Here is a 130,638-nt window from a genome sequence, read left to right as displayed (position 1 = left end):
ACCGAACCCACTTGGTATCACATAATTTCAGTTTTCTTTGCACAAGGAAGCTCGTGTGAATAAAACATATTTTGCTGTTCTACCTGTTCTTCCTTTTTCACAACTTATATAATTTATGGAGTTTTAACTTCAGATAAACAGGGAGCTTGAATGTGCTGAGAGTAAAGGTTTGCAGATAACAAATAGAAGTTCCTGATTACCATTGCAATGTGAGCACTGATGATAATAAAGTAGTTCTCATAGAACTCCAGTGAAGTATATTTATTTTAAAGTGAAATGAAATGTTCATAGAAGTTAAATAACATACACAGTCACTCACCTCTAAACTGTGAGACCTCTATTCTCATGTATGGGCAGGGCAAAATCTGCCACACTACTAGTGGATGTCTCAAAGGATAATAGATGCCAACTCTTGGTGTTGCCCATCTATTCTCTGGGACCTATTGACTATAAGTTCAGAAGTAGAATAGGGCATCTAGCTCAGGTGTTGATACTTAAGATGAAGTGCCTGTCTCTGGAGTTGAACCTCATGCTTAGTGTCTTACCACACCTTTGGCAAGTTAGGATGCAGATGAATACAGGAAAGACATCTACCTTTTTGATAAGCAGTTCTTTCAGTCCTCCCAAAAAATGTCTTGGGTTTAACTGCAGGCACAGCCAAATATTGCCACAAACTCATGAGATGGACCACAAGTGCTGAAACATCAATAACAGCCAGCTCATTACCCAAGGAAGCCCTCAGATGAGAGCCATTACTCCTCCAGGGATGCCTGCACCCTGCTATGACCACAACTTTGGATCAGTTTCAATGCTATGTGGAGGGTAGATGGCTGAAAACCTAACCTCGATGCAGTAACACCACAGACTGCGCTGGCTCTGATTCATTCCTGGGTGATGGCATTTTTGCTCTGGTCTCATTTTCAAGCTCCAAATTGGAAAAATACACTAATGAGTCCCATTTTCTAAGTGTGTGATTCAGGACGTGTATTACCTTTTTATTCCAAAGGCATTCTTTTCTTTCCCTATAATAGCATCCCTGACTATTTTTACTTCCATATATCAAAGATACGTATTTTAATCTGATTTCCAGAAGAAAAATAGTACGTATAATTGTTCTATCTGTTTTCATATGTGTGCCTACCTCTTTGTTTTATTTTTAAAATAAGTCAGCAATCTGCTTCAGCACCATAGTTGGATTTAATTCTTATAGTTTGGGTAAACAGAACATGAGATAAAGATTAGAGACCTTACTAGTTTTCTCAATGAGAAAGTCCTCAGCATGAGGTGTTTGTTTATGAGACATCAGGTAATCAGCATCAGAGATCACACTTATAATACAAAATAAAGTAGAAAGTCAGGCTTAGAAAGTCAGGCTTCAAAACCCTGAGTACTCACAAAACTATTTTTTACTAAATAGAACAAGAACATAAAGACAAGGGCAATATGTAAGTAAACTGTAATTAGAAGTTTTGTGGAACAAGGAAAACCTAGGGCTATTCAATGCTCCAAAACATAATAGGAAAGGATAACACAGATCTTTGTAGCAAAAGAGTGTGAATGAAGCCAAAGAAAAAGGATATGAATGTATTGAAATTTTAATTGCTGCTCTTCGGATTGGATGGAAAGGACTGAGGATCCATAAGGCACGTGTAGCCGTGAACCGGAAGATTGTTTTCTGTTTGTTTACCACTATGAAGATCTTAAAAATAAATGTCAAGAAACAAAGTAAAACTTACAGGAAGCTGAAGGGAATATATTTATATTTTATTACACCTTGTTCTATGAAAGGCTTTGATGTTAAATTTCGTTTGCTTGTTTAAACAAGTAGACCACTATGTTTTGCAACACTTTTATCATAAACTGATGAATGAGTTAATATTCATTAACTATTAAAATGGAACAAAAATCTCAGCATGAACTTCCTTTTTTAAACCCTGATCCTTATAAAGAACACAAAATAAATTTTGCTTATGACTGTTCTCTTTAGGTAAATTGGACCTCTGAATCAAGCTGTGCAAAGGTGGAAGAGAACTGCAGACTTAAACATTATTTGTCAATGTGGATATTGATCCTATAGCTCTAAGACTGTAGAAATTAACTGAAAATATTTCTCAATTTTGCAAGCAATAAGCTTCATTTTTAATGGATTATTTCCCATTTCTATGCTCTTTATTAAAAATCATTTTCTTCAAGCACACACAACTAGAATATGGAGCTTGAATAAGTAGGTTTAAAGGATTCACCAGTAAATGTTTTATAATAATTTTTATACTTGGATGATCATTCATTGTGCATGTTTACAGAGCACAACCATTGAGACAGAGGAAGAGAGTTTAAAACCATGAAAATATAGAAAATTTCCAAAATTATCATCATTTCTGGTAAATCTGAGTCAAAATCTCATTTACTTCTTTTATCCATTTCACTTCTGATGTTTCCACTCTGATTTAAATGCTAATACGGTCCATGATATTTAATTCCTGTAATTCAAAATTAAGGTATTTTTCCTGAAAATTACAGCATGTCATTCAGTTGTGCCAATTTCCCACATTTTTATAACATTGGAAGGGATTATAGTTTTTCCAAAGGAGTATAAAGAAGACTGTTTAATAGATTATTCACACAAACACTTTGTCGCCATATAACAAACCAAATGAAGATCTAAACAGTTTGGTTGGCTCTAACCTTGCGATCTTTGTAGTATGGGTCAAGGTCTTCCAGTGGTTCCCCAATGAGCTCTGGAGGAGGATTTCCATAGAGAGCTGGCAATTTTTGGAAAGCTTTAAGATCAAGCTGAGGACGTGATTTCTCTTTAGGTTTCTGGTCTTTGGTGCTTTTTTTATAATCCTTCTTAGCAGCAATTCTCTTTTCAATAGCAGCCAAGGATTCCGGAGTGAATTTACGGAAGTTGTTGGTACCAGGTAGTAAGAAGTCAGCCATTTTTCATTCTTCTCTTCCCATAAGAGATTCTATCCAAATAGAAAATAACTGAAAATTGGTAACTGGAGAACAGTTCAGTAATAGAAGTTAAACCTCTTCCTCCATGTGTGCCATAAACACTCATTTCTCAGCCATCATGTTATAAAAAGAAAACAAATCTATGATCAATGTTTTTTCAGTGAGTCGTCTGTTCAGTATTAATTTTAAATTATGTATATCTAATTGGATGGGGGAAGACCTCTATAACTTTAAGAAGGTATTTATAACTATTAACATAATCATTCATTTGGACAAACATAAGGTGCTGGCTTAATTTAGTATTTGGAAATGAGCTAAGAACCACTGAGTGCAACATCATCAAAAACATGGAAGCTACTTCTGCAGTAGAAAGAACTGGTTTGAAAATAGCTAGTGCAGGCGTAAATATTCAGATGTATAACACATCCTTATAGTGCTGAGGATATCAGCACAGGGACAAGCAGTGTCCAAGTGTTGGAGGAAAGGCCTGCTGTGTGAAACATTGATAGAAATGGCCACACATCCATGGCTTTCTCTGAAAGACCTTTCATTGTATAAACAGATTTGCTGCTAGATGCTGTGCAACAGTATCTAGAAAAGTGTCTCTTAGGGGCTGCAAAAGGTTTCTCCAGCCATTCCCTTCCAAGCTACCACTTTTTCACTCCTCCTGAAGATTACTTGGAACAGATGTTTCTGTTTTGTTTCTTTAGGATTGAAGGGAAACGTGTAGATCTATATTATCTTCCTGCACAGATTTTCATGAAGGACTTATTGCCTGTTTTACAAAGCATAACCTCAGGGGCAGTGTTAGTTCATGTTTATTTGGGTCACTCAGCAAATTCTATTGGTTCCTGAAAAGTCTTTGATTACATTTTTGTTGTCTTTGGGACTGCAATAGGAGGATGAACAAGATCTGCTTTAGCTTGCAACACACTGACTGACATGGACAGAAATAAGGCATCTGACAAATATCAATAAAATCTTGACATTTTCTACCCAAATGTCACAACAATAAGAATTAAATGATACAAGACAAACACTTCACATCGTTTCACAGTGAAGTTTCATCGGATACTAGAAAAAAAATCCATTCAGCTAAATACTGTTGGAGACTCTAGCATGGCATACAGTAAACACCTTTGGATTTCATGGATGTATATCTAATCTAGTCATCTTGTGCTTTTTTTTCATGAATCAAGTTGATAGAAAAAAGTAGTTTATGCAGCTGAAATCGGAGAATCATAGAGTGACTTACGTTGGAAGGGACACTGAGGATCATCAAGTTCCAATCCCCTAACAATAGGCAGAGCTGCCAATGAATACAGATGATGAAGAAAACCATCCATTACGTAATAAAAGAGGCTACAGGGCTGTTTGATTTTTTTTGGGATCAATTGAGAGTTTGAGGACACTGCAAAAAAAAACCTCAAAGAAAGCCCAGGAAGTAATTTTTCATTGATTATGACCTCTGGGACCATGGCCAAGTCTTTCCATCCACCTTCACTTCAACATGGCCTTCAATATTAACTACGTAAGTAGCAGTCTGAGCTCATCTTCAAAAGCTTAGATTCTAACCTATGCTCCTGTACCCTTCCTTTCTAACCACTGCATGGAACACCCCAGGAAAACACTGAGGCTGAATCAAGAGGCTTTGTTTCAATGCTAACAAATAATTTTGACACCTGTTTGCTGACTTCCCAACAACACAACACTATTTCAGCTCTCAGCAGATACAACATGATTTCAGTTGTCCTCACAACTGTAGGGAACCACTGCTGCAAAAACAGCTGGAGGACAGTGATGAACTAACCATTGTGAATGCTCTTAATTCTTCCAGGCTTCCCACCTGTCTGATTTAAATAAACATAAAAAATAACAAATACAAAAATTAACCACTTTTCTTAGCACAAAATAGCAACTTTTCTGGAAGAGGAAAAGGGCATACAGGAAAAAATACTCATTCTTTTAGCCTTTTAAATTCAAGATAAATATCCAAAAGCTGTGTGTTATAGTTCAGCAAAAACAAAAACTATACCATTCACTCCCAAACTTTCAAGACTTAGACTAGTAGTGTTTGTTTTGTTGATACTCACAGTAATTTAGATGCTGGTGGTGTCAGTAATGAGAGCTGTGAATGATGCATGAAATGACAACATTTCTGTGCAGTGCACGGAGGGAATACAATAATTGCTTCACAGTGCATCGTGCCAAATAATCTGCACATACCCAACCCTCCACATGGTACTTCCATAAAAGCCTACCTGATTGCAGAAGTTCACCATTAAAATTCTGGTCTTGTTGCAGATTTCTTAAGCTTTCTCTCCTCTCTTCCATTAAACTTTCTTTCATATCCCTGAAAATAACCTTTGATTGTCACACTGTTCTTCCCCAGAACTACTATAAGGCATAGCAAAATCCTGGAACCCAAAGTGCTGCCAGTTTGGGCCTGGAAAAGGCATGGGGACAGACAGAGTCTGTAGAGCCTCAGTCAGAGCTAGAAATCAGGTGAGGGATCTTCTCTCCTGGTGCAGGTGGTTTTACAAATTGCTCCACAGGTGAAAAAACACTAAGGAAAGGAAAATGGAGGCTTGCCTTTGCTGTTTCACACATCAGCAATAACACTTGCTGAATTGAACTTTTTTGTCCACAGGCAGTTATGAGCTATTCAGTCTATTCCTGAGTAAAATCTAATGAATATTAAACCTGGTGTAATCTCAAAAAAACTGTTCCAGGTTCATTCAAGCTACATTCCTAGTTTCTATTGCACTTGTCTTAGAGAGCAGAGCATTCAGTGTGTAGCTGAATTTAATTTTATGTGTGAACAAAGCATGATTAATCAATTTTACCAAAATAAAAAGATTTAGTATAAATCTATTTTTGCTCATGAATCAACAAAGCATTGCTTTGTTCTTAAGAGGTAAGTCATCTAAGAACATAGTGAAGTTTAAGGTCTCTTTAAAATACAGTGTTCTTATCTTTCAACGGACTGAATATCAGAGCACTCTGAATGAAATCAACATAGCTGAAGAAGAAAACCAAAGAAAGCATTGATTATTTGTTGTTTTTTTTTTAGATTTCAAAGATATTTCCTATGATATGTTTTTCAAAGAGTAAATGTGTAGCCAGATAACTTTCTGAACTAAAATTCCTTTCTTCCAAGTGTCTTTTCTGATTTAGAAATACTCATTTTGACGAGCAAGGAAACAAGATCATTATCAGAGATATTTTCTCTCCTTTTCCTGCAATTACAATCACTCCAATTCAATCCTCAGTTAATAAATAATTGTCGGTTCCAATTATTAGATTTCCTGGATTCATGGCCTGTTATGAAAAGACGTGAAAACATGTTGACAATTACTGTGATCTCAATGACCAGGGTAATTAATACAATCACAACTTCCAGAATTACATTATTACACACTTCTTTTTTCAGACTGAATGACTGTGGCTCTTACCTGTTAAAACTGTTCCTTTTACTTAAAAATGCTTTCCTAGCATTCACAGAAAGTTTCTCTTAAGAAACTGGAATAACAGTTGTTTGAAGACTACATGTGAAAGGCTCGTCCTTGTGGAGCAACTAGAATGTTAGCATTGCCTTCAGTATTGCTGCTTTCCTACTCTTCTTGTCCAGGGAAAATGACATCCAACTTGAGGAGGAGCAGGTAGGGACTCTAGACAGAATCATCTATTTGTACTCCCAAGAATTATATGAAGAGCAAAGAGCATCAGTATGGACCTTGGAAAGAGATGCCAGCTGCATCTGCTGAAGTTACCATGGTAGCTTTGGGCTGTGCTGCATCTTTCTAGGTCTGAATTTCCCATATATAAAGTAAAACTTTCTAGAACTAAATGAGGAAATATTTAATTAACAGCAGTTCAAAGCTTCTGGTGAACAGTTCCATAATACCCTCAAACACTTTTATATATTTTATTAGGAGAAACAGTAGACCACAACAAATAGGAATTGTTTTAATGACCTTTTAGACATGTATCCATGTAGCTCCACTGAGGTGGCCAGGGGCAATGATAGCATATATCCTTGTTAGTTTCCCACTTTTACATTATCACACTTCACCCGAATCAAGTTAAATCCCAAAATTTGTTTACCCTCTGTAGACACACTGGCTGAGAGTTCTGGCCTGCTGAGTGTCTCAGTGACATCAAGCTGAAAGGAGACGGCAACAGCCGATCTAGCTACTCTATAACCTTCTTTGTAATCATAAAGATGAGGGCACAGATAAGCTAATCATAAGTAAACATACAGGTTAGGTGAAATTCAGGCTGAAAATTCTCCTGATTATTTTCTGCTGCCTATGAAACTCACTGTGAGACAAACCCCACTCTCACTCTGGAATTTCACAGTTCCAGTTCTCAGCCCTAGTGAATGAAAGTACCAAACAGTGTGGAGCTGCACAAAATAATTTATGAAGATCTGATAAAGGCAATGGACATCCACCCAGAATGCACCTTTGGGTGAAATTCACCTCACATCATTGCACATATCTCAGAATCAGACTGAATCCCGTGGAATCAGTGCTAATTGATGGCTACTGACTACCAGAGATGTGTGAGATAAATTCTACTTCCCCATCTCCTAGGCCTGCTCTTCGGTTTCAACCAATGGGTAAATGCTAAACTTCCAAACATCAGTAATTCTACAGTCATTGACAGGACTGAGCAAACATCATTAGCTGCCAGCAGACTGCGAACACATAAAAATTCTAGCATTGCCTGATATTACATTGCTTCCTTAATGACTACTTACAGGACAGGACTTCTTAGCAATTAGTGAACCGTTAAGTCACATTTCCCTTTGTCTATTAAGGTTGGACTAATTTTCAGCTACTTTGCTATCATAAATAATTTAAATCTCTACAGAGATCACTTTTTGTAAGTGCTTGAGCAGTCAATTGACAAATTGTCAAATAGCCAGTTGCAAGCTCTAAGGAAGTTATGAAGCTGTGGCAGCCACAGGAATCTTGAGAGAAAAGAGTGGAAGTGCCTTTAATGATCATAGTCCACTGCAACAAGAGTTAGAATGAATTAGATCTTATCAGCATAGTTATTTGTATATGCTCACAAACTTCAGTGGTATTGGGAAACAATACCAAGAAAATAGTCCAACAATACAAACAACCTGTAGGTCATCGAGAAGTGCAAAAGAGTACAGAAATGGCTGGAACAAATTGTGAGTGCCAGCAATAGCAATAGCAAATCCAAACGCAATGGTGCAGTTTGAACAGCGTTATTATGAACAGGACATTCCCTACCCAGTCATCTAGCTAAGGACAGTGGGCTAACAGGAGGACAGAAGCTGGTGGGAAACTTCACAGCCCACCACTAGGATTCAGGACCATCTCTCCAAACTGAGGAGCCTAAGGAGTGGAAAAGAACCCAAGAAGAACCCACAGCCCAGAACAATTCATGGCATGGCTGGAACTGTGCTACGGAGAAGTCACGTAACTATCCTGTCTAAAGTTGATTATGATCTGCAAGAAGCCCTGAGTGATATAAAATACATCTTGACTTGGAAATGCCATAACAAGAAATAAAAGGTGATGTGTAAGGAGATTTAGGAAAAGTGGCCAAAGAAGGTGAGCTTCTCATTTTTTCAGACATGCAAAATGAGGAAGAAAAGGAAGGAAAAGAATTTCATTCTTTTCACAAATTTGGAAGGCTGGATCCTGCAGACGGCACAGTGGAAAGGATCATGTGCTGCAGCTGTGATTTTTAACAGCATATTTTCCACAGTGCTGGACTGAAACCTCTCCAGATTTCATACATATTCAAGGTTTGCAGAAAACAGAGGGAATTGGCAGGAACTCCAGGTGCCTCTGGTTGCACCCTGCTCCACCAGGGCCACCCAGAGCAGAGCACCCAGCCCCACACCCTGGTGGCTCCTGGGCATTTCCAAGGAGATTCCACAGCTGCTGGTCCACTGTCCATCATTTCTTCAGAGTACACAGAAAATATGAAATAATGCTAACAGTGCATTACCAGACTTAGGGCCATAAACATCGGACTGTGAGTAGGTCAGTTCTGACCATATTATTTACACTAGGTATGTCATCTATTAGGCAGTTCCTCACTCTTCATGATTAACTTCACCATTTGCACTTTTCATTCCACAGAAAGAAATTGTAGTTTCAAAGAATTATTCTGTACCATTGTGGAAAATAGTCTCAGGTAAAATCTAATAACCATAAAGAAAGCCAAAATGTAGTAGTACAAAATCATCAGAACTTATGAATTTGTGTTAAAGGAGCAGTACAGCACAACAGCAAGAAGCAACTAATTCTGTTGGGTCTCTCTATGAGTTGTCATAATCATCCTTATCATCCTTACCGGACATCTCTGCATAATATACCACTTTTACTCCATTTAAATACAATCTCTGGAGATGCTGCTGTTATCTCTGCAGTAAAATTAATGCATCTATGCCACTCCTAGAACATAAAAGCTATTATAGCTCTTTCAAAGGCAAACCTGAAACTTTCAATCTCTTCCATGTCATAAGAGTTCCTGACACTTCTGCATGTGCCAAAAGGTGGTCCTCTCTACTGCCAGTTCCCCTGCAAACAGCCAAGGATATGTTCTCCTATTGGTTTTTTCATTCTTTAATAATTCCCCATCAAAATTCACTTGTTACTGTATTTGCTCCACCAGTGTATCAGGACATGTAGCATAAGATAAGATTAGGGTAATTATTGTTTTCCATCTTTATTTTGAAATAAAGGTTGCAACTTGAGAACACAGACTTTGAATGTAAAAATATCTCTACTGTTCTTACAGAAATGAAAGTGTTCTAAACACATATATGCCTATTCTTTATATGCCCACACTCTGTTCTATACATTATTTTTGAGCCTAGATAACACATTCCAATAAAATAACAGGTCAAAACCACAGGGAAATTGCCTGAGCAAACATATTGCATTTCAAGTCATACATACTCCCTTCTATGACTTCCAATTTCTTATTTCTTATACCACCATACGCCAAATAAATAAATAAATAAAAATAATGCTTCTACTCAAGTTCCTTAATAACAGGTGAGGGAATCCTACAGGAGACCTTAGCACAAACCACTTCCATTCTAAGACAAAAGGCAGCAAACCACAGAACTTACATTCTTTCCTACGTGGTGCGAGGAGTCACTTCTTTTGGTGTTGGAGGATCAGAGCCCAGTTACCTCACAAAAGACTGCTGGAAATCCTCCCCATTGCTGTTACTATCTCCATTTCCCCTCTCAGCAATCCCTCACCACTCGACAATGCTCTTTATCAGGGTATTTGTATGTGGGGGGTGCTGGGGGAGGGAAAGGAGGACGGAGCACAGGCATCTATTTAGCCATCAGAGCAACTGATGTGTTGGTACACAGTCCCATGGGAAAGGCTGTAACCTCAGTAAGCAAAGCTGGGGAGGCTCCAAGCCTGGCATTGCTTTAAGATCTTGTTCCATCCCTGGGATTCTGACTGTCTTTCACAAGAAAGCAGATCATCAGGAGGGAGCAGAGCAAAGCAGACTGAAGGTGTGAGGGCAAATGTGCATTTCAGTCTCACAGTGACAGCTAACTGCTCCACAACATTATTTTTTGTTCATTAAGGCATATTGGCTTTTGTATTGTATTTGATTATTTCAGTTCTTCCTTTGATCAAGTATTAGGAAGGTGAATAATGCAGAATATACAATTTATACTGATGTGTTATGAGTGAAGTTGGGTAGAAGGCAGGAAAGCTGATGAAAGTTCTGTCACTGCATCTATGTGAATGTACACCTACGCCTATGTGTGCAGAGACTTATAATGCTTATATCTGGTTAAGATTATCTCACATTTAGGACTTACTTCAAGATGGAGGGGAGCTGACTTATTTTCACTAAGCATTGTTTGTGCAAGGATTAAATATAAGCATCAGACACCAAAGTGACATGTCAAGGCTGATACATTCATTTCAGAACGCATTTTTCTTTCAGGATCTGTAACATTTTACATATCCAAAATGGGATGGATCAAAGGAAAGGAAGGAGATTGTCCTCTGGATGGAATATGAGGCTGTGCATCTACTTCTGAGAGTCTTTTCAAAATGTAGGAGCTGTTTTGATTCAGAAGATCTCGGTACAGATCCCTGTGTTAAAGAAAATTAGGTCCAATTAAGGAATTGTTTGCCCCATCTATGTGTTGGCCTTGGCAGCTTTGGTTGAGATGGAAGAAAAACATTCCAAGAACATAGCCTTGAAATACACTGAGACATGCTATTTTATTTTCCATTAAGTGTGGGTTGGTCACTGATCTCCTTCTAACTTCAAAGAGACCTTTCAAATCTTTGTAGGAATGTGAGAAATTAGGATAAAAGTCATGAGGGCACACCAGGTTTCTGACTTTGATGCACTGACAGAACATCATCATTTTGGGCAGAAGTTTTTGTTTGGCTCTAAATTTAGTGAGAGTGTTGCTGTAGGATGAAGCGAACACATAATGATCAGGAAGACTATCCACAAATGAGGTTAGGAAATCTCATGACAGACTGAAAGAGGCATAAGATGTATTAACCCACCTATTTCACAACTGTCGTTGCAACCAAACTCTGAAGTAAGCTCATGTGCAGAAAGTAGCATGTTCTGATCAGTCAGATGAATCTCACACTTCATAACACACATTCCATTCATATTCTCCCTTGTTCCCCGCAAGTTATTTGCTTGTACTTCTTCGTATATAAAACCACCCAAAATTTGTTTATTTTTACTTTTATTTATGCTTTTACTCTCTCTAAATATAAATATATATATATATAAAACCACTTTTTAAATCATCTGACATCAATTCTGAAGTATGAGCTGTTAGAGTCTTGGCTTCAGCAGATGTGAAGATACTCTTCTCTGTATAACCGTCTGCACCTTGTACTCTCTTACTGAACAAACAGGCAAACATTACATATGACATCCTGCCTATCAGCTCCTCTCTGCTTTAGGGGAAAGTTTATAGGAACATGGGAAGTATTTATTGTCATCTCTGGTTGAAGAAATAAGGAACTGTGATTCTGTGATTCTGTGATTCTGTGAACTGTGTCTCATGTTTATCTCAGGCTTTACCAAGTCCATGTGATAAGCCTGAAGGGCAAATAAACCTTCAGTTCTGGCCAAACTTAACTAGAGAGGAGCTTATCTCTTGGTAATTAAAAATGTTCTGGGCATTTTCAAAAGGCACCTTGTTATATAGATTGCATTCAGTGTATGTTCCTTCTGCACACTGAGATAGCACAGCCCACTGACTGCTTATAATCAAGGAAAAACTAAATCATTTCCAGCATCCGACAAGTTTTGCCCTCATGGTTGTTTAGGAAAGCAGCTGACCCACATCTCCTGTTCTGTGAAGTGGATGGCAGTAGGCAAACCAAACATGCATTTACTGGAAGGAGAGAGGAGTTGCTGTCTTGGATGCATCAACAGTGACTGGGTATAATCAAAGTTTAAATCCTGAGGTTATATATAAGCTTATGAATGTTAAGATCTAAATGTGAATGTCTATGTAAGCTGAGGACTATCAGGCAATTCTGCCTGCCATACCAGCATAACATCTCCTTTCAATGTGTGGGGAGAAAATACACATTAACTGCAGTTTCTTTTCCTTCCTTGTCCTTTATGAGGTCCTGGTTTCACCCACTCTTCTCACAGCACAACAGTTTGAGTCCCCTCTTCTTCATCGAGTGAAGAACCTCCAACCTCAGCAAATTCCACCAGCCTGAGCAGGTGGAGAAGAATAAACCTTCAGGGAAAAGAAATTGGAAAAAGGTCAGCCTTGCTAAATGAAGAGCCAAAAAGCATCCTTCATCTGTAAAGAAAACATCTGGAAGATATCCATAAGTATCAAGGTGCTTAGAGGGAAAAAATCAGGATGTATTTAAATGACCAAGCAATGTTTGTGCATGCTAGTGAGACTAAAATGGCTTAATTAAGTGGTCAGACATTTGATTGATGAATATGTGGAGAGATATTTGAGCTTAAAGATAAGTGAAACATATTCACATGATGTATGTTTGCTATTAGAAGAGAGGGATATTCATTAAAATTAAAGTCAGTTTAATCTACAATAAAGCTGAACCATCAACTTAAATTGAGATTTAAATGTCTCTTCCATTTTACCCTCCACAGTGAAGTGACATCTTTAAGGTAAGGAACAGTTACTTAAAAATAGTACAGTGGAATTTCATTTCTTTGTTCTCCTTAGCATAACCACCAGCTTCCTTCTGTGTGTTTCCTGAAGGTCCTGTAATTGGTACGTGTGTACATACGTATCTGTTATAATAAATTATGCTATTTTATAGCAATTTAGGAAATAATGAATGAAAGGTAGATTGTGAAAAATTATATATCAGGTGCAGCAATCAGTCAGCGCCTACCCAGCTTTTTAGGTAGCATTCATTGCTATGGTAACAAGGACACAATAACAACTACAATGACAGCTTTAATTGGGAGAAAGCAGATGAGTTGCACAAGTGTAAACATTTTTGCATGCATTTCTGAAATACCACATCACTAAACGTGGGAAAGATTAATTGCTGGTCCTCTCTGAGAAGTTAAATATTATCTGGAAAAGTTAACTGTAAATTCTTTTCCTATTTCACTGTCATCCTCCCTTAAGGACATGGCATAAAAGTAGTTTATCATTTGATAAAGATGTGTCAATCAGAGCTGGTTCAACTGTGCGTTGTAGGGGAAAAGACACGAAACCCAAATAGAAAGTGTTAGCAACTACTGTGCCTTCATCTGGGAAATGAAAACGTCTGTGTTGTGATGCTTTCCTCCCCTGCTGCTAGCAATATTGTCTGTTAAAACTCTTTGACAGCTTTCAGCCATTCCATGTGAAATTATACAGCTATTAATAAAGTAAATCCTCACAGATTTTGGGCAGCTTTCCTATAACTAAAATAGAACCATAGAATCTCAGAATCGTTGAGGCTGGAAAAGGCCTTTATGATTGCCAAATCCAACCACCAGCCCATCCCACCATGCCCACTGACCATCCCTCAGTGCCACAACTCAATAATAAGTAGCAGCTTCTCAGTTCCAAGTATTGTGGTTCCTAATGCTAACAGGGACTTGAAAAGAAAAATAAATCAATTTTGCAACTTCTGTGAACGCACTGTTTCAGTGTGATAATTTCATCTGTAACAGATATAATTTTACACAAACAAATCAGGGATGAAATCGCCCATCTTACGCTTAATTTTTCCTATAAGGATATCACCATGATGAGATTTGTGTTGGAAAATTTTTGTTTGAGACGATGTGTCATTGATTTTGGGTTGCCAATGTAACTCTACTATGGAGGATAGCTTTCAAATCACACCAATGTTCACGCTCATTAGTACAGTATTCCTATGAGCTCACACCGCTGGAACCCTCTCAGTGCTATTTTATAACACGTCCAATGAACACCAATAGTTTGTATTCAAGAGGAGAATCCCTCATAAATCACAGTTTGTGGACCAGTTTGAAACGGTGCTGCAGAGAGCTTTTAGTGATTTATGATGGTTTTTACTGCATAGAGATTAGAATAGCTGTTATAATATATTACATTGCTGTTTTATTTTAAAAGAATAGCCGAAGCCATTTTCTGATCCACATAACAGTGAAGTCTAAATGGTATAAAGTAGTTAATTGCCATCTTTGTCAAAATAAAGACCTAGTATAAAGGAATCTCATTTCCTTTTATCAGAGAATGAAATTAAAAGAAAAAAAAATCACAGTGATGTAAAATTCAGCCTCTTTTGAATGGATAATTGGTATTACAGAGTAACAGGAAATTGCTTTCTTTGTAAGTATGTATTAAAATCATTGTTACATACAGTAATCTTCAGCTTTTTAAATGGTCCAATGCACATTTCAATCAGGAAAATTTGCTTATCGTCTACTGAAATGGAAAACCGTGCACGGCTCTTTTCTCTCTCCTTGGTGGTCTATCTCTAAGAGAATTAGAGCAGGGAAGTAAATTAAGTTAGAAAATGAACATGGATATTTACTCTTTAAGAAACTTTTCTATCCTTCATGTTTCTACTTTTTGTGATAAAATCCCATTATCTGATGAAAATCAGAATCAGCTTAGAGTTATATCAAGATATTCTACCCTGAAGTATAGGTTCAGGCTGGTAAGAGCAATCCTTCAGGAGTAACCAATTTTGAGGATCTACACACAGAGAACAAGCAGATAAGCTAATTAATACATAATAAGATGATCAACTAAAGCATCCATTTGGCTGAATGTAGTGATTTGGAGCCTCCATTATTCATCAGATTTGAATATGTGAAAAAAAAAAATAAATAAAATAAAAAGAAAAAAAAAGATCTGTTAAATACTGTTTGAAAAGACAGAGGTCTGTGATCCTTCACAGCTGTGCAAAGAACTTGTAACAGCAAATCCAAACTGAGGAATCTCCAGCAGCTTTCCCATTGTTAGCTTAATAACTAAATTCTGCGCATACTGCATGTTTCTTTGAGGTCTTTCTTCAGTATCCTTGCTCGATGATGACAATGTTGGGCTCTGGTAGTCTGTAATTGGATTGAATTGAGCACAGAAATTTTTTAGTCCATTTTTATACATTTTCAGTTGATTTTTAAACTTCTGATGAAACAAGAGAATGTGAGGAGAGGAGATCTTCACAGTCAAGGCATCAGTCTGCTACCACAAAGATTTCCAACCTGGTACCCCAAAACCACTGAAGAGCTCTAATTTAATGAGGGTTCTCCGAGATGATATGCTATTTCCTAATGTGAGATGGGATGTAAGATTAAGTCACACAACGAGGATTTGTGGGTGCATAACTTCAGTTTTAGCGTTTATTTTGGCAGCACAACTTAACTGCCCTCTGCTCTTCACTCCATAGTGTATGACTGCACACTGAACAAGAACTCTTGGTGGAGCCAAAGCCTGTCCTTTTTATTTTGCAGTTGGAATATTTTTATATTTAGATACCCACCAGCTCAGGCTGCCCAGGGCTTCATCCAGCCTGGCCTTGAGCACCTTCAGGCATGGGCACCCACAGCTCTTGGTAGCAGTGCCAGCACCTCAGCACCTCTGGAATAAGGAATTTCTTACTAATGCCTAACTGAAATTTATCTTCTTTTAGTTTGAAGCTGTTACCACTCATCCCATCACTATACTCCCTGATGAAGTATCGCACCATCTTTCCTGTAGGCGCCTTTAAGAACTGGAAAGCCACAATGAGGTCTCCCTGCTGCCTTTTCTTCTCTAGGATGAATAAATAGAGCTCTCAGCCTATCTTCATAGGAGATGTCCTCTGAGTGGCCCTCTGAGCATCATCATGGACTCCTCTGGGTCCTTTTTATTTACTTACTATGTTAACCACCCATGGGAAAGGTCTTTCCCCTTCCCAAACCACTGAATTTACCATGCCAAGTATTTCATCTTTTTATTTGATGTGCAGTATTTCCTGTGACAGTCAATCCTGCTGATTTGTATTGAGAGTGCTTAATCCAGGTGTGATGTCTGAGTCCTCTGACAGAGGCCACAAATTCCTGTTCTTTGATATGGCCCACCATTAATCTGGAATCACCAGTAGAAATGCTCTGGCAAAGGAAGAGAAGCATTGTACCCTAGGAGCAACAATAACCATAAGATAATTCCATGAGTACTTGCAAATTGAGAAATTATCTTGTTATTTGAGCCAAAAAGTAATTTAATTTGATGATATTAAAATAAATTAATTACCTCTTTAAATATATAGGAATGTTTTCCTTCATTAAATTCTTTTTTAAAGTTACACTTGTGGAAATTAAGATCTTCTAAATATCAGGTATCAAGAACTTTCTTCAAAGAATAACAGGAAATGACTAATACAAATATACAGTGAAGCCATTTGGTCACTTACACAAAGGAATCTTCCTCCAGCTCTTTAATGGACTAATGCATGCTGAATTGTAATGGGGCTAATTTGCTCAACACCTACTTAAGGAGAAGACTCAGGGGTGCCTCATTTTTCCCCTCTCCTGGGCCTAACAAAGCAATATATTGCCTACATGAAAGCATCTGTGACACTTTGATAGATGCAGCGAGCCTCAGCCAATGCATAATTGGGCTCTGCTAGGAGAAGTGTCTGAAATTGCCTTTCCGAAAACACGCTTTAAAGGTCTATCAAAATCAACAAACAGAAGAGAAAATATCTAGGATTTGTTTCAACATTCATCTCACCCTTGTCTTTTACAGCTAAAACGAGAGCTTGGAACTTGTTGAAACAGGAAGACATGACTGGAAGGTCAAAAGGACTCTTCCTGTTTTGTTCCAAGCATCTGCGCTCTGTCAGCCACAGCTGGTTTTGTGTCATAATCACATAAAGGCCAGAGGTAGTAATAATCTGAAACAACATTAATACCTCACCTGCATGTCACCCTCACACTTCTAGTGATTTGTGAGCTTCATTACCCTCCAGAAGGGAAAATTCAGACAATCTGTTAACAGGCAATTGTTGCAACATTAAAAATCCACAAATGTCTTTGCACCTGTAAGTGCAAAGGTAAAAGAAATGACCTGTAAATGGAATCAGGTTTATGCTATTTTACAAGCCTTGTTGTTTTTGTTTACATACAACAATACAAGCAGACACCAGACATAAAAGACACACAGAACAAGATTTTTAGATTGTGATCCAATTCTCACATGTTAATAACACTATCTTAATCTTTCAGTTTCCTGCAAACCATTTGGAGTAAGTGAAAAGGAAATAAGTGCTTGTATTTCTCTACCACTGTCATATAGCATCTCATTCGGATACAGAAACTGGTAAGCACAGTCCTCAAGACCAGAACTGGTGCATTGGGTAGGGATTACTTTTTAAGGCATCAAAGGTCTGATATGTTTCATCCCTACAAGAAAAAGACTTTACAGCAACCATTACTTTGTTACACGAATGCATACATTTCTGTGAGTTTGCCCACTCTTTGGCTTAAAAACAAAGCAGAAGACAGAAGGATAGTGCTGGTAGATTGGTTTGATTTCATCCTAAATATTCAGAGAGTCTTGAACAAGTGGTGTGCCTGGAATGGCAAGAATGGTAAGACCATCTTTGTTTATTAAGTGGGGTGCAGATACCACATATCACACAAACACTGAGTGTTTGGGAAGAGCAGATCTTTTAAGATTTCTGGGAATCTACTGTTCTGCGAGTTTGAAGCCAGCAAAAAACTTTCCTCTTTGCTGCGGCAGAGGACTTGGGAATTGAATTTGCATTTAGTAGCACTGGCGTGGGCTAAAGGCCAGCAGCATGCTGAAGCAAGTAAATATCTTTGCTCTTCACTGCCACAGAAAGACAGAATCAGAAAAAGAGCCTTACAGGAAGGATGGAGCACCAGTTGCTCATGTAGAGGAGCAGGTTTACTGAATCAACTGCAGAAAGGCAAGGTGTCTTGTGAGAAAATGGCTTAGAATCATAGAGCCATAGAATATCTTGAGTTGGAAAGGACCCACAAGAAAAGCAGAGCTAAGTGCTGCTCCTCCATTCCTGTGGGTCACCACAAGGCCTCCCCTCATTGATCAGCACTGCCTGATGTTTGATCCTCTACTACAGCTGGATGTAGTATTCAAATCCATCAACATCACCAAAACAGGAAATATGGGATTTGATTCACTTTATTATTTCTTATATATTATTCATGACATGCTATAAAACATTACAAAGTTAATTTAATTGCTCAGCAATTAAAATACCTGCTCCTGTATACATAGATAAACATATAAAATTTACAGCCTTAAATGAATATAGCTGCTGTCACTGTCTCTGTAACCACTAATATGAGCAAATACCTTCTAAAATTGTGCTTTTTCTCTTTTATAATTACCCAGTCTTTAACAAAAAGAAAAGCCTTGCTCAAAATGTTTTCTTTTTTATATTCTTGCCTTTGGATAACTGTACAGTCCAATACTGTCTGACCAGATTCTTTTAGACTTGCCATGTGTGGGGAGTGTGGTGTTTAATACTGAATTTCGTTACTTGAAGATACTTCATGTTACATGGGAATTTTAGATTTAACAGAGTGATACAAAATACACTGAAGGCACAACACAAAGGGAAGTAACACTTAGCAAAACATAACAGTTGCAATATACAGCCCAATCATAATATCAGTGTAATACCCATAATCATTATGTAATACAGCCTCTACAATGACACTGGGCATTCTCATTCACCAGGAAGGAATATAGAATCATAGAATCACAGTATCATAGAAATGTTTGAGTTGGAAGGGACATTTAAAGGCCATCTAGTCCAATTCCCCTGCAATAAACAGGGACACCCACAGCTCCATTGGGTGCTCAGAGCCCCATCAGCAACCACTGTGATCAGTGACACTCTTCATTATTCCCTACTCTTTGAGGGCAGATTGCATTTCCCCCATCTCCTTTCAGCCTTCTTCCAGGATTTCTGGTCAGTCACATAGACAGAAAATAAATAGGGAGGAACTAAATGTTATTCTCTAAAAGTGCCATGGTGGGGTCTCATTGGTATGATTTGGACTACAATTTACTGTTGTTGCACTGAAAAGAGAGAAATTTTCTCTAAATGTTGTCCAGAGTAGAAGGCGAAGCAGAAGCTGGAATCTTTCTGTATGGACAGCAAGGAATTTGTTCTCATACACAAGTACAGATTCCTGTCTGTAACAGCTACAAGCTCCCCTAGTAGCAATAGCAAGGGATGCAGCAAATGAAGAACAAAGAACTGACCTTCTATTATATTTGCCTCTTTCTGTGTGTGTTATTTTAGTAACTGATTCTTCCAGCCATAGTCACAAAAATAAGTAGATAGTTGGAGTGGTGGTATGGAATCCTTCCTGATGAATTCTGCAGATAATGCTAAGAGTGGTAGCATAGGAGGAACTCTACTAAAATACTACCTCTGATCTATTCTCTTCATTTGAAGAAAGATGCAGACATTGAAATTTGCTGTAAAAGTTTATTTTTCTTGTACTTTACTATACCTGTGGGGACAAATCATATGCGATGTTTGGGTAGGAAAATAAGACAGCTTTTCTGGTAAATCTAACCTAGGGATGCCCTAACCTTTGCTCCTGTATAAACCCATTCCCTTGGATCCTGCAGAGAAGAAACTGCACTGCCCTCAATCTGCCCAGAACGTTTGCAGCTTTGCATTAAAGTAATAACTATTATCAAAATCAGCTTGGCTTGTCTTACCTTAGCTCTACAGAACCATGAAAGGAGATAAGTGTAACAGATTTGCCCAAACAGCTATATTTCCTGAGGGGTTGCCAAAACATCTCTATTGCTCTTTCAAACCTCCCTGCAAATCAATAAAACCACTTACTAAGTTGATGCCTTCACATATTTTCTCTGGAATTTGCAGAGCAAAGAGCCTAAACTTCTGCCACCGCTCTCTGCTCTGACACTGCTCAGTGTCCTTAGCCAAATATTTATAATGAATGGGGTCACTGAGGAAACTCTCAGAAAGAAATTTAACACAGTGTTGTAGAAGTTACAGGGGACTCTTATCATTGTGTTCCCAGTGGTAGGTAGATAAGAAGTCGCCACTTAATTTTCTCTCTAATTGGTCTAATTCATTGATTGTACATAGAATCTAGAGCTACATGTCCAATACCTTGCTGACTGGTTTTATTTAGACCCCTGTATAATACAAACAGCTGTTGAATAAGGAGGGTAAGACCATAAAAATTACATTTGAAAAGGGTATGGCTACTGTCACGGAATCATAGAGCAATCTAAATTGCATCTAACCCAACCCAAGGCCAATCCAGATCCAACTCTGGAATTACATCAAGTTGTTCAGTGTCTTGTCTGACCACGTTCTGAATTTCTCCAAGGACTGAAATCCCACCTCTCTGGGTGATCTGTTCCCATGTTTACCCACACATACTGTAGATTTTTTTGTTTTTCTAATACCTAATCAGAACTTGTTTGTTAAAATGCCTCTTCCCTTTCCTATAATCTCTTTTTGGGAAGCTGAAGGCAAAACCAAGAGCCATCCTTTCACCCCTTCTTCTTAAGACTAAATAAAACAATCTTTCTGCTTCCCTTCATGGTCATGTGCTTCACCATCTTATTAATCCTTCAATGAACTTATCCTAATGTCTCTTTATGTTGAGGAAACCCCCCAAAACTGATTGAGCTGCCTTAACTTTTTAAAGATATGGAATTTAACTCCTGATTATCTGTGACTACTTCTTAGTAGCAGAGCACTGGAATGCTGTGTTTGAATTTGTAAATATCTGAGCTAAACAGCAGGAATATCTGCCTCTTTAAAGCAAAGCTTGCAATATTATACTGTTGGATTGAAAATCAGGAAGGAAGTTCCCTTTTGTTCAAAGCAACAGGTTCATTGGCCATTTTGCCTTCCAAATGTAGGATAAATCAAACAGTTTGCTAGGAATGGTTCTATGTTGTGTAGGAATACATACCTCGGTGATGCTGATGGAGACTTTGCTCCCAATTGTTTTTTTTATCATAACAGTTTCCATCTCTGGAGCTAAAATCTGCTGTTATGTGATGCTTGTTTTGAGTGGGGAAGATGTAATGGATGTTTCTAAGCTCTCATTTCAGAATATCCTTCTGCTAGAAATGATGATACTTCAGGATACCAAAGGGGAAAGGTCATTATGCTGATACTTCATCAGTCATCAGAATATGGGATGTTTCCTTACTATGCACTCGTGATGAGACACTGTGCTAAGTGAGCCAGCTAATGGGACCTATTAATACCCCACTGTTAATTTCCTGTTCAGTTTCTATAACATTTTGCTATTGATGGGAGGCAAAGTAGGCCATGATTTTCTTTTTTTCTTTTCTTCTTTAAATGCAACCAAAAGTATTAATATGCATGAATTTGTGAATTAACAGGTAGATTATTAAAGCTGAAAAGCCTTCTACAACCCTAGCAGTGACTGCAGGAGCCACCCCCTGCAACCAGATGTGATAAGATACCACATACACACACAGCGGTGCTCATGCAGAAGGCATGTCCATGTTCTAAGGAGCAAAAGGGATGAACAGCTCCCCATTTCATTCCTCAGCTCTGAAACAACAGACAGAAATTTTTCTTGGCAGGTGAAAGAGCCTTCAGAGGGTAAGTCTGTAAAGTCTGCTGATCTAAGTCAGCCTTGCTGTTACTTGGTGGTAGTTAAGCACAGTGGTAGTAAGTACAGTTCCTCCTGCATGATACAACAGATCTCCTCTGAATCCTAACAGCAATAATCCCCAAGGATGAGTATATGCCAGCTGAATAATCCAAGCAAAGGAAATGAGGACTTCGTCTCTCCAATGTTCCCAGTTCCAGACTATGACATAGTACCTTCTGCTTCACTCAATGTAATTTTGAACTGTAAAAATTAGATGCAAGAAAAACCTTGGTGTTTTGTAATACATTGTTTAAAACACTCTCATGTACCTTTTCCAGTCATTCTTTCTATCCCAGTTCGTAAGAGCACAGCACTCTCACCCCCACCTAACAAACGTTTCCCACTGCGGTGAGTAGAGACACGCTCACAACCACCACCTGGAAGATGCAGCGCTGCAGGAGGGCGGCTGCTTGCGGGAGTCAGTTTTTCACAATAATGAAGATCTGTCAAGCTGTCACATGTGAAATCCGGTTCGCAGCCAGCAAACAGAGCCCCTACTGAGAACCGTGGCTATAGCTTGAGAGCCCAGTGCAGAAAAACAGAGAACTGTGACATTAGTTTCCAAGTTACTTACAATTAATTTAATAGTTCCACCTTGAAGGGTGTAAGTTTGCCATCTGCTTCGTTTGACTGGCCACCTTCTAAAGCACAGTAAACGCTGCCATCTAATGGCACCTCTCCGTCGAACACGAGCTGACAACTCACGGCAGCTCACAGTAGTTTTGACTGCAAAGCATCACTCGCTATGCACTGCCTGCACAAAAGCATCCTGTGATGCATAGGAATGGTCCCAAGCACAGCTACTTTGTCCTTGCACACAACTTTCTGAGTCGTCCTAAAAGGTCTGCAAGGTCATGTTTTTTCCTCTCAGATGTAAGCTGGTCTGGAAGTAATACAGTTCAATCCTAAACTTGTTAGCTCCCAGCTCTCATGTGCTTCTATTAATCCTTTGCTTAGATTTGACCATATTTTTTCATGTTTTAATAGTATTTAGTGCAGGAAATAACTGTAAAAATTGAATAATTACCTGATTGATGGGCTAAAAGCGTTAATCGCTTTTGATTCCCTGTAATAAGTAAAACATTCGGAGCTTTTTTGGCCTATTAGACAGTTCTCTTTCATAGAATCATAGAATCACAAGGTTGGAAAGGACCTACAAGATCATCAAGTCCAACCGTCCTCCCTTATTTCATAGAACAATACAATGGCTTAGGTTGGAAGGGACCTTAAAGATCATCAAACTGCAAGCCCCTGCTGTGGCTGTACTCTCTAATAGCAGACTGTGTCATGTAATCAACCAAAACTGAAAAATAAGAGACCCCTTATGAAATAGACACAACTATGCAAGCATCTGAGCTCTTTATTAATTAGCCATACTTCATCAGCAATACTAAGACAACTGTATCAGTTCGCCTGATGGAACCAAACTGCAAAAGAACAGTAAAAGTAATGTTAATACAAACTCATCTATACACGTGGCTTTTTTTCTTTTTCAGAGCCAGTAAGTATTTATCCTTAGGTACTTTAGGTGATTTTTACGATTTTCATGGAATAGCTCTTACTCCGTCCCCTTTGACTTTTTAGACACTGTCACCACAGTTTCCCCTAGTTGAGTGATGCAAAGAACATGTTCCATGTAACTTTCAAGCTATTGGAAGATCATTCGCTAAATCTACTTTGGTGCACGTGTAAAGACGCCTCAAAACTCCTTCAGTGTAAATGCTCCCAAAGGAACCAGGAGGAAGATGGTCTCAGGCAACCTAGAAATTAGTGGACGATTATATTTAAGCATCCTGAATGAGCGCCTTCACAGGTTATGCAGTAATTATTTCATTCTGCTACAACAAGCGAGTTAATCCGAGCATTATCTCTGAGGAGATACACATTGCTCTACAGCCCCGTGTGCCTATGGATCACATTACTGCTGATCTTGTACATATTTCTTCCCTAAAACCAGAAATATGAAGGAATAATAATAAATAATAATAATAAACCCACCAGCTGATTAAAAAATAAAAATAAAAATCCATAGTTTGAGTTTCATCTCATTTTTATGACATAGTTCTGCCAATCTTATTTACGGAGCATTCGTGAAACTGAATAATTACAATGCTTAATGGATATTATCATTTCTGTACGCTTAGAGTATCGTACTCTGGGAGCAAAAGGTTTTTCCTATCTGAAAACAACTATCATCAGTTTTATCACAAACGCTGCAGCCTGGGACAAACTTATGTGCCCACCTTATCAGTATCTGCTCCAGCAATACCATCATAAAATAAAGGGAGGGATATGGAAGATGTAGTTTGCGATTTATTTAGCTTCCTCCCATAGTTTTCACTCAGCATTGATGCAATGAGACCATCTTTCTCATGTATCTCTTCTGCGCAGGCTGCGCTGTTAAAACGTCTACGACAGTGTAAGAAAGGCTTATGTTTCATAGTACGCTGCAACAAATGCCTCCTGAAGGCCCTCTGAATAACAAGCGCCGACACCTCCTCTTGCTTTCTTTTAAGTGTAGTTGTAATTGGCTTGTAGGAAGCTGTAGATGGATTGGCAGCCATAAATTTTTCTTCCATGTGTAATTCAAGATCCTCAAAATTCCCAGCTTCTCCTAAAACCCTTTTAGTGAAGGCAAGCAAGATATCCAAGCAGTGGATCTTATCTCCACTCACTATGGGGAGGTCCATGGATATGAGCTGAACTGTATTTGGCTTTGGAATGCGTAAGGGTTCTGCCAGAGCGTCTGCAAAGTCTGAAAGTGCAGAATATTCAATAAACTGCGTTGCCTGAGGATCAAAATTTCCCCAGGTTTCATAAAACATATCAAAGTCGTCCTCAGAAAGAGGATCTGCACTTTCTTCAGTCGCAACGCTGAAGTTCTCTAAAATGACAGCTATGTACATATTTACAACAATAAGGAAGGATATAATGACATAGCTTACAAAAAACGTAATACCAACCACTTTATTTCTGCAATTAGTGCTGTTCTTGTCTGGTAAGTTGGGAGCACACGTTTTGGATTCTTTTAACACTGGACTCAAGAGGCCATCCCAGCCAGCTGATGTTGTAATTTGGAAGAGACAGAGTATGCTGCTATCGAAAGTTTGAAAGTTGAAAAGGTTATTGATCCCACCTTCCCAGGCAAGACAGGCAAAATTTGTCATGCCCACAATAGCATAAATGAACATAACCAGAAATAGCAAGAGGCCAATGTTGAACAGAGAAGGAAGAGACATTAATAAGGCAAAAAGAAGAGTTCGAATTCCTTTAGCTCTTTTAACTAATCTCAGGATGCGGCCAATTCGTGCCAAACGAATAATTCTCAGAAGCGTAGGAGAGATGAACTTTGAAAAGACTTCAGAAAGTGCAATACCTTTGAATGAAAAAAAGAAAAGGTTTTCAGGAGTTATCAGTGACATTCTACATTTATGGTCATTTTGTTACATTGCATGCACTGGGTGACGAAAGTGACCAACTTTATCACTTTTATAATATACTGCTTTCAAGAGAAACATTATCACCAATATTGCAATGACTTATGAAAGAGCTTAGGAAAAGCAAAACAAATTGTAATGCCTTGAAATACTGCAGAATTATCAACCTTCTGTTTAGTGTGAAAAAAATGCATTCTCGCAAATTTCTGTAATTCAGGGGATGAAGTAAGCACTGCTCTGGTGCTTTTACAAAACCCTTTACAAATCATTCAGCTTCTGTGCTGGAAGCTATGGGGCTCATCCCCGAGCTGCTGTCTAACTTCTGCTCCTGCTGGCATGAGCCAGACATTAAAAGCTGTCTGTAATGCTTGGTATTTGGATGACAGAGAATTTGGATGATCAGAGAAAAAGAAAATAAAACTCCTATCAGCATTAATCCTCAATCACAATTCATTCCAATGATTGTACCGATACCTTCAGCAGTATTAAAGTACGATTACAAACAGATGACCTAAGAATCACCCTTTTGGATTTCATGGAATAGCAGAGGGCTTCCGTAATTAGGGATAAAACAGAACAGTTTTTCAGAAGAGTTCTTCTTTACTCTTGCCTTCCTTGCACTAAGGTGATAATAGGAGTTTCCACAGCCCCAGACACTCATGCAGACACAGAATGGTGTTAAGCTATTCAGTTTTCTAAGCTTTCCTCACCATGATCTGGCTTCTCAAAGGAAAGTCCTGGAAATAAAAGTCTCCCATTTTTCATATAACTGAATTTTTAACCCAAAATTAATTTTACTGTGAAAAGGATGGCTGCTTGGATTACTTACAAATCAAAAGTAGAAAAACATCAAGACTACCACGACTTAAGTAAAATAGCTTAGAAAAGATGCTGCTTCATTAAAATGCTATTCTGGTAATTACTCAATTAAAGTCATACTTTCAAAAGAAAGAGAGAAGGAAGAAAAGAAGGAAAGAAGAAAGGAAAGAAAGAAAGAAACAATCAGTTTTTCTTTTCATACTCAGCAAAAATATACAATTGAAAAAAGTACATAACATTTTAGAAGGAATCAATTTGGATATGGTTTGTAAAAAGGATCTGGAATTGACCAGATATATTTGTTACTTCATTTTGAAATTAGGCTGAGTGTTAAGGCACACCATCTGATCTAGCAGCAATTGATACTTACTAACTAATGAAAGGACCACAACAACTAAATCAAATATGTTCCAGCCAGTGGTGAAGAAGTAATGTCTCAAGGCTATTATTTTTATGACGCATTCCCCAGTAAATACTGCCACAAAGAAGTAGTTGATCCTTTTAAGAACTTCCCTGACATCTCCATTGTCACTTTCTGCCATCATCACAACCATATTCAGACAGATGAGAGTCACCACGCTAACATCAAATGCTTTGTGTGACACTATATCAAAGAAAAATCCTTGAAACGCATTCTGTGGAGAGAAAGAAGAATGGATTGATGTGACTTCTGAGACTCAGGCAACATTCAAGTATTAAATAGTAATTTTGAGTTTGAAAGGGAATTTAAAAGAAAGAATTAACAATAAGATGCTAGAAGCATTTTAAGTGATTCCTTTAGACATTTTAAGACAACACTGAGTATGTGGCCAAGTATTTTCAGGTATCATGCAACTACATTTCCTTAGAAAAAAATTACATAAAAGGAAAACATTCTCAGTACACTGTGCTTAGTGCACAGAAATACTGATTGAAGCAGACATTATAGAACAAGCAGAGATTTAGGCTGATAATGGGCTCCAACTTGTAAGTTTACTTCCAGATGCCCTTTTGCTTGTTTTAAAATGGTCACCATCTTAACATTTTCTGCCATGCTCCATTTTAAATGGTCTCACCAATGGTCTTGGGATGGGTCTTTGAGGTTTCTTGGCTCCGAGTTTTTTTAGGGCATTATAATACTTTTTCTGTTCCTCAGTCAAAAAGAGATCTTTTCCACCTAAGTAGAGGGAAAGAATACTGTCATTCAGTTGAAGCTTAAGCACTCAACTAAATAAACACCAGCAAGTTTATGTTAAAAACAGGCAACAACAAAAATAACACAAAAAAACAGTACTCTTTCAGTATTTCTTCTTTTCTTTGAAAAGGGGTGCTGAAAAACAATGATCAGAGCTTTGTGAAAATCTATTCCAGTCAGTATTTCTGAGTTGGATTCCTCCTGGTAGAGCCTCTCTGAAGTTTTGATAGATCTATTATTTCACATTTTTGAGCATAACAGAAGACTTGTCAATAAAATGCTTTTTGTTTATATTTTTGGGAAAGGCCAGAGGAGAAGTGCATGGCTGAGTTACCAAGTAAATGGAAGATAAAGCACTTTGGGTCTGAATTCAGTGGGATTATATTTACCACAAATTTTTGGTACTTCTCTATTTACCATCTATGCCACCTGTATTACCTAACAATTATTCAGGAGAAGCCACCATCACTGAGTGATCAGTATTTCATAAAACAAACACATGTAACAATATCTCCTAGGGCATCTAAGCACATCTTTTCTCTGCCCAGATGCAGAAAGACAAACAATTTCTTGTGTGCCTTTTTATCTTCTACCTAAATCAGTACTGTTTTGGTACTTGGAATAAAAGTCAGCCTGCGGAAATGATGAAAAATTCAGCCTATGGAGATAATGAAATCGCTCCTGTGGAGACTGTCTTCCAAATGTGCACCTTGAAGTTGCAAACCTCCTGTCAGTCTGCCAACAAAAATGCTCACTTGTTTTATTATAAGACTCCCAAGTGGATTCATAGACTCAATTACCCTTAATATTATGGATATATTAAGTTCCTAAATGAATCAGGGAGAGAACTCCATCAACAAAATAAGCTTGATAATAAATAAGGTTCCAGATGTTGAAGCTTACCAGGGAAGGCTAACTGTTGCTTTTCTTTTGCTGTGTTTTTCCTTTTAAGATTTTTCCTTCAGAGTCAGACTCAATAAAAACCTTAGATAATTTAGCAACAATGAGGAGAGGACGCAACCCTCAGGGGCTTTAAGAAGCCTTTAAATGGTTATCTGTCTTCTTCCTGGGGTGATGGTTTGAATTTGACTACAGAATTCTTTTTTTAAACTTAATAAATTAATTTGTAGAGTAATTTACTGAAAACTAGACTTTTATTTTCTTTAATGAAGCTAGTTTTAGAAGAAGTTTTGACTAGCAAGGCCTTTTCAAGTTTCTTCACTGGGAAATCAGCTGCTACTTCTTCTATCAGCAGTTATGGGGTTTAATCATCCTTACCATGTTTGTTAGGTGTTTCCACCCAGCAAAAAGGGTTGTTCTTTTCTCCAATGAAAATCTCTGAAGTAGAATCTTAGAATGATTTGTGTTGGAAGGGGCCTTTAAGATCATCTATTTTCAACCCCGCTGCTATAGGCAAGGACACCTCCCACTACAATGTTCTTACAGCCCCATCCAGCCTGCCCTTAAACGCTTCCAGGGAAAGGAAAAAACCTCATTGGGCAACCTGTTCAGTGTCTCACCTCAGTAACAAATTTCTTCCTGATATCTAGTCTAAACCTACCTTCTTCCAGTTTAGAACTATTTCCCCTCATCCTGTCACTGAATGCCCTTATAGCAAGACCCTCCCCAACTTTCCTGTAGGGCCCCTTCAGGTACTTGAAGGCCTCTATAAGGTCTCCTTGGAGCCTCCTCTTCTCCAGCTGAAGTCCCTCAGGTCTCTCAGCCAAGTCCCATAGGGGAGGTGCTCCAGTCCCTAGTGCAGGACCTTGCACTTCGCCTTGTTGAACTCACGAGTTTAACAAGGGTCCACCTCTCAAGGCTGCCCAGGTCCCTCTGGATAGCACCTCTTCCTTCCAGTGTGTCAACTGTACCACTCATCTTGGTGTCATCTGCAAACCTGCTGAGGATGCACTTGATCCCACTGTCCATGTTGCCTACAAAGATATTAAATAACACCAGTCCCAACACTGATCCCTGAGGAAAGCCACATGTCACCACACTCCAATTGGACACTGAGCTGTTGTTGTTGACCACAACTCTCTGAGTGCAACCATCCACCCGATTCCTTATCCAGTGAGTGGTTTATCCATCAAATCCATTTTTCTGCAATTCAGTGACCAGGATGTCACGTGGGACAGTGTCAAATGTGTTACACAAGTCAATGTAGATAACATCAGTTGCTCTTCCTTTATACACTGATGCTGGAACTCCAACATAAAAGGCCATCAAGCCCTTTCTTCTCCAAGCCTTAGACAGCTGTAGTTACCTGAAAACTGTATACCAAACTGGCACAGACTCAATCAAATTGGGGTTACAAGAGACCGTGAATTATATCATATAGTACTTATCTTCTTCCTTTGTTGGTTAAAGTTGCTGATAACCACTCCAATGAAAAGATTCAGCATAAAGAAAGATCCAAATATAATGAAAATCACAAAGTAAGAATACATAGGTAGGAATGCCTCAAATTCTGGCTGTTGACCTATCTGTTACCAAAAAGAAAAAAGAAAAAAAAAAAAAAAGGAAAAAAAGGAAAAAATATTAGAAAAAATTATTTCCAATTTATTACAACCATTTTTTTATTGTAAGAAGGAATAAATTATTTTTTCATATTTAAACATTTACATGTGGAACAACAGTCTTGTTCTGTCTCACTGTTCTTTGTAAATGAAGATACCTAACCTAGCCTTAGAGAATTACTTCAATCAATAATAATTTCCAATCAGGAAGGATTCTGCAAATGCCTGAATCAGAAAAACAACTCAGCCTAAAACATTTTGGTGGACTTGCCACCCTCTTGAACGCTATCCCAGACAAGAAGCAGCTTAAATTGCAAGCTTGCCATGATCAACTGTTCAAGCAAGGTTCTTACTTTCAGTTAGTAGCTACTTCATGATTGGTGCTTGAATGAATATGGAAATGGAAAATGAAATTAAATATGCAGAAGTTAAAACATACTGTACTAATGAGAGTGAGAAACAGAACATAGAAATGGGGAAGAAATGGCAAGAATATCTAGCATACATAGGGAACAAGTTCAGAAATACGTGCTGAACATGAAGGAAAATTTGTTTTAGAGGCATAATTCCTCTAGGATATTCTCAACTCTGTTTCTAAAAAAGACTTGTATAAAACTTGCAACATCTTTTGCATCATCACTCTATTCCACCACATTTTCCTTTCATCTAAGTTCCAGGTATTTGGCATTCCAAGGACTTCTGTTTCACTGCATTGTGTAAAGCACTGATCTGGACGTATTTCTCATTTGGCAATGCAAATAAAGCTGAAAAAAGACACTGCATGTCTATAACAAAACAAAACAAAAAAGGCGGGTGGGGTGGGAAGAAGTGACCTACCTCACGTGAATCTACTGCTGCGTACATAATGTCCATCCAGCCTTTAAAAGTTGCCTGAAAATAATTACATCACTGAGATTATTCTCATTAAAATTAAATAAAAATAAAAAGATGAGGTAGAGCTAACATAATGCAAAAATGTTCCAATGATCCACTTCATTGGTAAAAAGAAACAAATTAACATTACGTACTGAACAAAGGGGGTGTGAATCCTGCTAAATCTCTTTAATCATTCATTTTTTTTTAATCAAGTTTTTTTGCATATTCTATGTTTATGTTCAATTAGCAAGTATGTACTAAGAGGCAGAAAATAAAGTCTAAAACAGCAGTTTTAAACAGCAGTTTTAGCAATTCTGCAGGATTCTAGAAGGCTTCAAGGATGCAGGGCAAAGAATATCTAGATAGAACATGGGGATAGGAAGCACTTCAAAAACACTGTTTTCAGCACCTATCTTATGGAATTAGTGATAGATCAGTAAGTCAGTATCCAAAGACTTCATGACTTATATAATATCAGAAACACAAACAAACTGCACTAAGCTATTTCTCTGTTCACCAGTGTAGGACTAATTTTTACTCTAGACAAAACAAGTAACTTAAATCCACAAACATTTCAGGCTTAGTACATTTATCAACGCTGCAATAAAATAAAATATCCATGAAACAAAGTTGCAGACGCAAAAGGGATCTTTATCAGGAACAGAGCAGCTTATGGACATGAAAATTATTTAAGCAAGAAAATATCACCACTTTCAGCAAAACAGACAGAAACGCAGTGGTGTCCTATGGTTGGGCTGCTCTTTCCTTTAAGAAACTGAAGCTGAGCATATATCTTTTACAGTACTTACCACTTGGAGAAGAGCCAAGTATCCCATCCCAACATGATCAAAATTTACATCACTATTTGTCCATTTTCCACCATAACTCTCACAGTCACTTTTGTTCTCAACTCCTCTGTTATCTCCTGCCTTAAGCACGCATTTCCAAAATTTTTGTCCAAGTAGTTTTACTCCTACAATGTTAAACAGGAGCCAGAAGACAACACAGACGAGTAAAACGTTCAAGATCGAGGGGATAGCTCCCAAAAGTGCATTCACAACAACCTTAAATAAATAAAATGAATGATAAGAAAGAATAACTTCTCACATTCAATAGAACACCTTTCCCCTCCCTACCCAACCCCCCCGCCCCCAGAAACACTTGTTTTATTCTTTGGTATCTATTAATCTTCTCACTCACAGAAGAACTAGCAGATAACATATTTAAAGCCAACCCACAACCAACAGCAAGCTTGTCTTAACATCCTGTGCTATTTATCTTGTCATTCTGAGGAAGCAGAACAGATGGCAACTAGAATTATCCTTGAGTAAAAGACATACATTTAAAGAAAGAAAGAATAAATGAATGAATGAAAGAAAAGAGTCTATAGTGGCTCAGGACCCTAGTTGCCAGTAGGAATTTTAGGATTATTTTCTGTTTCTTTTCACACTCTTTTTTTTATATATCATTTTGTGGTGGGGCACAATGAAGAGTTCTGGAAACAGATCACTGCTAGAATTATGAGAAAATTCCAAGAACTTTATCTTGTCCTTGGATAATATTCACTACAAGTACATGATAGACTATGAACACACATCAGCTGTTCCAACCTAGATTATGTTGTTCAGGGTCTTAATCGGTCACATTCTGATTCTTTCCTGGGGATGGAGATTCCACAACCTTTCTAGGCAAACAATTACATCCACAATGATAGCCTAGCAGTTGAGCTAAATTCTGCACACTGAACTTAGCAGTTCAGCCAATTGTCATTATAGTTCATCTACCCAAACCATATTTAATCTCATTATGAGACCATGAATAATTTTTCCCTCCCTCAAACATTTTGCCATAAAAGACAGTTATGTCCTTCATAAATTCACACTGGTTGTTTCCATCTGATTTCTTATCCTTCATATTCTTAAGGAGAATTTGCACCATCCTGGGGCCTGACTTCAGCATCTCATCACATTTGTTAATCAAACATTGGTCAGATAACTTATATTACATTGTATCCCATCATATTTTATTTCTTCCCATTGGCTTACAACACTCCAGATAGTCCACTCAGGGCAATTTCTAAGGTTAAATAAGAATATCCTCCTCTGTTAAGGAAAGCCCACCCATTTTAAGTATGCAAAGGATTGCTCTCCTTCACATTCACTCAGAGCAGGGGCCCTACCCAGAGATACCTGACAAGATGAGAAGATATAATCATAGCAGTTTAAAGAAGGGTAATTACGGAAAGAAGCTACAAAAAAGTTAATAGTTTCAGGGAGGACAGATAAGAAATGGCTGAAGTCACTACACTTCTTAGGCCACGGAGATCAGTAGAACATACAACTTTCACAGTACAGTATCCACCTTGCTAACAGTTTGTTTGGGGTAATTGGATGAATTCTTCTTCCTTGTATCAGCACACTATAATTCAATGTCCTTCTTTCATTTGTATTTATATATTTCTATGAAAATATTTTTGAAATGACAGCAATCTGAACCATCTTAATGCTATTTCAGGTCCCCAGATAGAGATGTGATCTTACAAAAACTACATACGCACCTATTCCAAAACATACATCCCCACCCTACCCAATATCCGTACCTTTATCCCTTCAAATCTTGACAGAGCTCGTAGAGGCCGCAGTGCTCGGAGTGTCCTGAGAGACTTCAGAGCACTCTCAGAGGAACACTGTGAACTCTGCTGTGAATTTTTTCTTAGTCCCCAGGAAACACAAGAAAGCTGTGTTTATAGAATTGAAACTGAGATTATTAACTGGCATTCAAAAGTTTACTCCATTTCTGTTTGTAGACAATCAGAGATCAATGGCAATTCTGGCTTTGATCAGTAATCAAATGCTAATAATATTCACTCAGAGGTAATATAATAGGTAATATAATTTTATTTTTCAGGCATTTTTCAAATAATGCCATTTCATTACAATAAACATATTTATGGGGGTTTTGTTTTTTTGGGTTTTTTTTGTTTTTTGTTTTGTTTTGTTTTGTTTTCCCAAAATCAGCCATTCTAATACCTCAGAAGGTCAGTATAAGAACAAAACTGGAACTGTGGTAATTCCACACAATACAAGGCTTGAAAGTATGATTCAAATAAATGATTCTCCATTTCTTTATAATCATTCTCAGAAGCATATCTGGTAATTTAATGTCATGTTCATACCTTTATAGAAAAAAAGAATATGTTTTTTTTTCAAAAGATACACAGTCTTGATTTTAAATCCCCATAAGACAGAAACTGAGCTGAAAGCATTAGAAAATTTTTTTCAATAGTTAGGGTTTATTTTTTAATAAATTATTAATTTATTAAATTAATATTTACTGTTAATATTTACTGTTAATATTTACTCTCTTTATTCCTATCTGAATTTGTTATCTTTTTGTCTACTTCCTCATGCTCTTCCACTGCAGATCTGTAATTGCTAGGAAAGTCCTGCTTTATATTCTTTTTATGCAGTCATAGATTTTTCTGTTGAATTTCTGAGTATTCAGTTGGGCTGTGGTTGCTTAGTCTGGAGAAGAGGAGGCTCAGAGGAGACCGCATTGCAATCTACAACTTCCAGAAGGGAGGTTGTGATGAGGAGGGTTTTGGCCTCTTCTCCCAGGCAACAAACAGGACCTGAGGAAATGGCCGCAGGTTGCGCTAAAGGAAATTTAGGTTAGATAAAAGGAAAAACTTCTTCACTCAAAAAGCAGTCAGGCACTGGAATGGTTGCCCAGGGAGGTGGTGAAGTCACCATTCCTGGCAGTGTTCAAGAGGTGTCTGGATGAAGAGCTACAAGATACGGCTTAGCTTAGCGGGTAGTAATGGTGATAGGAGAATGGTTGGATCAGATGATCTTGTAGGTCCTTTCCAACCCTGTGATTCGATGATTCTATAACTATCAGGATTTATTCACTAAAAATGCTTTTCTACTTCTTTAACTTTGTGGCAAATGATTTTTCCAACAATACTTTTTAGCTCCCTTTATCATCTAAATTTGTTCTCTTAAATAAGCAACTCTACTTTGAATTTGTATGGTGGAGCTGCCAGCACTTGCACATTTTCCTACCATCTAAATTAACTTATCTTAATCTCATTTCTGATTGCTAATTGCACTCTCTCTCTACAATGGAGAAGATTTATGTAACTGAGATAGTCCTCAACAACAGCAACACCTGATAAAATGTACTTAAACAACTTGTTATCATCTACGATTTCCATTTAAATTTGTCCTAGAGTAGCTTTTGATTGCAATTCTTTTCAGCTTCTTGAAACTGTCTTTTACAAACAAGTTTAATCCTAACCCAAATTTCCATGTAGTTCTTTATATAGGAAAAAAAAATTAAAATTCCAAATGTAAGTTCAATATACTTACACACACAATGATGAAGTCGAGACAGCACCACGTGTTTGTGAAATAACTTTGCAAACCATAAGCTACCCATTTCAGAAGCATCTCCATAATAAAGATGTAAGTGAATACTATATCAGCATACTCCAGGAGCTTTTTAACTGTTCTTCTTTTCTCAAGGTGAATATCTTCAAATGCCTGGAATGTCACAATTCAGTTTAAAGCTGTTAAGTAGTCTTACAGTAATTATTTTAGAATTGCACAAGAATACAGTTTGGTTTATCCTATCCATTTCATGTTATGTTATTGGCAATTTATTTCTATAGATAGAAATAAAAACCTAAATAGTAAATAGCATCATTTTCAGGTTGGTTAAAAACTTTGAGTTATTTCTGTTCTAGACTTCTTCAACTAGTATCTGATGAGTGTCCAGTACAGATACCAATCTTAGCTTCCCAAATAAGTAGATAATTTTTGAAGTCTGAAATCCCTCATAGCTAAGTTTAATTTAAAGACATTAACCAATCATCTCTTTCAGGCCTAAACCTTCCAAAGCTGCCACCATCGGTCGGTCTGCAGAGTTGTAACAGTTATGAAAAACCACAACACATACCTCATCTGTTCTTTACCGGAGTTTTGAATTTCTCACAAAACCCCTGACAAAACTTGCTGTCAGAAAGGGTTTTGGAAAATGCTTTACTGCGTGATCACTTCATTGTCTTGTTTTCTTTCCTTTAACAGATTTGCTGCTCTATCAATTTATTGTGAGTAAATTATTGATTTTGCCAATCAATTTCCAATTCCTTTAACAGCTGGATTATTTCCTCAACAATCCTCTGGCAATGCCTTCATATTTCTTTTCATACTTCAGTTCTCTACTAGATTGCCTCTATCTCCACTTTATGCCTCCTATGGCCAATATTCCTCATGATCTACCCACCCGTTCCCACCACCACCAGCTGACAACCCTCCATTCAAAGTCTGAGAAATCGAATGAAATTTACCAGTGCTGCACTGCTCAATACTATTATAAAAATGATAAAATTCTCAAACCAGCTATGATTGACAATTTTGTAGCAGGTTTTTCTAAATTTCCACCAAGTGCTGCCTGGAAACTTAGTGGTATCCACATTGCAGCAAGGAAAACATTTGACACAACCTGAAAAGAAAATGAACAGCGTATTGGTTTAATGGAAAGTGTGGAGCCATAGAATGTAAAACGTGTATGAAGATTGCACAGAGAATGCGCTGTTTCACTCATGTGGCCTTGCTGAGGCTGAAATGATCTATAGCTGGAGAAAAGACAAGATCCTGTAGGTATATGGAATTCCTTTTTATCGTGTATTTCACACATGGAAAAAGCAGAGAAAGCTTTGTGTATACAAACACACAAGCATTCCAGACAAAAAGCCATCACTGCTCTATAGAAAAACCTTCACTTGTTTTATTAGCTCGCATTTTTGCTTCTCACTATTAAAAGAGATATGACCTTACTACTGGTTTAGTAAATTATTACTTTTACTCATTATTTCACTTGATCACTCTGCACAGATACACTGCAATAAGGTTCTGCTTGCTATTTTGAAACATAGTCCATGACGTCTAAAGAGCCACTGAGGCAATTAAATGTAGGGGTCCACATTGGGATAAACTGTACAGTCACTTAAATTCCATTAGATGCACTGACTGGATATTCACCCATTGCACTGAGACTTCAGACAGATTCAATTGAAATGCCACTTCAGATACCAGAAGCCAAGATGTACAACATGGCTGACCTCCATCTGCCCCTTCAGAAGTGCCTTAAATGCCCTCACTCACATACAGATGACTAGAGCCTGGTGCCACAATCTAAGTGTGACTTACACTCCAAAGACAGTGTTTATCAGCCTAAACACAGGTGTTTAGATCCATTTTAGGCTCCTTGGGATATCCTATAGTGCCTGTGTCATTTCTGCCAGCTCTTTGCAGTTGTCATGGGAACACTCAGGTATTCCATACAGATCTAAATGCCTGTGTTCAGGCATCTCAGTCCTGCTCCAGTTGTGTGCTGGCTCTGGCTATATTTATTTGACTTTTTATTTGTACAAACAAATGATTCAGGAGAATGAAATCTGCCAATTTGGAAACATTCTAAATAGATACCACTGAATACTAGTTCATTTGGTATCCCTGTGATATGTAAGACATACTTACTTTCTGTGCAACAGTCCTTAGGTAAATGCGCTTTTTTAGGCTCAGGATACAGCTCTATAAGAGTGACTGGGTCCACAGTGCTGGCTTCAGAATAGCTACCAACATCGAATCCCTGCACAGGAGAAGGCAAAGAGAATTTATTTGTTTTTCCTTAATGAAGACATTTAAAGCACATCTATAATAAATAAAATCCCCCTTTCCTTCAAATAAAGGAATAAATAAAACTAAAGTCATTATGGAAAACAAGCATAAATCAGCCCAAAAGCATAAGCGCCCTGCCTGACATGAAAAGGCAAGGCATGGGGACAGGGATAGGAATAAAAAGTTGGGAAAAGGGAAGACTGTCCCTTTTGACAGCCATGATGGTCTATACTAACTTAAGTTCATCAAGGATCAATGACGTAGACAAAAATGTAATGATTTAGACCCACGGGACTTTTACAACCTTTATTGACAGCTGGTTGACAGTCGGTCTAGATGACTTTAGTGCTCTTTCTAACCTTAATAAACACAATTATTAATGCTTGTCCTCTTATTGCTGAATAAGAGAACCACTGTGAAAATATTGATCCCTAGCATGCTCCAGAAGATGGTAATAGTTACAAATACCTCTTCTTGCTCTTTCTTTTGGTATGTTTCTGAAGTCGAAGAAATCTGACTCAAGCGACTTGAATTTCGGCATTGTTCTCTATGTCTCACTCTGTCTTCCTAAGTGAAGTAATGTAAAACAATTAATATTCCACCTTTTTCTTCCTGAGAGTCATTCTTGAAGAAATAAATATTTAACAGAATATAAAGCATCCACAAAAATCAGCATGTCTGTCTTTTTATATAATTATATAATTATTAATTATATAATACCTTCTAAAGGCATATAAAAAAGTATTTGTTTCCTCAATTCAAACACTTGGGTCCCGTGGTTATAGTGTGAAACTATATAATTTCTCCAGATATACATTTATCCCAACTGATGGGTCGCTGCATCCAGTGGAGTGGCTCACCTGCTATCTCTGCAGGTGCATGCCAGTAAACTCCAGTTTCTATGTGGAGACAGAAGAGCTCAGTGATCTCTAACAGCTCTCAGTCCTTTTCTTGATGTAAAATGAGGGCAGTACATAGCATATAAAATAATCCATAATCCAATCTAAAACATTTCAAATTGTCAAAGCCAATTTTAAGGTGATCAGCAATTTCTTCCACTTTGAAAATCTGCCCAAACAGAAGACAGTGTCCCCTCTCATGATCAAAATTATAGGAAATGGATTCCAGAACTCCACTCAGACTAACCATATAATAATCTAACCAAAATCAGCATCTGCTTTTCATAATTTGGCTGTGACATAATGCTAAGTTACTTCATTTTGAGCCCAAATATCATAAGCTACTCTTTATAAGATGCTTTCTACCTTGCTTTATGCAAATAACTTTCAAAGAAGTTCCTTCTTTCACAGCATTGGGCAGTTACTATTGATATTTATGCAAAATGTCCAAGAAGGTTTTGAAAGATTACACAGAAGTTATATGCATTTAGGTATCTACATTTAAGTGCCCATAGCTTAAGCTTATTCCTGCCTTTTGCAACAAAATCAAGATATGTAAAAGAGAATCTAAAATATCACAGAGGAGAAAAAGGGATCAAAAAACCCCCAAACTCACAGACGTTGTTTATGTTTGTCTCCTTGTTTTTACACTGAAGCTCATATTTGCATTTGCTTTGGCTTCCATACAACTGAGAAGCAATATATGAGCACTGCAACAAGAGACCTGTCTTCCAAAATATCCAGATGCCGCTGATAAAGCAAAGGCGACAAAAAGGAAGTATGTCTGTCTTGATAAAGCTTCATTTAGCAACTGACAATAATACAGGCACAATTACGGTTATCAATGAGGAGAATAATGAAAAAGTGGATTTCCAGCCTCTCCTACTGAATAACTAAGATTGCTTCTTTGCTTGCTACTAGAAGAGCAAGAGTAAAACTGTGGAAATGACAGAAGAAATAACATTTACAACATTTGCAAGTTTCAGTATATTTTCTATCATGGATATTTCTTACCCATTTTCTATTTTCTCTTTCTGTGCATACACTCTGCTCATCACCATCACCTTCATCAGTATAAGCCTCTGCTACTGCAAGGGGGATGTGGCCAGTATGGTAGTTTAAAGAGCCTTCACACTTCCTTTCTACTGAGGAACTCCCTTCATTATTGTAACATCCAATGTCAAAGCAACTGCTGTCCATACCCTTTCCAAGATCTGCCATAGCATAGTTATTTTTCTCTAAGTCTTTGAAAGAAGTTTTTACTGAAGTCTTCTTTTTGGCTGATGTTTTGTTGCTTCGTTCCATCATTTTGCCACATTTATCCAATATTCTCTCTTTCACAGACTGAAGACCCTTACAAATCCGTGCAATGGCAATCTCACATTTACTCTTTTTTGCATCTTCCTCTTGTCCCAGTGAGGAGTCAGTACTGAAAGAACTCAGCAGCAGTGCAATGAATAGGTTGAGCACCTTAAAGGAGATAAAGTAAGTTGAAGACACTACTACATTTAACAGAAACAAATAAATAAGATCAGAAAACCCTCCTTAGGTTAAAACAAACAAACACAAATCACACAGAATCACAGAAATGTAGGGGTTGGAAGGGACCTCTAGAGATCATCAAGTCCAACCCCCATGACAAAGCAGGTTCCCTACACCACGTCGCACAGGTAGGCGTCCAGGCAGTTCTTGAATATCTCCATAGAAGGAGACTCCACCACCCCCCTGGGCAGCCTGTTCCAGTGCTCAATGAAAAATAGAAAATAAAAACCATAGAAACCAACTAACATCCAGAAAACTGAAATGTATGAATACTCTTCTAATGATAAGGTTTGCCTAAGGGGAAGAAGATGGCAATGTAACTTGGTTCAGTAGGGATGGAAAACAGCACAAAACTCACCACTAAGTTTCCTATCACCAGGACTAGCAAGAAAATGAGAAGACACGGCCCTTGTCCAGCCACTTCCATACATTCCCACATGGTTTCGATCCATTCTCCACATAATATTCGGAATATGACCAGGAATGAATGATAAAAATCCTTCATATGCCAGCGTAATTCCTTGCTTGTACTTATTTTATAGAAGTTAGTAATGTAATATTTGCCCAAAACCTGCTTTCCTACTACAGCAAAAATAAATACAGTGATAATCAAAACCAGAGTGAGGTTACCCAGCGCACCAACTGAGTTTAGAATTATTTTCATAAGAGTATTTAAGGCTGGCCACATCTTTGCCAATTTGAAGATCCTGAGCTGCAAGTAAAACACAAGGGAACAATGAGAGGCAGAACATTACACAGACAGCAAAACATGAACACAAAAACAGATCCTGCATTTATCATGCTGCCTTTACTGCCAAATTCAACGACACCATAATTCATCCCCCCACACAAAGGTTTTTAACTGCGGTTTTTAACAGATCTAAAAGTACGCCACTTAAGTTCAGATATAATTCTGTATTCACAGCAAGGATGTATTTAAAAAAAAAAAAAAAAAAAAAAAAAAGAAGTGACATTATATGTAGACATCTGAGAGAAAGCCCTTTATCTAAGAAGCTGGAAAGCCTGCTCCTAAATCTAAGCCTTGAGGACTGCAATGCTTTTTGAGGAAAGCTGTGTTGTATCTAGGAAAAGACATCTACTGAAGGCATCTTTTGGCTATCTTTATGCTCAGATAATGTATTTTCTTGTCTGAAAATCTAAAACATAGATGATCAGTGCCACTCTACGGACCTAACAGAGAAGCAGTGAATTTTCTGCTAAGTCAAATCTCCAAGGGGAAGCACTGTGTGAGAGTATTTGTAGTATCCCATATAGACAGTCTAATAAACGTATTACAAGTTTTCTTTAACATGCATTTAATATTCATTCCAATTTAACATTCATGCTGGCTTACTATTCGCTTACAAAGAGAACAGTAAAATAATTTGAGGGTATTTCCACTGTAATGTTTTCACAAATCTATACAACATTAAGTATTTCTAAAAAAAGGATAAAGGCATAATTACCAGCCTGAGAAATGACAGATTTTTATGAAAGCTTATCAGGCCAATCATCACCACTATACTATCAAAAACATTCCATTTTTGCTGGAAGTAGTAATACGGATCTAGAGCGATGATTTTCAAGACCATTTCTGCTGCAAAAATCATGGTGAAGACCTGCAAAAAGAAATTCACCATAAAGGCACTGAAAATATTTCTTTTTACAAAACTGACCCAGTCAGTCTGGAGCTGTAAGTCCATACTGGATCTAAGGCTGACTTAACTTACCTTGTCACTTATACAAATCAACTTTTTTTCTTCATCAGTCATGCCAGGGTGCTCCAAAGCCATGAAAAAAGTATTCACTATAATGCAAATCATGATTATGAGATCAAGAAGTGGATCCAAAGCTATCAATTGCACCTTCCCTTTGACTTTTCTCCAGAATGGGCAACAGTTCCAAATGAGATACTTCTGACCCAGACGTTTCCAAACTGTAGTGAATCTTGCCTTGGAATTTTGCAGCTCTAAATGATAGAAGTGACATAACAAATAATCTGAAGATTATCTGAACAAAAAGTCTAACACTGGCCTTTATTTTTACACTTGGGTTCCTACCATCTGAGAAAAATGGCATGATTGAAAAAGGATTGTTTCATTCACTCTACACCATCTACTCATGGGCTAATTAAAAGTCATAAGCAACACATTTCATGATTACAGAAACAGGTGATGTTACCCACCTGTTCATATTGTCATTATCCTGGGGGATGAGAACATGCCTGCTCTAAAGAGAAAGAACTTGGATGTATTTGGGAAAACACACAAATTGTTTCCTGCCAGCTGTACCCTCATGGTCACAGATTTAGAGAACAGCTGACTTCCATCTTCTTCAAAACACTGTCCCACATTCTAGAGAACTGATAATAACTTTCCCTCTAAACTTTCTCTTCTCTGTGCTGACTCAGCACAGACCAGAGTGAGTGTTCCAGTCCCCAGCTATCTTAGTGGCACTCCGCTGAAAATAAGTTAGTTCTCCTAGGTATTTCTTCTTCCCATTTCATCAGTCTGCCTAGGTCCCTTACCCTGCGTGTATCAACCAGTCACCCCCAGTTTGGTGTCATCTGTGAATTTTAAGATCAAGTACTCTATTGCCTCTTCTAGGTCACCAGTGAAGACAGTAGGACAGAAATAGGACAAACTCTATTTGCTACCTAATCCAAAGCAGAATACATCCTGCTCACTAGACTCTCAGAGCCCAAGAATCCAGCCAGTTCTCTGATCAGCTGGCTGCTCACCCATGCAGAACTTAACATCCCAACAGGGATATAAACATATTGCAGAAAGCCTTGCTAAAGGCAGTAAGTGACAACACTGCTCTCCTCTCACCCACAAATCACAGTGATTGTGTTGTGTGAAGCAATCAGGCGTGATTTAGGCTTGGCAACTTTAAGTTACAGTTGCAGTTACGTGACATCTGAGCGTACTAATTTCATCAAAAGTTGCACTCTAATTTCCCCTACTGATTATTAAAACAATACCAATTTCTCATGATATTTTGCTTTCTTCGGTCAAGGTACACAATCAGAGCAGAAAAAAACATGAAGAATTAATGACTTACTCATGTTATCTGTAATAACAGTGGCTGCACTCATTAACCTCTGTCTCCGAAAAGGATCGTTAATAGAGTCCACTGATAACTCGTAAGACAACAGGATCTGCCTCTTTGGTTAGAAAGACAACAGAAAACAGTATAACAAGAGAATATGAATAAATGTTTGCAAATGTAAAATTACTCACAGCACAACAGAAATATACAGTTAGTCATCAGCTAGTAAAGAGTCACCAGCTGACCAGATCACAATGTACAGTCTTAGTAATCATTTTCTGCACAACAATTTAGGTAACTTCCCTTAAGAAGAGGATATGCAACCAAAGATATGCAGTATCATTACTTCAGACTTTCGCCATAAGAAGATTCTTACAACATATTCCATAAAACTATTATTCAGAGAATTAAACTGATATCCTTAGCCACAGGGGTTTAATATTAACTAATTTCTTCTTGTTCGTTGCTATTTCAATGACTTCAAAGCTAAGCAAAACTTAGCTGATAGAACCATCATAAAATAGCCATGTGGAAAGAATTTGTAATAGAGTGCTAAAGTGCTGTTTTTTTCAGTCTACACTTCTTCAGAATCTAAAAGACCCAATTCGATCATTCTAATCACATCTTTTGAAGCATCTAATCACATTGGTCTTCACTGGCAGTCAGGATTCTAATATTTCTCATGTCCCTGAGCTTTACATCCTGCATCCCTACACCTCTAGGTGGGGACGGAGGGAGTGAATTCCCCCCACTGTAAGGGCAGAGCAAGTCTTCAGCACTTTTTAAGTCTCAAATCCTAAGCCACACAATGGTTTAAAAAACAAGTTCAATCCACTGCAAGCAACGAGGGAGAGAGGAAAACAAGTTCTTTTGATCCCTTCTGTAATGTTCCTTTCTGAAATATTCGCAATATTGAGAAACTTCCAAAGGAAGGAAAGTAAGTAAAGACTTTCTGCTCATCAAATGGCCATATCACATGCAAGTCTAATGAATATACCCTGTATTTTGAATGCTTACCAGCTTCTTGTGGCAATGATCAGGCTGTGAATGAAACAGACTTTCCTCATTACTTTGACCACCTACAATTAAACTCTGCCTTGAAACAGGTTTTTCTCCCCTCGTCTCTTTTTCTTGTGAATTTTCCAAGCCAGAAACTGACATTTCAGATCCAATGTGTGAGGGTTTATTACTCTCTCCAGTAGACAACATCTGGAAATGAAACAACAATAAGTATGTCCATACCTGGCAAATAAACAGACAAGGATCATACACTATATAATTAGCACAGAATCACAGAATCATTAAAGTTGGAAAAGACCACTAAGATCACCAAGTCATCATCAGCTACCATGCACACTAAATCATGTCCCTCAATGCCACTCAGTGCCTCATATCAATTATTACGATATCTACACGATCCTCAGTAGCAATCTTTACCTTTCGGACATCAAACTACTGTAAAGAGATATGAGTTGCATTCTGTATTCTTAAGACTGAAAGATAAAAGCAAAATTAGTTCTTAGCTACCGTACCTTAAGCTTGTCCCTGTCACTTTAGATACCGTATTTCATATCTAAATTACAGAATATTAAGGCGTATTGTTTTACTCTTCCCTTTTCTCACTTTGGACCTTGGGCATAATGACAACAGAAGAATCGGGGTTCAGACTACATCCTAAAATATTAAGTCTTCCTTTACTAAGGAAACTTGAAAAGCTCAAGTTTTAGTCATAGAAATATCACAGGCTTATCTGCAGCTCTGTAGAAAAGCATTGCTATTGTACCAGATTTCTTCATTTTAACAATGAAATAGGATAGTTGCTATGGAAAATCTTTAAGCCCTCTTACAAGTCTGACTTTTCCAATTGCTAGCTGCAAATTAGAGGTATCTTTCATAAGACTCAGAGGATAAATGATACCTTACCATTGATTTTCAATCTATATTTTTGCTTCAGCTGTGAGCTTAACTTCTCAGGAATAAAATATAAACAAGATGATCCCAAGCCTGTTATAGGCCATGAAATTAAAGAATCTAAGCAATACTATGCCAAGAAGAGGAAAATATAAATCTGTAGTGTGTCAAAACCAACAGCAAAGAAACTAATGCAGTTTCTGGATGCCCCTCTACATGAATATGGAAATAATGGCACTAGCCTGGCAAAGCCTGTCTATCCTGCTCTTGTCAATTGGTAGACATTCTGTGTGCCATCATTCAAAAAGAGCTCAGCTCAACACAGTCGCTCTCAGAAAGTGGGTATTCTTACATAATCCTGAAATCCATCTGCATTTCAACATCAATCTCAAGAAATTAAAGAAATGCCAACTTTTCTCATGGATGCATGTATCTCTACCTGTGCTCCATTTGTCAGACTATGCTATAGAAAAGAGTTTGTTATATCCAAGGACATAAGAAAAAAATATATATATTTTATTCTATATTATATGCAACGATTTACAAACCTGTTCTTTCTCTAGAATCTTTTTTGCTTCCTCAAGTAATTTTTCCTTTGCCTGTGTTTCAGCAAGAGTAGCTCTGTTCTGCTCTTCATATGCCATAGTTACTACAGCCAATATCAGATTGAAGAGATAAAAAGAGCATAAAAAGATGACAGCTATAAAAAACAATATGTAGCTCTTCCCTGATGAACGGATAGTCTGTGAGGAAAAAAAGGAAAGGCCATCACAGATTTGTAAAAAAACAACATTTGCAATAGGATTACAAATTAGCAACTTATTTTCCTATACAGTGCAAGAGTTCAAGATTCTGCACTGTTTTCTTGAAACAACAGCAGATCAACCTCTGGTCTAGGTTATGTAGAGGGCATAAGAATATACCTAATCAGGAGTTCACATGGCCTCAAGTAAATAAATTGTAGATATTAAAAAACTTAGGATAAGACAATGTGTTTCAATTCAAGCACTCATAAGCATGCTTTATATGGCTCAGAATAAGAATGAACAAAACTTGTCATTAAAATTAAATGAAATAACTCAGCAAATCAAGCAAACGACTTTAAGTTATGAGAAGGCAACTTCAGCTGTAAACAGATATACAACTAACTACAGAAGAAATTACTGAAAATAGAAAGGAAGAAAGCTAGAATTATTTAAAAATCCTAAAATATGATACCATTAGTTAATAAGAGGCAATAATTGGAGTGTTTATTCATACATTTTTTAAAACAGCAATGGAAGAGATGGTTCAAAAATCAAGCTCAGAGATATTAGAAAACAAAAACCACATGACCTTGAAATGGCAGAAAGAATATACAACTGTGTAGGCTGGAAAAGACCTTCATCTCGTACTACTATCCACCCAGTCCTTCATGTCCACTGCCGAGCTATGTCACTAACAGCAACACTCACATGTCCTAAATATCTCCAGGGATGGGGACTCCACCTCTTCCTTGGGCAGCCCATTCCAATGCTCGAATGTCCTTTTTGTGAAGAAATTCTTCCTGATATCCAATTTAAACCTCCCCTAGCAACTACAGCAACTTGAGGCTGTAGTTTCATATCCTATCATTTGCCATTTAGGAAGAGAACAACCCCCACCTCACTACAACCTCCTTTCAGAGACTTGTAGGGAGTCTGAAAGCCCAGTTCCCCCAGCCATTCCTTTTAAGTCTTGTTTTCTAGTCCCATCATCAACCTTCTTGTTCTCTGGGCATGCTTGAGTGACTCAGTATCCTTCATGTAGTGAGAGGCCCAAAGCCTGAGGCGCAGCCTCACCATCTCAGTACAGAGGCAGAGCCACATCCTGCTCCTGCTGGTTGCACTATTTTTGATGCAAACCAGAATGCCTCTGGCCTCTTGGCCATCTGAGCACACTGTTGGCTTGCACTCAGCTGGCTGTTTACCAGCACCTCCACAAGTTTTTGTACTTGGAGCTTTCCAGCTATCCTTCCTCAGGCCCATATTGCAAAATGGAGATGTGATCAAAGGGTAGAACCTGGCACTGGATCTTGCTGAATTTCATGAGACTTGGTGCAATGCATCAATTCAGCCTACACAGATCTCTTCTTCTGAGCCTTCCTACCATGAGGCAGATCAACAGTCCTACCCAAGTCAGAGTAATCTGTAGATATATCCATTAAAAAAAAAAACACCTCAGTTAATAGAAGTTGTTGATGAAATGTTAAAGCAAACTATATGAAAACTACACCAAGGCAGAGTATAATTCTCTTCTAGCACAGACACTGTATAGGTATAAGGGAACCAGGAAGATCTCTACATACAATTTCTGTAATGTTTACATCAAAAAAACAACCCAGAGCTTAAAAGTTACAAATAAAACATAAAAGGTTCTGGTGTGTTTTTGTTTTTGTTTTTTTTTAGTTCCAGTTATCAAAACATGCTCTGAAATCTAAATGTATTTGTTCTGAGCCAAAAGGTTTGATGAGGAATCAGGATTTAGAGAAAAACAGAGGATGTAAATCCTCATAACTCCATCAGCATCAGGGAACTCACTAGCTGGACCTATTATACACCACCAATCCTTTGTTAATAACATGATTCAAATTCTTATTTACTAGTGACTGTTCTAAGTGTGTTCTCCAATGAAACTATGAATGCTCATGGTAAGAATGCTGCCATTCAATGTCACTTGCAGAAAGTGTTACAACTTAGTCTTCTTCTTTAATATTAGTTTTAAACAAGTTTTGTATCAGTAATGTTAAAATAGGTGCACATTTTTCTACTGTAAGTAAACCTCTGAACTTCGTGTCTAAAATCAACGTAGCAGGTAATAAAAGTACCTACTTGTCTGTACAGACGTTCCCAGGAATCCTGTGTCATCAGACGGAATAAAGAAAGGAAGGCCCAGCCAAAATGATCAAAACTTGTGTAGCCAAAGTCAGGATTCTTCCCATGTTTCACACATGTGTAGTTTTCAGGGCACTCTCCTCTAAATAAAAGAGGGAACAATATATACACTTGCAGTATTAGAATATACTCTAATGCACTCTAGTTCACAACACCATGTACAGAAAGAAAGTTAAGAATTAAGAAAAAATCCATCTTTCTGACAGGTCATCAGCATTTCCCCACACCAAAAATGAAACCCAAAACCACTCAGAGGGAAAAACAAGAAAGTACTGAAACTGTTTTTTCACTTACGTAGAATTCCCACCGTAACCACAGAGCAGTATGTCAGCAGTTCCATTCATTCTGGCACAAATATCTAATAAACAAATTAAAAATAAAGAATCTTTGACTCAGAAGTTGTTGCCTTAAACTCCTCAAGGCTCAAGTAGCTGTTCACATACTTGGTTCCTACCACACACAGAGAGTAAGCCATACCCCACTGCGCTATAAATGACAGCCTAAGATAAAAAATCTCAGTGAAAGTCATATTAGGGTTGTTTCTATGCAGATACATCCCTAGGTTCGGCAATTTAATTATTTTTTTAATTTATTTATTGTAAGATTTTATTCATCTTTGTAAATATACGAATGCCTGAAAGAGGTAGTCAAAATCATTGAATGACACACTCCATGTTAAAATAAATTCAATTTGAGTGCAGTTCCCTTAAAAAAAGGATCTCTGTGCAATACGCATGGGTAAAGAAGTAAGGTGCTTACAGAAAATGCAGCCCGTGCTATCACACAGTCTGCTAATCTCTCCTTAAGTACTAGACTCGTTAATCTCACATTTAGCTGTTCCAGAGATTTCATATCATTACTCATGCAAATACCTTCTCATGAGAAACACGACTATTTTGTAATATTTGTGTTAAAAATGAGTCAGGTGTAAGAAGATATACATATGACATAAAAAGAGACAATAATAATATTTACCTGTTTCACTTGCATTATATATCTTGGCCTCCTTACAAAATGTGTCATTGAACGTAACATTTGTGAGGACACATTTGTTTCTTAAATTGCCCATAAAAAGCTGCAGGCCTATTAGAGCAAATATGCTCAAGCAAAAAACAGTCAAGATCAACACATCGGTAAGTTTCTTAACAGATTCAAGAAGTGAATTCACAATGACTTTCAAACCTAGAAAAACAAGATTCAATGATACGCATCATGAGAAGAAGAACGTAACAACGCTGCTGTATTACAACACATAACAGTTTTGAGTATGTTAAAAACAAATCAGTGTAAATGATCTCACAGCTTCACAATATGAAAGTAAATAAGGTGAGCAATGTATTTTTTTACTTAAATTTCTTGATAGTTATTAAAACTGATTTTGCTAACTTGAATATTAAAGCTTAAGATGCTGGCTAAACAACCTCTTATGAGATAACATTCTTAAATATTGTGAAGCCAGCATTCTGGGAAATTAATCATAGCAGCTTAGCTAATGAAGTGTAACATGAACCAGGAATATGCTATTATAGCTATTATTATGTTAAGAGAAGAAATTGGATAGGGTGCACTGTTCAGAAAAGATGTAAGTAAATAACAGTGAGTATTCGTGATGGTATAGAAAGAGGAGAAATAAGAAAATCTGCCTGGAGCAAAATCATTTTGAGTAGGGATGGTAAAACATATTCTGTTAGGATGCTGCTGAATGTTCCTACATAGTGCAAAACAGTCACATCTTGGGAGCATGTTAACTGACACAAAGAGACCAGACAACACAACCCTGAAGATGTTCCAGAAACGTTTAGATGTTCTACTGAGGGACATGGTTTAGTGGGAAGTATTGGTGAGAGGTGGGCAGTTGGACTGGATAATCTTTGAGGACTTTTTCAACTTCAGCGATTCTGTGATTCTATGAGCAGGAGAGAAATTAGTAAATCTCTGCTGATGTAACGAGACGATCATTAACACATGTTGTTCCTTACCTGGTATTACTGAAATAGCCTTCAAAGTCCTCAGTACTCTGAAAGTCCGAAGAGCAGAAACATTGCCTGATGTTGTACAGATACTAACATACCTATAAAATCAAACCACCGTGTAAATGAATGACAAAGATACATCTTTTTCAGAGAGTACAAACACAGAGAATACAGTAATTAATACAATAAAGACAAGAAAAAGGTCAAATATATCCTAAAGTAGAAGTCTGAAGTTTGGAATCTAAAATCATTTTTAGGGATTGTTATAAAATAATGAGCCTTTTGAACAGTGCCACTTCAAAGAAAAACAGAAGGTTTTTCTTCCTATGGATTTGGATGCTTCAATCTCTAAATGTTTATCCATCAAAAATGTCAATAAATATAAGACCTTCAATAACATAATCACATCATTTCAAAATGACTGATTCAGAACACTACATGAAAGTATGTGCTGAAACAACCTATTAAACTGAACACTGATATTGCAAGTATCTCATAAAACTACATGACATATAGTTTATGGAAAGGGAATTGAGCAAAATTAACTTTACACTATGTTAATTCTGTACTGCTTGTAACTTTTGTTTGGCAGTCAATTAAAAGCTTGAATATAGAAAACATTTTCCATTTAATTTTTTCCAACAATTTGGAAAATATAGAGAAGGAGGACTGGAAGAGCTTCATATTCTATACAACACTATATCTTGTTACCTCATATTTTGTAAGATGTCCTATCACAAGGAATATTGTGACCCTTCTTTAAATGAGACCATAACTGTTAAAAGAATTCCTTAAAACATGAAGTCTCAATAACAGAATCTGAGAAACATTGGTTGGAAAGGACCTCTGGGGATGGGCTAATCAACTACTCACTCAAAACATGACTTTTAACAGCAACAGATCAGACCATCACAGCTTTGCCTAGCCTGTAAGATTAAAGTACCTGAAGTAACAACAGTACTGTTAATTTGGTCAGTCATACTGTTAATTTTTCCAGTCATTGTAGTTGACTTGACAAGATCCTGAGCAACCTAATTTAAATTAACTCTGCTTTTGAACCACATGATTTCTGAGGGTCCCTTTCAATCTACATTACTCTAATAAATTAAAAACAAACAGACATACAAAAAGCAACTGAAACATATTCAGCAATGCTAAAAGGCAGGGAAGAGACCTGGCTTTGAGTGCATCTTACAGTAATGTACCTACATGCTCTGTGAGCACCTAAACCCTTTGTTTTCATTCTGCCATCTGAAAACTTCAGTTGGCACCTTTAGCTCACCTGTATTTTTATTAATAGAATTTATTCCCTTTCTGGCTCTGCTCTAGAGATTCCTACCATGTTCCTACTGCATTTTTTCTTTTTCCTGAGTCCTACACCATGTAGTTTCTCTTTATCTGGAACACAAGATGTACATTTACTCATCCTTCTCTGCATCTTCTTTAATTATGTCACCATGCAACACTATATGCAGACAAGAAAAAAAAGTATACAGATTTCTGTATGAAAATAACCTAGCATTCCACTTCGTTGTTTCTTATCCATGATGTCTTCATTTTCTATTTTAATCTCTGACCATTAATGCATTTGGAGCAGTGTTTTCACCAGATTATTTATTTAAACTCCAAATGTTTTTCCCAACTAATGAAATCTATTTCAGAGCTCCTAGCACCATATTTAAAGCTTTCCCTTGAGCAACACTTCACATTACTTAGATTTCATCTGCTACTTATCAGTACGTTATTCAACACCTTGTGACATCCTTTGACTCCTTCTCAAATGAGCTTCATCTGATCCAGAAAAGAACAAATAATGCATAATGCATGTTTGGTTTTGGCTTCCTATGCAGAAAACTCTTAAAAGAAATATAAGAATGCATTAAGTTGAGAAATAGGTCTACCAAATGTGATAATACATTAAGGTACAAGGGAAATTAAAACTAACCCAAAGAAGGATTTTTTGCATTTAGGTTTCGTTTTAAAGTCAGCAACACTGGGCAGCAGGTACATGTGGGGTGACTGAAACAGAGTAAATTTCAAACCCATGGAATGTCAATAACTATAAAGAATTTTGGAACATCATTAGTTGTGCATTTGTCTCCTTGAGTGTGAAAGAAAAATTGAGCTTTACTTACGTCACCACAAGAACAACAAAATCCAGAATGTTCCATGGGTCTCGAAGAAAGGTAAATTCATTCCAAAACAACCCTCTTGCTACTACTTTTATCAGTATTTCACCAGTATATATGGCAGTAAAGATGTGTCTGAGAAGGAAAACATATATTAAAGAAATAAAAACATGAATGAGATTGAAATATATTCTACCTTTTCTGTTGTTTAGCTACAGGATGGAAACAAAAGTAGAACCAACAGGATAGATTACTTTCATGAGTATAAGAAGATGTCTTCCTGAATTTCAGTACAATTAAGTTAACTGTAAGTTAGAATTGTGCTTTACAACTTCTCTAAAAGGCTGAATCCTCCAGAGCCAACCTTCTACATTATGCCATATGGCAAAGGTAGCCAATATGAAGTGCACATGTGTATCTCTCTAAGAAAAGAGGCTGAAGCTCCACAAAGACCAACTATACCACAGTTATCCTAAATCTTCCTCAGCAGCCTCCCTGAAGATTCTTCAACACCAGAATTAGTACACCAAATTATTTACTCTTCTTCAGTCTTGCATGTTAAGTTTCCTTAGAGTGAAGAAAAGGCAGCTGAGATACTTACTCAGTCTTGTTGAACTCCGGTGGAGGGTTATTTATAGCCATGGAAGCACAATTGAGTATCACAGTACATGTAATAAAACCAACAAATAATGTGAATAAGTTAAGGAAAAAGTGATCTACTATAAAACACCAAAGTTCAGGAAAGTTGCTTTCAGTAACGACATGACTATGCACTCAAAGTCAACCATATAGAGGGGTCTACTCCCACAGATTAATATCTAAAGTTAAATGGATGTTCGGCAGAAAGAACAGAAACCACTCAGTAATTTGATTAATATGGAGGGAATCACATAGAGGTGCACCACACATTCTAAAATTGACGGATCTGAAGCAAAGGATATGAATGGATCAGAATTTTTATTGCCACTTTTCTGATTGGATTAAAAGGACCAAGTATACACAGGGCAGGTGTGGCAGTAAAGCGGAAAATAATCCTTCTTTTATTGATCACCATGAAAGTCTATAAAAAAAGAAAAAATCGTAGCATAAGAAATATTTTAAAGAAACAAAATTATCAAGCATCCATGTAAATTACCTCCTAACTACTATTAGGTCCATTTGCAGCTCGGTACTATTGGCGGATGAAGTAAAAATAAAGTGTCTTTAATCAAAAACAGCTAACTAACATTTATGTAGACATCTTTGGTTGAATCAGCCTTATTTTCTTTTCATCAGTCATTCTGATTACTTTGAGAAAACAAGTCTCTGGAAGTCCCTTTTTACCATTAATTACAAAGCCTTCTGCATGTTCTCTGATTAAACGATCACATTTCAGTGAGTTGCTGCTGTATTTTACAGACAGCAACATCAGACTGAGCAGAACGTTCTGCTCACCAGGTATAGTAATAAAGAATCATATAACAGACATTTAATTTGGAGGAGAATCCTTCAGCATCTATTCAAGTACTGCTATAGGTAACCAGAGAAAACATTTTGCAATAGCATAGAGTATATGCAATATCAGCACTGAACAATTACCAAAGCTGATGAGACATTACAAAGTAACAGAGAATTGATGTTGTCTAAAGCAAATTCATCTTTTTGCTATACAGAGTACTGGAAACATTTCAAATCTGCCTCACCTAGTAATATTTGCAATTAAGCAAAAGCATTTGCAATAAGTCAGGGTGACCCATTGTTTGACAGGCACTGAGTTCAGCCTCATATACTTATAGAAACTCTTCTGAGTAACAAAGCATCAGTTATCTCAGAACCTATTTTTGATCAAAATCCATCCAGTGTATTCTGTCCTCACAGTCAGTTCTGATTACTGACTGGGCCTTAAAAATGCCTTGTAGTTACACAGTTAGGGATGTAGTTCAGCATGCCTACCCCAACAAATGCAAGTAATGTTCTAAAAACCTATCTACAGATCTGTCTGCAATCCATAAGCAGCAACTTCTGAATACAATCTTCATTATCTCCTAGGAGTACAGCAGATAAAATTAAACAAAAAACAAAGTTTTTTAAAAATTTTAACCCTGTGATCACTGTAGTATGGATCCAAATCTTCCAGGGGTTCCCCAATAAGCTCCACAGGAACGTCACCATAGAGAGATGGCAGTTTTTTATAGGTTTTCAGGTCAAGCTGGGGAGTCACTTTATCCTCTTCAACTTCTTGGTCAGTATTTTCCTGTTTACGTTTGGCTTGCTTCTCTTTTTTCTCAGCAATTTTTTTCTCAATTGCTGCCAAGGACTCAGGAGTGAAACGCTGAAAGCAGATAGTTTCTGGTGGCCAATACAAGGGATCCATTTTCCGTCTGTTTATTTTCAGTGCTAGAAATAGCTTAAACGAGAAAGCTCTTGATAAGTAGAAATTAATAGGAAAAGAAAAAAACAAAAACAGTAACTAATACAAATCAGACGTATTATTTCTTCCTTCTGTGAAATCCTGCGTGGAAATAGAGAAGGAATTAGAAACACATTCATTTAGAAGAAAGGGCATATCTACCACCCCTCCCAATCCTGTAAGTACACAAAATAATTAATTGGAAGAGGCTCATCAGATCCTTGCCCTGCTCAAACCAAAGCTGATATTAAGTCAGTGGATCTTTGTACAGTTGAGGTCTGAGCAAGTCCTAGGAGATATTCACAGCCCATAGTAAAAACCCAACAAGAAATGGAAGGTTTTTACCTTAAAGGTCTTGAGCTTTGCTCTCCTCTGATTCTGCTGATATTTGGTTATATTTGTGCTTTGCTCTTGCTGTTCTGCAAACTACATTCTTAACTCTTTTCCTCGCTTAGGCATGTCTGAAAACCTGTCTGCTCGCAATACTTTTTTCCAACATTAATAGAATGTTGCTGCATCTGAGGGTTTACAGTTAGTGGTGAGAGAATACTTGCATGGTCTATTCATTAGCAACAAAGTTTTAAAAACATTCAACCTCAAAAAGAAGACGAAGAGCCTGTGAAACATCCAAGTTTCAGATATGCCTCCAGATTTCTGCTGAGGCTTCTCTTGGAATTACTCATTTACCTTCACAGGACCTATCAAAAGCATACAAAAGGTAGGATGCATCACACCATGAAATGCACAATGCTGCTTGACACTGTTTTTCAGTAACACTTTGTTGACAATGAACCTTGCATACTATCACACCAGTTATAAATATCTCAAGTGAGGGACTCAAGTCAGTGGGGGCAGTCTCTTGTCAATGGCCAGCAACAGTAGAACAAGAGGCAATGGGTAGAACCTGAAACAGGAAGTTCTATACTAACGCAAGGAAGAACTTCCTCACTGTCAGAGGGACAGAGCACTGGAACAGTCTATGCTGAACTGTGGGAACTGCTTTAGCAGCAGGGTTGGACCCAATGGTCTGTAGAGGTCCCTTCCAGCCCCTACAGTGCTGTGATTCTATGATTCTATACCTTTTTCAGTACTCATCAACAGTATTTCCAAAAGTTTATTTGGGCAAATCTGTGTATTTTTTCAATAAATCATTTTTCAGTGATAATGTGCAAAATCAAATTTTAATAAACCTTATACACAGTTTAGATAGTCATAATAACTAAATACCCAGAATGAAATATTTCCAAGTAATCCATACAGGTGTACTTATCCACACTGAACTGCGTATAGCACAGTTTTTGTTGACATAATGAAAATCAGCAGCCTTTTTAGTACCTTAACAATATAAAAATAAAAATGCATATTAACACACAGGCCTGATGTTCAGAAACCCAAAGGTGTTATAGTTGGATACTGCTCATAGGTAAAGACACCTTCATTGAGATCCTGCCTGTGATCAAGGCATCTTAGCTCCCATTAGCAGACAGTAGATATCTGTTGGTAAGCACAGTTAATCAAGGTTGGAGAGATAATCAAACAATAGAACAGAGATAACTACTTAAGAATTTCACATTTCAGATGTTATATTTAACCAGTTTACCATACACAGCAAACACTGAAATGCTGCATGTTCCAAACGTCTTCAAATTCATCATTAATTTTACATGTTGATGCACTAGACATATACACTGCTATGAATGCCCATCATTACAAACAACTACTACTACTACACCAAAAAAAAAAAAAAAAAGCAAAGAAATTTAAAAGGAATCAAAACCCTATTTCATATCTAGCTCAAATGATTTTGAAACAAAGAACTGCAAGGCAAAGGAGAAAATGAGAAAGCAGCACTATGAGATAGGCTAAAAACTCTCTGTGCTATACCTTGCAAAACTACTCTCACCTACTCAGCTCCAACACAAAACACATCTGCTCTCAGATTATTCTTCTGTCTAAACATCAATAATTATTAAAAGATTTAGCAGATTTATTTTGTCCTTTTTCCCAAAAACAAGCTAGGAAACATAACATAACACATTTTATTGGACTAATCTGTTTCTAAAATATGTGGTCATTTCTTGCACTTATCACTTTGCCCCCCATTCTCTCCAATCTGCTTTCCCCTACACAAACCTTGTGTTATTTGAGAGGACAGTTGTTTGTTTGCACGTTTCTTTTGAAACAGGCATTAAATAAAAGGTATTCACAATTTCAATATAACATAAAATGATCTGCTCACCACTTCCAAATCAGAAACCAATTTTGGGCCAGCTTTTTGTTACTTAAAAGTCTTGAAAAAAAATCAGCAGCATTTTCAGAGGATAAACATTTCAGATTTGTGCAGGAAAAGAAATTGCGCTATCTGAGTTAACTGCAGCTCAGATTAGATAGTATCAAAGCCAATTTGAACCTACTGTGCATCAGCCAGTGTAGCAAAGCAAGACAAAAAGCAGCCCGAAAGGAATGAGATTTCCATTAGCGTTTAGTAAAACGTGATAAATGTTAAAAGAATAGCAGTATGCTTGCTGCAAGATAGCAGTTCTACATTAGAAACAGATTTCTTTTTCTACCTGTAACTAAAAACAAAACCACACCTAAGACTTAAAACCAGATGTGCTCTTATAAATGTACATACATACACACACAAGACACACTGAGACCCCCAGAATACTTTAAACAAACACACAGAGATTACAATTTACAAATTTAGCAGTGGAAATTTAGCACAGAACACCAATATTTAGCAGAAACAAAACACTTACAGTGTCCCCTTTGAAAGGAAAAAGCCTTCAGAATGATTTCTTTAAGCCAATTTCAGCTAGCTCTTATCTTCTAAGGGACAGAAAGTTTCCATTTCCTCACCATCACCACTCTAACCTGAAGACCATCCTACCTACATAGCTTGCTCCCACCCTGAAAGTTTTTGTATTGGGATGTCTGTGGGAGGGGCAGAGGGAGGAGCTTTGTTGTTGTTCTGAGGTCTTGCAATCTCATGGGGAGCACTGTAAAAAAGGGAAAAGCCGGAGGGTGATTCTTTTGAAAAACAATTACATAAATATCACTCAATTGTTTTATTTCCTTGGGATTTACAGTTGCACTTACTAAAAACCTGCAGTGTTTCTGTTCAATAGGAAAACACTGTCCTGCTTTGAATTTCATTCTAAACTTGTAACCAGCCAACTTCCCAGCATACGCTGAATACTGGGACTAATTTTGCACTACATTAAAAGCTTCTGTTTAGAAATCATAAAATCCTAGAATCATGGAATGGTCTGGCTTGAAAAGGATCACAATTCTCATCCAGTTCCTGCTATGTGCAGGGTCACCAACCACCAGCCCAGGATGCCCAGAGCCACATCCAGCCTGGCCTTGAATGCCTTCAGGGATGGGGCATCCACGACCTGAAATGACACTTAACACATTGCTGGTTTTCATTCCTAAAATTCTCCTTTTTATTATCCCCAAGCTATGATGTGTATCCATTATGGCAAGGAAGGATAAAATCTCAAAGTGAATATAGAATTATAGAAGCATAGAATGACTTGGATTAGAAGGGACCTTAGGGACACCTCCTTCTAGACCGAGTTGCTCACAGCCCCTCCAGCCAGGCCTTGAATGTTTCCAGGGAGGGGGCATCCACAGCCTCACTAGGTAACCTGTTCAGAGTCTCACCACCATCACAGTAAATAATTTCTTCCTAATATCTAGTCTAAACCTACCCCCTTCCAGTTTAAAGCCATTTACCCACATCCTGTCATTACATGCCTTTATATATTTATAAATCCAAGCTCAAAATACACTCAGTCTTACATTATGTTGTCATTTTGTCTGAGCAAATTACAAACCACAAATTTGTATCCTGAAATTAGTTACATTTTTGAAATAAAATTTATGTACAAAATCTACTAGTAGTAATAACACGTATACATTTCTGATGAGTCTTATTGCTAAGTACAATTATTTCTCTTTCAGTTACATCAGCGGCACTCATTAGTGCCCAAAAACTATTTTACTCTTTAGCAGATAGAGCCTAAATCTTTCTGACAGTGATTAAGAACTGTCATGGGAAGAAGCATAGTGAATAAACTGTGTTGTCCTTAAAAGCCGGACAGCCCTAATGCATGCAAACTGAAAAGCAACGGGGATCAAATGCTGCCTGATAGATGCCATCAGCAAAGGAAACAACTGAGGATGGTTTTAAAGAAGTAGCAATGCTAAGTGTTCTGTGATGGAAGTCCAAGTGTAAGTTATTTTTCCTGAAAGTATTAGTATGTCCTCAAGAGCAGGATTTTAAGTATTGGTAAAACATCATATCTGTGAGTATCAATAAGTACAAAAGAAAATGCTGATCTGAACACACTGCTTTTGATGTATCCCCTTCAATAATGTAACCCTTACATATACCCAACCCATACAAAAGTGAGGCATAGGGAATAAAGGGAGATATCAAAGGAGTATGAAGAGCTGCACTTCTGCCTTCTTTGCAAACTGCCATAACCGATAGTAGATTTTCATAGCATAACACCCTTTTGTAACACTTATTTGGAGCAGTGTAAGTTATTAACCCTGAAGCTTATGGTTCATAAATAATGTTTCTTACAAGTTGATATGATTTCTTACAAGTTATGTAGTGGTGGCAGTTCACTGCTCAGCAGTAAAATTTCACAGTCCTTGCTAAATGGATGTCAGGCAATGTCTATGATACTGGAAAAAGGGAAAATCACTCCCATTTTTAAGAAAGGGAGAAAGGAAGAGCTGGGGAGCTACAGGTTGGTGGGCCTCGCATCTGCCTGGCAAGGTCATAGAGCGGATCCTCCTGGAAGAGATGCTAAGGCATGTGTGAGATGTGGAGAGCACCCAAGACAGCCAGTACAGCTTCACCATGGGCAGATTGTGTCCAACCTATTGAGTGGTCCTCTCCGATGAAATTACAGCAGCAGTGGATTAAAAAAGGTGAGTTGGAACAGGCTGGTTTTTGAAGTCACTTCCAACCTAAGTCATTCTATGATTCTATGACTAAGAGCTACTTCTAAATAATGCACGCACCCTTATTATGATGTAAACTCAAATGTGTTCATCACGGACTGAATGACTTCAGCTGCTAGCCAGAAGCTTCAAGATACTTCTTAATTTCAAGACACTCCTTAATTTCAAGACATAAATAAGCAAGAGATGCCAGGAATACCTCTTTTAACTTATGTTCTTAGAGCAAGTGATATGCAACAGCATGCAAAAAGAACAGTGCAGAAATGCTTCTTTATAACTATATATGGAATGCATGGTAACTGAGCATAGAATAAAAGGAGAAAAAGAGAACAAATTCACACACAAAGAGGCAGATTTATCACTGAGACAAATGAAGGGGCTTGTGTTATTGAGCATTTCTGAGATAAGCTAAAGGTTTGCCCCAATCCTTTTTAGTAAATAATTTCATAAAGTATGGGATGAAATTATCAAGGTAATAATTTATGCAATTCACATTTTCCTTGTTTTCATAGCAAAAAAAACCCAACAACAACAAAGAAATCACACAGACATGGAATTGGGTATTTGGTAAATAGCTAATTGGCTTTACAGAATAACAGGAAATCGCTTTTATGGTAAGTACACATTAAATGCGTTGTTACACAAAGTAGCTTTCTGCCTAATGACCTGATGTACACTGAGTAAGGCTGAAAATTAGCTCAGCGCCTAAAGTTCAAGCCATTTCATCTCCTTCCTCTTTGTATTCAGAAAAAAAAACAACAGTGTTTTTGAAGCATTTTGTGTTTCTCAAAAGTAACAGGCATTAATTATAAGCACACAAAATAGCGATACTATCATCTCTAAGCGATTTCCAGTATTTCTCATGCGCTCTTGCTTACAGAGTCCATTCTGAGCATTGGGTTTCAGAAATACTTCTTATCATAATTCCCTGGAAGACTGAAGTCCGAACTTCAACTCTTTGTCAAGAATGCAGTAAATTATGTAATAGCAAACAGCTTTACAACTTAAAAACAAACAAGCTATATATGCTGGAGAAGCAGAATACAATATTTAGTATTTCTTAGACTAATGCTAGAAAGCAGATTTAAAGCAATGTTTAAACTGGAAATAATGATACATTTCCTTCCTCCAAAGCCTCCAGACCTTCAGTTCTTTATTTGCATTTTTACACTTTAAACTTTATTCCAGATGAATTCTGCAACTTCTTGGATCTTAATCCAGAAGCTAGAGGGGCAGTTACAGACACAGCAGTGCCAAAGAAAGACAGCACCAAGACTGAGACCATTGCATGTGTGAATATATAAGTGACTTTACAGCAGGTTTGGAACATGAAGGAGACTAAAATGGGTTGAACAAATGTCTTGTTGATGCAGCCCCACAATAAAATAGGCCCTAAGATCACCAAATTTCACGTCCCATCAAATACAGACTGAATACAGTAATTTCAAACAGTTTCCTCTGAATCATGTCCATAAATTCTAAATAAGCTTCAAGCTACATAAGATCTATCATGTCCCCTGGGGATTTGTTCAGTGATTAGCTGGTCTTAAAACGATATTTTCTTCACAGCTTGATTTTATGTAGCTCTTCTCCCAACTGTATCATCTATTGCTGCACTTCCTGCAGGATTAAAGAGCCTTTTGCTTATAAAAAACATTCTCTACTTCTATAATTACAATAAAAAATGGGGCTGGAAGTGATATCCTAAAGCCACCTTGTTCGTGATTCAGCCTCAAACAGCATCAGCGATATTGATGTAATTCCTGGAGATATTTGCCTCGTCTCTTCTTACAATAGATGGTGATTCCAGCCCCTCCATATACCACATATTCTAGTGCTTCACTACTCCAACTGCCAAGAAATGTTTTTTCTTGTGCCTCATATGAATCTCCTGAACTGCAATTACAGCCCATTACTTCTCATTCACCACGGACATGAAGATGAGTTTATTCCATATTCTTCTCAATTATTTGAAAACCGCTATAATGTTTCCTTTCGTATTCTCTGCTGTAGCCAATAAACATTTGAACCTTTCCCTGTAATTCCTACAGGCTCCGAATCATAGTTGTATCTTCCATCTAAATTCTTTTAAGGCCTTTATTGTAAATGCTGTGGCAGCCAAACCTCACAAAGAGGGATTTGAACAGCAGAGGGAAGAAGCTGGAAAACGTAATAGTATTTTTGACCCTAATATTACTGAGGAAATTTCATCTTCATCTTTTTATTTATTGCAGTCGTTACTTATCCAATAAGCACCCATTTGCTTTTCTCCTTATCTCGATGCCCTGGCCTATCTCCTGAATCCTGCTCAGTTCTCTCCCATCTCCTTTTTGGCTCAACATCTATTTGCTCATACCAGTGTTTTCAGAAGGTCACAATTCAGCCAAGATTATCAGAGTTTTAGGGAAATTGAAAAATAATCCCTAGATTTATCTACAAATATTGTTCCTTCTCTTCCAAAGCCACAAGCAAACAGTTAACATTATAAATTTGATGATCTTATCACTTTCTCAAAATGTCATTGTGAAAAGCTAAAAGATTCAGTGCATCACATAGAAAACCTTATCTACCATATTTCTGTGTGTGTGTGTGCAGTTTGTCCACATGACTCCGTATCAGCCCAGCCTTGCTTCATGTCTGTGATGAATGAGAATGAATGACAAGCTGAAAGTGCAGCTCAGACACATAGAAACCAGCAACTTATAGCCTGTGCCAACATGATGCTTCTTGTGTTCCAGCAAAGACAACCTCTGATGGACTACACAATCTCTAGAGGTCTCTCCCAACTTCAAAGGTTCTACGAGCACCGTGCATGTTTTTGTTCTCCTTTCAGTAATGAGCTGTTGGTCAGAGGATTTAAGAAACACTGCATAGCAGGGACTATCCACATATAATCAGTTGACATGCAGAGAGGAAGAAACAGCGGAGGACCACATAGATGGTGAAGGGCCTGGAGCATCTCCCCTATGAAGAAAGGCTGAGTGAACTTGGTCTGTTTAGCCCTGAGAAAAGAAGACTGAGAGGGGACCAGATTCAGGTCTATAAATATCTGAGGTGTGGAGGGGGGAGTGGTGAAAAAAAAAGCTTTAATTTTATCTTAAAAAAAAAATGTAATGAGTTAAGCAATGCAACTTTGTGATACCTGTCCTAGATGCTTTAAATCATATGCTCTGCACTGTTGTAATAACAGAAAATAGTGAAAATATGGCTGCTAAGGAAGAGTTTTGGCCAAGGCAGATGTCTTTTAAGAACAATACCATCTGCTTGCAATTGCAGGGAAGACACTGCAGTCAGCAATGCTGGAAAACGCAATTCTTATCAAAATAAGCTTATATTAGCATTAATGAGTAGCCAGTGAGCATGGCTGCAATCAGCAGGAATGTGAATATGTGACTATATATTTTTTACTTATTTCTTTACCCATTTTTTGTCACTGTAAAAATGTTTCTCGCTAGGATTATTGATCTACTGTGCATTTCACCAATCACCTCGTCCAGTCACCATTACTGTTTTGAAGTAAATGAAATAATCAATACCAAAGCAAACCCCCCAAGGTAATATCCCTATGCACAGCCTTCTTTTCTCAAGGCTAAACAGACCCAGTTCCCTAAGTCTCTCCTCATAGGGGAGATGCTCCAGGCCCTTCACAATCTTAGTAGCCCTCCGCTGGACTCTTTCCAAGAGATCCCTGTCTTTTTTTGTACTGGGGAGCCCAGAACTGGACACAATATTCCAGATGAAGCCTCACCAGTACACTCATATAAAATGGCTTTCATCCAGAGGAAACCTGGACAGGCTTGAAAAATGGGCCCATGTAAACCTAATGAGGTTCAACGTGGCCAAGTGCAAGGTACTGTACTTGAATCGTGGCAACTCCAATACATAAAATGGCGAGCCGCCATTACTGGGGCTATTACTGAGAGGGAGCTCTGGCCCAGCCCCCTTGTCAGTTGCCTAGCAACGCCTCAATGAACGTCAGCCATCTTGTTTCTGCTTTATAAGGGCTTTGGGGGCTGAGAGTGGGGGTGGGACTTCCGGAACGTCACTCCTCGGAAGTGACATCACAGTGTCAACATGCAAGATGGCGGCGCATCACCGGCAGAACACGGCGGGGCGGCGGAAAGTGCAGGTGGGTGCACGGCGGGGTTCGGCTGTGAGGAGCAGCAGGGCTTTGGGGTGGGCTACATACGTGTAGGCCGCCCTCAGGAGGACGGTCGGGGATGGCTGGGCTATGGGAGGGGGGCGGTGGTTGCTGGGGAGGGGTCTCTGCGTTGCTCCGTGTGGGAGGCTCTGGAAACTACGAGGACTGGCTAAAGGAGAGAAGGGAAACGGCTTCATCGGCTTAAGGGAAACGATACTGAGCTACATTGAGCCACCCGCCCGGCTCCGGGCTGCTGTTCTGAATGCAAGGCCGCAGAACAGTCAGGCTGTGATAGTGAATGGTAAAAGTCAGGAAAATAGATGTATTGTGATGTTTTGGGATAGTATCAGCACCTTTAATAGCTTTACTCCTTTCCCATAGCAAAATGTATGTTTTATGTGTACCTCTGGTGGTAAGTGCAAGTTTCAGCTGTTTTTAACCATTATATTTATATATATACCGATTTAGCTTGCAATAGTCTCAGCATCCTTCCAAACAGAGATGGGTGCTGTGTCTTAAGGCACCTTTTCTATTCTGTCCCATAGAGGAAATGTTTATAGCTTATAGCAGTTCTTATAGTCAAAGAAGCACTTGGTCAGTGCTGCATAAAGAATTCCTGTGCCCTTTTGCATCGTCTGCACCGTATGCAAGTTCTTGAAGATTGGCCTCCCAAGGAAGGAGATTTTGTATTTATTTATTTGGTGATCTGTTGTCACTGTGTTACTTGATGCTTTTTGCTTCTCCTTATCCTGCTGTGATGATCCAGGCTTCAGCCAGTGTACACTAAGTGATCAACAGAGAATAACTTTGATTATATTATAAGCACATACAAAGTATTAAGTACAAAGTAGGTATTTTATTGTAGTCCTATTACTTCACTTACTTGGTTAAATTCAGGGTTTTGGCCAAATAATGGACTTCTCAGTGGCTCTTGCATCCATCAGCTGTTGGTAGAAAGTAAAAACCATTAACAGTTTATTTTGCTTCCTGATGGCTGAGCATTTAATATGTTTCTGCATCAATTAATAGAGATTTCTCCAAAATCTATAGTGCAAGGGGAAGACTCTGTAGAAGAATGCCCATCAGTTGTGGAGGATCCTGATTCTTTACAAGACATGGGAGCTGGTTAATATTTATGCAAGTTTGAGCTGTTGTTGTCTCTGTTGCACCTGTTTTACTGGTCAGTAGAACCATTCAAAACTGTGTAGGATGCTTCTGCATATAATTGTATATTGCATAAGGGTTTAATCAGGATAGGAGTTTCAGACCTTAAAGTGAATTCTGAGCATAAAGGTAAGAAGTATAATTAAACGTGAGGCACTCATGTGAATTGTGTCAGTGTTCCAATAGTAAGGTCCCCTTCACTAGGGGTGGAATGGAGATGTGTGGGTTTGGGAGTAGTAAACATCACTGTGTGATGGGAATCAGTTGGCTTTGTGCTACGGCTTTCAGATGTGGTACTGTGAATTAATTCAAGATGAGGCCATTTTTCAGCTGGTGTGCATTCTTCAACATGTTTTTGTTGGTATTACCTATATCTCTGGTGCTCTTAGTCACTGAAATGGCTAGTCCTGATCCGTTTAAGATACTAAGTCTCATAAATTCTTTATAATGAGGGTTTATCTCTGTAATATTCCCTATGAGGACAGGCTGAGGGAGTTGGGTTTGTTCAGCCTAGAGAAGAGAAGGTTGCGGGGTGACCTCATTGCAGCCTTTCAATACCTGAAGGGAACTTACACCCAGGAGGGGAGTAAACTCTTCGAAAGGGCTGATAATAGCAGGACTAGGGGAAATGGTTTTAAGTTAAAAGAGGGAAGATTTAGGTTGGATGTTAGGGGGAAGTTCTTCACTGGGAGAGTGGTTAGGCCCTGGAACAGGCTGCCCAGGGAGGTTGTGGATGCCCCGTCCTTGGAGGTGTTCAAGGCCAGGTTGGACGGGGCCCTGGGCAACCTGATCTAGTAAGTGTGTATGTTTGGTGGCCCTGCCAGGCAGGGGGGTTGGAACTACATGATACTTGAGGTCCCTTCCTACCTGGGTCATTCTGTGATTCTGTAATATTTAGACAGTGTTTACTGCAGTGAAGCGTTGCTATTTGTTACAGGAGTTTATAAATGCTACAACAACATTAATGTAAAAAGCATTGGTCATTATTAAAGTATCTTATAGCCCATCTTGCCCTTTCTGGACCATCAAATGGCAATATCACAACGTGGGGTCTGTCATCATCTTTGTGTTTGATGCTGGCTTTGTGAATAGATGCAGTGAGCCAAGGTGCAATGTGCTCTTGGTTGCCTTGTTTGAAATGTGATGAAATGTAACCTGTTGTATCTATTATTCAATGTGTTTGTGTACACATACTTGAATATATACTCTGTATTCATTGTATTGATACTATATTTCCTAATAGTTACTGTATTTCTGTACTGAGTATTGCTCCAATCTAAAACCAAATAACAATAATACTATGGAGTCCTCTCTGACTTCAGGATGTCATTAGGTTTGGGAGTGGGATTTAGAGAGTCCATCAAGAATGAACTGATAGCAGCATTTACCATTTGCTCTTCAGTCTATCAGAGACTTATTAACCCTGAAACAAGACACTTACTCTCATTTTCTCAGTTCTCTCAACATATAAACAATGCTTGTAAAGAGGTGAACAGCTTGCATTTAGTATTTTAACTGAATATTTCCATTGCTTTTATTCAGAAAATTGGAAAGCAGTGTGACATTGGGCATCTCTTTTGCTTTATGTGCTAGACCTTGACTTTGTTCATAACATTCTTTGAGTTAGGCAGGCTGCATGGGCATATTAACAGCATAGACATGGAATGGTCAAGGCCAGATGAAGTGCTGCAGGGACATCTTCCTCTGTGCATCAACAAAAAGAAGGTGTGAATGGGTTGGCTTGGAAGCATCTGTAGTGCTTTATAGCTGCACTTACTGCACAAGTAATAGCAGAGAGTGTTGTAAGCCTTGCATTTTGACCCCTTAAATCTCCATTTGATGTTTCTGAATAGAGCAATGAAGTATGCAATACACACTGTACTGTCAGATGCAGAAGGACTGAAAGTGAAAGAAAGAAATCTCTAATTGGAGGAAGGCTGAATATTTCTGCTTATTATGTTAGAAAGGAGTTTGTTGTTCTTTAAAGAAGAAAAAACTACAACAGAATTCTGCCTTTCTCCAAGTGTCGTAATAGTATTATTGCTGGGATAGAATTTGGACCTGCTGTCTTTCAGTGCTTTGTAATCCTTACTGGTGGTGTTTTCTCCCTATAAGGCTGGGAAACACTGTCACACAGCTTTAGAAACCATGAAACCTGCTTAAAAAAATGAGACACGAATGCATTGTGTTGTCTGGGATCATCCAGAATCTCTGTGCAGAGCAGGGAATTGAACTAAGGATTGTCCCAGTCTAAGCCTGATTTGTAAGGATTAAATAATCCCTGGGGCTCCATATGTAGCACTGCTAACATCTTTGTGACTCTTCCCAATTTTCAGGGGGAGGTAAATGACTGAGGGCAGTGATGGTAACTTTCAAACTAGCAGACTCATTTAATGCTTTTAAAGCTCTTAGTATTTTCTACCTGAGAACCTCACTGAAATGAAATTAAATGGTAGTATTTTGTGGCCAATTCAATATCTTAATACCATAATCAGGTCTGTGTAAATGTCTTTTAGGTCTCCTATGTGATTAGAGACGAGGTGGAGAAGTATAACCGAAATGGAGTAAATGCACTTCAGCTGGATCCAGCATTAAATAGACTCTTCACTGCAGGCCGAGACTCTATTATAAGGATATGGAGTGTCAATCAGCACAAGGTAAGCCATGAGGATTTCTTAGTGTAAATCTGCTTTGTGTTTTTTTCACAGCATGCTGCAGCAATACACCAGGTATTGTTTTTTAACAACTACCTATCATGGTAGAAAAATGCTTTTAATAGGTGTTTCTATTGTAACAAGATATATTGGAGTGTACAAACCCACATTTGGGCCAACATCCCAAAGAACTAATCACAACTGAGGTAAATTAAACATGGAAAGTTGCAATTTTCAGTGATAAAGAAGTCGTAGAAAAGATTGCTGAGGTTTGTATATTATGTTAGTTACAAATGAAATATGGTGAACTCTTCTAGATATTCTGATATCTTGGGATCTCTACTCCTTATCTCCCCTTTATTATTATTTTTTAGATCAGTTGATCACGTCCTATTAGCTCCATTTTCTTTCACCATTGCGTTTGATCTTCTAGCTAAGGAAAGCTTGTTGAAGCATTATGCCTAACAATGCTGGCTCTTGAACTTTCCTCAAAGGAGTGGTGTTTCAGACCCTTAATTGTCTTGGCCTTTTCCTGAGCTCTCGACAATAGTTCCATGTTTCTTTGGTATTGGAGGGCCCAGAACTGGACACAGTACAGAAAGATCACCTCATCTACCTGCTGGTGATACTTTGCATGATGCAGCCCAAAATACCATTAGCTGCCTTTGAAGCAAAGCCACACTGCTAGGTCATGTTCAATGTGATGTCCAAAGGACCCCCAGGTCCTTTACTAGCAAGCTGCTTTCCACTTTGGGGTCACCAGTCTTGGCTCCCTCTGAACAAATGGTGAATGTTATGAATCTGAGCAGATTACTGGAAACCAGGGCTTCCATGTGAAGTATGCAGGAGATAATGCTTCTGTCAGATTCTTCAGTGATGAGCAGTAGTAGAACACAGGGCAGCAGGTGGAATCTGGATCCCAGGAAGTTTCATACTAACACAAGGAAGAAATTCTTCACTGTCAGAGCTCTGGAACAACCTGTGCTGAGAGGTTGTGTGGTCTCCTCTGTTGATGTTCAAGACCTCTCTGGATGCCTACCCATGTGCTCTGCTGTAGGGAGCTGCTTTAGGCTCTGATCTCTTGAGGTCCCTTCCAGCCCTTAAAATTCTGTGAGAGATCCGAAGAGATCTTTGTACTGTGTTTTGGTTGGTCTTTTCCTCTCTGTAGCAGAACAAGTCTAATCCTATAAATGCAGAAATAACTTTAGCTTGGCAGGCACTGCCATTTTGTTTGTTTTTCTGTGATGCAAAACTAAACACTTTGTAGTGAAATTAATCATGAAATAGGAAAGAGTTTAAAAACCTTTTTTTTTTTTAATTTCCAGCAAGACCCTTATATTGCATCTATGGAACATCACACAGATTGGGTAAATGATATTGTACTCTGCTGCAATGGTAAAACATGTAAGTACTAACCTGTATCTTCTATAAGCATGTAAGATTTATTTCCGTGGTGCTGGTTAATTTGCTAAAACACTGTCATTAATCATACATACACATTTCGCTTTCATTATGTCATTTGTTAAGAAGCTTAAAGGATTGTTCAGACATTTTCTAAGGTAATATATAAGCCATTAACATTCACTCTTTATCCTTCCCCATTTAGTGATATCTGCTTCTTCAGATACTACTGTTAAAGTGTGGAACGCACATAAGGGATTTTGCATGTCAACACTAAGGACACATAAGGTGAGAAACATTATTTGTAACTACTATGTATTACAATTGACAACCTTTTAAATGTTGTGATATAAGCTTCAAGTGTATAATATTGTCGAGTCACGTTGTTGCACTTTATTATAGGATTATGTGAAAGCCTTAGCATATGCAAAAGATAAAGAACTGGTAGCATCTGCCGGGCTGGACAGACAGATATTCCTCTGGGATGTAAATACTCTAACAGCACTGACTGCCTCAAACAACACTGTCACAAGTAAGTACCTTCAAGTTGGGTAATATTTAATTGCTTGATTGAGTGACACAAATCTGGCCTGTCAGCATCCTGTTTTGTGGTGGCTCTTAGGTTTTGTGAAAGGAGATGTAGTTTGATCACAGCATGCTTTGCTACCTGTAGGTACTTCAGAAGTTTACTGTTCAAAGTGAGTGACCTCTTTCATTGTATACGGAGTGCTTGGTCTGTGTACAGGACTTTTAATTGAGCTCTAGCCCTGTGCTGACACATTTGTGTAACCTTCAGCAGAGGTGGCTTCTAGTGAATTATTTTGGACCCCAAAATAAGTGGGATGACAGATTGTCTTTAGCTGAATAGTTTTATGTGTCTTCCGTGGAAATTTGCTGTCACTGAAACAAGTGTTTTGTCACCAGATTTTGCTGATAACTCTAAGACATGCTGTATTTTGGTTGAACAGGGATTTGTTTAGGGAAGAACTGGCTTGCTTGCGGGAAGACTTGGTCTAGGGGGGAAAAATGAGTTTCTTAAGTGCTACTACCATGATATAGAACTCAAATGATTTGTTTTGAGCACAAAATGAAAAGGAAGTAGAAGCATTACCTCCAAAATGACAGAAATAAATTAACATTTTTGATTTTACTGCAGTAGTGCTTGGTAAGGGAGAGGGAAGAGAAGCAGGCCAAGTTGTTCTTTGTAAGTACAGTACTTCCAACTAAAAATGCTTCTGGTGGGAAGAACGTGTGTGCTATGAATGAACTGGCTTTCCACAGTCCTTTCAAACAGCACTGATATCATCAGAGTGCAAGTGAAGGCTGTGGTTTAATTTGCTGTCTCATTACAGGAAAGCAAGGTACACAGGTCAACATTAAATGGAAGCTTGTTTTTAAAGAGTGTCTCTTAGTCAGCATAGCTACAGTTTAAATTAGACTGGTGGTTTTGCTTCTGAGTGGCTGTCCCTTCTAGAAGAGGGAGGAGTTGAGCATTGCTTTTGTTCCAGCATGAATTTTGTTTTGAAGCACTTAAGATTCTCTCCTACATTCCTGATGTCCTTCTGCCCATATTAGCTCCATAGAGGCAATTTTAAAGCCTTTTATAAGTTATATGTTTGTTGGACAGTGTGCTAAACTTAAAGAATTTTATTACTTGGCTTGGAAAAATCTCTGCACTTTAATCTAGGCACTTATTAGGAGATCATTTAGAAGTACCATTCTCTAAGTAGTTGAGAACCACAAGATTGCCTTACATTGAATCATTGTGGACACCAGGATCTTGTAGTCACCATAAATGTGAAGTTTTATACAACACTAGATCATGAATCAGAAAGCATAGCAATATGCTGTCTACAGTCCTGCCCTTTTTTTATTAGAGCCCCATATGTGGAGTAGGATGGCTCTATTATACATCAAAACCTACATTTGATCTACATCTGCAAAAAATAGTGGTTTTGAGTGAATAAATAACTAAGTTTTCAAATGGAGGCATTGAAACTGAAAATGTTAACTTTTTGCTTTGAAACAGCTTCTTCCCTGAGTGGGAACAAAGATTCTATCTATAGCCTTGCAATGAATCAAATGGGAACAGTTATTGTCTCGGGGTCCACTGAGAAGGTAAGCAGAAGTCTAGTAAGGCTCATTCTGCTTCTGTTCAACTGTTTATGTAAAGAAAAGAGACAATTTTACTTATGTTTAATTTTATGTCTGTAGCAGCTTTTGTGTTTTTAGTAGGAAAAGTAGATTATATATATATATATATATATATATATATATATAAAAAATTTTATTTTATTTTTTGGGGGGGTTGGGGGTGGAAGATGAAGCTTCAGCCATCTATAGATTATGCATTAAAACTATGGCTTGTGTAAACCTCTGTATATCAGAGATCATTTAATTTCATTGTAAGAGCTCTAATTGTTGGGGCGTATTACTCAGCTGATCATACAAACTGAAGTGTGTGCCACAGGTGAAAAAGAATTGATACTGCAACTTCCAAGTCCACCATGGGGGTGGTTTGTAAAGTGAGCTGGTGAAACGTTGTGTTCAATAGTGTTTGTTATAGAGAAAGGTAAAACACCCAGAAGTTCCAAGTCAGTATGAAAATGAAAGTAGAATATCCAGCCAGGATTCTCAGAGTTTATTTTCACACATCACACTGTCTTGCTTCTAGTCACTTCTTTGTGTTAAAGTCTTAAGAAGACACAGAAAAAGCCAGAACAAATGCCATTACAATCGAGGGAAGAAACTCCTCTCTGTTTATTAGAGATGCATAAGATGTAGTTGTGTATCCTGTTCTAATTAAATATGTTTTTGGTAATGATGTGTACTTGTTGAAGGTAAGGGTCAGTTTGTTCAGAAAGGCTTAATTATATAGAGAAAATGCATAAATGGAAAGAATGTTAATGCATTTATCCTGTGTCTGTTTATGTAGGTTCTCCGGGTGTGGGATCCAAGAACTTGTGCAAAACTGATGAAACTCAAAGGGCACACGGACAATGTAAAAGCTTTGCTGTTGAACAGAGATGGTACCCAGGTATGTGCTTCTATGTGTGGCAAGGCATTTTGCGGAACACGGAAATGTCATTAGTCTTTTCAGCATGATAACTGGTTTATGTTGTAGAACTTCTACCAACAAGCATTTTTTAGGTGCTGAGTGATTGAGGGGGAGGCTGAGAGTGAATGTAGTTCATGTATGGGAAAGTGATGAATATAAACTGTCTGGAAATAGTGATGAGAGTTCTTAACTGCGAGTTTTCATTTAGCATCCTCTTAGTGGAAAAACAAGAATTATGAAAGCTTTCTATGAAATTACAATGATTGTTGCTCAGTGTCTTTCAGGCAGTTCTGATGGGACTATTCGTCTGTGGTCCCTTGGGCAGCAGAGATGTATAGCCACATATCGAGTCCATGATGAAGGTGTTTGGGCTCTGCAGGTCAATGAAGCATTCACTCATGTTTATTCAGGAGGAAGAGACAGGAAGATTTATTGTACAGATTTACGGAATCCTGATATTCGTGTGCTTATCTGTGAAGAAAAGGCACCAGTTCTTAAGGTAATTGGTTTTGGTTCATGAAATCACTGAATGGTTTTTGTCAGAAGGTATATCTGGGGATTATTTTGCCCAGCCCCATGTTCAAGTAGGACCACACGTAGCCAGTTTCCCAGGACCAATTCAGAATAGCACATGAAATCTCTAGGGAGGGACACTTTGTAACACCTGTTCTGGTGCTTGGTGTCCCTCACAACCTAAAAAATAATAATATATAAAAAAACAATAGTTGTTTCCTGATCTTCAGAGGAAGCCTCTTGTTTTTCAGTTTGGGCCATCTGCTTCTTGTTCTGGCACTTATCCTGTCTAACAAAAAAGTGGCTTCAGCTGTATGCTGACAAAGGATTGTATATTGCACATATTTACCTGGCTAGCAACCTCCAATATTTTGCTTTTTTCTTCCTAAATTACATCTGAAACTGAATTGTCTGAAGAAATACCTGATTGCTACCAAAAATGTGTGAATTCAGACATTATTTAAGTTGACCCTGCACCTAGCAGGGGGGTTGAAACTAGATGATCATTGTAGTCCCTTTCAACCCAGGCCATTCTGTGATTCTATGAACATCCTTTAAATATGAGAGGTTGCTTTTATGGAGCTCTAGTACGGTTTATAGAAAGCAAATCAGCATTGCCAAGGCTTGAGATAAAAAAATTAATTGCTGCTTAGAAATATATGCACAGAACTGTATCAGCTATATTTACATAATCATTGGAACCAGCAGCAAGATTTCTGAACACTGAAACGGTGGGGAAAAAACATGTGCGTGAGTCTGAGTCTTTTGAGGAGTGTTGACTGAACATTTTTTATTGTCTGAAACTCTTAATGACACAGCAGTGGAACATGCAGGTGTAAAAAGAATGCGACTGAAACAGAAACCAGTATATAAGCCATGTAAATATGCAATATATATAAAATATATATTATATATATATATATACACTTAAACCAAGAGAGTGCATTCACAATGAATGCCAGTATATAAGCTGTGCATAAACAGAGCGAAGTTAAATTGAGTGACTGAAAGTAGCTATAATTCCATTATTTAGATGGAACTTGATAGATCAGCTGATCCTCCTCCAGCAATTTGGGTTGCAACGACTAAATCCTCTGTGAATAAATGGGTAAGTGATACATATTTCTTTGAATTACTTTATTATTTTTCTGTCTATGCTGCTTTTATTTATAAAATAGCTAACAATGAATGGTTAATATTTGAATAGCAGCACGAACTGGCACTTGTTAGCCAAGATAACCCTCACACAGAGGGTGGTGATGCACTGTGGAACAGGTTGCCTGAGGAGGCTGTGGATGCTCCATCCCTGAAGGCATTCAAGGCCAGGCTGGATGTGGCTCTGGGCAGCCTGGTCTGGTGGTTGGTGACCCTGCACATAGCAGGGGGGTTGAGATGAGCATTGTGGTTCTTTTCAACCCAGGCCATTCTATGATTCTATAGAAGTGAAGTTTTTAAAATGATTACAAACGTGTCCTTATTTTGTTTGCTTCTTTTAGACTTTGAAGGGAATACATAATTTTAGAGCATCTGGGGACTATGATAATGATTGTACCAATCCTATACCACCCCTATGTACACAGCCTGACCAAGTCATAAAAGGTAAACAGCTGTTTTCCTGAGTGTTTGTGAAATGTTATCATTAGCAGAAATGGTAGATCCTTACGACTAGCTCACATTCTTAGTTATCTGACACTTTGATTACTGAAGGGAAGTCCTTGGCTGTGATTAAGGACTGTTCTATAACAACTTTCTGTGTTGCTCTGCAGCAAATGAAAACAACATTGCTATCACCACTGTTTCCATCAAAAATCCAAAATACAGCATTGTATGTGCATCTACAGAGAAAATTATCTCTATGTTGGGCAAAATCACAATAAATAAAATCGAAGACAGCACAAGTATCATTTATGTAGTATTAGTTATGGTTGAATAACGTTTAGATATTAGTGATTCTTGTGTAATATAGTAAAACCAAAGAACAGTCATTCCTGTCGTTAGTTGGTTTAATTTAGTGTAAAGCTAGACAAAAAGATTAGTGTAGTGACCTTAATTCTTGTTTGTTTGGCAGGAGGTGCTAGTATCATTCAATGCCACATTCTTAATGACAAGAGGCACATATTAACCAAAGACACAAATAATAATGTGGCATACTGGGATGTCTTAAAAGTAAGTACATAATTTTAGATTAAACATCTAATGTTGGATCAGTAATTATTTTGTGGGGTTTTTTTTGTTTGTTTGTTTTTGACATATTATTTTTGGTGTGGGAGTTTCTTCTGGTTGAAAAATAAGTCAGTTTTCTATCCTAAGACAATAAAGCAAAGATGACTTCTCTGAAAGAGGAAAGAACATTATAGAGCCTTTCTGCATCCTAAGAGCTTCTTCTCTCAACATTAGGCTGGATAATAACATCTTCATTTGCTTTAAATTCAGACCCTTAATAGAACACAATCAGTTGTCTTACTGAGTTGCTGACTGTAGTGAAAAAGAAGGGAATGAGAATGAAGAACATGGATTTGTACTGAAAGTGTTTCAGAAGACTTGTAGAAAAGTGAATGTTTTATTTTGGTTTACCACTGGTATATATTTGAGAATAATATTAGGGCCAAAGTCAGGTGCTAATGTTAATTTGGTACCTTCATTTAGTTATTTTCAGCTTTTGTTATTAGGGTTTTCAGCAATTTTTCTTAGATACATCTGCATACATGCTCACTATAGAGATGGGTAACTCACCAAGTCTGAGTGTTGTCTTGTTTAAGATTCACTTTTTCTTTCTTTTCCTTCTCTGTTGGCTTGATAATGTTACCTCAGGAAAAAAAAGTGTTCTTCAATTTATGGTGAAAAACTTGAAGCTTTAACTTGTGTATTCCTATACTAAATTAATTGTGGTGAAATGATAATAATTTTGAGTGTATATGAAAATCAAGTAAAAGGTTTTAAGAGTGGTTATGATTCAACGTGCAGAATTGAGAAATTTCTGTATTCCTTTTTCTGTACAGGCATGTAAAGTTGAAGACCTTGGGAAAGTAGATTTTGAAGAGGAAATCAAGAAGAGATTTAAAATGGTGTATGTGCCAAACTGGTTCTCAGTAGACTTGAAAACTGGGGTGAGATACAAACCCTAAATCTCTTCTTCTGGTGTCATACTTAATTATACTTTGTATACTATTTCTTCACAATGATTATAGTTTGTTCTAAGTTTTGAAGAACTTATCATTTATCTGATGAGCTTGACTTATTTTGAAGCACGTCAATACATTGTACCTCCATTCTTAATAATCTGTATGACTTTTACACTGTAGTGTCAGTTGAAATCCACAAGACTGTTAGGAATTCATTTTTTGCTTTGTATTCCTAGCTGTTCCTTCAGTAAATTTGTAGACTTGTTTAATACAATACAACTATTGCATTTTTCTTGCTCATGGTCTTTTTCCAACAGATGCTGACAATTACATTGGATGAAAGCGACTGCTTTGCAGCCTGGGTTTCAGCAAAAGATGCTGGATTCAGCAGTCCAGATGGTTCTGATCCAAAATGTACGTTTTTACTAGTATTGCTCTTTCACTGAAATATAAAATCAAAACAAATTCCGGTACTTACATTACAGAATGTTTGTTGGATAAGTCAGTTGTTGTCTGGGTTTTAGAGAGAGATTTCCTTGAGACTAAATTTTGACAAGTTTTCCAAAGAAAATATATACAATTTTATCCTGAAATATTCGAGTAGTTTTTTCTTTTTAACTTGCTGTAGTGGAAATGTTAAGTCATGGCCTGAAAAAGTGATTGAGCACCTGGTGAGAAGGCAGGGCCACCCAACAGCTGAGTGACTGGAAGGGTTGGAGCCAGGATCCACCCCTTCCCACACCTCATATAAGAGCTGGCAGTGGAGGTGAGGGCATCTCTTGCTGGAGATCCCCTGCCTACTTGAGATACCTTGCAAAGGTAAGAAGCTCTTCATTTATGCATCTGTAGCTTCTGTATTTGGGCTTGTTCTCATTTGCTGTAGCCAAAGACTTTGCCACCCTGCTATTATCATCCCATTATAGCATTACACTTGGTTTTAGACATCCAGGAAGGAAGTGGGAGAAAGTGATATTTCAAAATGTAGAGCTATTATCAGCTACTATCAGAATGTTGAATTAAGTGATTGAACCAGCAGCAATGATTCTGTGACTGAAAAATCAGCTTCTAAAAGGTTATAGCCTGCAGTTTTGAGTTTGTGATAAGCAGATGTCTGTGCCCATAACTAGTTTGCTTGGATCCGTAGATCAAATGTAGGATGTTTTAAGTCAGTGTTTTTGATGTAACTGAAGTTCTTGCTGTGTCTTGACAGTGAACCTTGGAGGGCTTCTATTGCAAGCGCTTCTGGAGTACTGGCCTAGAACACACATCAATCCAATGGATGAGGAAGAAAACGAAATAAATCACAGTTAGTGTTTGAATGTTTTCTTTCTTTGAGATATGCTCTTACATTTTTATTGTTCTGTTTCTTTAACAGTTACAGCTTGATTTGCTGTCTTACAGTTCTCCATGCATCATGGCTTTTAATGTAATTTACTGCCTTTGAAATTGTTTTGTGTCAAAAGGTGCTGAACAGCTTTTTTTCTTCCTAACATGCCAGCAAAAAAAAAAAATACAAAGAATTCTAATCTGAAGAAGGAAATAAAAAGTGAATAGGTAGTTCTTAAGTTAGAGAAGCATGATGCCGTGGTAGAAAACCATTAGTGGCAGAAGTAAGGCTCAGTTTGGAAAAAGAAAAGAAATGGTCTAGGTAATGATAATAAAGAGCAGTAATTCAGTTATTTGATATTAGGTATTATTCTTGGTGTAATTCCAGCATACATTCTGATGTTGTGAATGATATCAAATAAATATTTGGAAAAAAATATATTGAATATTGACATAATAGTAAGTCTGTGCAAAGCTATCTTAGAATGATCTTTAAATTAAAGCAGAATGAGAGGGACTGTGAAACTCTTTTAAGTTTTTGAAAGAGTTTGAAATGCATTCAGCCCAGGTCAGAGTTGACTAAAATGTCTTGTCTATGAATGGCAATTAAGAAATTACTTTCTACAGATATTGCTGCACTGAACAATTTCCTTAATTGGACTCTTGTCATCCTGGGACAAAGATGATGCCAAGGGTTAACAATCTCATTTAAAAGTGAACTCCAAGCAGCATTACAGCACTTAGCAGACTTCTCTGGATAAAGTTGCTGATTATCATACTTCTGTGTATTGACAGCCCTCAATTGTGGAGTCAGACAGCATAGAAGTGTAATTCTCAGGCTTTTGTAGCCTTGGTGTGTATTTATGCTCCACTGTGTATTTCTGTGAGTTGTCATGGATTAGTGAAATGTTCAGAACATTCACTACAGAATCAGAGGCTCCACTTTTCCTTCTCAAAAGTAACCATTCAAAGAGATGAGAGCTTTCTTGTATTGTTACTATCAGTTGTTAACAGAACTGCCATGAGGAAATCTTTCAAACTATATGACATCTCTCCTTCTCTACCTTAGCAATTATATTCATTCCTTCTCTAATATATAATAGTTTTTCTTTCTTGGGCTTTTTGCTTAATGTGATTTTATTTATGAAAGATGTGAATCTAAATACTTACAACTTGTGTTACAAGGTACTGGAATAACAAAAAGTCTTCAAAAATTGCATAATTAATGCTGATTTTTTTATTTTTATTTTTTAATTTATAATTTTGAATGGATGTAGAGTCATTTTTTCAAGTGTTTGAAGACCTAACACTGTCCAAAATTAAATGAATATAGAATGCAGTCACTTAAAGTGTGAATTTGAGCTCTACTAGTACTCTACCTTGACTTTGTTCAAAACCGTGTAGAAAAACAAAGCCGGTATCTTTCAGAGTTCTGAAAATCTCTTTACTTTCTACTGTTCCTTCTGATAAACTTGCTGTGTGTTGGAAATTGGGTTTTTCTTTCTTTTACAAAGCTTCTGATTTTGTTTCATTTATGAAATTGCTAACTGTAGATGGAGAAGATATTTTTTTGTTCCACATACATCCAGTTTTAAGGCCTAATATAATCTTAATGGTGTATTTCTTTTTTCCCCAGCAGTGAATGGTGAGCAGGAGAACAGAGTCCAGAAAGGAAATGGATATTTTCAAGTACCACCACATACACCAGTTATATTTGGTGAGGCTGGAGGACGCACTTTGTTCAGGTACAGAAACTCAGAAGTATATACAAAGTGGCCAAACACTTCCTGGTTTACCAACAGTAAGTTGCAGTCAGTGCTTACAACATAAAACACATGCAGTCCACATGCAAACTAGTGTCATGGTTTGTGCTGCAGCCTGTAGTCTCCCTATTTCTGCCTTAGGGATCCTTTTTGCATGCAGTTACACTTCTTGGCCTTGGTAGGAATTACCTGACCACCTCCTCAGTAAGCTTAATCCTGTGAAAGGCCAGCTAACCAATTTCAAGCTCTACACACATTGAAAGGATGCATCGTCGTTTCCTGAGCGTCTTTTAGCATATATTGTTATGATTGATTTCTGAACACTGAACGTTTCCATTCATAAAGCTGTCTTCTCTGTGTCGTAGGTTATTGTGTCGGGATTCAGGTGGTGAAACGGAGTCTATGCTTCTGAACGAGACTGTGCCACAATGGGTGATTGATATCACTGTGGATGTAAGTTTCCCACGTGTAGACTTCAGGTTTTGTTTGTTGAAGGTCAATCATAAAATCTTTTAACTGAGCTCAATCCAAATGACATGTTCAATTTTTCTGTCTTTCGTATACTGTATTTTAAAATAAGTGGTCTCAAGGACTGTACTCAAGACCCTTGAATAAGCGTTGTCTTTTGAAGTGCCCAGTTAAAGTTTTTTGTGCCTTGAAGGCTTAGAAAAGGAGCTCAAATCACTGTGCGTAATGGACGTCCTTTTCAAGTAGAGAGCTCAGGTACAGAGAGTGACCTTTACGTTGCTGCTGTGTTTTCATATTATTGATTTCCTTTGAAGTGAGCAGTACGTGAGCAGTAATTACATTCAAAAGGAAGATGTGGTGTGTTATATACTGAAACTGGAGCACATTAGGAGTGTGAGTAATCTGGAGGCTGTCTGTGGTAGCTGCTTATTAGCAACATCTTGGTTATTGATAATTAAGAACTGACTATACTTTGCTTACCAGCTGGTGGAAATGGGAGCTGATAATAGTTCATTCTAAATGTAACATTTTTCAAATGTATTTCCTTCTAGAAAAACATGCCCAAATTCAATAAGATTCCCTTCTACCTCCAACCTCATTCATCTTCAGGGGCAAAAACTCTAAAAAAGTAAGTAATAGTGTGTGTTTGAGTCTCAACATTGCATAAAGGGAATTGGATATATCCAATATCCTACTGGTTTTCTGAGATCCTCTGTGCCAGTCTTTGGATGGGTAGCTGTTGTGTCGTGGTGTTTTGTTTGTATGATCTTGTTTAGCTTTCTATATTATGATAGGTGCAAAATTTAATTGTTTGCATAGTTTGCTGTAGATAGAGTATCATGAAAAGAAGAAATAGTTCCCTCAAGTTCTCTCTTGCCAATCGTTATTTACCTTATGTAGAGACCGGCTGTCAGCAAGTGATATGCTTCAGGTGAGGAAAGTGATGGAGCATGTGTATGAGAAAATCATAAACTTGGATAACGAGTCTCAAACGACTAGCTCTTCCAATAATGAAAAAGCAGGAGAACAAGAAAAAGAGGAGGACATTGCTGTGCTCGCAGAGGAGAAAATTGAACTTCTTTGCCAGGACCAGGTAAGTCACTCAGGAATTTTAGCTCATGAATAAAACCAACTTGTAGCACAGAAGTTGTTGTGAATTTCTGAGTACTGAGATGGAAATATGCACAGATTATCTGCTGCATTTTAAAAGTAATAAATATCATTGTGTTAACTGACACAAGTTCAGTCAGCAGTGAATGGCTGGGCTAGGGATTTCATGAAGTATGCCTGTTTCATTCAGTTTTGACCACCAGCCTTTATGGAATCATGCAGTAGTTTCACACCTATGGGCAGCTGAGCTCTCCCACATTGCTCTTACTCAGCTTCCTAAGGGAAGAAGAGGAAAAAATATGATGGAAGATGGCTCAAGAGTTCAGGTTAAGATGAGGAGATCACTCACTAATTACCATCACAAGCAAAACAGGCTCAGCATTAGGGAGATCAATATAATCCTTGTGTTTTCTGTCAATGCAGCAGACTTGTGGAGTAAACGATGTTCTTACTATACAGGTTTTGGATCCCAATATGGACCTTCGAACTGTAAAGCACTTCATCTGGAAGAGTGGTGGTGATCTGACGCTTCATTATCGCCAGAAATCAACGTGAAGGGGAGTAGTGGACTCATGTGGATACTCATTGACTTGACCATAACGTACTGGTTCCAAGAGTAGTACTATAGAAGCCCACTGAACCCCTAAGGTAGATGAGACTTCTAATGACTCAATATGGATGGAAAGTATACATTTAATTGAAGTGACTAATAGATATGTAATATAGAGGACAAAAAGAAAAAAAGTGTATGACTTCAACTAAAATCTGTCCTAGTCTCAGTCACCGAGATGGAAGGTCCCTGAGTGGTTGATAATGTGTGAAGTGTACAGAGAATGGATGATAATCCAGTGCAGACTTTTGCTTCCTCCTTTTTGCTTTTGGTTTGGTTTTTGTTTGTTGGGTTGTTTTTTTTCTAGAACTTTATATTGTCATCTGCTCATGCTTGATATGAAACCATTTCCATCCTATTAATGAGTAGTGGTATTCACAACGTAATTCAGAACTGTGCAGGCAGTATTTTTATTACATTCCATTCATAAAGTACCTACAGTGGTCTCTCGGGTTACCGAACCATTTCTATCACTTAGAGACATTTGGTAAATAGATATTGCATACTTCAAAGAATTGGCCCGCTTATTTGCTGATGGATTAACATCAGACTTGTTCTAATACCGCGATCTGAATGTTGCTTTAGAGAGCTATAGTCCTGCAAAACAAAAACACTAGATAAATACTGTAGCAGGGTCAGTCCAATGATGCTGTGCATCACAATAGGGTGAACGTGCTTTGCTGCAACCTCAAGGATTTTTTTTTCTAATATCTCTAAATAGTTCTGGCAATGTTGTGCTTTAAGGACACCGCGGTCTAATTTTTGGTAACTTTGCTCTGTAACTGTATGACACTTTGTTAAAACTTCAGAGCATTCTGAACGTAACTTCCAGTGTTTCACGTGGAACTCCAAACAATTCACAGATTTCATACTCATGGTGTAGAAATACTTAATTCTTTTTTTTCTTCTGAAGTTTTATATGCAGCTGTTCTTTTGTCGTAGATGCAGATCTTCTTTTCACTGTTATTTCTAAAAATGAACAAATCTGTCGCAGACTCAGAGTAGTCTTTTATAAAGAGTTTAACTTATTGGGGGGAGGGATTGAGGGAGGGGTTCAGCTTTTGTTGAGAAAATGTGGGACTGTCCCAGGAAAACCATTTGTATCCAGAACAATTAAAACCATCGTAAAGAAATGATGTAAGGACGACTTGTCTGAAGCAGAAGCACAAGTGCCTTCAGAGGGCAGTACATTAATCGAGTTTCTTCAGGAGACATACGCTCTTGCCCTTCCTGTGTCTCGCTATCAAGATTTAGGTTGAGGCCTAAAGAAAGTCTCAATAGATTATATTACTGGGATTGCATCGGTCAAACAAAAAGTGAAATATATTTCATCGTGTTTTATTTGGGGAAAGAAATGAATCTCATTGCCTTCTGCACCATTAACTGAGCTCAACAAACTCACTGCTTGAATAAAAAACGCAGCTCAGAACTAAACCAGCATGGCTTTTACTCATCTTCTTGGAAGGGTTGGTTTCGGTTTTTAAAGCCCATTTCTGTGTATGCTCACTTTAGCGCAGTTGTGCTCTATCTGCGTATTTTTAGTAGTACTTGTGGATTAATGCTTAAAACACAGCTGTAATTTGTATTGATAAATTGACCTGACTCCTATCAACTAATAGCAAGGGTCTGTGCTTTGTTTCAGTACGCTTTTATTTCTGGTCCTCTTGCTGACCTGTTGTATACACTGTACATTCTCCCAATCATTTTGTTTGAGATAACCCAATGTTGTAATTTTTTTCTATGTTTTTTTTTTATTTGTTCCATTTTTGTTCCAAACCACCCTAAATCTGCAATTTCAGGAAAGACTGACAGTAGAGTCTGCAATGCCAGAAGGATAAATGATGTTCCACCATTGTATAGAATAAAAGGCTTTAGTTAAAATAGTCTGAAACCGTTTTGTGCGTTGGATCACTCGTGAGTTTATAACTTGTACCACTGCCACTTAATGGCTGAACTGCAAAGGACTTCTGAGTGCTTTGAAGCCTCAAGTAATGGAATGGCCGAGGTAATTGCAGTGCCTTCATTAAATCCTTCCAAGATGATCTTGTAATGTGGGTAAATATGAGAACGTAGCAGGCCTTCAATTGCAAACCTGGAGATGCTGTTGAGATGGAGAACGCGCACAATTAATGCTGCATTTGTGGGCAGTGCTTATTTTCATACTATGAGAGTATTGTATGTTAACACCAGTGTAGAACACAGGTAGAGGTAGCCCAAGTGAGTTTTCTGGGTGTAGAAACGTTAGTGCTCTAAGTGGCAAATGGGAAAGCAGCGTTGTGTTTTCTGGTGTTGAAAATGCCAAAATGGAATACTCAGAATATTTCCAATGGGCACTGTCAGCTGCAATGATCTGAGAAGAGAGAGAGAAGTAATGCCAAGACCAAATGCATTTCCAGAGCCTGCCAGCACTATCTCAGAGGGAGCATCAGGTAGGAGGAATCTCTTTTGTTCATCTCTTATTTTCATCCATTTTTCTGGCTTTTCCAAAGTCAACTTGAGCCACATCCCAGTGGCGCATTATGAACAGAGCATGAGATCAGATGGTCAGAATCACTGGATAGGCCATTGAGTTGTATGAGTTTAATTCCATGCTCAGGTTGGGAAGGTGTAGCTGAAATGCATCATGGTAGGAGAACATACAACACTACTCAAAAATGAAATAATAGCCTTGAAATCTAATGCAGAGCCAGAAGTGGGTAGTGGGGGGAGAAAAAATGTGACTTGGGATTTATTAATTCAGTTGTTTTCATTCTGTAGGAGAGGAGTGACCAGGCTAATTGCCCTGACCTTGAACCAAGGCAAATTAGTGCTTAAGGAGAGAAGGATGTTTCAACGGTGGCGGCAATGCCCAGGAAATAACAGATTAGTACCATCAATTAAATGCAATTAGTGACTTGTAGCTGCTCTCACTTCAAAACACTGCAAGGCAGTGGAGGTGAAAGTTCCTACTGTAATCCTTACTACCAGCTGAGATGAAATTCAGAACCTTGCAGCAGCTGAAGCACCAACTCAGACCCATCAGTGCCTCCTTGAGTGTTATGATCTCTAGTACCGCAGAATCAAGCATCTCAAGACTTAATCCCCAATTTGGCAAGAGATCAGGAATTGAGAATTAGTAGGTTAAACTTCATTTAGCGCTGTCAGAAAAACAGACCATACTAGGTTTTCCTCAACAGCTCTATCAACCAATTGTTCCTTGGGCTCAAGTCTTCACGCCATCTCCTCCCATTCCCAAGATCCGCTTATGATGAAGCAGGCTGGACACAGGCTGCTATAAGCATGAAGCTCTTTATTCCTGTAGCATTTCCAATTTAGTTTTGACACTTCCTCCACTGGAGGCTTGAAAAAGTGCTTAGGGTACAGCATCACTTAAATGTATTGCTGTAAGCTAAAAACCAATGTTGGTAAAGGTGCTAAGCTGGAGGCAGTCCTAAACAATCAGCAACAAATACCAAACAGATCATGTCTGCTTTCAGTTACCCCTACCTTTGATTACTTACATTACATTATTATAAACCTTTAGTGTTTGGATATTTACTCTTCTAGCAGTCAATTAAGGGAATAAAAGAAGGAATTTATTTTAGCAGCAGTAGAAAGAAGGTCAGTATTAGCAGGCCATCCAACAGAGCGGATTTCTAATCTTCTAATTCTGCTGCCTGTACCTTAACGCTTAATCCATTTGTCTTCTAAGCAGGAAGAAAGTTCTGACCCTCCTGACTTTGTGGAATCACATCAGAGAATCATAGAGCAGCTTGGGTTGGAAGGGACCTCAAGGATCATCAAGCCCCAACCCCCTCTCTGCAACAGAGGGTTTTAAACTGTGTTTAAAGCTAACACTTACTATGGAATATAAAGAATAAGTTTTACCCACAAGTACCCAATTCCCTTCATTCACTGAAGATTATCACCACATTAACTGTAGCAACTACAGTGAAGGTATTCCCAATCAGAAGTAAAACTCTGATAAATCACTGCCCTGAGAGCTATAAACACCCTCATGTTTTTCATTGTTCATTTCAGATTTACTGTTCACCACCTACCACACCTTCAGAAGCTATTTGAAAACAAGGGCAAATAAGACAGATAGAAAACAGAGATCCAGAAAGCAATCTATGCTACTGCACCAGGTCTCAATGATTTGTATGAAAATAGCAAATAGAGAAGCAGAGGAAAAGCTATACCTTTGTCACTATGGAAACTCAGACATTTTATTCCATTCAAGACCATTCTCTGACTGGTCTCCGCATTAATTTTGCCTTCTATTTGGTGACTTTGGGTGGCATTCAGTTTGAAAGCAGACCACTCTGCTGAACAATGACTGCAGAGGATGATAAAATATGCATTTCATTTGGATATGTTTTTTTTTATAGCATTGTCTGCACTAACAAAATAGAACAGATGTAATTCTTTCAAGATCAGAAAAATACTCCCAACTAATTTTACAACACATTGTCATCTGTAAATGGAAGCAGCACCCATTTCACTCATGCCCTTGCGCAGCTTCTTCCCCTTCCTGTTCATGCGCTGCTTCATCATCAGGATTCATCTGAGGTGTGGGTAACGAGCTCTCCAAACTGTTTATGAGTACTGTGTCTTGGTTTTGGGGATCAGTTTCTAGTGTTGTTTTTGAAGCAATTTCATTAGGAAGAGTAAAAGAAGGTAAAGATGACACTGTAGGTAGAAGGTGGTCCAACTCCGGCTGCCTGACTGAGCCTTCAGGAGTCTTCGTTATATCTTCAGGGCCCAAAGCTGTGGTGTTCTCTGGGAAATTAAGAAGTATTTTACAAAACAAAGAACCAAACACCCACCAGCTTCTGTCCATCCCTCTGGTTACGATGCCCAGAAAATCAGTTTGAATGGCACACCTCATACAGGCACAGCACACAGAATCACAGCTGCCAAATACACAAGCTGCGTTTACTCAACTCCACAAAACTCAGTAAAATCCGATGCTGTAGTAGCTTAGAGGTCTGGAAACCCCAAGTACACTTACCAAAATAAGCAGAAGGGTCATTGTTTGACATGAGCTTTTCAGCGCCAACAAAAGAGCCTGCTCCTGGCATGCTGAAGGAGGCAGAGGAAGGAATGCTGGACACGTTCGTTAAGTCAGTGAGTTCAGGAAGTGAAATACCAGACATGTCAAGAAACCCTGAAGAAAGAAAACATTGGGACACTTTGAGATTAATGCAAGATTTCAGCTTCAAAAAAAGACATGCTACATGCAGACTGAAGTTTTTGTATTCAATTCTCAAACTTGTTAAGACTTTTTTGGTTTATTTAAATGTCCTCTTTCTTTTGAAAGGGAGTAGGTTGGAAAAAGCATGCAAGAAAACATACCTGGATCCATAACTCTCTGGAGAGGGGGAGGAGGAGAAAGTGAGCTTTCAGGTGAATACCCGCTCATTTCTTGGCCTGTGGAAGGATCCAGGTTCATAACTACTTCAGAGCTGTCACTTTGAGAAGTAGGTGCCAATAACGGAGCCTAGAATAACACAGTAAAACATATTTTCATGCTGCAAGTGTTACCTGAAATCAGCCTTCCCATGAGACAGTGTTCGGCCTTGGTCTCTAACTCCATCAACCCAGAGAGAACTTGTTGATGCTGAAACTGATCATCAAGTCACTGTTTATGACTGGTTACAACATATTCTCTCAAAGCCAACACGTTCTTTGAACAGCTGATACTTAATTCTTGTAGGTGTGTTTTATTCCCTAGTCAGAAGGATATTCTAAACTACATTCTCGCTGATTGAGACAGTTGTCACATCCTCAGAACAGGAAGCAAGGGTCTGTCGCAAATGTTTTTCAGCCAATACTAACGAAAGAATAACTGGAATATCCATTATCACACCCAAATACCCGACTGCAGTGATGAATACAGAAAGATACCAGATGGAATTTTGAGATACCAGATGGAATTTTGAGGCAATAAAGGCCATTTCTCTCTCAAGCCATCATTTCTGCCATCTGCTTGGCATCATCAAGTCTTACTTCTGCAGTGCTCTGAAATACTGTATTATGACTCTTAAAACAAGAAGAAAATGATGCAGTTCCACAGGATGAGTGATCTTACTTCCTACATACCTCTGTGTAACCATTAGTGGATGGTACAGGAGTCCCAGCTTCTGGTAAGGGCGAAGGTGGTTTGCTTTCTGGCTTTTTCTTTGATACTATTGACTGTGTTGGAATCCTGTGCAAATAGCCATATCCAATACCACATCCCAAACTGCACAACAGAAATAAAACAAGACTTGGAAAAAATCCTTAACAAAACCAGTAAGCCTTTTAAATTCTGACTTCTAAAACAAAAAGAGTTTGAGTCTTTGAAACTGGAGCAGGAAAATACCTACCTGCAAAAATCCTTTCTGCTGCTGGCAGAGCACAAGGAATACTCTGCAAATGATATTTAAATAGATGCAGCTCGGCTTTTGATTAGCTATTTTCCTATATCTTCATGAAATATATGATCTGCCCCCATTTGCATTTCGTTCTTGCTTCACCAAATGCTCAAGTGTGAAAGTGTAGCTAGCACATCTGCTAGCAAAGAAGTCAGCATAAGTTTTACCATCAGTGTCAACTCAAATCAGATTAGATCCAGAACATGCCTAATACCTCTCAGCTATTTCTTTTACTTAATGATGAACAGTTTCATGTGAGAAGGAAATAAGCCTTAAAGTGAAAACAACGAGCTGTAATCAATGACAGTATTCTTAACAAGAGCTCATTCACAGTCAGTGCATAACCTGTCATCACCCAGTGGCTGTCCGCAGATCAGTACCTTCCTTCTCCACCCCAAGCTCCATTGGGAGTCACAACTACCTCTCGAATGGAGTCTGCTTCAGTGTTATAAACCATCAGCTTCAGCGGCTTTCCCTCATGGGACTCAATCAGCGAGAAGAAATCTTCTGACTAAGAAAAGAAATAACAGCAGTTATTAAATGTATAAGATGAGGAACTAGAAAGAAATTGATATTTTAGGCATTTACTTCAACGTGAGTTATTAAAAACCCAAAGATAGACTAGAACTCGCTAATGTGCACTCTTTTTTTTTTCCCTATATCTATTTAAATAGATTAATAAATGAATAAATACTGGTAAAGTTTACCTCAGCCATTAAGCATCTCAAACCTTAACCTCACAAAATCCAAAGCAACCATTCCCATACATCCTATGTGCGTGCAATTAGAGTTATAAATCCTAACACACAAACATAGCAGGAATGAAGACAATATTACATGAAGGAACACCGGCCCTACCTCCTGCAGAATCTGATCAGATCCAACAATGTAGTCGGTGTATGGCTGCAAACCACCTATAGCTGCAGGAGACGCGGGTTCAACATCCTGTGAAAGAACGGCACCTGTTACCTGCGCTCTCAGAGCATGAAATGACTAAAAGCCAACTCAAAAGGCAACAGAAGAGCATTTGGTCTACAGGACAAAACAGAAGTCTTCACACAGTCTAATACTAAGTGCAGCACTGCATAAGACACACCAAATACAGAAGGATCAATTAGAAAATGAGACAATTTGAAGCTGATAAGACGCTGCACTTATTTAAAGAACCAGAGATATAAAATACCAGCTCAGTCTTTCCTAAGCTGTTCTACACTTTCAGCTCTCCCTCTTGGTTTTAAGAGGGTGCAGGCAACACTGACAGTCAACAACTTGTCCCTGTTCAAATAGCTCAAACTTCTGAGTTTGTGTTCCTCTCCTCTTTGTGATTTTCAGCACTGCACTTCTACATACAAACTACTCTTAAAAAGAAATACAAGGTTATAGGAACACCAGCAGGCCACCAAGAGACAGTCACCTGCATCTGCATTCTACATACAGCAACATTCTCATGCAAAAGGATCTGTAAATCCTTATGGAAACATTCCTGGAATACCTCAGACTGTGAGTTTGCAATCCTTCTGAATGGCATACCTCAATCTAACAGGAAAAAGCACACACACACACACAGAACAGATGAAAAGCTTCAAGTCTGATCAGTAAAACTGGAGGTTGGCAACCTTGCCTGTAGCAGGGGGTTGGAATTTGATGATCCTTGAGGTTCCTTCCAATTCAAGACATTCTCTGATTCTATAAAAGACCTTTTTGATGTTTCACCCCCTAGGTAGAATAGATTCCACTAATAAAACAGCACATGGCTGTCTTGGAGGAAGCTTTGAAATGGAAGTTTATATTCTGTTCTTAACAAAAACTTGTTGGAGAAGCAAAGAATTCTCACTCACCAAAACATGCCACACGTGTTCATTGGCACCCTGGAAACTGCAGAACCTCACACTGGCTCCGAGAAGACCTTGTCCTCCCCACATGTTACTGGGGACCACCTCCACCTCTCTTATCTTCATCGTTTTGATGTTATACACCTCCAGTTTCACTGCTTTTTCAGCATTTGCCTTCAGTAGATCTTTCAGCATGTTGTTTTCTTTATTCTGCAGAGTACAGATGTGCATATGGTTAATGCTATTTCTAGTTGCAACTGTAACATAGATGTCATACTTGTAGCAGAACTTGAATATGAAGAACCAAAACAGTCCTTAGACTTTTACAATCAGTCCAGCAGAGCAGTTTTCTTTTATTCACAAGCAGTCTGTGCTATCAGCTCATGTCTTTCTGAAGCAGGAACTACCATCATTCAGTTTAATTGCTTACTTTCCTCTTATTTTATCCTCTGGTAAGTCAGTCATGTTAAGATCTTAATATCAATTAGAGGCAACACTTCATGGCTGATCAGTACTGATCCTTGGGCCTAAGCTGTGAGCCTTCCAAACCAAAACAATGCATTAAAATGTATTCAGTTCTTCCTCAATAACTCAGAACTTTGTGACCAGCCCTAAACCATAAGCAGAGAGGCCACGTGGCACTTTTCTTCCTGCCCCTGATTCCTTCCCCTGTTTTATCAAATGTTGAGACAGCTTTGCTTAAACAAATGTTGAGCTCTCACCACTGACTCACCAGCTCAGTATTCACCTCGTGGCAGAAAATAACCATGTATAACACCACAAGCACAGAGTGAACCTGTTAATAAGCCAGGGTGGCTGAAGGCATCAGTAAGACTCCTCAGGTTTTGGTTTACCTTTTTAATGCCACATAAAACACCCAACACTACGTTCTCTATGCTGACACCTTTGGCTTCTACCTTTTATAATGACGATACCCCAAGAAAGAAAAGAAGAATAGAAAAGAAAACAAAGCTTTAGAGGAGAGACTCACCAGCCTGGTGTGTCCTATTGCAATGATGAAGTCAAAGAAGGGCTCCAGCCCTCCTTGCTGAGCAGGGGAGTTCTCCTGAACCTGAAAAAAGATACATATATATATATTAATAGTGTATGGATCTGCAGTTATGCTAAGCTTAAGCGTTAATTATTACACTTGAATCAATATTTACTTTTGATTGAATCAGAAATGAGATAGCAAGCGGCAGACACTGGATGCAGCCCACAACAGCGAACTTATATGTATATATGTATATATAGATAGATATAGATATATAACATTTGTTTCCAAACGCCTCTTGAGGCCTTTCCTCATTGCCTGAGCACACACATAAGCGGTCCCCAGGTGCAACACCACCATCTTTCACACGAGTGAAAGCTGAGGACGCAGCCCGGGCCCTGCCCGCCTCAGGCAGCGCGCCGCCATAACCCCCACCGCCCCGAGCCGCCTCACCCCGTGTACATGGAAACCCTCAGCGCCGCCGTCCGGGAGCTCGGAGCTCGAGCCCAGCCCCATGCCTGGCAACACGGCTCAAGCGGCGGCGCCGAGCAACATCTCCCCGTAACCCGAACTCAACGGGCGGCCCCACAGGCCTGAGCAGAGGAGAACCGAGCGTGGCGAGACGGCAGGCACCGCCTATAGCAACGCCTCCACTCCCGCCCGCCGCCATTACCGCCCCGCCCCGTCATGATGTGGGACGGCTCAGCCATCTATGGGCGGTCTAATCTAATCTAAATCTGCCCTCTTTTAGTTTAAACCGTTCCCTTTTGTCCTATTGCTATCAGGCGGTGTAAAAAGCCTCTTCTCCCTCCTGCCTGTAAGCTTGAGTACCGCAATGAGCTCTCCCCGGAGCCATCTCTACACTGACCCCCCTCAGTGTGGACCCCCTTCCTTCACAGCAGGGGAAGGGATAACTTGGTATATATATATATAAACACAGCCAGAAAGCCCAGTGTATTTCCATTTATGTTTGCTATGGAAGTCAGTGAGGAGGATCCCACCCCTATGCCTTTACTTTGATAGGAAACCTGTCAGAGGATCTGCCTTCACTTAAGGTGAATGGTAAGGAGGCTTCTGAACTCACAGTTCTGAAGGAATAGGTGGCAATTGTGCACGAGCTCTTCTAAAGGAATTCAGCTATAAGTTAGCACACCTATGGGCTGTAATAAGTCATCGTCCTAATAGAAGCTGGCAAGAGGGATAAGCAGTAGAATGACAAGGTGATTCAGAGCAGTAAAAATAAGGAGCAATTCCAGAAGTGTAAAAGGATCGAGAAAGATTAGGTGGGTAATAAAAGCAAGGGTGTAATGAAGTGTAGATAAATAACGTGTCAGGAACCACTCTGACTGATTGCAGGTGTGAAATGGTGGGCTATGAGCTGCTCAGCAACAGCCTGGGGTTTACAAAGAGGTATTTCAGCAATTGGTAGTCACCAAAAAGCACATCCAGTGGGGGAGAGCAAAAGGGAATAGTGAGGAAGATATTGGTGAATGACCATGTGAATTCCATTTTCCCATTGCTTTTCCTAAAGAAAAATGAAAACAACCTGTAAGAACTTGAAAAGATTGAAAAAGAGCATTAATAATAATTAGGTATCACACGTAGGGGGTGATTAAGCAAACCAGGACTCATTCATTTGGGTGAGAAACAATTGAAGAGAGAGAGAGCGTGTGCTACGAAGTCATTTGTGGTACAGGGGAAGTAGACAGGAGCTGAGTGTTTGCTCTTGTTCCCTCTTATAACAAGGGATCTGTTGAAACTGTGAGGGCACGGGTTCAAAGTAAGCAAAAAGAGGTGATTTTTCATGTAACAGCTCATTGAGTTCTGCAGCTCCCTACCACAGGAGGCTGTGATGCCAAGAGTTCACTTGGCCCCAAGGAAGCACTGCAAGAGTTCACCAAAGAAAAATCCAGAGAGAGCCAATGTGTACACAGAAACCAGTGCAGCAAAAGGTATTTTCTATGCTGAAACCATCTGAGGGTTGGGCCAACCAGCAGCCCAGGCTGCCCAGAGCCACATCCAACCTGGCCTTGAATGCCTGCAGGGATGGGGCATCCCCAACCTCCTTGGGCAACCTGTTCCAGTGCATCACCACCCTCTGGGTGAAAAAGGTGTTGGAAGATTCACATTCTATATCAAAACTGTATGCTATTTCACAGAGTTCATGTTAAAGTCTGTCAAGAATTAGGAGACTTTCATTTGACTTTTTCCATCTATATGATTTTTCAACATTTAATGCATTCGGACAATTTTATTTTAATAGCTGTTAATCTGACAGACTGTAAAGCTGTTTTAGAGCTGGGAAATGAAGGGAATGGAAGGGACCTCAAGGATCATGAAGTTCCAACCCCCCCACCACATGCAGGTCACCAACCTCCACATTAATACCAACCCAGGCTGCCCAGAGCCCCATCCAACCTGGCCTTGAACACCTCCAGGGATGGAGCATCCACAGCCTCTCTGTGCATCCTGTGCCAGCAGCTCATCAGTCTCATACTAAAGAACTTAAATCAGCAAATGGCCAAGTGTAACACTTGAATTATTCTCCATGACATTTTTCCAGCAGGGGATTTTCCTTTTATAGTCAAGTCAGTACGTGATAAAAATACAGCCAGTTTTGCAAGGTAAAATGTCAGGCTGGAGACATGAAAATTAGCAAGCCGTTAGCAATACATTTTGACTCTTAGAAAGTTTTAAATCACTTGAAATGTGGCATTTCACTGTTAGGGCATTTCGGTGTTATGGCATTTTAGGATTAGAAAAATGACAGCCTTAGGAAAACCTGTGTGTGGTCTTTCCTTTCCTTGTGAAGGAAACGCAATGTATCTTCCAGCATAATGGCACTAAAACAATGTGACACGCAGCTGACAGATTCTGCAGAGCACTGTAAACTTCAAATGCTTGTTTTCCGAAACCTTTTGTGTGTTTAGCAATTACAACTCGCTTGCAGGATCGCTCTGTTCTAAAGGTTCCAATGTAAATGGGAGTTAATAGGTGAAACGTGTGCTGACCATTCACAAATGTGCTTAGATGTGTACACAGATTGTATGAAACTGACTGTGTTAGTCATAGATTTCTTTTATTCTGATCAGTGGAGGAAAAACAGACACTTCTAGGGGGTGCCCTTACAATAAAGGAGTTGTCCTTCATTGTGTAAGTAGCTGTCCAGTATAGCAAAGGAATTGCTGTTCTTATATATATTCAATTTAAATAACATATTGATGTTCACAGACAAATAAATGTGGGGTGTTTCCAAGGCAATTCAATTCATTGCAGCAATACAGCATCACTTATTGCATTGCCTTTCTTGTCATATTACTGAAACCTGCAGAGTCTAAGCAAATAGTTTGTTTGCTCAGTTACTGTACCAGCATGCCAGTGCTATCAGAATTACTCAGGTTGTTAGGCCAAGGTATTTCCTATACGAATAGAGATCTTGGAAATATTCCAGCATTTAAGCTGCATTCAGTACAGGAGGAGCCTGGCAGGCTGAGTTGGTAGCAGGCAATCAGTAATGCAGTTCTTGAAATAACTTGAATAGTGTTTGATGTAAATTACCTTAAAGCTTCAAAAGTGAATGGGTCTCCTGTAAGCCCTATGTCAGCCCAGTGAGGATGTATCAGGTATCTGGGGGCATATAAAATGGTTGTGTAAGTATATGTTTAAGTAACTAAGTAACTTCCAGTGGAGCCTGAGGAAGTGCTCTGCTCATAAAGTGAGGCTTTCTATTAAGAGGCAAACTAGTTAACTCTCTAGGTGATGTTCTCCTAGTCATCTGGTGGCCCTTTACTGGGCTTGTTCCAGTGTGTGTGTCTTTCTTGCACTGGGAAACACCAATCTGGATACAGCATTCCAAGGATACAGTCTAACAGCTGCTAAATAGAGGGGGAAATTGCTTCCTACAGCCTGTTGGCTACACACCTGCTAGTGCAGCCTAAATTGTGGTAGGCTTTGTTTGCTGCAAGGGTTCACTGTGCAATTTGTTGTTCATGATGATCCTTTTCTAGAGTCCCCCCAGCATGCAGTTACATGTGGTTATTCCATACCAGAGGCAAAACTTGACATTTGACTTCATGAAGTTTCTGTCAACCGATTTCCAGCCTGTTCAGGTCTCTCAGAATCCCACCATCTACTCCCCCTGGTTGGTTAATACCTGCAGGTGTAATGAGCACACTCTGTTCCATCATCTACAAGGACAATGAACAGTAGTGACCTGAGGCATGGCACCTGGCCACAGGTTGGACCTGACAATCCACCCAACTACTTTATTATCTAGTCATCCAGTCCTTAATCCCCAGTTTGACTACAGACACATTGTGCAACATCCTCTGCTCTCCTCCCAGACAACTCACTGTGGAAGGCACTGGGTTGACTTTGGTGCAGTTGCCTTTGGTAAATCCATACTGGCTGATCTTTTTGGCCTTCGTGACTAAAATAATTGCACCACAGACTTCCTAATGAATGATTTTAGGCTAAGCAGCTTGTAGTTCCTTCAAAGTTGAGGATGCAGTGAAAGCAGGTTGCACTCTATTGGTATGGTCAAAACAAACTGGTTCAGTTTACAGTCCTGCTACTGTTGCAGGTGGACAAAGGGAAGGATCAAGTTGGCTTTGGGAGAAAAAAAACACATGGGAAAATAGAGATGTAAGGAGTTAAATGTGGTCGGTTGCCTGTAAACAGGCTGTGATCCGTATGCTTGTCTAGCTGTGCCCTGCATCTCATCAGCGGTCTCATTAAACTCCATTTCTAACTGTCTCCCACAAGACAAGAGACTCTCTGTGCTGTATGTATGGAGTGTGCCAGAGATCACAGATCACTAGGTTTTGTGTCCATAATGCCAGGAGATGGAGCAAGTGAGGGCTTGTATGTCTATCAGGGTATGGCAGCAATTTTAATGCAAGCACAGTCCTTTTAACACATTACATCTCCAAAACCATCTGATTCCATACCTGCCTGGTTCAGCTTTCTTGGAATGACAGAGAAATAACAGAGTGAAAATGCGAATAATTTTTCCCCAGTTTAGTGAGTCAAATCATTTTACCAGATGAAATGAAAACTCCTGGAGTTGATTCAAGGCAGCTCAGGACCGTGTTGCCAGGAATGGACTGATAACAAGTCACCTTTTTTCCTTCTGTAGCAACAAGCTGTTAGAGCAGCCCAGGCGTGTAGGTAACATTACCCTTGGCGCAGCTGATGGAACTTGCCCAACTCATCAGTTTTGTGTTATGTTAAGCACCCGTAACTGAAGAGCACAGGAGCCAATACCCTACTGCTGTATGCTGCTCTAATTATAAATTAGCCTTGCCAGTTGCTCCAAGCGCTTCCTTCCAGACTGCAGTTGTTACAGAAAATGCTGCTTTTTTTTAATACTGCTCTTCATTATTTAATTTGCTGTCAGTGCTGTAGTGCAGGTGTATCTTTGTGCTAAGCAATGCAACTAACATCTGTTATGACCAGTCATTTCTCTTGTTCACTATCTCAAAAAGGGAGCACTGAGTGTTTTGGTAAAGCTCTTCACTTTGCTGGTGTTTTGGGGTGAGATTATTAGCATCAATTTTGACATTTCAGATACAATCTTGGAGAGATGTAAGCATCTGCCATGCAGAGTGGGATTTGAATTGGCAGGCTTTCAGCAACACGTGCCACTGATGGTGTTTAAATTCATTCAGCACCTAAGCACATGTACTTGATTAACTGCAGAAGCACTTTTTAAGCATGTGAGCACTAGGTACTTATGCAGTCACGATTCAATGCAAGAGTTGTGGTACAGAAAGAAAAGTAAACAGCAAAACCCATTCTCCTCCAGGGCTTCCTTCCCCCTTCCTTAGCATTTTACACGGTTGGTGCCTGATTTCTCTCTCCTTTAAGTGGTTGACTTTGCATTGATGTATGTATGTGAACTGGAAAAAACACATTCTGTAAAACTGTGGGAACTCTGAAACTATAAATGAGTGGATATCGTATGTGTGAGATCACCTGTGTGTCCATCAGTTCACTGTAAAATAAGTTAAATGTCTACCTGAAGAGATGCATACACTTCCAGTTGCTTATATTTTTGTATGCAAAGCTGTGATGAAGGCAAACATTTCAAAACTTGTTAAGAAGATGGTCCTTTCTCTTTGTACTTTTCATAGGTAAATGTGGTAACTTCATGTTGAGGAGGCTGGTAGTCTGTTCTTTTCAGATAGACACATGGCAATCAAACTCTGAGATACTTTAACAAAGCCAGAAAGAGCAGCAATACGAGATTTGTCTAAATCCTCCTGGACTTTGGCACTTTGAGTGCCACATAACAGTTTTTCTGATGGACTGTTAATAACTTAGAGAAGTGTTTTTTTTTCCTGCTCTGATGGACTCATCTGCTCCTCCCATTGTTCTGAGCAATGTTTTGTCGCCGTCAAATCCAAGACCTCTTCCTGTAGAGAGTGACAACGCAATTTTTCTGAGCACTCAATCAAAATAACTCATAGTATAATTCAGGGTGAATGGGCCTCAGGAGATTGACGTTTTGGGTGGCGGAACTAGACTTCAACATCTCAAGCTACATTTCTCAGTTGGAGCTTAGTGGTATTCCTATGATACCAAAAACTAATCAGCCGTTTACTCTGATTTCTGTGGGTCTTTCAATCAATTTCCTTCACCTACAGTCAGTCGTAACTCATAAATTCAAGGTTTTTCACCCTTGGCAAGTCCTCTTGCATGGAGAACCTTCCCAGTCATAGTGCCCTACCTCCCCCTTATTCTCCATTCACATATGACCAAGAGGTTCACCTCGTTCACCAAGCATATGGCAAAATGCAGACAGTCCCCCCGGAGCTCTGCACTAAAACAATGTCTGAAGTGGAGGAATTCAGAAAACAGCTGCAATTCATCATCTGCAGTGTAATTTATTTCTCCTTTGGGCATTACAGCACAACCCAACATCAAAGCCACTCAGCTGCAAAACGAGTATACCATTTGCTTTGCTGTTGAGTACAGATTATGGACAAACAATTACTCAATCTAAATGGCACGGTGTCCAAAAAGAGAATAAACAGACAACAATATTCTTCAACAAAATTGTACGTAGGGAACACACACAAAAACTTTGGAATAATAAATTAACAATAGAAAATGAGAGAGCTGGGTAGTGGAAATGAGAGAGGAGACTGTTTGGCTAAGAGGCCACTCTATGACCTCCTAGCCAAAACTAACTGGGAGCTAAAAATGATCTATGATGTAAAAGGAAGAAATGTTCAATGGCTTAAAAAAAGGTTTCAGTGCAAAATACCACAATGAACTTTTATGGCTTCCAAGAGAATAGAAAGGGTTGGTTAAAGAAGGCTGGTGGAATTACACAAGAAAAAAACCCTGGTCCTACCACGTACATCCCATGGGCAGTAGATACCATTAACATGGATGAACCTTGCTCTCTTTTCCAGTTCGTTTTCTTAACCCTTCCTTTTTTACTTTATAATGTCTACAATCATAGAATCATTAAGCTTGGAAAAGACTACTAGAATCTTCTAGTCCTACCATCAGCCCATCACCACCATACCCACTAAGCCATGTCCCTCAACCATGTCTAGCCCCAGACCTGCTGACGTCAATACTTACAGAACCCTGGGCCTACTTTTAAAACAAACTCCTCAATAGAAATTTGAGTGAAAATGGTCTGGAGAGAAAATTCAGGTACTTGCCATGCATGGGATTATACCAACCATTTCTCATGCTGACAGCTGGTCTTTGGCTGCAGTTCAAAGTGATTTGCTACCTGCACCTTGATGCTCTGTGTGTCCCAAAGAGATCTTGCCTCATCGCGGAAACAAGTCTCTGGGTTTTTATGTTGTAGTGAAGAATCTGTGTGCTACTAGATAGACACCTAATGCATGTCAGCAAGTGCTTAGAGTGATTCAGCTTTACTGTGGATGTCTGGAATATAACTGGATGAATACCAGCAGTGATGGCTCCTGAAAAAAAAAGGAAAGCATTCTTTCCCCTAAATCATGAGCAACTGACCTTTCAGTTTGCCTGGGCTGCATTGAGTGAAGAGGAATTGTCTTGGGCTGCATATATGTAGGTTGCTCCAAAAGTAACGCCTCCAACTCATTTCTATGGAAAGTACAACTGAGCACAGCAACACTGTCTGACAGAGCAAATTTTCAGCTACAAAACACTATTTCTCAACATAGTCACCACCATCAGCTCTGCTTTCTTTGCCAGCAATGAACAAGAGCCCACGTGCTGCTCTCATACAAACCTGACCCAGCAGGGATGACCCACTGATGCTGTTGCCACTGCTGAAACATCATCCACCACCTCACCATGCTCACATCCACTGTTCAGTCTCCATAAATGTTCAGCAAGCATCAGTGAATGTCAATGGGTGCCATTCTTTTTGCATGGAGAGATTTGGTTTCACACTCTTGCTTCATCTACCCTTCCTTGTCAGATGCCATTTTGTCAGTCTGCCCCTCCTCTGCCATCAGTCACAAGGTCACTCATTGCAAAGGCTTCTACATGTTCATCTGAAGGGCTATGTAAGGGTTGCTATCAAAGATGGAATGCGCCCCTTGGCATTTCCACCTGTGGGAACCACCACATGCCATAGTCAGATGGACTATCCCATCTGGGTAATGGTCTGCTCCACCTGGGAAAAGATCTTTTGCATTCCTAAGAGAGAGCCCAGATCTCTGCCAGCCACAGCATTTCCCATTTTCCTCTTTTTTTTTCCCCCATAGCCCAGATCTCTGCCAACCCTGCAATGGAGAGCCAGCATTTTGGGTGCAGGAAGATGGAAAGAAATTCAGCAGGGAAAAGGGGGGAGAAACAGATGCTAGAAAACAGGATCAGCACATCCAGCCAAGGTTGAACCATCCTCCCCTTTGGCTAATGCTCTTATTATCCAATTGACAAAGATCAGGTCGTGTTACATGGAGTAGCAGGCAGCTGGGAGGACAGATGCTTTTCTTAGAAGGGAATGCAACATGTGCATTGAAAATTACTAGCCTGAAGTGCTTGGCTGGGTTTGCCCTGCTTGGGTTTTAACTTGATGTGAGAGCACTCCAAATTCATCAGGTGTTATTTCTGCTGGACGGCCCAGTGGGAATTATGCAGCGTGGAGCTGTTTGGGTAACCTTGGGCATTGCCTTGAACAGGATCTTGCTTTCTTTTGGTTGTGGGTTTGTTGTTTGGTTTGTTGGGTTGGATTTTTTTTCCCCACATGGGGAACGTTTTTGATCAGTTTAACAAATTCTGAGCACTGTAGCATTAAGCAAAGATTTAGACACAAATTCTAGCATAAAAAAAAAATATGCTTAGAAAATTGCTGCCACTTCACTGAAGATGATTCAGTATCCTGTTCCACTTGGTTGCCTGAGTAAATTGTAATTGGAATATTTGAGCTGGGAAAGGATGAACCTTCCAGCATCTGAGTGCTGTAGATTATAGCATGTTTGTTTTTTCTCTCCAGTTAGCGTGCCAGCACAAAGCCTGAAGTGTTAGTTATGCTGTTTCTCTATGGAGGGAACAAGATCTCCATGAGAAAGACCTGGTAGCTCTTCGAAGGAAGGGATAATGGCCAAAGAAGGGGACTTAGGTTGGACAAAGGGGTTGGCACTTGAACTAAATGATCTTAGTGGTCTTTTCTAACCTTAATGATTCTGTGATTCTTTTGAAATGAATTTCCATAAGCCAATTCATAACCTTTTGTGAGCGTATTTAAACCACTACAGGCATCTTAATGCAGTAATGAGCAAAACCAGCTAATGTAGATTTCCAGCACTGTGATCTCTTTTTTGGGTTTCTTATATGGAGCCACCCCACTGTTCAAAGCCACACACACCATTTCTGCATGGCCTGGGTGCCAAATACTTTGTAGCTTCATATATATGTATATATAAAGCCTTAAGATCTTTGTCTTCGTCCTCATTCTTGCTATTACTGCCTCATCCTTCTCACCCTCTGAGTTCATGCTGCTGTTCCTGCACAGCTGGGCATCTCACTGTGCACTTAATCAAGGGAATAGTAAAGCTCTCATTGCTTTAACCTTGACTTTACACGTAATTGCTGACTTCCTGGGAGTGGAAATCAAGCTGATTGCTGATTTCCATAAGAGGAGGTACATTTGCATTAATGTCAGCACTTGAAATGGGTTTGCATCCTGAGAAACCTTCGTAGTGATGGGAAGGTGGAAAGAAGCCCAGTTTTTACAGCCCACAGACCATGTCATACACTTTGCTCTGCAAGTCATACGTGCACCACACAAATGACACAGCTCGACACCAACACACACCCTTCCTTAATTACCCGTGCCGTTAGCGAGAGTGCTTGCAATGTGGGGTAGCAAGCTGATCTTTCACACTAATTCAGAAGCAGAGATGCGAAGTGAATGCTCAAGTGCCACTAGAGGGCACTGGCAAACCGGAGGACTGCTTGATGCGCTTATCACCAGCTCCCGAAGAAGTTTTGCGGGCTGATAAAACGGCAAGTATACAGCCTTGCACTCTGTCCTTTGTGTTTGCTCGCAGACGCTCAGATAAGCAACAGGGAGCTGCTTTTTGTTGCCGTCACCCGGAGGTCCTATTGGAAAACAGATAAACTCTACTTCTTGCGGTGAGCGCAAGTGAAAATGAAACCAGCAGTGCTTTATTCAAGGTTTAGGAAAGGACTGAAGCCCCGGCTGTGTTTGTAGCTCATTGCTTTATCAGGCTGCCCTTGACAATGTCTCTTCTGTATTCAGACTTTTGGCATTTGTTCTCCTCTGACACAGCCACACACACGAGAAAATAATGTATTAGCTGTCTTTCCTTTTAATATTTGCAAATGGTTCTTGTTCCTTTTAAGACGGTGCGTGAATTCTGCTGTGACTCCAAGTTCAGCTGCTTCACTTCTATATCTGTTTGACTCACTAATAATGAGTTCTTGCATTTTGCTTAGGAGCCAAGTGAGAGTGTGCTCAGTGCCTGAGCCACAAAGACGTTAAGCATGGCAACCCAGAGGAGAAATATTATGCTGCAGCTGCAGGAGTAGGAGAACCACGTGTTAGAGGCTGGTTAGAGTCATTATCACATCTCCAGCACCAGGAAGGAGAATTTTTTTTTCCAGGTTCCTATGACAGGAACAGTTTGTGCTGCTCAGCTGTGATTTATGGCATAGAATAAGAGGAGGCGATGGCCTGGGAGCGCTCACGTGGGATTGCATGTGCTTCCTTCATGCCTTCTTGGTATTCAAGAGCCTTGCTTCTGAGCACCATAGGAAAATCTGTAACCTTACCTCAGGCACCTGTGGAAAATGCTGTTCTTCCAACAGGATTTATTATGTGAAGCTACAGAGATACAGTATCCAGTAGGACATTCACATCCTACCCTGGGCATCTTAGTCTTTGTCAGATAAACCTCCAAATACTGTAGTTAAATTTATATCACTTCATCACAAACTGTTTCCTCTCCCAAGCAAAACTGACCCATATTTTTGGGAATACAATGTGCTCCCACCTCTCCTGACAGCTATTCAACCCTAATTACCGGAAAGCACTTTGGGATGCTTTGAATATAAAAAGCACTTAAGAACCATTAAATTCTCATCTCTATTTACTCCAAAGTAGTACCCAAGTAATTATTTCCTGGAAGTGGAGTAGATAATGCTCTCAGTAGAGCAGGTTTATTTTGGAGGGATGTTATTTGCTGTGGTTGCAGGTTGCTCCTGTCCAAATGGCAACTCTGGACCTGGGCAGCCCATTCCATGCCCACCACCCTACAGGGCACAGCCTTTCCCTCACCCCCAGCTGCCCATCCCCTGACAGCTCCATGCCGTTCCCTCAGGCCCTATTGCTGTCCCCAGAGAACAGAGCTCAGAGCTGCCCCTCTGCTTCCTGTGTGGAGCTGTATGGCCATGAGCCCTCCCTTCAGCCTGCTCTGCTCTGGGCTGTAGACCTCAGGCATTTTGGTACCTGGTTCTCTGACCAAACCATGGCATCTTTGGTGATGTGGAGCAGAAGGAGAAGGCAGCTGGAGCTGCTGCCCAGCAGATGGCAATGCTGCTGTTCACAGCAGCCCTGGTGATATAAAGCAGGCTGATGGAAATGTGTATATCAAGCAGTATTTAAAACTCCTCATAGATGAAGCTTTGAAAGAGAGAATTTGGCTCTTTCCATCAGTGACTTACCTGGATTTTCCCTTTATCCAGGCATCTGTCAAAAGAAAAATTTTTATTGTTTTCTAGCAAGAAATAGAGCTAGGACGAGAGGTGCTGGCATGAAAATGTGCCAGGGGAGGTTCGGGTTGGATATTAGGAGCCCTGACAGGGCAGTGAGGCACAGGCTGCCCAGAGAGATGGGGTGTCACCTTCCCTGGAGGTGTTCAAGACATGGCCTAGAGCTGTCACAGGCATGGGCTGGTGGTTGGATTAGATGATCTTAGTGCTCTATCCTACATTAATGATTCTATGATTTATTTACATTTCTTCTCTACATTTAGCAACACCCATTTCCTGAGATGCTCCTGAGATGGATGAGCACAAAGGAACCCTCACGTGGTTCAAATTAAACTGTGTTTGTTCTAGTGTGCAATCCTGGTCGATTAGACGGAGGGACCCTTATGGAATGATGAGGATTTCTGTGCTGCAAGAAGAAAAGGTGACCTTTTTGGGGGGGATTTTCAGTGTAGATACAGGTCCTTGGTGTGGCAAGAGCTGGCTCTATGGATGTGTCCCAGGCAACACCCTGGGTTTGTGTTGCCCTGCAGCTCCTGGGGTGTTTTTTTCCCTACTGGAGATAAAGTCCATCTCTTTGTCACTTTATGGCTGTTCCTGCCCAGAACAGCACAGAGACGTCTCCTTCCTGCATGGTGCCAGTTCTGGGCAACAAATGACTCAGCCCCAGTGAAGGGAGAGAACTGCTGTCTGTCTGCTGGCAGCAAAGATGCTTTAAGTCTTTTGGCAGCAACTAAAGAATGAAACGAAAGCAAGCAATGAGTAATTGTATGGTTTGGGGTGATAGGAGCAAGGGTGGCTGCACGGAGGAGAAAAACGAATGACAGTAAAGAGGGTGAGGAAGGTGGGGAGTGCACGGCTCGGGCTGGAGCTGCAGTGACGGGATTTATTGGGCTCATTGAAGGAGCTGCCCACGGCAATGAATCACAGCCATGTGTCATCGGGTCTGGGCACGTCTGTCCCGACGCGTGCTGAAATGCAGCTGGCCTCAGCTTTGCCATGGAGGTTGCCAAGGAGGGAGGCAAGAGACACAGGAGGCTCCCTCTGGGGTGAAAAAGCAGGACGGCTGTGGTGACCATGACAGCTTGTTGCAGACTGCTTTGGCATAGTGAACATTTAATGGTTCATCGACACAAACTACACTGACAATGGGAAACACCTTCAGAGTTTTTTATTCCCACTCAGTCTTGATTTTGAAGGGCTCAAACAATTGATAGAGGGGAGAAAACACGTGTTTCCAAGTCCAGCTCGTGTTCTGTGTTCACATATCTGATTTGAGCTTGCTGATGAATTTGGCCTTTCCATTCCTGAATCCTCAGTGCTACCCATCATTTCCTTGCTAAAGGTGCTCTGCCCAGTGCAGTTTCAATATCCTGGACAGAGCTGCAAGAATAGGGATGAGGGCAGTATCCCACCCGAGGGGTGTCCTTTGACACTCTACCTTTGTGGTGGCACTGGGTGCCTCTCTGGGAAGACACCTGTCCCTGGGCAAAGTCATGACTGTGAGATCCATCTCATTATTTGGGGGGGAAATAAGGTAAAAACCAGCCATGCTGAAGGCACAAGAAGGGCCAAGACGCTGCCACATTCAAACAAAATGATTTTATTGAAAGTGTAATGGAAATTTCTTCATATTGCTTTGATGAAATGAGAGAACAGCAGCTGTAGACAAATATGCTTTTTTTTTCCTTTTCTTTTTTTTTAAACAAATGCAAATGGATAAGGTAAAAATAAAGCATTTTTTTTTGTTTGTTTTAACTTGTACCCTCAAGCAACATAATCACAATATATACACAAAGAAAGCTAAAATAAAGCTATGTTGAAACCAAAGCGTTTCAATCAATACATTAGATAATTACAGATCGTGTCAATAAATAGCCAGTTTTAAAACTGTTTTGAACAGGCAACTTTTTACATAGATAATGAGAAGGAAAAAAAAACAAAACAAAATTATATATTTACAATTCAGTGCCTTGAAAAGAAAAAAAGAGAGGGAAAAAAAAAGTCTTTTTTGGCACCAACACAAATAAAATGAATAAATTATAGAAAAAAAAAATCCACAAAGGCAGGAGTCAATCCCCGTCATTCATTACAAAACGTGTTGTGTATATATATATATAAAATATATGCGTATATTTTATATATATAAATATATACATATATATGCAGAGAAACCGAGGAATGTTATATAATATATTAGTGCCAATAAATACAGAACGGTACCAGACTTCCAAAAGTCAGTATTTTTGATGCAGTCTGAAGGATAGCAAACTACCACCAGAAGGTAATCAAAGGGGATTTTCAGTCAAAAGAAACAACGGCGACAACAAAAAATAACAGATAGAAAGACAGAAAGATAGAAAGATATCCAGGAAATCCTCCATCTGCCAGTAGTATTCCTACAGTCGCCCTCCTGCCCATGGGGATGGCCCCAGGGTGATGCCTCGTGGGAGGACATGGCGGGTTGGCTCTGCTTCAAGGTTGACCGGCTCAATACCAGAGAAGACGTACAATTAAATAATAATAATAATAATAATTAATAACAATAATTTAAAAACAAAACAAAACAAAAACAACCAGCCTTCACACTACTCATACGCCAAAAGCTTTCTGAATTGCTGGCAGGGTGCCGTGGTGCCGTGGCAAGACTACTTGTCTATCAAGTGGCAGGTCCCAAACAGCCCCATCCCTGCTGGTAGGGACATCAAGGGTTCAGCTAAGGGAAAGGTCCCCACACCCACATTTTAGGATGATTCCCCCCAATTGGGTGAGGGGGGGTTCAATGTACAGCTGTGGGTTTTCAGCGAGATAACCAGACGCTCATGCTGCTGGCGTAGGCACTTAGCGTATCACTGGCATGCAGATTTGGGTCCAGTTACATGGCATGGCCAAATAGTGTCATGTTCTCAGGCTGATTCAAACAACAAGAAGCTAAGTAGGCTTCTATCCTCCCTCCTAAGCACAACCATTTCTCTTTTTTTTCCCTCCCCTCTGCAAACGTACTCAATAAATAATGCAACAACCTTCATATTCATCTCCTTTCCTTGATTTATCCAATTTATCTGTTAAAAAGAAAAAAAAAAAAAGAGTATAAACAGTCTGGCCCACAAGTTTCTGGAGCTGCCATACCCTCGATATCTGGGAGTCCTAAGGGTGCTGCTGCCCTTCACTTTGTTCTCCAAAGCCCCATGGGATGCAAAGGTTACCCTGGCTTTCTCCCTCACTGGCAGTTCCTCTGCATATTCAGGCACCATAAGTGATCACAAAAGATCTCATGGCCAAATCCTTAGGAAATTCAATAAATTAGAAAATAATTTACGGAAAGATTTTGGTGGTTTTTGTTAAATAGAGCTAGCTCCTGTTTCTTGAACAGAGGATGGTTCTGCTTGTTTTGCTCCCTATCATGGGTATCAGACTACGTGCTATCACGTCTACAAAGGATGGTTCACTATCAGAGGATGATGTAGGAACACCTCCCTCATCCCTCCCACCCACCTTGCATCAGCTCTTGTAGCAATGTGAGGTGAAGACCAAACAGCCAGCACCTCCCAGACTCAGACAATGAGGTCATCTTTAGGATGTGTGCTGCTGGAGACCTTACTGCCCTTCCAGGTCATTGACAAACCACAGTGCTATTCACGTACTACAGGTAGAAAATAAATAAATACAGATATATTATGCAAAAAAAATATGATTGTGCACATAATACATCTGAGGTATTACCAATTTAAATAAGGTTTCATGCTAGTTCAAGCTTCAGTGGCTAGTTAAATTCTGGAATTTGCAATAAATAGATGAAGGATGATTATGTATATAGTGTACGGATCTCTTCTGTAAACCTTTTCCGATTTAAACTCAAGAGCGCGCTGGTCTGGCTCTTACGCATATCACAAGTTTTCACAATAAATACAGCTTCAAAAGTTGTCTTAAAAAGTTCCCGCGACACCGAAACGGTTCTAGAAGGGGCTGTTGTGTACGACTGGCAACATTCTCAAGGAGCATTTCTCAACAGGTCTTTGCATACAAAACACAAGGAAAGTCATATCTGAAAGTCTTCATCCCTCCCTCCCCTCACCCCCCTCCCAACCCCATCATGAAAGTTTAGAAATCTTTGCACAAACAGCAAGAGAACTGATTGTAGCTGCAGTATGTCAAAACGTCCACATTCTATAAAGACCAAAAATAGTTTGTCTGCTCAGAAAGTCTGATTATTATTAATTCTTTTCCTTTACCCTTTTCACATAGCACAAGTGAAAGTCTGCCCGTCCCACTGTTGTTCGGCTTTGGTTTCAGCACCACAACGCTGCCAGTCCTTCGCATTCCCCAGCCTGACGGGCGCTTCACACCTTCACCGTTTCCATCAGCGATGACTTGATGGCATCCTCCAAAAGCTGATTGTCTGTGAAAGGGGCTGGGGTTTCAGGGACGGATTCAGATAAACCAATGAGAGACTCCAAGAAACAGGAGCCCTGATCTCCAGCTTGCGGGAAACCGGGGAAATTAGGCAACTGAAACTGTAACGCTGAGAAGTTATCAAGGTTCTCGTACTCCTTCAAGGAGTTGTAAAGGGGTCCCAAGTTATAGTCTGAGAAAGACTGGAAGAAATCCAAGGAGTCAGAGGAAAGGCTGAGGTCGGCATAGCTCTTGGAACACGACTCAGCCAGGGCTGGGGCGCAGCATGACACCCCATCACAGCGCGAGTGCATGGCCTCCTCCAGCAGCCCACCACTGTCCTGGTTGGCATTCTCGTCCAGGCACTCAGAGAGGTGGGATGAGGCCCCAGGGCCAGGCTTGGCCTCACAGCCATGGTCCTCAATAAAGAAGTCGGCGGGGTGGAAACAGCTCAGGTTGTCCTGGCAGTGGTCTCCCTCCTCCTCGGCATCTGAATCGTTGAAGTGGAGGATGCGTGCCAAGCCATCATCATCAACGTCCGACTGGGACTTGTCAGAGGGGAGGCTCTCGTAGGGTTCCTCCAGGTCCTCGCTGGGGTGGGAGGAGATAGAGGAGTCCGTCATGTCACTGCTACAGCTGTTCTCCCCCAGGGCTTCCAACTCAGGGCTGAACTGGAAGGTGGGGGCCAGCGGTGCCGTGCGTTCCTCCAAGGGCCCCTTTGCCGCTGCGCAGCCCAGCTGAGGCAACCGCTCCCGGAAGGGAGGTTCAACCTCTGCCACCCCTTCACTGCTCTGGTGCTGCTTCTCCAGTTCCAGCTTCATGATGGTGTGGATGAAGTGGGTCTGCACCCGGGCCTGGTTGAACTCAATCCTGCCTTCCGTGTTGCCGCAGCCGTCCTTGGTACAGCCACAGGGGAAGGAAGTGTGGTCCATCTAGGGGGAAAAGGACACAGGGGTAAGGACCCTCACCCGAAGCCCAAACCACCTCAATTCACCCCCAGAAGCTCACACATCACCTTGCAGCATTGGGTGAGGGGTTTAAAAGCAAGCCAAAAAATACAAGTTACCAAAAAACCCCTCACAACCTGCTTTTTGGAAGAGTTGTCTTAAAAAAGGTGAATTTCAGTACAACTGAATAAAGTCAAAGGGTTAAAAAAAAAAAAAAAAAAAACAACCACAAAAAAAGCAAAATGTAATACGCCAAAAGTAGGCAAATGTGAATTTTTGTGTATTGCACCATGATATTTAATATCTGATCTATATCACAAGCTTCTGCCTCTCTGCGGGATAAAGGACAAACTGCTCCACTGGTATCTGCGGCACTTTTACGTCCCAGCTGTGAGCAGCCACTAGAGGGGGGCTGTGACATGCACATGGAGCATGAGTCCTCCTGAGCACATCCATCTGCTTGTGAACATCCAACTGCACACACACACACACCCCCTACACCACCCAGCCTGCAACCACAGCACAGAGCAAGTGAGCAGCTCCCTCAGTAGTGAATGCTCCCCCCAAACACAGCAGGGCAGCCACCTCAGAAAACATAAAGTAAAAAAAGAAGTGAATAAAGGTAACTAAGTGCAGCTACAGAGGTTACCCTGTGATATGCAGGTGGGCCTGGAGAGCTGACACTGATGCTCCCACGTGTGCTGGGAGTTGGGATACACACCAAGAGGGAGAATAAAAATAAAACCAAGGGAGGAGGAGAAATTGGAGCCTTGTGGGAGGAGCAAAGAGCTTCTCTTTGCCAAGACATCCCACACAGTCCGTCTCCTTCTGCCATTCACCCTGTGGGTGCACCTGCACGTCCCCATGGGATGAGCGATTTGGGAGGAGGATGCTTTCCAGCAGCATCTCCAAGAGCTTTTCCCACTTCACCTTGAGGAGATGCATGAGACAGGGCAGTACCTGGCACTTAATGCCTGCCAAGCTGCAGCTGCAGGTCTCGGGATCGCAGACCTCCTGACAGTCACAGCCACAGTCCTCCCGGGACAGGCGGATGCTGTGCAGCTCCCGCTTCTCCTCCTTGTCAATCTTCTTCACCCCAACAGCTTTGAGCAGCGCACGCCTCTTCTTGGCTGGGTAGGGCTGGAGGAAGAAGCCATCCTCCAGGTCCACGTTGCTGATGTCGATGTCATCGTCGGAGATGTCTTCAATAGTGAGCTGGTTGGCTTCCTCTGATTCCTTTGTGCCATTCATGGTGAGCTGAGGGCAAAAGATAGGCAAGGTGTTACAAAGCTGTCAGGGACACCAAGCTGTGACCGTCAACACCTCAAGTCAGGACAAATCACAGAATCATACAGATTGGAAAAGACCACTAAGGTCATCTAGTCCAACCCCAACTCATCCCCACCATGCCCACCAACCACGTCCCTCAGTGCCATATCTCCATGTTTCCTGAACAACTTCAGGGATGGTGACTCCACCACCTCCCTGGGCAGCCTGTTCCAATAAATGAATCATAGAATAATCCAAGTTGGAAGGGACCCATAAGGATCATCAAGTCCAACTCCTGGCTCCACAGAGGACCACCCAAACATCAGACCATACTTCTGAGAGCACTGTCCAGACAATTCCTGACTTGCCCCAGTGGTGGCCACCTCCATAACCAATATCTGTCTCAGAGCCTCCAGAAAGAACCCTGAGAGCCCATAGACCATGGGGTGCACAGCATCTCACTCAGGTCCCACATTAACACCTGGTGAACACCTGCTAGGGGAGCTGAGCATCACTTCTTTCAAGGCAGAGAACTGACCAATGTTTCTCAGAGACCCACAGAAGGTTCTGAATCAATGCCCCAAGGACTTGGAAAGACCAACACAAAGAAAAGACCTTCATAAGAAAAGACACCCCCAATCCAGCCACTTACTTTCCATTTCAAAGCTTCCAACTTCTCCTCTTTCAATTTCTCTTCCAGTTTCTCCCGACGAACGTTTTCTTGCTCCTTGGAAAACTCTGCTAATGTGAACTGTCGGGATGAGCTGTGTTTGCTCACCATCCCCAGCGTGCAGCCCCCACGGCTCGGCACGCTCGTGAAGCCCTGGCAGCGTGGGAAGTAGAACACAGTGACCCGGTCAAACTCCACATTGTTCTTCTTTAGCCGTTTGGATTTCTTCAGGATGGACGTGGCTAAAAATGGGGGAGAAAAGAGTAGACAGTCAGCAATGCCATCTTGAAGGTGGAGGTAAAACACTTTGCTAAATACTATGAACCAGACTCGCAATGGTGACATAATACATAAGGTCACAGCATCTTGCGCTATGGGATCTAAAGGTGGAAAGTGGATACAGGGGAAAAACTAAACCAAGTCCTGATTGGAGTCACCACTCAGATTCACCCTAATAAACGCCCACTGCTTCTCCTCCTCACCACAACTTCTGCCAGGAAATACATTTGCTTATTCTTCACATGCAGCAGAGCAGAACGAACAAGCAGTCAACCACCCTGCACACCTGTCCTGCTCCCCTCACTGCTGTCCCCAGGGTCCCAAAACACTGACACACTGATGCTTCAGCTCCAGCTTTTGGGGTAGGGCAGAAAACAGCCTGAAAACAGGCTGCTCCTCCTGGTATTTCCTTTTACCATCCACTGGGAGGAACCGTGAAGCTACAGTTTATTCTTGTAATACTCATTTGAGAGCAGCTGCAAAGATGTTAATCTTGATGCAGGTGATTCTGGGGTAAACATGGCAATGCATGATTCTGGTTTATCTTACGCTGCTGAAATACACAGCACTTTGAGTAGAGCTCCTCCAGACATATCTGGTTCTGTGCATGCAGATGGAGCAAGTGGGGATGGGGAATAATTGGTCAGAACAATTTCACAGAATCGTAGAGCTGCCTGAGCTGGAAGGGACATTTAAAGACCATCTGGTCCAACCCCCCTGCAATGAACAGGGACACCCACAGCTCCATCAGGTGCTCAGAGCCTCCTCCAACCTGACCTTGGGTACCTCCAGGAATGGGACATCCACCACCTCTGTGAGCAACCGGTGCCAGTGCCTCATGACCCTTACTATAGAAAGCCTTCCTTATATCCCATCTAAATGTCCCTTGCACTGCTTGCATGCCAGGAAGGAAAGGCAGCAACACACACATTCAGTGTCTGATTGTTTTGGTATCACTCTCTGCTAATGAAGTAGTGGGAATATGGGAACAAGCAGCCAGGAAGGGCTGGGTAAATCCCCGGCACAAGACTGAGCTGTGCTGCTTGGATAGCAGAGCTGAGAAAGTGCAAACTGAACAGCAGGCTGCACCTACATTTCACAGGTTTTGCTTGCCAAAACATTGCATTTCAGTTTCAGATGGGAAGAAAAAAAAAAGGGGGGGAGGAAAGCATTCACCCAGCTGTGTCAGCAGCTTCTGCTCACTTGCTGAGGGTTTCAAACCAGGCTGCGCCGTCACTTTGATGCTATCTCTGCATTGTGCATTGCTTTTTCATAATAACCTTGATTCAATCTTCTAAACCATCAGCTCTTTATCAAGAGGCAACTTAACCACCGCCAGCATCTATCGACCGAGCTGCTGCACTTTGGCATTTGCTTCTCCCTCCTTCCCACCCCCCTACCCCCCTTCCTCCAATTGCTTTTCCATTCCTGACCCTTTTTCAATGGAGCCAGAGAATACAAAAAGTTCATTGTTTTGTCACCAAACCTGGGAAGACAAGCAAGAATGAGACTCTTTATTATTACAAGACTTCTAAAGCCTTTTCAGACCACTGCGTGTTTGTGTATGTCTGCTAAGTGGAGCTTAACTGCTATATACAGTGGGTGTTCAGTGTAATTTACTGGGTTGGACCATTTCTCCTCCTCAAAGATGGTCTCCTATTGTCTTTCTTTTCCCTTTGCACAGCAGATAAGGGATTTTATGACCTTGTCTTCTGCATGTTTTCCTAAAAGCCCTCAAAACCAATGATGCTGGGAAAACAAAACAGCATTTATCTGTACTGACAGCAGAGGCAATGTCAAACGTGTTGTGTTCTTTGGCAAAGTCCCCACCTTCCATAGGAAATGGGTTCTGAAATGGTAATTAGGCTGCTGGTTAATCATTTTTCAAAACCAGCATTACACGCTGTGTGTTCCATAGTTGCCTATGGAATAGCTGAGAATGTGCTGAGGGGTGAAGGATGCTCTGATAGCAGCATCCTCTGGCCCCACGGGTGTCTCATAGGCCCAGAAACTTGGGAAAAAAAGTTGCAAGCAAATGGCAAAACGGTGGAAGGAGAAGCTGAGGGAGACTCTCATGAAGACATTTTAGGGGGGTTATAAGGACAGGGCAAACAGGACTAGGCAATAGGAGACTCACGGGTAAAGCCAGGTGCTATGGCAGAGCTGGGCTTGCTGTCTCCACGGGAGCTGTCCTCATCTGAGTCCCAGCCTGAGGATGCCGAGGAGGACAGAGGGGAGCAGGAGGAGGAGGAGCAGTAGGTGCTGTCATCCCCCAGCTCTTCATACTTCCTTTTCAACACCCCGCTCATGGTGACACCGTATTGTTCATATACCTGCAAAAGAAGGGAGGAAAGCGTCATCAGAGAGGGAAACCAGCCCACTTACAGTCTACACAAGCTCAGTGCAACCACACAGGTGTGACTCCCCAAAGGCTCACCCCACCACCACACCTCTCTGCCTCCCCTGCACGCAGCCGCAATTCCTCTCCTCCTTTAGAGGTAGAACACAACTGCCCAGGAACCCATTCAATCAACGCAAACGTTATCCAACAATAATTACTACATTTTGCTTACTAATTCTTTTATGTTAACTCCTTCCCCCTGATCGCTTTCTGTGCAGTTACAGCTCGAGTGTCTTGCTAATTACAAAAATAAGCCGGTTTGCAGAGAACAATCTGCTGGCATGATTTACTTGCTACAGCCCCCTGGGGAAACAGACTTATTAAATGAAGCACTGAAATACAAATATATCAACTGCGAAGAACAGCCCTTCTCCTCACGGTGCCTTTCATAGTCAGTCCCCCATTCAATAAGCTATTCTTGTTTAGGCTGGGTTATGTATCAAGCATAGTAGCAATTAAAAACAACGTAGCTAATTAAAAACAAAGGAGCTCTGTGCTTGCCTAGATTCCTAAATTTCCTTCACGCTCTCCGACTGCCCATCTCCAGCATTCACAACCCAGTGTCCCTGGAGCAGCATGGCGGTAGAGCAAACCTAATGCTAATGGAAGCAGTGCCCTCATGCCCTCTTGTGAAACCCTCCCACCAGCACAACCTACTCCTCGTAACCGTAACCGTATCACTTTCTCACCCTCTTTTGCATGTCTGGAAGTGAATTTAAATCTTTCAAACCAACCTCCTCCTAACAGCCCTGAGCAGACAGCACAGAAACTGCACAGGCTTCAGAACCTCCCCACTTTGGGATGCTCAATATCACAATAGTGCTTGTAATGGTGGGTGCCTGCAAAGCCCCACTGCTTATCAATCATTTTCACCAACAGCTTCCAGGAGCCAGAAGTCCCCTGAAAGGTTAAAGATGGATGGACAGAGCAGTTCCAGGCTTGGAAGAAGTTAATCATTGCATGGGGCTGCATGTGCCAGAGGTTGTGTTGTTGGGGCCTTGACCCAAAGCTGATGTGGAGAAGGTGGATGTGGCAGCACGTCCAATCCAGCACCAGTGCTGAGCCCTCTCCTCCCTTTTCTCTTGCAAAGTGTTGGCAGACACAATGTTGCAAACTCTCTAATCTCACGGTTTTCAATTCTTTTTCCACCTCCCCTTCTGCTGATAGTCACTTCTAAGTGCCCAGAAATGCACGAAAAAACTTCCAAAATGAACAAGTCCAAAACGAAGCACCTCCTTGTCCACATAGAATGGCCAAAAAACTCCACATAAACAAACACAGGTGGCTCTGGGATGCACCCACTTGCTGCTGCAAGGTCGTCTCCTCTATCCCTACTGAAGGATGTTGCCTTCCAGCCAATGAAAGGACAATGCAGAAGATCCATAAGATGAGAGTCGAGCGGGCACTGCTGTCACTCTGGCTTCATCCCACCCTGCAGGGACACCAGTGGGCATCACAGAGAAACCCTCAGGCAGTGACATGGCTTTTTGGCCAAGCTCACCCCATCCCTGTATCAGTTCACCACCTCTTTCCACGTTCCATCCATCCACCCAGCCTTCCAAGCACAAACGCTCACCTCTCCACCCCAAATCCTGACTGCAGGGATGAGCTGGGCAAGGACCAGCTGCCACCAGCCTAGGCAGCACCAGGACTTCATCTACCTACAGCCAAAAAACACCAAACCAGCATCTTCTAATGAAGGGGTTTCCCCAGTTTCTATAATTCCTGGGGAAGCGAGCAGGATGGTGCCACTGTCCCAGCACTCAGCAAACGGAGCCGTGTTTTAGACAGTCCTATTTTTTACATCTATTTTGACAAGATACCTCTACATCCATCAGCCCCCTATAAACACCACCCTCATGGGGTTCAGCCATCAGGGCAAAAAGTCAGTGCCATGCACAGAGCACAACCAGTGCCCTCCTCCAGGCACCATCAATGCCCTCCCCTCCTTGCTTGCTCCAGCAGCAGAACCCAAGCCGTGAGAGCAGCGCTGTTGAAACCACGGCTGGGATGGCTGAGCTGCGGCGATGCCGCAAGCCTGAGACTCCCATCCGCATCTGTGCCTGCCACAGAAGTCACAAAAATGTGCACAGCAGCGTGAAAAACAGAAAATATCAGCGCTCGGCAGTGGAAATCTCTGCAAGCAGCTCAGAGCGCAGGAGGATTTTACCACCTTTACTCCCTCCCCCCCCCCCCCTCTTTCTCTCTCTCTCTTTTTTTACATAACCTGAAATAAAATAATCCTATCTTCCTTTTAGTTGCCAAAAAAGACATTCTGTTCTTGGCTAAGACTTCTTACTCATCTATTTTACTGAAAACAGCTTTTGGAACAAGTACATAATGCAATGGATCAAACCCGCAGGAATTCCTCTCTGGCACCAGAACTCCCACTATCCTGGGAATACTTTCTAACAAATATTTAGCCCAGATGTGCATTCCTTTCTTTTCCTCTCTGTCTCCCTTCTTTTCTTTTCCTTCTTTTTTTCTTTTCCCAAGCTATTTTTTTTTTTTAGGGGGTGTGGGGGTGGGGAGCTGGAGGGGGGGTAAAAAGGGGAATGAATCCGCTAAGTCCCATTTCTGGCACTGGGCGAGTTGCAGAGCAAAGCCTTAATACGCAGGAATGCAAAGAATTAATGTTTTAACTATCCTCCACTTGGACAACGTATCAACAGTAAATATTTCGAGTCATTTGGATTTCAGAAAGCGAAGCCCAGACAGAAGAGGAGGGCACCCAAAATCCTACAGGGCTTGGTTGTAAAGGGGGCTGCACAGAGGCACGGGGAGGAAGTGTTGGGGTGTTTGCAAGGAGCAAAGCATGAGGCACGTAAAGGGAATCTCTCCTGGAAGCAGCTCCTGAGGGAATGCAGGAGAACGGCGGCGTTTGCAATTTGATTTTCCAGCTGGAGAGGATCCCAAAAAGGTGGAAGGATCCCAAATCTGCACGTGAACTGAAAGCAAAGTTCCTTCTGCAAAGCAAGAAAACAAGCAGTGCGACGTATGGATTTTCCTGCCTTGGGAGCATCCTGCAACCCCAGGGCAAAGGGGCTGAGCCTTCAACAGGGCCCAGTACTGCTTTTAAACCCAACACTACGGTCTGCATGCTGAACACAGGCAGAGGTTTTTCTCCCTTTTCCAGGTGTTATTCGCACCTCCCGACCTCAACATCATCACAAAAAGACATCAGCGCGGAGCCATCAGCCCTCAGTCACCATCAGTCCTCAATCACAGCCGTCCACTTAACCATTTTAACTCCTGCCATCTTTACCGAGGTGTGATGGGGAGCCCGTAGGGTTCAGCCCAGCTGATTTTCACCCTCTCCCACGGTAGGGTTTAGGGTTTCACAGCCTTCCCCTGGTTATAAATAGCCCTCAGGCACTCGCCGTGCCCTCAGCGGTCCTCCTGCCAACGCCACCCATGGGAAGCAGGGCACACACGTGAGCCAATATTTGGGGAAGCCCATCAAGAAACAGCTTCATAGCTTTGCCATCAAGCCCTTCCGCCTCACTGACAGCCCAAAAGGTAAATAAGAAACATTAAGAAAGGCATTAAAAAGGTTATCTGACACAGCCCGACCGCAACACGCTTTCGGATGTACTCTGCACCGTAATAAATATGAACGGAGCCAGGCGTGCTTTTGTCTAGGAAAATCCTCCATTTGATTACGCCCAATGAATAATTCAGGGCAGGTTTTCCGTGTGTGCCCTCCTGCAGGTACACGCTGTGCTGAGCGCTGCCCCCCGGCTCCGCTCCGCTCCTGCGCTGAATTATTCAAGGCAGGAATGCGAAGCTCCGGGTGTCCTCCGTGAGCGAGAAAGGCATAAAAAACGGTAGTGATAAAAAAATAAAAGCAATAATGAATTGAGATGTGGAGCTGCGTGAATTAAGAAGAGCAGAGGGGGGAAAGAAAAAATGATTAAAATAATAATAATAATTAAAAAGAGGAAAAGGTGAAGCTCCGTGGAATAGAACAAAAGGGAAAAAGAAAAAAAAGAGAAAGAAAAATGAAGAATGATTAAAACGTGAAGCTTCGTGGAAAAAATAATGATAATTATAATAATAAAAGGGGGGAGGAAGAAAAATTAATTAACAAATAATAATGATAATAATTGGCTCTGGGACGAGGCTCAGCCTCATCCCAAAGTGATACGGCGGAGGTGATGAACGCTCCGGGAAAACTGGAGCAGCTCTATGTGTGGAGGGTTTCCCTTCGACTCCTCCGGTTCCCTTCGGCTCCTCCGCTTGTTCCTTTCTCCCTTTCCCCACGAGCGGTGCCAAAGCCGCCGCTGTGCGCTGAGCGCTGCGGGCGACCAGCTCCGTCCGTCGGCGCGTCCGTCGGAGCGCCGGTAGGTGTTGCTGTAGCGACGGGAATACATCCCCGGCTGGGAGCTCCGGGGCAAAGCGAGCCGGCCAGCTTTCCTCCCCCCCTACCTCCCCCCTCACACACACCTCCTCCTGTTCTCCCCCCGCTTTTCTTTCAACATCGCAAAACTGCAGCCGCAGCCTCAGCGAGAGGCGACGGGGTGCGAATCCATCGCTGTCCGGCTGGAAAACCGGGGGGGACTCACCGCGGAGACCCCCACCACCTCCCTCCCCAAGCCCCCCATTCCCGTCTCGCCCGAGCCCCGAGCTGTACGTTCTCCCCTCTCCGAGTCCTACCGCCACCGGGCGCCGCGGGCACGACAGCCCCGGTCCAGACGGCGCCTCCGCGTCGCGTCCGCCCGGCTCCGTCCTCCGGGACACGGACAGCCCCGACCCCCGCGGTTCGGAACGCCGAGCCGCAGCCCGCTCACCCGACGGCGGACGGCGATCCGCAGCCCCGACGGACGGACGCGAGCGGTACAGACCCGACGGCGGCGAGCCACGAGCCGGACCGTTGGCGATGCAAACCCCCCCCTCCAGCCTCCCCTTCCCCCTCTCCCCGCTCCGGGCTCTACCCGCTGCTGCGGCTGCGGCTCTCGGCGCGGCGGCTCCGGCTGCAGTGGCGGCGGCGCCTCCCGCTCTGCCGCTGCCGGGGCTGCGCCGCGCCGCACCGCGCTGCCCTTTTTCGTCAGTGGAAAACTCCGGGCTCTGACGCAGGCGGTGACAGGAGCGGGGCCGGCGCGATCCCGGGCCCGCCCGGCTTCCTGCCCCCCCGGGCGGGGCGCTGACTCAGGGCCGCCGTCGCCTCCGACGCCGCCGCCTCCCCGCCCCGCCCGCCGGGGGCGCTGCCCGAGAGGGACCTGGGGGGCGGCGGGCGACGATGGAGTCGGGGGGGGCAACACAGAAACATGAGGGGATGGGAGACACAACCGCGATGGGAACCCAGAAAGGGTTTGAGTTGCATCAGAGTTCAGATCCCGTTAAAGTTTGGGGACACGCAGCTATGCCGGGACCCCAAAAGGGGTTTGGGTACTGAAAGTTATTCAAATGCCACATGTAGTTTAGCAACCCTCAATGGTGACCCTAAAAGGGGCTTGGATGCCTCAGGGTGTTCAGATCTATCAGAAGTTTGGGCACTCGCAACCACACTGGGACCCTGAAAGGTGTTTGGGATCCTGAAAGGTGCCTTGAGGTATTCAGATCCCTCAAAGGTTTGGGGGATGTAGCCATGCTGGGATTCCAGAAGGGTTTGATTGCCTCAGTGTGTTCAGATCCCATTAAAGTTTGGTGAGGGCACAGACCATAACCAGGACCCAAAATGAGGTTTGGGTGCTTCAGAATGTTGAGATCCTACATGGAATTTCAGAACCCACAATTGCCCTGTGACCCTGAAGGGGATTGAGGTGCCTCAGGGAGTTTGGATCCCATGGAAGTTTGGGGACACATGACTACGTTGGGACCCCAGAAGGGGTTCGGGTGCCTCAGGGTTTACAGATCCCACGTGGAATTTGGGAACCCACAGTGTGATCCAGATACCCCAAGAGGGATATCCCAAAATGGATTTGGGTCTCCCATGGGATTTGGGTCCCTCGAGGCATTTGGAATCCACAGACCTGTGAATGACTGAAACCCAGAAGAGAGTTTGAACTCTGTGAGGGGTTTGGACTCCACAGACCTGACCCCTGGAAGGGCTTTGGGATGTGCAAGGGGTTGGTTATCCTAAAGGGTTCTGAAACTCATGAGCAAGGATTAACCTTGTAACAGAGCTGAGCTCTACAAGGAGTTTGGGTATCTTTATGATCCATGGGCACAGCTTGGACCCCAAGACTGAACTAGGACCCCAGTGAGGGGGATCCCTCAAGGGGCGGGCAGTCACTGAAAGATGTTTGAGTTCTATGAGGATTTTGAGCCCCACAAGGCACTTCAGACCCAGACTGGGGTCCCAAGATTTGAGCTGGTGGGTTTGGGCCTCACAGAGTGTTTTGGGACACATGAGCAAGGGTTGTCCACTGGAAGGAGCTTGGACTCACAAGACTGGCAATCCCAAGCAGGCTTGGCTGCAAAAGGTATTTCATCCCACAACCACTTTGGGCCCCACAAGCAAATTTTAGCCTCTTTAGCTTGTTTGGGACCTCCAAAAGTCCTGAGGCATAACAGGAAGGCTTGACCCCAAAATTGAATTTTGGAACAAAGTGGATTTATACCAAAAAGGTTTTGAGGCCCTACAGACAAAGGTTAATTTCCTAAGGGAATTTCAGCCCCCCAAAAGGGTGTAGGCCCAATGGGCATAGATTGGCCATGAAAACTCAATCAGATTCCTTTCAGCACTGAGTGAGATTCGCAGATTCACAGTAACAGAGAAATATAGCATCGTAGAATGGTTTGGGTTGGAGTGGACCTCAAAGCCCATCCAGTTCCTCCCCCTGCTATGGGTAGATACACCTCCCACCAGATCAAGTTGACCAGAGCTCCATCCAACCTGGCCTTGAGCACCTCCAGGGATGGGACACCCACAGCTCTCTGGGCAGCGGTGCCAGTGCCTCATCACCCTCTGAGTAAAGAATGTCTTCCTAATATCATATCTAAACCCACTCTTTTTAGGTTAAAAAACCATTACCCTTGCCTTATCACTATCAGACTATCTAAAAAATTGGTCTCCATCTTTTTTGTAAGCACTGAGTCCTATCTTCAGGGCAGGAGGCCCTTCCTGAACGTAGCGGTGTACAGCACTCAGTCTCCAAAGGAGTGGTTTTCCTGAGGTTTCGTTGACCATGTTTGGACATGGTCATGATTAATATTTCCTGACAGGAAGACGTCATGTGTGCAGGCTTTCCTTTTTGGGGTTTGGGTTGTGGGTGAGCAAGTTCAGGTTGTACGCTGGCTCCTTGCTTCCTCCAGTTCTCAGACTACACCCGGCGACTCCGTGTCGGTTGCGGTTCTGGCGCCTGTGGGATGTCACCGTACCATCCCTGGGGACACGTAGGGCTTTGTTATGGTGGGACTGGGGCGTAACATCGCTGCTCCGTACGGCGTGTCTATGAGATGAAGGGCAGGTCATTTGTCACTGTCCCTGAGCTGAGTTTGGCATGAAAGCCAGGGTATGGGAGAAAGGGGATATCCTGGAAAAGTGACCTCCGGGTCAAACTTCTGCCTCGCTTTTATTTGTTTCGAGGTAAGTAAAGGCGCTGTGAGATGGAGCCTGGTAGAAGTTAACACAGAAGGATAAATTGCCCTCAAACAGCATAAGGCGTTTTCTTGTGTAGGTTGAATGGAATATTTCACTCTGTGTGCATTTTGTTGATGTTGCGTCTCTGAGACTCCATACTCCAACAAAATGACTTGAAAGGGAAGGGAAAAAAAAAAACCAACAACCAACATACAGCTATTTCTTTCTAACCCAAACCAGGTTGGTCTGTTTTTGCCATGGCTTTTCCATCTCAGGAGAAATATCCTCCTCTCCCCCATGTCCAGGAAAGCCACCATTCCTTTGCCAAGGCTGCTGGCAGCCTGGCCTGGAGCTGGGTTCCCTGGCTGGATGCCATGTGAGCATTGCTCTGATCGGAAGAAATTCTCTGCTGAGCATCCCGGCAGAGCACAGTGGCTCAGACCAAGTGCAGGATGCAGCAGGAAGGAGCAGAGGAAGATGCTGCAGCTTGTATGAGGCAGCCAGATTTGTAGAGACCTTAAAGATCCAAAGTTCCAACCCCCCTTTTATGGGCAGGTTGCCACCCACCAGCTCAGGCTGCCCAGGGCCCCATCCAACCTGGCCTTAAGCAGCTCCAGGAATGGAGCATCCACATTCTCTGGGCAGCAGTGCCAGTGCCTCACAACCCTCTAAGTAAAACATTTCTTCCTAATCAGTAAATAATTTCTTCCTAACATCTAACCTAATTTTCCCCTTTTAGCTTAAAACCATTTCCCCTTGCCCTATCACTACAAGTTGGCCCCTCTCCTTTTTGTACACTTCCTTCAAGTGCTAGTAGGCCACAATGAGATCGATCAGAGCCTTCTCCATACTGAACAACCCCATCTCCCTCAACCTTTCTTCATAGGAGAGGTGCTCCAGCCCTTTGATCATCCTCAAGATGGACATTAAATGGAACAGCTTTACCATTCACCTGCACTGAGAACCACAGGAAGGGTGTGGCTGTACTGGGTCCCGACACAGAAATGCAATGGATGATGTCATGTGCTTCCCTCATTGATCTTACACCAGCATAAGTCCATGAGAACCTTCTCCCAATTTGAAGCTGATGCTGGAAAATGGTCCAAGTGTGTAAGGCCCTATTTGCTACGTTGTTACTTACCCACTGGGTAGTTATGGGTGAATTTAATGCTAAATCCTGTCCTTTCTGTACATGTTATGCTGCGTTGCCAATCCTTGATGCATATAAGGACGTTGTAATACAGCGCTCTCCTTAATGTACTTAAGGCACTTTGTAGTTAAGTGTAGTTGTTGCCCAGAGGAGCTGTGGGTGCCCCGTTCCTTTATGTGCTCAGTGCCAGGCTGGATGGGGCCCTGGGGAGCCTGTTCTGGTGGGGGTCAGCCAGCCCATTGCAGGGAGATTGGACAGCTGGAGAATACAGCCTATGTGCTGAGGAGTGCTGATATTATTGTTTGATTCCCAACAAGTGTGCAAAAATCATCAACCCGAGTGAGAAAGCGTTAATGTAGACTGCAGACACAGAGTGGGAATTGTGACAGTGCTGTGCAGCTTCAGCCACCGCCGGTGATGGTTAGCAGCAGAAAAGCAGTGTTATGCAGACAGCTGTGTCCTCGTTTAACCCGACTGATGGTTAACTTGGGTGTCAACAGAACCCCTTGTGCTGGGATTTGAAGATGGGGGATGCAGAGTGTTGAGCTTTTATTGCTTCTTGATGTGCAGAGAGCTGAGTTAGCGCCGAGATGTCACCAGTGATGGGACCGCTGCGGTCCTTGCAAGGGTATCACCCTCCCAGCAGTAATTAAATGTCCAGCATTCAGGTGTAATTACCAATAACAGGAGCCTACAAAATCAGTTCTAATGTATGCTCAACTGTTTGGTCGTCTCCATTCCCTGAAAGACACCAACACAGGGACAAGGAGCGAACTCCATCCTTCACCACATTCAGTGGCGATCAACCATCTCCAGACACCGATGGGGCCCAAAATTACCATCCTGGATTCCTAATGGGTCCTGAAGGAAACAGAACCTTACAACCTTACAGCACAGCTTCTTCAGCACCGAGCTGGTTGGGAAATGGCAATTTTTCAGCTCTAGGACCTGCCTCCTGCTCTGGGTTTGTAATTGGTGGTGTTGGCTGCGAGCCAGGCAGCTCTCACAGCTCTGTCTTGTGAGGACAAAACCCCCATTACTTTTTTGCTCCCTAATTCTCTCAAGGTGTGCTGCTGTCTATCAATAGAGTCACCATGAGGTAATAGAAATTACAAGCCTCTCCAGACTTATTTGTCTGAAAGCGTTTCTTGTAAAAATAATTATGTGGGTCTCCGGAACCGTGCTACGTGAGAATGGTAGAAAGAGAAAGTTTGGAAATTAAAATGCAACAAAAGGCTCTTTATGATAAACTGGGAGGGAGACTGGGTGAGAGGCCTACTGCCCTTCCATTGAGCTGACTGGAGGGAAAAAGCAAATGTTGGGGGCTGTTGGTTGCTTTACTCCAGACCCCAGCACATAGGTTCTGTATTTGTTGAGGCACTCCTTGGAGTTTGTTCCCTGCCCTTATCATGATCATAGAGCACAGTTTTGAGTTGGAAGGGACCCTTAAAGGCCATCTGGTCCAACTCCCCTGCAGTGAACAGGGACACTCACAGCTGCATCAGGTGCTCAGAGCCCCATCCAGCCTGACTTTGAGTATCTCCAGGGATGGGGTACCCATCATGGAGACTTTGCACCTCCAGCTTTGCTCGCTCTGCCTGGCTGCAGGCTGAGTATGGAACTTCACCCACAAAAACACCCTCCAGAGAACGAATGTGTAAAGTGATGTGGCAGACAAGCTGAGGAGGACATACCTGAGCTGTCTGAAAATGTGACTGCCCTCCTGCCTCCAGCAGAGAACCAAACATTTGGGCTCTGGCATCTCAGTGCAATCCTATTGTGATGCAAAATTTGTGCTAGACTGGGAATGGGAACGTCTGGGGCAATATGGAGCAGGGGCATTGCTTTCCCCATGTGAGACGGACAATGGGCTGAAGCAGTAGTTAAACATGTACGTCAATTATATATATACATACAGAAGTGCATGTATCTCTATATATTTAACTCAAATAAATTCAGAGGAAATCTCAACTAACCTCTGCTCTCGTGTCTCTGAGAGCTGAAGTAGCATTTGGTGGCCATGGTGACACTTTGCTGCTTTCTTCTTGGCACCTGAGCTCAGGATCATGGAATCATAGTGTGCTCTGGGTGGTAAGGAACCCTAAAGCCTATCCACTTCCAACTCCCATCTGCCATGGACTGTTGCCACGCACCAGATCAGGCTTCTCAGTGCACCATCCAACCTGGCCTTGAGCACTTCCAGGGATGGGACACCCGCAGCTCTCTGGGCAGTTGTGCCTCTTGCTCCAACACCCCGTGACCCATCTGGGCTTTCCCTCTTTGCTCACAGCCTTCCCTGTGCCTCCAGCTGCTGCCCAAAATGCAAAGGGAAGATATGTATACATGAACACACACTTGCAGATATACTTAATTGCATAATGTATCCATGGTGGTAACATCTACCAGTGGGAGAGGCCTATGTGAGACAGTATGATAATGAAACACTTACCAAGAGGCAGACGGGGATGGATGTGGTCCTGGTACAACCAGAGTGTCCACCATCTCATAGGAAATGAGTCCAACCTGAACACGGCTGGGATGCAATTATAGTAGGATCATAGAATGGCCTGGGGTGAAAAGGACCACAGTGCTCATCTGGTTTCAACCCCCTGCTATGTGCAGGGTCACCAACCAGCAGCCCAGGCTGCCCAGAGCCACATCCAGCCTGGCCTTGAATGCCTGCAGGGATGGGGCATCCACAACCTCCTTGGGCAACCTGTTCCAGTGCTTCACTGAGAGGATTCAGAAAGGGCAATAAACCCTTCTGGTCTGCATTTTGGGTTTTGGGCTCCTAAATATCGACACACACAAAACTTTCCTTCTTGACTGTGGCAGCTGTAAAAAAAATATTATAATAATGAGTTCAGTCCTTGGAATGAAAGCCAAAATTTTCATGTAATGATCTGACCCCTGGAGATAGGCTTCTAAGAAAATTACCCCGAAGTGTGGCAGGTTCCCTGCATCCGCCAAGCACATGTGTATGTCCAGACACTGGATTTAGAGCAAGGCTTTGGTGAGCCAGCATCTGCCAGATGCAGTCTGGGGCACAATGAAAAGAAGAGGCTTCTTATTTCAAGAAACATCATTTTGAAATCAGCCTAAGAGAAAGAAAGAGACAAGGTATACAAAAGGAGGTTGATTTTAAGCCAGAAAGAAGATATTGTGGGAGGCCTGATGCGGCTTTTTAGGGCTGAGATTCTCCCCAGAGCTGTGATTTTTTGTTCATCCATTGACCTGATTAATCCTTGCTGGCTCTGCCCATGGTTGAGGTCATGTCACCCATGTTGGAGAACAGCACAGACCCAACTCCATAGGAAAACACTGCGGGGGAGAAATAGTTCTTGAAGTCAAGCATTGCAATTTACTAACAGGTTTATTAAAATCTTATTAGAAGATTATTTTTTAAAGTCCGTTTTACACAGTTGTTGCCCTTCTGCTGCTGTCTAATCCTGGAAAATCTCAGTGGATGAGTCATTTGCACTTACTATCTATTACACCCTGTTATTGTAAGCCTGAGTGTGTTTGTGTTTGCTCCAAATGGTATTGACACAGCCGTAACAGTGTTGTATAATCTCATAGACCTCTCCTTTCACAGAATCATAAAATCATTAGGGTTGGAAAAGACCACTAAGATCATCTAGCTCAACCATCAACACATGACCACCGAACCCACTGGGCGACACTTTGTTGAGAGAGAAGCATCCCAGTGTGGCTTCTTGGTATGCCAGGGGGACTTAAGGACTGTTTGCTTTGGAAGTAACCTATCACCTCGTCCTTCAGTCCTCAGCACTATGAAGAGGCTCTTAATGCACGTCTTTGAAGGTGATGAGATGCTGACACAGGCTGACCAGAGCAGCTGTGGCTGCCCCATTCATGGAGGTGCTCAAGGCCAGGCTGGATGAGGCCCTGGGCAGACTGATCTAGTGCCTGATTTAGTTAGTGACTGTCAACCCTACCCACAGCAGGAACCTTGCAAGTAAATGATCTTTACAATCCCTTCCAACCCTATGATTTTGGGTTTGGTAGATGTAAGACATTATTGAAGATCAAGTATTGGACAAGAACATTCCCCCAGCACAAACTACTGTGAGTGAAAATGGTGAGAAGGAAGACATCTGGCAGCAGTGCATCAGGGGCTTGAGGGCCACCTCATTTGTTTGCTTGTTTTTGACACCTGAAGGCTGATGAGCATTAAATGTGACTTGGAGGGATAGGATCCTGGCAGCTCTGCCCAGTTTGGATGAGGACATTGTGCTCCTACCTCCACATAACCACTGAAAAGAGAGTGAAAGAGAACTTCATATGAGGACATCAGTTTCTGGAGCAACATGGGTAGAAGGAGATGGAACACTGATACACAATAAAGAAAACACATTGTTGGGCATAGTGTTGTTTGGTCGCAGCTTTCCCCCTTACCAGCTTTACTGTTTCTCTTAACCATGATGCAGCCACCAGCCCATGTCCAAAGCCTTGGGAAAGCAGCAAACATTCCCTCAGCTCATCCTCCTCCTCTTGCATTCTCAAGGAGCCATCCCTGAGTGTGCAACCCATGTTCTCCTGACTGCCTACCTGGAGACACTCAAGGCCACGCTGGACCAGGCTCTGAACACCTTGATCTGTCTGTAAGCATCCCAGTTCATTGCAGGGGAGTTGGATTAGATGACCTTTCAGGGTCCCTTCCAACTCAAGTCTATGATTCTATGATTCCATGACCCCCTGGAACAGCCCCCTTCCTCAGGGAGAGATGACCAGGAGTCAAGGGGAGAGTTTTGCTCCCAGTGTAACCACAGGAAGAAGGAAAAAATACACATCCAAGGTTTAAAAATCGCACTTGCTGCAGGGAATGTTTCCATTGGCAGAGCTGCCAGAACCGGCACAAATGATTCAAAACATTCTGTTAAATGAAATTCTCTGATGATGTCAGAGCTGAAGCTCCTCCAGCAAAACCTTGACAAAGAAGGAAGGTTGAAACAACAACAACAACAACAAAAGGATGAGAAAAAAAATGACACCATTTGATGGAGGGGGATTAGGAGCTTAAAATTGTATTTATAGGCTACCCAAATATTTGAAAGCTTGGAAATTCATAGTTCCTGTGCTTTAGCTCTGCTCTCAAGGCCCGCCAGCCTCTTAGCGTATGTCACGCAAGGCAGGCAGCTGGGCTGGGCTCTCTGTGCTCCCAGAGCCTATTTGCTATTCTCTGATACTGGATCTCATCTCCTATAGGCTGACAAACAGCTCCCACTTCCTCCATGTGCCTCAGTTTCCCCCTCTGTCCAATGTAGACAATTCTGATGTCAGAAAGCTTTGAGATTTGGCGCTGGGGAGAGCAGAAGATGGGTTTTGGTCACCTTGTTATGTTCAGTAAAACAAGGGACTGACGATTCAGTTATCAGCATCAGCTCTTTACATGACCTTCTGCTACACCACCCATTCCTTGTGTTGGGAAAACCCACCACTAACTACATCGTTGTTGAAATGCCACTTTATTCTATACTTGTCGTTCAGCCTGGGTGAAATAACCCCATCTTCGTCCCAGCTTTGCTAACCTACTTCATCTTTATTGATTAACAGGTCATAATCCTCTCTTAGTGAAAACATCACTGCGCCCACAGCTGAGGGATTCAGATAGCACTGACGGGAAGATTACAACCTCTTAGTCCAAACACAGAGAGTGAGATGGGCTGTCAGAGCAAGAGCACTTGTTAAGAGGAAAATCAATGGTGAGCTATTTGGGGAGAAAAAGAGAAATCCCCTCCACCACAAACACATTAAACATAGCCTCCAGTTCTCCAACTTAATATAAGCCCAAATTAAAGGCGACCATAATAAACAGTTTGCTTTCCTTGGGTTTTCCCAATAGCGAGGATTCTCCTCCAGCAGGGACACGCAGCACCAGGGAGGGATGACAATCCCACATTCATTTGACCCCTAACTTTAAGGCAACGATGCCATGTGTGCATTGGAACAGGGATGCTTTCAGTGTGGATGACTCCTCAGCTCTGCTCCTCCTGGAGTCAGGACCGCTGCATCCATTCCCTTGCCACAGAGACACGGAGTGAACAAGAAACAATAAAAAAGCCCTAGATTTCCTTTGTTATGCAGTTCATTGAATGAGGTTTCCCACATCTGTAGAGCTCACCACATCTTTTATGAGATTTGACTGTCAGCAAGATGTTATGAATCCCAGATGTTAAAATATGGATTTATTCATAACTCAGGGCTTATAATAGAGCACTCAGAAAGATTATATCCAGTCTCCCTGCTCAAAAGATCCTCCTGAAATAAAAATCCTAGCTTTTGTTATTTTTTAATTATCCTTGCTGCATGATTTATCTTTGATATTACCTCTTTAAATGTCTCTTAATTGCCAAGGTGCATGGGGCTTCATGAGAGCAGAGCGCTGCTGGACGGGGCTGGAGAGCATTGGGGAGGGGAAAGGGGAAATCCAGACCAAGCTCCGGGCACCTGCAAAACTTGGAGCCAGAGGTGTTTGGTATCTATTGCAGCCCCGAGGAAGTGCTCTGGTCAATAAAAACTTGGTTCCATGCAGCTGGTGACCATTATGGTAAGCACAGCATCGGACATACCGCAGCTGCTACGCTGCCGGAAGATGGAAATGTTTTTGGAAGCAAGTTTGGAGCATTTGTTCCATTAATGCCTTCTCCCTCCCTCCTCCTGCCTTCTATTTTTCAAATTGCTGCAAGAAAAAACCTGAAGGGAAGTGTAATGAGTCCTGTTTGGCACATGAGGAACAGAAAGTGGATGATTTTACCCCAGGTCACACGAGAAGCTGGCAACAACCTCAGGAATCACGAGGCGAGTGCATGAGGCAGCGCTGGCCATGAGCAGCTCCCCTTCCTGTCCCCTGCATGCTGCCATACCCAAGGACCTCGGCTGTATTTAGGAAATCCCACCTTCCTTCCCCTCCCTTTATTTTTTCCAGCGAGATCATCTCCCTGGTCTGATTTGGAGAATGACTTCAGTGCAGAGAGCATCTGTCCATATAGGACAGTGCTAACGACCCCTTGGACAACATTGTCACGTCCTTTTTGGATCCTTTAAAGACCAAACCAGCTGTCCACACTGCAAACTGTCAGCCTGCAAGGTGCTCCAGCTTCTCTAGCAGGAACTAGAGCATGTCCAGCCCTTTCTAGCTCACACCCAACGGCCTGGAGCAAGGCTAGTGCATGGGAACTGGAAACCTGAACCTTCCCATTATGACAGCAGCAATTTACTGATGGAAATCCAAGAAACTGGTTGTGAACACTGAAATTACCCAAGCAAGTGTGCAGGAGGAGAAGTTACCAGAGCTGGGCATTCCCTGACTGCATGCACGGCTCTGGTGGAAATCAGTGCAGCTCCTCTGGTGCCTAATGAGAAAAATCTCTGGAGGGAATTTATGGGACACTCACCAGCTTGTAAATATTTTTTTGGCATATCAGTCTGCGTGTCATGAGATTTAGAACCTTCATCACCCTAACGTTTTCCATCCCACAGAGAACTCTGGTCTGAATATGGTGTGCGCTCGAGGAAGTTTGCCAGTAGTGTGATGTGAAGGCACTTGTGAAATGCCTCAGTTAACCACAGCACTCTGCATTTTCCAAACCACATACCTATCTCTTACAAGGTCTTTTGGGTAGAGCTATAGACAGGCTGTGGGTCACGAGATCCTGGCCTTGGTGTGTTTTTACTCCCTTCTTCTCATGAATTAACTCCTGAACTATTGACTCTCTGTTGAGTGGATAGCAGAGTTCAGGCGCATTTTACATGCAAGATTTTACATCCTTGTATCTCAACAACTGCAAACCCCAAGGACGAGTAAACTTCAGTCTCAGCCATAAAATTGATGTGTTGCAACATGAACAAATTGGGTTTAGTAACTTACAAGTGAGATACCATCGAGCCTGTAATGAGCCAGAACTGAGAGTTATCCTTTCCCTGTCCTCATCGATGTGACTGGAAGAGCTGGAAGTAGATCACTAGCTTGTAGGTACTCAGCTTCTGCCTTGTTCCTTCTTCAATGAGAGCAAAATTCATCTGTGGTCCTGTCAGATCTCAGCCCTTTGGACCCCCACCCCGAAAGGAAAAGATTCCCTTAAGAACTGCAGGGTTTGCAAGGATAGCATAAACTGCTAAGTTCTCTTTTTGCTTTCTCATTTCTGAGTCTGCAGATTACCCCCGTCAGATTGGAGAGTTCACCTTGACAACCAGAAAGGCAAAGAAGTCATCAATAAAAAATAAACATAGAATTCTGGAGAACTTGGGAAGTGCAATAGAAGGGTAGAAATCACCTAAATTGCCAGCTCCACGTTAACAGATCACCAATCACACTCTGCTGCTGTAGCCCGGTGCCAACAAGCATGGTAAATCTGACTACACCTGGGGGCTGAGCTCCTATTTTGTCATTTAAATGAAGGCCCCTGAAACATAGCACATACCACTAGCACTTTAGAAGTTGCACACACTACTTCTGCATTGCGTTCCCTCCTGGGAATTTCCTTAAGAAACTGAAATGTAAGTACTATAAGGAAAAGGTGTCGTTTTCTTTAGAATTAGAGAACAGATGGAAAACATAGTTTTAGATCTGGAAAAGAAATTCTCTGTAATACCTGAAAGCTGCTTGGCTGAGGAGCAAAATAATTCCATGTATGGCTTCACAAATGGCTCCCTAGCAAACCTGGTTCTGGGAAAAAACACTCATCCATGCTTCTCTAGCAACAAAGATGGGTAAGTTTGAAACTTTTCATGTTGATTCTTAATGATGAGCTATAAGTGAAAATACAACATCTGTGTCCTCATTCCAAAGTATAGTAGAAGTGGTGGTGACATATTAATAATTGCTCTTATAGAATAGGTTACAAACAGCATTGTAGATTGAGCCCCAGATGAGAATGTGTCCATTGTCTTGGCAAGGAAATGTTCCTGATAAGCAATGCCAGATTAATCTGCAAAGGGAAACAGACAAGGACTGAGTCTACCTGGTTCAACACAAGGGTGATTGGGGTTGGGATGCAGCATCTCCATCCAGCATAAATAGGGCACTAGGCCTTCCCTACCACAGACAGAGCTCAGTGCTATCTTAGATGAACTCAGGTCACATCTAGGCTGCCTACCCAGATTGTCACTGGGGCACCTTTGCTATGGAGATCAAAGAGGTTGTCTGCTACCTCAGGCTGGCAAACTGGTTCCCGCATTCCCTGCCATGATCTTTGGTCCATGCAAACAAGCAGGCTGAGGGCTTCACATGGACCCAGGCATGTGGTTGTGCTAGCAAGGCCACTCCAAACAGTTTTAAGAATGGGGCAGGAAGGAGTAACCCTATGGACTTGTGTTGTGGGTAACCATATGGACGTGACCTCTTGCAGTGCTCACACTTATGGGCAGGAAAAAGGCTGGGACAGACTGGCCTTGCTTGGTTTGCTGATATAGGCATAGCCAACATGGGCTGCCAAGCTGTCTGACTTGGAGTCAGTGACAGCTACATAAAAAAAAGCTGTATTAAAAGGAAAATGGCTAAGTGACAGCTAAATGGTAATTATCACATTTCACCAAACATCACTTCAAATGCTTATATACTTCCTTGCGCTATGGTCTGTACTGCCATACCTAAAAGTCCTTTAAAAGCAACATGGAAATAGAGAAAGATTGTGTCTACCCACGCTCAGCCAGTCCTTGTGTCTCTGAGTGGGGATCGTGGCTGTGTGAGTTTGGGACATCAGACATTTGCCTGGTATTTCATCCTGACCCATGCACTTTGTTTCTTGTGCACACAGCCCATCCCTATAGCACATTTGCAGCAGTCTGACAAGCCCAGGATATTCATCTGCAGCGTATTTTCTTCCAGGA

At 40.8% G+C, this 130,638-nt stretch overlaps 4 protein-coding genes across 7 annotated transcripts; 1 reads left to right on the top strand and 3 right to left on the bottom strand.

Annotated features, from left to right (window-relative positions):
• Window positions 1-23,453: 23,453 nt before the first annotated feature.
• Window positions 23,454-57,748, bottom strand: LOC107308859 (sodium channel protein type 5 subunit alpha-like). The gene is made up of 27 exons (XM_032442978.1): window positions 57,190-57,748; window positions 54,119-54,424; window positions 52,980-53,098; window positions 52,640-52,729; window positions 52,045-52,173; window positions 49,916-50,007; window positions 48,912-49,118; window positions 48,231-48,294; window positions 47,874-48,018; window positions 45,573-45,767; window positions 44,131-44,322; window positions 43,126-43,228; window positions 41,793-42,031; window positions 41,529-41,681; window positions 40,421-40,774; window positions 39,535-39,990; window positions 38,090-38,188; window positions 37,481-37,592; window positions 36,289-36,443; window positions 35,309-35,482; window positions 33,538-33,675; window positions 31,748-32,002; window positions 30,900-30,953; window positions 29,892-30,029; window positions 27,425-27,529; window positions 26,740-27,004; window positions 23,454-25,489 (listed from the first exon to the last, which is right to left on the bottom strand). The coding sequence occupies exons 2-27, from the start codon at window positions 54,389-54,391 to the stop codon at window positions 24,345-24,347; spliced, it is 5,451 nt and encodes a 1,816-aa protein (XP_032298869.1). The 5' UTR covers window positions 54,392-54,424; window positions 57,190-57,748; the 3' UTR covers window positions 23,454-24,344.
• A 5,680-nt stretch (window positions 57,749-63,428) lies between these two features.
• On the top strand, window positions 63,429-82,634 carry WDR48 (WD repeat domain 48). Of its 2 annotated transcripts, none has more exons than XM_015852896.2 (19): window positions 63,429-63,542; window positions 67,235-67,375; window positions 68,698-68,776; window positions 68,979-69,061; window positions 69,176-69,305; window positions 70,803-70,891; window positions 71,709-71,810; window positions 72,106-72,330; window positions 73,378-73,452; window positions 73,841-73,943; window positions 74,413-74,510; window positions 75,344-75,451; window positions 75,784-75,880; window positions 76,677-76,772; window positions 78,432-78,537; window positions 78,921-79,008; window positions 79,575-79,651; window positions 79,924-80,116; window positions 80,593-82,634. In XM_015852896.2, exons 1-19 carry the CDS (start codon window positions 63,495-63,497, stop codon window positions 80,686-80,688), a joined length of 2,034 nt encoding a protein of 677 aa, XP_015708382.1. In that variant the 5' UTR covers window positions 63,429-63,494; the 3' UTR covers window positions 80,689-82,634. The 2 variants fall into 2 exon arrangements, with proteins under 2 accessions (XP_015708382.1, XP_015708381.1); XM_015852895.2 differs by having other exon boundaries at window positions 78,429-78,537.
• A 1,378-nt stretch (window positions 82,635-84,012) lies between these two features.
• On the bottom strand, window positions 84,013-90,618 carry GORASP1 (golgi reassembly stacking protein 1). The gene is made up of 9 exons (XM_015852897.2): window positions 90,421-90,618; window positions 89,965-90,045; window positions 88,980-89,183; window positions 88,000-88,086; window positions 87,522-87,652; window positions 86,828-86,969; window positions 86,081-86,225; window positions 85,737-85,892; window positions 84,013-85,504 (listed from the first exon to the last, which is right to left on the bottom strand). The coding sequence occupies exons 1-9, from the start codon at window positions 90,481-90,483 to the stop codon at window positions 85,224-85,226; spliced, it is 1,290 nt and encodes a 429-aa protein (XP_015708383.1). The 5' UTR covers window positions 90,484-90,618; the 3' UTR covers window positions 84,013-85,223.
• A 13,125-nt stretch (window positions 90,619-103,743) lies between these two features.
• On the bottom strand, window positions 103,744-117,186 carry CSRNP1 (cysteine and serine rich nuclear protein 1). Of its 3 annotated transcripts, none has more exons than XM_015852900.2 (5): window positions 117,049-117,186; window positions 111,851-112,046; window positions 109,417-109,676; window positions 108,456-108,752; window positions 103,744-107,480 (listed from the first exon to the last, which is right to left on the bottom strand). In XM_015852900.2, exons 2-5 carry the CDS (start codon window positions 112,020-112,022, stop codon window positions 106,497-106,499), a joined length of 1,713 nt encoding a protein of 570 aa, XP_015708386.1. In that variant the 5' UTR covers window positions 112,023-112,046; window positions 117,049-117,186; the 3' UTR covers window positions 103,744-106,496. The 3 variants fall into 3 exon arrangements, with proteins under 3 accessions (XP_015708386.1, XP_032298842.1, XP_015708384.1); XM_032442951.1 differs by lacking the exon at window positions 117,049-117,186 and adding an exon at window positions 116,771-116,919; XM_015852898.2 differs by lacking the exon at window positions 117,049-117,186 and having other exon boundaries at window positions 111,851-116,074.
• Between the last annotated feature and the right edge of the window lie 13,452 nt (window positions 117,187-130,638).

This window comes from Coturnix japonica, chromosome 2, assembly GCF_001577835.2.
Source record: "Coturnix japonica isolate 7356 chromosome 2, Coturnix japonica 2.1, whole genome shotgun sequence".
Classification (NCBI taxonomy): domain Eukaryota; kingdom Metazoa; phylum Chordata; class Aves; order Galliformes; family Phasianidae; genus Coturnix; species Coturnix japonica.
Note: the sequence above shows the minus strand (reverse complement) of the source record. Positions and strands in the feature narration are given on the sequence as shown.

Coding starts and splice junctions, on each gene's coding strand:
- CSRNP1 (XM_015852898.2), bottom strand. CDS start 112,073: ATGACGCTTTCCTCCCTTCTTTTGCAGGTATATGAACAATACGGTGTC. Junction 109,677..111,850: donor CATAGCACCTGGCTTTACCC/GTGAGTCTCCTA, acceptor CCCCATTTTTAG/CCACGTCCATCCTGAAGAAA. Junction 107,481..108,455: donor TGGCAGGCATTAAGTGCCAG/GTACTGCCCTGT, acceptor TTTTCCCCCTAG/ATGGACCACACTTCCTTCCC.
- WDR48 (XM_015852895.2), top strand. CDS start 63,495: ATGGCGGCGCATCACCGGCAGAACACGGCGGGGCGGCGGAAAGTGCAG. Junction 78,538..78,920: donor GGAGGACGCACTTTGTTCAG/GTACAGAAACTC, acceptor TCTGTGTCGTAG/GTTATTGTGTCGGGATTCAG. Junction 79,009..79,574: donor TGATTGATATCACTGTGGAT/GTAAGTTTCCCA, acceptor ATTTCCTTCTAG/AAAAACATGCCCAAATTCAA.
- GORASP1 (XM_015852897.2), bottom strand. CDS start 90,483: ATGGGGCTGGGCTCGAGCTCCGAGCTCCCGGACGGCGGCGCTGAGGGT. Junction 86,226..86,827: donor CCACTAATGGTTACACAGAG/GTATGTAGGAAG, acceptor GTGTTATTCTAG/GCTCCGTTATTGGCACCTAC. Junction 85,505..85,736: donor TGACCCTTCTGCTTATTTTG/GTAAGTGTACTT, acceptor TTAATTTCCCAG/AGAACACCACAGCTTTGGGC.
- LOC107308859 (XM_032442978.1), bottom strand. CDS start 54,391: ATGGATCCCTTGTATTGGCCACCAGAAACTATCTGCTTTCAGCGTTTC. Junction 48,295..48,911: donor ATATAATGCAAGTGAAACAG/GTAAATATTATT, acceptor TTTGTTTATTAG/ATATTTGTGCCAGAATGAAT. Junction 35,483..36,288: donor TATTGAGCAGTGCAGCACTG/GTAAATTTCATT, acceptor GTGACATTCCAG/GCATTTGAAGATATTCACCT.